Source organism: Mangifera indica, chromosome 1, assembly GCF_011075055.1.
Source record: "Mangifera indica cultivar Alphonso chromosome 1, CATAS_Mindica_2.1, whole genome shotgun sequence".
Classification (NCBI taxonomy): domain Eukaryota; kingdom Viridiplantae; phylum Streptophyta; class Magnoliopsida; order Sapindales; family Anacardiaceae; genus Mangifera; species Mangifera indica.
The window spans coordinates 6620242-6726319 of record NC_058137.1 but is presented as its reverse complement, the minus strand read 5'-3'; the positions used below and the strand labels follow the sequence as shown (position 1 = coordinate 6726319).

The following is a 106078-nucleotide window of genomic DNA, read 5'->3' as shown; positions in this document are numbered from 1 at the left end:
ATTTTTATTTTTAGATTTAAAAATCTCACAATTTTTTTCTTACCCAAAGTTTGAAAAACAACGATTTACCCCCTAAGGTTTTTTTCTCTATCTCCGGCAATGATTTGTTGGCCTCCGATCGTTGGCCATCCTCCTTCCTGCTTTATCTTTCCCTCTCAGCTCTCTCTCTTGCCTTGCTCGTCATTTTCGACTAAGACTTAGACATGTCATCTTCGTTTGAGAGACAAAGACAACGCATCTTCGTCTAAGAGATGAAAACAATGCGCCTTCATCTGAGATGAAGAACGGTCATCCTCGTCTTAGATGAAACTGTTCATTTTCATTTGAGATAAAATGATTCCTTCGTCTTGTCTTGGCCGATGACAATCGGCAAGACAAGAAAGAGATCAGAAGGGAAAGCTAAGGAGGGAGAGAGAACGGCTGGTTGTTGGAGGTCAGCGAATCATCGTTGAAGAAAAAGAAAAAAACCCTAGTGGGTAAATCATCGTTTTTCAAACTTTGGGTGAGGGGAAATATGAGATTTTTAAACTTGGAGATAAAAATGTAATAAAACTTTAATTTTTTAAATGTTTTTAATAAATAACGATTTTACTCTTAACTTTAACTGAGTTTTTTAGCGAAATTTGACTTATAAATAGTTGTTTTGGTTTTTGAAAGTTTGAGGATGTCATTTTGGATTTTTATTGTACCTTGGATGGGAACAAGTCTTTTAGTCTGCAAAATATTAAACATAGAAGGGCTAAAAGACTTGTTCCCACCTAAGGTATAGTAAAAATCTAAAGTGATTGTCTCCAACTTTTGAAAATTCAAACACCCATTGATAAACAAAATTTTGTTAAAAAACTTAATTAAAATTAAGGATAAAACCGTTATTTAACAAAACAAATTAAACTATAAAATTAATTATATTTTCCTCCTTAAATTTAAAAAGTTACAACTTTACCTCTCTAGATAGATTTTGCTTCTTCGAACAAATAACTTCTTCGAATCCCTAATGGATTAACACATTATCTCTCATAATTGTACAACCCATGGGTAGTAGTTAAATTCATCAAGGCGATCAACGAGTTGTAACATCTCCTTACTAATCACCTTTCTATTATTCTACACCCAACTATCAATTCTACACCCAACTATCAATCCAATGTGTATGCAATATAATAAAGTTATTTTAACAATGTCAATGTCATCCTTCCTGCACACCTTAGCCGCAAATGCCTTTATTATATCTTCATAGTTTACCAATGTCTCATTATTGAAGTATCTCTCATATGTTTTGTCTAGCAAAGGCAAGTTGAAAATGCTACATCTTGGTCTTATGGTTGAATTGAAGTTTCATCATAAGGAAAAACTACAAAAGGTATTGGACATCAACCTCATTCAATCTAAACCAAAATTCCTCATTGACATTTGCCTTGACAATCTCCATTAACAAAATGAAGTGTGTTAATACTCTGTTATGTTGGGACTCCTCTAACTCCAAAAAAATTTGCAAAACACTAGTTTTAAAAAGTTTCTTTTGCTCCTCTGTCAAAGTTAATCGAATCTTGGTCATCATGTCACGATAGTTTCAGGTGTTAGTAAAGTTTTAAAATAGCACGATGCAGGAAATTTCTTAGTTATAATGGTTATTTCATGTATTTTGCAATAGAAGCTACATTTTGCCCAAAAATGTAAAAAGTGGGGTAATTTTAATATTTAGACATTATCATACTTTATTACAAAAAAACATACCAAAAACTTAAAAAAAAAAAAAAAACATGTTAAAAAATAGGGAAATTATAAAAAATAGGCAAAAATAAGGGGGTTTAAGCAAAATTACCCAAAAAATTCAGATTAAAGCAAAAATGCCCAATTTTTGTGAAATGTTGAAACTGCCCATATATAAAAATAACAAATTCCCCCTATCCCCACTGTAAGTTTACTATTCAGAAATAGGGGAAAATTTAAAATTTTCCCCTGTCCTACTGTTGGCCTGATTTTTGACCGAAAATGGCACAGAACGTTAGCATATCTTCCGTTATCTTGTTTGAATCAAGTTATTATTCATATTATTGAGATTTGAGTGAGATTTTGCGGTTTGAAACTTTAGGGTTTCGATTTTGAACAATGTTTAAAATGTTTTGATTTTTGGTTGATTTTGTTGAATTGGTTGAGGGGTTTTGTGTTATAGCCTATGTAGATTTGATTTGTATTGAAATTGGAGGCCGAAACGACGAATTTTGATTGAAAATAGTGACTTTAGGCATTTTTGCTTAGTGGGAGGGTATTTTGGCCATTTTTTATAATTTCCCTAAAAAACAATAGGTAGAAAATATCAATTATCTTACCAAATGAGAAAATATCAATAACCCATCTTAGATTGTAAAATATCAAGAAAGTCTCACAATGGGAATTATACATATAAAAAAAATCTGTATTAGAAAATATCAACATACCCTTTGTTGTGCGTGTTCTACAATCCGCATGTTAAAAAATAGGCCAAAAGGCTATTTTTCATCTAAGGTTTAGTGAAAAGACAAACTTTTACCTTTTAATTTTCAAAAACTTAAATACCTATCAATATATCAAAATTCACTATTAAGGTTAAATGTAAAATTGATATTTAACTAAAAATATTTAAAAAATAAAAAATTATCACATTCATCCCAATTTAACAATTTCCTTCCACCTAAGATTTTAAAAGTCATAATGTCCCTTTAGAGTTTTTTCTCCTCTCTTTGGTGACTGCATCTTCTCTATTGTTGTCAATGTTTTCTCTCTTTTCGGTCTCTCTCATCACCATTTCTTGCCTTCCCTACCATCAATGAAGACAATGACAATTCATCATCTTTGTCGACGATAGGGGAACGATGATGAGAGAGATCGGAGGGAGAGAAAAGCCAAGAGAGAGAGCACACCAGCGGTCGAAGAGGAGATGTGGTCATCAAAGAAAGAAGAAAAAATTTTAGGAAGGAAATTGTCACTTTTCAAACTTTGGGTGAGGAGAAATTATAAGATTTTTAAGCCTAGGGGGAAAATGTAATAATTTTTTATTTTTTAAAATATTTTTAACTAAATAACAATTTTACCCTTAATTATAATAGTAAATTTTAATTGATGAGCAAATATTTAAATTTTTGAAAATTAACATGTGAGAATATCTTTTCAATAAACTCTTGGTGGGAAATAGCGTGTTGGCCAAAAAAAAATTAATAACCCCTTTATATTGGACAACATCAATTATCCCTAATATGGCCATCACACATATTTAAAAAATATCAATAAATCTCTCTTCTTTCATGCATGATGGAAAAACCAAACTAAATAACTCATTTTTAAGTCCAATTTCACTAATAATTGATTTAAAACCTATTTAAACATAAAATCTTTGATAAAATTCATATAAATTGCAAAAAGATTCAAACTATTTTATGCAAAAACACAATTGTCAAATCCTAATATTCAAGTCATTGTAATCTTTGCAAAAATAGCTAAATTTCAATATTATAAGTAAAAAAAATAAAATAAGAAACGATTTACTAACCTCATTTGAATTTGAATATGAGAGTTTATAATGAGTAATTTCATTCAAGGCTAATGTGTCTATATAATCCCTAAAGTGTGGTTAATTTTATCTACACCCGCTTAATTAGATATTTTAATTAATTACCCTTAAGTTTATTGACACCATCCTTTGGCCTAAAAATTAACTAGAACTTAATTATTTCCAATGATAAAGTGATAATTGATAAACACCCATTCTCTTGTTGTATAAGGGATGTAACAAATGTTTTATACTCCTTTCTAAAACTGTGTGCTAGAGTGTTAGGGACTGAGAAATATTCCAAAACCCTAGAGCCCAAGAATATAAAAACGATGCCGTATAGAAACGCTTGTCTATATAAATTAGAAACCCTAGTGCCTCCTTTCTTAATCCTAGTCTTGCTCATCTTCCGCCTCAGCAGTTTTCTCTAAGGAACGATGGGTAGAGTCATTCGTGCTCAGCGTAAGGGTGCTGGTTCCGTCTTCAAGTCCCACACCCACCACCGCAAGGGGCCTGCCCAATTCCGCAGCCTCGATTTTGGGGAACGCAATGGCTATCTCAAGGGTGTGATCACTGAAATCATCCACGATCCTGGGCGTGGCGCTCCGCTTGCCCGAGTCACTTTTCGCCACCCATTTCGATACATGAAACAGAAGGAGCTGTTCATTGCGGCTGAGGGTATGTACACTGGGCAGTTTGTATACTGCGGCAAGAAGGCCACTCTTGTGGTTGGAAACGTCTTGCCTGTTAGATCTATCCCTGAAGGTGCTGTTGTTTGTAACGTTGAGCATCACGTCGGTGACCGTGGCGTCTTTGCTAGGTGTTCTGGTGATTACGCTGTCATCATCAGTCATAACCCAGATAACGACACCACCAGGTCTATAATACATTTCTTTCATTAATTGTTTTATTGGTATATATTTTGGGTTGCTATCTGTGATTTTGTTATAAGCTGGTGTTAATATGTTAGGTGATGATATTTGAGAATACCATTAATAACTGCTAATCGCACCCTGTGTTAAAGTTTTAGTGAATATTGCTGACCTCTGTTGGTTACTGATATCCATTTCATTTCGTTATGTGGAAACTTCGTCTGTTGACCTTTCTTGTTTTCCTTTATCATATAGTTCTTGTTAGTGAATTTTGTCATAACAGGGGCTCGAGACTTGGGTGTGATGACATATTTTATAAAGTTATAGAGGGGAAGTAGTTTTTTGGCGTTGTATTGGAAGTAGCCTAATGTTGCAATATCTTTCAGATTGCTATTGACCTTATCAGTTGCGCACTGTTAGGTTTGAATAGGATTCTGGATCTCTAGGATTTTTAGGAAGTCTTTTGGAATTTCTGTAGGAAAAGTAATTATTTGTTTCTTTTTCTTTTTTCATTAAATTGAAAATTGATTTGTACAGGATCAAGCTTCCATCTGGTGCCAAGAAGATTGTTCCAAGTGGGTGCAGAGCAATGATTGGGCAGGTTGCTGGTGGTGGAAGGACTGAGAAGCCCCTTCTCAAAGCTGGAAATGCATACCACAAATTTAGAGTGAAGAGAAACTGTTGGCCTAAGGTGCGTGGTGTGGCAATGAACCCAGTGGAGCATCCTCATGGAGGAGGTAATCACCAGCACATTGGACATGCCAGCACAGTTAGGCGTGATGCACCTCCTGGCCAAAAGGTTGGTCTCATTGCTGCAAGGAGGACTGGTCGTCTCAGAGGACAAGCTGCTGCAACTGCTGCCAAGGCTGATAAGGCCTAGTTTTCTGAGTTTTATTTCTTGCTCTCTATCCATAATCTGTTATCAATGTTTTATCAGAGGTTGTCTAGCACATTTTACAGTAGAAAATTTTGTTCAGATTTGAATGTTATGACGGATTTCTTTAATTATGTTGGTTTGAAATTTAGATTTATGGTAATTTTCTAATCTTATTATTTGTTTTTAATGAATGAATTTGATATGAAATTGCTGGTGTGGACTATGGATGAAGAATGGGATCCATTGTAGGTCTTATCTTTCGCTGATGCACCTCTTTAGAATTGGTAAGATTACATTATTTAGCTAAAGCATCTTTTTAGTTATTACATGCTAAATTTCAGATAGATCACCTAGGACAGCCTTGGTCCCTTTATAATTTTATTGGTTATTGAAGCTTTGAAATTTGAGAAGCGTTTTGCCTTTGGAATCAGTCAGTTTCTTCCAGTTAAGTCCCCTGGTGCGACGATTGATTAACTTTTTTTATATGAACATGGTAGTAAATTTAGTTGTATTAACCACATTGGTTCCAATTATGTAAATTGTAAATAAATAGTCTTTGTGTTGGCATTTTACATCTGAATTTTATTGGAAATATATGTTCTTGAAAAAGCAGTGTCTACGCTTATTATGGCGATTCCATTTATTTAGCTGCATCTTCTTACAACAAAATGGGTCTTCTTCATTTCACTGCTATTAAGAGTATAGATCAAATTTTTAATGGATTGGATGTACTGGCATGTCTTGATCCTTTTACAGTTCATGCAAGTGGTAAGATAATATAGCAAATTATTTCATGGATGGTTTTTTCATTACTGACTCAATATATCCTGGAAAAATATCCAATCGAGTGTGAATTGCCTAAAGAAAATAGCTGAGTCTTTTCTAAGAGTCTCAATTAAGGAAAATTGCCTAAAGAAGATGATTGACTTTTTTCAAAGAGTCACCCACACCCGTCTAGCCTATTTTGGTACGAGGCTTATCTACCCTTAAGTGTTTGATACTGCCTAATTGTGTTGTAGATATCTTTTTTACTTGAGCTTAAGCTTCCTCCTAAGATAAACCAGACGGATGTGGGTGACTTTAAAAGGAAAACTCGACTATCCTTTTTAAATAATTCTCCAAAATAGAGTTCTTTTCATAGTACTCCTTTTTTGAAACATGAACTGTGAATAGTTTCTAACTGTAAACTTCTCACTGTATACAAACATAATTCCATAATCCATCGAAAATATGAAATGACTTCAATGCCCCATTCAGAAAAAAGCGCTCAAGTGTTGAACCTCCTCAAACTCACTCCGACCCGACCCAACTTGTTTGTTCATTCGTTCTCACGATGCCTCTTTCAGAGAAAAATTTCTCTTTCCCTCACCTACTGTCTCTCATTATACTAACCATTTCATTACCCGATAAAACATTCTGCATTCGATTTCCTGATCGGGCCACCAATACCGTTCAGGACCAACCGGACCACCCCTTAAAATCAGCGGTTTTTGCCCTTGGCTGCTTCTGGAGATCTGAAGCCGTTTTCGGATGCTTAAACGGAGTCGTACGTACCACTGCTGGATACGCCGGTGGATCCAAAACCAACCCCGATTTCCGGAGCTTGGGTGATCATGCTGAGTCCGTGCTGGTACTGTTTATTTGATTGATTATTGTTACGTTACTTTCGTTATTTTTCTTGTTACTAAGTTTAAGCCGCTGTTTGGCTATGGATCTGTTTGTTTCTTTTTTTTTTTCGGGAAATATACAATAACTTTGTTAAAATAGTGTGACTCTTTTGATACCAAGCTATTTAGTTGGTTTTTATGATGTAATAGAAGCTACCTTTTGTCTATAAATATTCTGTGACGTTGTTATGTGAAGTGAATGATGTTATTTATATTTCATTATGCAGAGTTTGTTTCAGTCTTTCATCGAAGAGCTCTAGGTTTTAAGATTTTGTTGGAATCGTTTAGTTTTAAGTTTTTATTCTGAAATGATTCTCTCTTGGACGATCTTACTCATTTTTAATCGATGGGTTATAAATTTCATAATATCATTATATTTTGGTTCTTTTTCAAGCAACTTTAGCTTTCATAGCATAAAATTATATTGCTTCAAAATAATGAGCTTAAAGTGAAGGGTCTTGATTCCTATTAGATACATTAACTGAAAACTTTTGTTGTTTGAAATCAACTTTACTGTGGACAGTTGCTTAGCCTGCTAGAGAATAAACTATCACCTAAAGACTAGAATTTAGTTAAAATTATACCTGCTGACAGAATAAGACTAGGAAAATGCTATTGCTCATTAAATTCATCGATGTTTTGTTTTTTACACAACAACTATAATAGTTTTCCTTCCTTCCTAAGATTGGTTCTCGAGATACCGTTTATTTATTAGAGATGAAAAAGTGTGTCATCAGCTTTTAAAATTGTGTTTATTACATGCTGAACTTGTGTGATTATTATCATGGACATTATGGATACTAGTTTAACTTAATATTCTCACAAGTGATTTTCTTTTCATGCTTTTATTGCCAAATTCTAACTCAGTCTTAATAGATACTAAGTAAAAGTAGTTGAATAGCTAATACCATTTTTTAGAACTTAAAACTATAAATCAGGGCAGGTGATAAAATCACATCTTCCTCCGTTTACTTTATATGCAGCTTCAATTTATTACTATGGTTCATTTCATATGTGAATGGAAATTTGTTTGACATGGTTTTTTGAATGCTGTAAAGGTTGAATATGATCCTAGGTTGATCACTTTTAGGCAACTTTTGGATGTTTTTTGGTCAAGTCACGATTGTAGGCAAGTATTTGGGCAAGGTCCTGATGTGGGCAATCAATACAGGTGAAAATGTTTGCAGTGAGCAGCTGTTGCTCTCTCTCTCTCTCTATATATATATATATATATTGTTGTAATTAATAGCTATTTCTTCACTTCATTGCCAAAATCTTAGGTTATCTGTAAACTATTAATTGTGAACAGGTCTATTATTTTCACAAATGGAACAGATGAGTCCAGATTGGCTGCTCTTAGCAAAGAAAAAGAACAAATGAAGTCAAAGAGCAGCATAGTGGTTACTCAAATTCAAAAACTTGGAACTTTTTATCCTGCAGAGCCTGAACACCAGGTCTAGTATATCCTAGTTTCTTATTATTGTTATTATTTTTCAAGAGCTTAAGTAAACTATTCTTAGTATGTTCAAGAGCCTGAACACGAAGTATTGTTGTTATTTTTAAGCATAAGTGAACTATTCTTAGTTCTTTGTCCCATTTTGTTTCCTGGGAAAAAAAATTGGATAAACATGTGGTTGGTTTTGTTATTGTAGAAACCTTCAGCCTCATCTAATGAAAATGATACTATGTTTTAATGGGGAACTTGAAGTAGATAACAACCTTGAATAGGAGCAAGAATAGCCTATTGTGATTCAGCTTGAATTTCCTGTAAAATTCTTGTCATTGTTGAATATGATAAATTGCTCTTTCTGTTTTCATCAGTATGTCAATGATGGGCATGCGATTTCTTTTGCAGCGTCACAACCTAAGATGAAGAAGAATTAAATATCTTGTTTGTTTGAAAGTAAATCACATCTACTATTAGAAGGATATGGGTTCTTTAATTTTGTACAGTTTTACATCATGATACAAATAAGCATTAAAAAAAATATATAGTTTTGATGCTTTACACATTTTGTCTAAAAACTTATGATATCTGTTGACTTTTTGACAAATAATCAAACGGTTGACATGGTTTGCAACAGTAAATTATTGGTCAAAATTCTTGAAAAGACTAAAAATTTGAATGTTGTGATCTTGCAGAAATTTGAGCTCAAACGAAATCCTTTCCTCCTTCAGCTGATGGGAAACTTACCTGAAGAGGAGCTTGAGAAATCTAGTCTGGCTGCAAAGCTTAATGGCTATGCAGCAGAGCTTTGCCCTCCAAAGGTTCAAAAGCTGATTGATGGTAAGATCAAAGATATAACTAGAAAAGGTTGGCCTGTTTTGAGAGATGTGTAGCGGGTCTAACATTAGAATTTGAGATCAACATGCGTTGCAGTTTACCAAATTAGTGAATTTCATTACTTTATAAAAACTATTATATCTTGTCTAATTATAATATTCCTATTCAGATTTTAATTTAAAAAATTTTTATTTTCCCAATATAAATAGTGATATTTATTTAATGAATTTATATAGAAAATTATAATTGTTCATGAAGCTATAAACTGGTTGATAATTAATAGATTTATTTGAATAAAATGAGATGGAAGAACAGTAAAACAGAAATTGAGTCTTTTTGAAACAAACATTCCAAACTGTCTTGGTATGACACAATCCTGTCTTGGCCATTCTTCTCCTTGTTGCCTCTTATTGCTTACCCACATCATTGCAAACCATTACTCTGAAGTTATGGACATTTCTTCTTACGATGAGGCTGAAGAGGTGGACTTCGGAGTTGATGAAGAAGGGAGTGAGAAACAAAGAAGAGAAAAGGCGCAATGAAAAATGTGCAGATCAGCGGCGATCACATTGAATGAGGTGATGGGGAGAGGTGGCTCATGTACCAAAGTGCCGTTTGATATAGACACGTTAATTGCGTCGGGCCAAATAGAGACCCAATCTAAAATATGAAAAAAAATCTAGACATGATAAAACCCGGTTTGACATTGTAGAATGTCAGGCCAAACCCACAAACGTATTAGGCGGGGTCTTAGGCTTTTATATTAGACCCATGAGTTAATTCAGTCCGATTTGATACTGTTTATAAAATAAAAATAAAAATTTTTATTTTTTTTTCCTATTTTTACCAAATGGCATAAGCCATTGGTGGCTAGTAGCCGTTGCTTAATTTTGTTTAAAATATTTTAATTAATTTATTTTTTCTATAAAAACTTATTCAATTTTTTATTTTCACTTTTAATTACAATTACAAATTTCTCAAACTTTCAATCTCAATTATTTTATTATATTTTTAAAATTATAATAAAATTGACCATTATAATTATATCAATTTTATAATAAAAAGTATAAATTATAGTCAATTTTATAATTATATAAATATTGATCATTATCCTGAAATTGTTTAAAGATATAATGTTAAAAAACTAGATGTTTTGGCATGGTGGAAAGACAAGGCAGAAACTTTTTCTATGCTTGCAACCATGGCTCGAGATCTACTAACACCTCCGGTGTCAACTGTAGCATTGGAATCTGCTTTTAGTGCAGGTGGATGCGTGCTGGATGATATACGATCTAATTTACATCCAAATATGGTCGAAGCGATAATGTGCATGAAGGATTAGGTCAAAGTTGATTTCAAATTACATAATTATGTGTCAGAAGATGTCTTTGAAGAATTCAGAGATTTGAATGTAGAAGATGAATAGATAAATGTTATATAGTAAATATATTTTATTTATGTTTTATAATTTATATAGTATATAAATTAATTTATTTGTACTATGTTATCAATTTATAATATTTTTCATCATGTAACCACAGTATTTACGGTATTCCTCTACCACAAGTGAGAAATTATAAATAAAATATTCGGGGTACTATCCTTAGTTTTAATAATTGAAAAATAATTTGTGTTTAAAAATTTTAATTAAATTTTTTTAAAAAATATTGATTAAATAAGCCGCGCTGGCTCGATTAAAGCCCGACCAGACCCAATTAAGACCTATTATTATATGGGTCGGGTCTTAGGCCATTATATTTCAATGGGTTGATTTAGCCCGAAGGACCATTACTGTTTGGGCCTCAAGCCCCGGCCCTGCCCATTAACCTAATGGGCTGAGCCTGAGCCACCCCGGCCTGACCTATTGACATCTCTAGTTTGATAAATAAGGACATTGAATGAATTAGGCATTGAACTGTTGTACGATAAATAAGAAATCAACCACCTGTTGTTGGATTTTTTTTAACACAGGTTAACAAAAATAATGCTTTTTACTTAGGGCTTTATTAATTGTAAAAAAGATAAAATCATCATTTATCTATAATATTAAGTTTATTTTTCTTTTATTAAATTTTAAAAACTAAAAGTTTTTTTCTAATTGAAATTTAAAAAAATGACAGTTTCCTCTTAAAATTTAGTTTCTAGATCTCCGATGTCAAATTTGGTACTATTGTTGGTGGTCTTTCCCTTTGGAAGCTTTCTCTCCCTTCATCACTCTCTTTCTACTCATTTAGACATCTGATCAATATCGAATATCGAATGAGACTTGAAAGACAAAAAGTTTCATTGGGGAAGATGAAACTTCATCTTCCCAAATGAAAATGAAGTTGTCATTTTCGTTTGGAAAGACGAATAGCTTTGTCTTCCTTGATGAACTCTTTGTCTCCTGTTGTCTTTTAGATCTCATTCAGTCTCGATTAGACGTTTAAATGGGTGGAAAAAGACTGTCAGAGGGAGAAGAAGTTTCGGAAGGGAGAGACTGTTGACAATGACGTTAGAGATTTGGAAACTAAATTCTAAGAGAAAACTTTTAATTTTTAAGGTTTGAAGGGGGGTGAAGAGATACAATTTTAAAAAGTTAGAGTTATATTAATTTTAACTGCTCATAGATAAATATTTGAGATTTTTAAAATTAAAAAGATACTTGGGAAAATAGCATACTTTGGGTGGGAAATAGTCCTTTGGCCCTTAATAAAATTATGGTTAAGTGATAATTTATGAATAAGATTAAATGTAATGAATAAAAATAACCTTATAAACTTTACAAGTTGTAATTTAACTGGATCGTATAATATGAGCTTAAGTGTTATTATACATTTACAAGAGTCCAATATTCTTTTATAGATCGACTGAGTCCACTTTTCAAAATCTAATGTAACATTTTTATCCGTTCAAAATTGACATTATATTCAAACAATATTAGAAACTTTACGGACTCAAATAATATGACTCAATTAGATATTTTTGTATCTCTAAGATTATTTAATTCAACATTCCATAACCCATGTGATGAATTTGTTATTGGATTGAATTGATTATGTTTATTATGTAATTTATATTACATGTTTAGGCAAAGCAAGACACATTAGGTTATATAATCTAAATTTTTAAATTTAATTACGGTTTTGTCGATTTATAAGCTTAGTTCAATTTTGTTTATTTTAAGATTTGGTTCAATTGAGCGCAGACAAATCTAAATTATTAAATTTTAAAATTTAGGGTTTAAAGGAAACTAAATTTAGAATTTAAATCATTGTATCTTGCAATCACACTCTTAACATTTCAATTTTAGTTTTTTTTTGGGTCTCATTTCATTTTGGGAAAACAATTTCTGCCTTCTGACAAATTTTCTGGTAAAAGTTTGGTCTACTTTACCGTAATTTGCAGTTTTCTTCATTCTTCACAATTTTGTGTCAAAATTCTAGTGGTGGCATTGCTTGGGCCATCGATATCAATCATGAGTTCATGCTCACCTTTCCCCATTGTGATATCGCTTTTAAGCTTAATTGAGCCTTGAACCGCTACTAGCAGTAATTTTTCTTCTTTGTCACGATATTGCGACACAATTGAGGCAACGATATTGTAGCACAAAAGGTTTTTGAAGATGACAAGTCAAAAAAACTAGGTTTTCCCACCACAAAAACTAGGTCAACTGACCTAGCCCAAGACAAACCGAGCCAATTTGACCCATTAGGCTAAACTAACTTGGATCTACCAACCGTGGACCTAATTGGGGGAAATGTATGAGATCCGCATGTGCAAGGCAAGTATAAGCAATACATGAGGCATGTGACACACGTGGAATTCCATGGTGGCGCGTAATCACACGTTATAACACAATAAAAAGGAGTGATGACATGTAAAGGCGTGTGTGGAATCTCCTGTTGAGATGAAAGGTGTGTGGTGGCTCATGAAGGATAATTGACTACGCGACAAAGCATGAGGTGGCTCATGAAGGCTTGTGGTGGCGCATAAGAGAGTGTGAAAGGCAAGTCTCAATGCGTAGTAACATGTGAAAGGCTTGTGACGGCAAGTGAAGGCACATTAGGAAAAATTATTGTTTATTGTGTTAAATACAAAAATTTTCAAATAAAAATTGTTCGAAATAATTAGACATCGTGGCATGTAAAATCTTGATTAGTGTAATATTATTTTGTATTATTAAAAAAATTTTATAAGTTGTCAAGATGTTTAATCATCAAATCAGTACATATATTGAATCTTACAATTTTTTCTTTTGGGTTTTAATACATTTTTCAATTTTGATGCATATAATTTTTTGTGCAAAAGTGATCATTATTTGTATTAAAAATTATGGTAGCATAAGTTTAATTTTTTAAAATACATTAGTCATGAGAAATGTAATACACTCAAAGTTGGTTGTGTTATTCGATTAACATGTGATTTTTTATTAGGTAGAGAATACATAATAATCTAGAAAGTATGTTTTCCCAAAGAGGTTATTTCTTTCTAATAACATATATTTTCAAAGTCCACATTATGATATTAATAGCCTTATACTTGACCCTAATGACATCTTTTTTCTTTGCCTAAATAAGAGTTAATGATGGTATACGAGAGGGAATTCCCATAAGGTGTAACTTATAAGGTTTAAAACTACTTTGTTTATTTATTGCTTAATAAACTAAATTATTGCAATATTTATCATATTAAGATTGTCAAAAGAAAAATTTTGTGTTGTATCTCATGAAATTTTAGTTTTATTCATAATATTTAGTCTCAAATTAAAAAAAAAAAAAGTATAACTTGTTAGAATGTTTTAACTGCTAAAGTGATACATTTATTAAAATCTATAAAAAAAAATTTATATTTGATGAAAGAGACATTTTTGGATTTTGATATCTATAATTTCTTCCTGAAGGTAATTAATTATTGCTTGTGTTAAAATTGATAATTGAATAAGGTTTATTATAAAATTACATTGGTCGTGAAAATTTCAATTCATCTAAAGTGATTAATTTTTCAATTGACATATATTTTCTTATTGGCATGAAAGAGAATAATAACCTATGAGATTTATCCATCATAAAAAGATAGATCTTCCTACATGATAGCTTATATGCTCTTATTATTTATAATCTTAAGTTTAAATAACTTAAATGCATGTCATACTCATTACCCAAAAGAGAGTTTGTGATGATGCACCATGATAGTTTATAAAAGTTTAAAACTATTTTAATTACTATTGCCTATGAAATTGTGTTGTTGAATATTATGCTTAATATTCTCCACTAGCTTGACCAATAATATTAATGCTACAATAGCAAACTTGATGAGCTCCAACTTCAAGAATTAGATGTAAGACATTGAGTTTGCATTGTGGATTGTAAATATAGATTTGACTTTGCGACTTGATGAATCATCCAAGCATAAAGATGAAAGCTCAATCAAACAAAATTTGTTTAATGTTTAGTGTGAGAAGTCCAATAAGCTAAGTTTGTTTGCCATAGAGAAGCCTATCATGCATTAGCTTAAGAGAAAATTGACTTAGACCATAAGTGCTAAGGATTTATTCATTGATATTAGTAAAAAATATTAAGCATCTGAGAATGCTGAAAATGCTTACTAGTGATTTGATTGGGACAAAGTAAGATAGTTTCAAAAGATTTCAAATGATACATTCTGAGGATAGTGGACATAAAGTCCAAAATTAAAAATCATAAGATTCTTATAAATGATAATTTTGTTGTCTATCACATTGTAAACTCCATACTGACCAACTTTTATAAAATCAAGACCCCTTGTATGCTAAAATTACTATTGGTTGTGACTCATGTATGAATTGTTATAATACTTGTAACAATTTTTTTAATTTTAATTTTATAGAGATATTATGATAATATGAAACCCACAATTTTATTCTTCATTTTTTATAATTGTGAATCATATAGAAACTGTTAATATTATTGTAATATTAATAATTATATTTTGCATATATCTTTTTTCACTATATTAATTGAGAATCACATTTTTATTATTAGTGTCATTCTTATCATAATAAGAAAACCTATATTGTTATTTTAATCATAGATGAATATAACTATAATGATAGGAGATTCTTTTTTAAATTTTGTAATGATCGGTAAGTACAATTATAATGACAAGAATATCATCATTTTTATAATTTTTAATGTTCAATTAATAAATATAACTATAACGATGAAAATATTTATAATTGATATTATGTTTATAAATCAATAAATATTGTTATAATAATGAGAATATTTATCATTGATATTATATTTAATGATTGATAAATGTTACTATAATAATGAGAATATTTGTCATTGTTATTATATTCAATGATGAAAAACATTGTTGTAGTAATAAAAATATTCGTTGATATTACTATTTTTAATGATAAGATTTATATTTCTCGTTATTTATATTAACAACGTGACTTTTTTTCTCGTTATTAATATTTTTAAAGGGGAAAACTATAATGAAGAAAAGTGTATCCTATAAAAATACATTTCCTACTATGAAAATTAAAGTTTTGTTTGTTGTATGGCCTTAAGTAGGGGTTACATGAACAACCAAAAAAACTTTTAAAGTTTTATAAGCAAGCTTAGAACTAAAAAGAGTTTGTAAAGAAGACAACTCAAACAAAACCATAGTAATATATTGATGAGGAACACAAATGTTTGAACTGCTGACCACTAGAATTTCAAGTGCATACCAACCTCAAACAACAAAACTAGTGTTATTTTTATATGTTTTTATGTTTTCTTTCAGTTTTCCCATTTATTAGTGAGTATGAAGACATGAGTGCCTAAATCTAATGTCATGATGACTTTCAAGATAAAGAATAAAACTCCTATACTCCTCCTCAGTTATGATCTGAATTATTTTCACTTTCTTTTCAAACTAATTTTTTGTCAGTTTTGGGAATTTAATGAAAATTGATAAGACATTTGATTTTGTTTTTAATGAAAAAACCCAAGTAAACCTAGAATAGTCATTTAGAAAATGTATGTAAAGCCTATGTCCTTCAATAGATACATAAAGAGATGGTCCCCAAACATTAGTATGAATTAGTTCAAATGGTGATGTTGGAAACAAAATTTTGATGTTTTTTGCCATATTGACAATCTAAGCACACAACACTTTTATTTATGTTTTCACCAAACAATTTTTGAATTGTTTGTATACAAGGGTGGCCAAGTCTATTGTTCCACTTATCTACATCTTTTTTCTTACTCAAGTACATAACAAAATTTAAGGAAGACTAATAAACATTTCTATTATTCTGATCCAAACCTAACATAGTATGCAAATATCTAGTAAAATATATTTTTAAAGAGTGATATGTCAACTGACAAATTCTATCCCTAAGTACCACCTGAAGTAGTATAGTCTTGGTGTCTTTGTTCTTGACAAGACAATAATCAGAGTTAAATTCAACTAAAGCATGATTATTTTTAGGTAACTTAGATATGTTGAGTAAATTCTTTGTAATTTTGGGAACCCATTGGTATGTATTTCAAGTGAATGCATCCATTTGAAAGAGTTGAAGGCAAAGAAACAAAACTTGTGTGAGAATGGTTGACACTAACCATTACCAACTTGTAACCACTTCTTCCCAACATAATCCAACTTATTTTCAAGCTGACTAGAATTGGATGTGACATGGTTAGTGGCTTTTGAGTTCAAATACCAGCCAACATCTCTTATTGTCTCTATATTTGCAGTATAACTCTGAGCTAAAGTAGAAGCTTTCATTGTTAATTACAAACTTATAGTTTTAGCATATTTATTTGGTCTCAAACCAGAACCGAAAGCTATCAAGTATGCAACTTGAGCAGACATATGATCATTATAAGCGCTTTATGTTGACACATTGTAAGAATCTTTCTCTTCATACATTTGTCTCTCTCAAACTTAACACACTACTTTAGGTCTTACAAAATTCTTTCCTCTACCTCTACCTCTACCTTGTGTCATTTGAAAATTTCCTGAGACGGCTCCTATAGGTGTATTTGCTCAGTTTCTGCAGACAACCCTATAGGTGTGTTATTTGTATAATAAGGAATTACATCATTGTACAATCTATCTAGTTTTGAACTCCAATTCTTTTTATTCCTCTCATTATACTTAGTGGTCATATTAATAGAACCTTCTTGTAAATTTTAAGAATAACAAGTATTCCTATAGATCCTCTGCTCATATTTCTACAAAATAAATTTTTCCTTGCTAGAATTATGTGTTTAGTCAAAGAATCAATCTTAGAGGTAATATGTACAATGGCAGGATCAAATTTTTAACCTATGCCATGAATTATACAATTAAGCAACTCTTCCTCTGATGTATTCTGACCACTATCAAAAATCCACAATCTCTTTCATTCTCTTCATACAGTCATACACACTCAAAGATGCTTTCTTTAGATTTTGTAAAGTATTCCAAAGTTTCATCACTCTAACCTTCGATTCAGTAACAAAATAATTCTCCAACACACACCACACTTCATTCGATGTTTCACACTTTGATACAACACTAAACATTGTTTCAAAAACTAAAGCAAGAAGCCAACTCAATAGTTTATCGTACCTCTTCCACGCATGAAATTGCGGATTCGTTTGTTTCACAGTAATACCCAAGACAAATGGAGAAGTACATGCTAGTTCTCTAGTCAGATGATCTTCAAGCTCATGCACTCCTCCAGTGAACAACACTTGAGCTCTGCAATAGTGAAAATTATCCTCATTCAACTTAGCAGTAACAGCTCTTAAGCTTGAAATTAGAAAGCTTGTATTCTAGTCTACCTTCCGATTCTGAGAAGGTTTCGAACTGAAAACTCTCTTTGGTGTACAGCTAAATTTCAGATAAAGAAGAGGAATTAGCCATTGACGCCAGTCAAGAGGCTTTGATACCACGAGAAGCAAAGAAAATGTAATAAAGAGAAAAACAACAAATCCAAAAACTACTCAAAAAAAAAAAAAACAAATCCAGAAACTGATATTTCGTGAAAATGCATCTGAAAACTGCTGTTATTGAGATATTTTCCAGTATTTATACAACTTGAGCCCCAACTTGGCACCAGTCATCTAGAAAAACTATAATACTTGAGTTTGTTACAAGAATCACTCACCTCTACAACATGCGCCGTTGGATCGAAACCAATCGAACAGTATCCCTACTTCGAAAAACAGGGAAGACGAACAGGACCTGAGCAATTTTTCACCAAGTCGAAATGTGTGGAAGGAGAGTTCTAGAACTGTTTAGAATTGTTACCAAAACGACGTCACTTAACTTATCACTACACAGTACACACCATTCGACTGACTCTACTAACTGCTCCTTTCACAAAACTCATTCTACCATTAAGCTTTCTTCCGTCCAGGCACCCTTGTTCCGTTAATTCATTGAACGAAGCCTACGGCACCTGATTAGTAAATACGGGAATTAGGGATGGCAACGGGGAGGGGCGGGGAGGGGATATCATCCCTCCCTGTCTCCGTTATGGGGATAACAAAGAATCTTCATCCTCTCTCCGCAAAGGAAAATTCCCTTCCCGTTCCCTCGGGAAAAAATCCTCTCCTTATCCCCGCCCCGCCCCGTCCCCGCGAGGAAAAATCATCTCCCTATCCCCGCCCCGTTCCCGTGGGGAAAAATTCTCCCCCCCCCCCCCCCCCCCCAATACTCGTAAATATAAATTTTAATTATTTTATGTATTTCAATAAATAAAATAAAACATATTTTTTCAAAATATCATTTGTTACAAGAGCTACAAAATATTCATTGTTATTTTAGTTTAAATACAAAGTTTTTACAAAATCTAACAATATGCAATAATCAATCTCTTTATTAGTAGCTCTTCATGTATGTGAGAGTAATTTTGTAATAACATTAAATTTAACACTTTTTATTCACTTCAATTGATTTTATCAAGTTTATAATTTGTTTTTTTTTTTTTTGTAAAACCTGGTGGATTGACTGACTAAGTTTTGAAGTTGAAATAAAATTAATTTGGTATATATGCATTTTATGATAATGAGATTCTGAGGTTTTTTTAATATATTAGATTAATAGTTCAGAAATTAGTAAAAATTGATAATTGATAATTCAAAAATTAGTAAAATTAAAATTATAGTTTTAATAAATCATAATGTAAAAGTTTCTAGAACTTAATAGGTCAAAAATTATTATTTTAATATATTAGATTTAGAGAGAGGGGGAGGGGGAGGGGGAGGGGGAGTGGGGAGGGGCGGGGACATATGTATCCCCATCCCTAGCCTATCCCCGATTACGGAGATTTTTTTCGTCTTCATTCCTGTCCCTTTCTCTGTTTTTATCGGGGAATCCTCTCCCCGTTTGGGTTGAGGCCCCTAAAGTCAGGCCTAAATTGTCATCCCTAACAAGAATATAACAAAATAATGCATAAATTATATAGAAATAATATTATGAATAATAAAATATATATATATACAAAAAAAATATCTCTAAAATTTACATACGAGAAAAACATGAAATATATATATATAGGTTTAATATAATACATTATTAATAATATGTTTATAAAAATATAATAATATCATAATAATTTTAATACATTTTATGAATTTTTTATTGAAAATCAATATAACAATTCAAATATAAAATATTTAATTAATTATTAAATCTAATATAACATAATATATAATTAAAATTTTTTATATAATAAGTAACGTATCAGTCACTTAAAAAAAATAAACAAATTAATCAGTTTAAATTTCAGACTTCATATTAGAGTGAATCTTTATATAGATCAGAGGGGAGAAAAACATAAAGTTAAGATTGAAAATTAAGAAAAAGATATTATTAAGTTTTTTTAAATGATAATAATATTTTCGTAAATAATTGAAAATAAAAGAAATAATTTTATATTTTAAATTTAGGCAAAAATTTAAAAATATAATATATAATTTGTATTTAATATAAAATATATATTTTAGATATTTTAGATTTATAATTTTTTTAAATATATCTAATAGGTAAATAATACGTGTATTTAATATCAAGGTTACGGCATTCTTTTCAGGAAACAGTATTGCTTTCCTCACTGTCTCTCACTTCTGTTGCAGATTTATTTAAAATTTTAATGTATAGTACAAATACACAAACACTATAAATTTTAAATAAATAAAATTATACATATATATTTTAAATATATAAATAATATATTATTATATAATTAAATAATTTAAAATTTAAAATAAAATAATATCTAATTATATAATAATATATCATATAAATATATATAAAATATTATTTGTTTCAAATTGGTAACACATTGGTTAAATGGAAGACCATCATTCTCTTACAATCCCAAACGTCAGCATATGAAATAATTAACGACAAACATTCCCATAATTATTGATGATAACATTCGGAAAAGCCGACCACCTTGAGCCATCATCTTAATTCATGTCTGATGGCTCATGATCTCCAACAGGGAAAAGAGAATCCGATTCTTCATCTTCTTCTGGTTGATGTTGACCACTTACATGTGACTGTTTATAAGGAACAAAAGGAAGTTAAATTAAATATTATAGGCCAGAGGACTTACTTCCACCTGAAGTTTGTTGCAATTCCAATCAATATATGTAAAGTACTAAAACATTCATTTACAAATGGTTAAGGCTAACATAATCAATTAATAATATTTATTTTCCCTTTAAGATTAAAAAATTAATAATTTTTTTTTTAGATTAAATTTTAAAATTTTATATTTTTCCTTTTAGGGTTTTTTTCTTTTCTTTCTCTCTTTCTTCTGGTGCCATCATTGGTCAGTTCTCTCTCCTTCTCTTTTTTTTCCTTTTCCTATGTTTTCTCCTCATCTTTGTCACCAGATGAGGACGTTAGCACCAGAAAAAGGGGAAAAAGAGGAAAGAGAGAGAGAATTAACCAATGATAGTGCTGAAAAAAGGGAATGGAGAAAAGAAAAAAACCCTAGAGGAAAAATATAATATTTCAAAATTTAATCAAGGGAAAAATTGTTAATTTTCTAAATCGAAGGAGGAAATTGATAATATTTTATTATTAATAATATTAAATGATGATTTCATCCCCCATTGGTGGGTGTTTGGATTTTTAATAGTTAAAAGATAAAAATTTGTGAATGTAATGAATTTTGGGTGGGAATAAGTCCTTTGGCCAATATTCTATGATACAAGTTCACATATTATATTAAATATGTAGGAAATTGAATAAAAAATTAACTAACAGAAAATATTCTTAGAACATAAAACTACTTACTGAAGGAGTGATCATCAAGCTGGCCATTTGTTCTTCAAGATTATACCTTTGCTCTTTCAATATCTCTCTGGTATATTCGGATAACACTTCACTAGCACACGACACCTTTGAAGAAAATCGATGGCTTGGCTGGATTTTTCAGAGTAATCGAAGTGTTTGAGAATCGATTCCCTTTGATAAGCCGTTGATATTCTGTTTTTTTTTAACCTGTTACAATATAACAATGTCTATCAAAGAACGGTTTCTTTAGCAAAATTCCTGTAACATATGTGCATGAGTTAGGACTCCATAATATTTAACAGAACCAATCAAGCAAAATTCTTCCTAAATTTGTCAGTAATTTAAGATTATATATTTACGACAAGGGTAATACTAAATATATAAATAAATTATACAAACTAAAGTGATAACAATTGATTAAGTGATTTTAAAATAAGAAAAATAAACAATCATATCATTCAATCACAAACTATCATATCAGTTTATAAAAATAATTTTGTATAATTTGTTTATACGCATAGTTTTATCCTTACAATACTATGGCAATGTTATATGTTAGAGTTAGATTTGAATCGAATCGAGCTTAAACTCTGCTTGATTTGCAGAGCTCGAGCTTGTTGAGCTTGCTGCAAATAAGCTCGAACTTGGCTCATTCTAATCTCGACTGGAGCTCGATTCGAGTTTGAGTTTTAACTAACTTATTATTAAAACAACAACATTTTAATATATATATTAATCAAAACAACATCGTTTTGTATCAAAATTTTGAATTTACAAGCTTAACGAGCAGCTTGAGCTCAAAGTTGCAGGCTCGAGCTCGAGTTTATTTGGGGCTAGCTTGTTTCGAACTCGTTTGAGTTAAATTCAATTCAAATCCAACCCTACTATATGCATAGACTTTTAAGTACACAATTGAATATATAGTTAATATATTATCATGTGATTTAGTATTGTTTTATCCTTATTTCAAAATATTTTAATCACATAATGATACATTAATTATATATAAAAAAATATGTGCAGATAATCATATCAACATCACTTGGCAGACCCATTTAAACGTAGAAAAATATCCACATTTAATGATTTGTAAAAAGTCTCAACCTTTGATATAGAACGTGAAAAGCCCTTGAGCGTGTACAAATAAAATTCGGTTTTTCACTGAGTTAAAAGATGTTTTTACGTGAATGCAAGCTTCAATCATAATGGACACATGTATCAAAAACCAGTTACCAAAAAATATCGTTGCAAGGTGAAGACTTTAACTGAAAAGCAAAGCCACAAGTTGGTACACTTCTGAGAAATTGATCATGAAATTTAAGAAAAACTAAAAGAGCGCCTTATCGTGAATAAATGAAACTCAACATATTTGCCAAAAGGGTTGAATTTTGAGAAACGATACCTCCCTAGCAGCCTTCTGGGTTTCACGCTCCATACCTTCAAGGTCCAGGCACCTTTTGGTTCTCTTCATGATGAAACCTTTGAATAATTATCAGGTTTCCAATGAGATATTGCAGGAAATAATAAATACGTCTTTTTTCTACTTATGTACGAATTTCAGCGTGATTTTTGGCCATTAAAAGTGAGATTATTAGTCTTTTGTTTCCCAATAATTTTTACATCTACGTTAGATTAGATGTCTTTTCAGTTATAAACCTGGAGGACTTTCGTTTTTTGATAAGGTTGTCTCATCATGGTTCATGGAAAATAGAATTGCGTCCCCACTGTTTCTGCCTGGTGTTGCAGATTTGTTTCATCACAGATCTCGAGTTTTTAACAATATTTTGTTTCTTTTATGAAAAAAAAAAGGAAAAAACCTATTTATTTATCTTTAGTTAAATATTTGCCATTCACTTGTAAGATCCAACATTTATACTTTAAATATTTCTGAAATTACCTAAATTTACTCTTAAGTCATGATAGACAAGTACTAATATTTATATAAAAGAACATGGTCAAATATGATAAATAACAATATAGCAAAAAAATTCTAAGTTAGACAAAAGTTAATACTTTACAATATTCACTTGAAATAATTGATCTTAATGATATTATATTTTTTTAGTATGTTATCCAAATGCTAATATTTAAGAGAGATAAGTTAATAGTAACAGCATAAACTAAAATATAATACATAAAATTTGTCAAACCAGAGGAAAGAAAACTAAATTCAATTAAAGACAAACTTAAAAGATATATTTAGGGTAAAGGATAATGAGTAAAAGGTTGAAGGCATGCACCTTGTGATTAGAGGAAACTAGGGAAGCCAAGGAGTCGGAAGGACTTAAAGACAGTAGAAATGAAAGGGTGAAGAAGAGAAAGAAGCTGTTGAAGCTTTCTCTCTCTCCTCACCACAATTCTTTATTCCTGCAATATTCTTGAGCTAGAAGAGGTAGAAATAAATACAAAGTAGAGTTTATTTAAGCTTCAACACTGGAATGTGCTTGAATTGCATTTATAAAATTTCAAAGAAAAAGAAAGTAGAATTTGAATTATTGAAAATAGTTGAATATGCTTTTGCCCTAAAAGATGGTTTCTGGGTGGACACGTTTCGACCACACCAGAAGTTAGGGATTAACAGGGCCAATGAGATAAAGAAGAATAAGTGGGCAGATGAGAAAATATTGTACAGTGGTAGATAGATTATTAAATAAAGAGAAATAGGCAGTGACCATCTGATATTTAACGATGCCCTCTCGTACTCATCTAGTGGCTCTCATCACTCTTCACGTACTAATTTAACATGTAGTGAGTTACGTTGACACATCAGTTTCTTAGCACAGCAGTGACACATCTCATCATTGCTCTGTTCCCTTACCTTTGCTTCACAAACATTTTCAGTTCAGGCAAAATTTATATATATATTTGTTTCAATAGTTTTAGTTGATAATATCATATACTTTTTTCTTTTGGGTCTTCTGTTATGTTGATTTCAGTGATGGTATACTTTTGGAGTAAGATTAAAAGTTCGTTGGTTATTTATGTTGCATATTGTTTAGAAGAAGAACGAAGGTAAGTTCCGAAACGATTTGATTTAGTGAAGGATTGTGATGCGTGAATTATGGTACTCTATAGATAACATATTTCTAAGGAATGTATTCATTCGATCTTGTAGTACAACACTTTCATTGGATACACCCATCAAATAAAAGGGTTTACAACAGTGTTTAATAGAGTAAAAGGATTGGCCAAAGGACTATTCCCACACCCCCAACAACAACCCCCCACCCCCCAAGTTTTAGTGCATTTTCAAAGTTACACTTGAAAAATTAGAAGTCTCATCCATGGGCTAATTTCTGTTAGAAGAAACAAAGATAAAATCGTTATTTTATTAGTAATATTAAAAAAATATAAAACACATTATGTTTTCCCCCTACAGTTTTAAAAACTAACAACTTCATCTCTGTCTAAAGTTTTCTAATTTTCAAAAGTAACATTCTCACCCCCCTTCCCCAAAAAAAAAACATAAGGTTTATTTTCCAAGGACTCTCCAGCCACTAGAGAAAATGTTTCAAACCACGAATCGTCGGCTACCCTTTATCTCTCCAAACCTTTCAAATGACGCAACGGAAATACATCTTCATTGATTCTAGAAGAATCAACAAAGACAAGTCTTCATCGACTTCGTCGATTTTTCTAGAATCGACAGATCTTCATCTATTCATTTGGAATTGATGAAGATGCGTCTTCGTCACTTCTTCTTGCACCAAAGAGTGAAGATCTAATAGCTGGAGATGGTAAGTTGAAGTGTCGTCGTTGATGGCCGGAGATGGTGGTCAGAGAGTGTCTGCAAAATAATCCCTAGGTTTCGGGGAAGGGGAGAAAAAAAAGCCCAATTATTTGAACTGCTGAGTATAAATAGTCATTCCTAATTGTGGATGTCATGTATGAGTGATAGTGTTTTTAAAACCAAACCAAATTGATGTATTTAATTGATTAAATTGTAAATCGATTTACAGTTTGATTTGATTTATATATAAATATTAATTGATTTAAAATTTAGCCAAACTCAATAAATGTATTAAATTAGAAAAACAGTTTTAAACTAACAAAATTGAGTTCACATGATACTATACTATTTTTATCTTAATAAAACTCATAAGTGTTAAAATTTCTATGATCTCAGTTGAATTGATGATAAAATTTATAATTGATTTTTCTTTTTATCCATATAATGAAATGTCAATCATATAATTAATATATTTAAAACTATTTTTTGTTTTTCTAAGTTTTTTTTTATTGAATTGAAATTTATGTTTTAAAGAAGAAAACATATTTAATTGTTATTGATATTGTGCAAAGTTGTTTCTAATGAATGTCATATGTTTTATATTTAAAATTTGTAGTAAATGTTTTTACTATTTAAAAAATATATAATAAACTGAGAATATGTTAAACTGATTAGTTGAACAAATTGAATCAATCAAATAATGAATTAGTGAGATAATTAATTTAATCACTGATCTGATTTTAAAAAATTTGTTAGAGATAAGAACGTGAGTCATTGGCTTGCCCATTTTTCTTTTTTTTTTTTAATTTCAAGAAATTAGAGAAGCCTAAGATGATATCATTTAGAGGAGTTTGGTTGGGGGCCTCGTTAGTAAATACGGGAATAAAAAAATTATTCAAGAATTATGCAGCTCTAACATAATAAATGGTGAAAAATACATTTATAAAAAATGGTCATAAAATTCATATACAAAAAAGATACAATATGTGTATATACGAGTTTAATACGTCACATTATCAATTATATGTTTATAAAAAATATGGCAATATCAACTATGATTTTAACATTTTTCATAAATCTTCTGATTAATAATTTAAATGTAAAATATTTAATTGACTATTAAATATAATATATAATCAAGATTTAATCATCACTAAAAATTATCAAAAGAGGTTAGAGATTTGGATGACAAAAATTAAGTTTTTTATTTTATATAATTATGATATTATAGTAATCAATTGAAAATGCAAGAGATATTTTAGTATTTTAAAAAATTAATAAAAAAATAAAAAACTAACAAAATTATGCGTTCAATATAGGAAACACATAAAATATGTTTTTAATACGTTTTAAGTTAAAAAATTCAGAATGACATATTTAAAACACAAATTAAATAGGAATGCGAATAATTTACATTTTTACTAATTAGGGTTGAGGATAAAAAAAGATTACTATAGTAATTTATCTTTTATTATTTACATTACTTCATTTGGTTTATAAGTAATAAAAGTTTTCGGTAATATTTTGTAACACCCACGAGTAAGTTCAAGGGTATTTTAGACTTTTTTTCTTACATTTAAATTATGCGGTTAAACTTTTAGTGCAATACACACTCGTATATAGGGGTATACACACTTGTGTATCATCAGCAAAAATTCACATTATAGAAAAGATTGTGATTGCCACAAAATCAACAGTTGCCTTAGTTGTGCAACACGATACACAATTGTGTATAGTCGATATATGTCTATGTATCACATCCAAAAAGCAAAATAAAAACGCAACTAAACCTAATTTCTCTTATATTTCTCACATAGCCACACCATAATAGAGAGAAAGAAAGAGAGAGAGGGAAAAAAGGCACTTTGGATGCCTGAGGAGCCGCTGCTGATTACTCGAATTGTTATTGTCATATGATAGAGTTGCTTGTCGCTGGAAACCAAGTAAATGGTTCTCTTTTGGCTAAGCTTATCATGAATTTTTTCATACGTAGTGAATGCATGATTAAATTAGGGTTGTGTATTTGATCTAACGTTGTGATAACATGTATGGATGGGTTATAACATACAGATGGACCCTTGTATGAAGTTAGTGTGAGAATATGGGTTTAAAGTGCTAGAATCTATACCTTATCATCTTTCTATCATTGATTATGTTTGTTGTTATACTCTGAAGGATAAACATGTATGATACCTTTAAATGCATGTGTAGAGGGTTACTATCTAGGTAGACTACCGGTTGTGTGATTTAATAGTTGAATGAATTTAGTTTGATAAATATTGTCCATTGAATAATATTGAATTAGTTGTATGTATATGGTTTATTGTTTAGATAAGTATGATTTAATGTTTTATCAGAATTAGGGTGACTAAAAACCTGTATGTTATTGATTGTATGCTTAGTAATCAAGTAATTATAATCTGAACTACGTAGAAACCCTAAGATATGATTTCCAAATTGAGACATATGACCGTGTATGGCCTCATACACATCCATGTATCGCTTTAGAAAAATAAAGATAGTTGAAATTTTTGTGCGCTTCTTATAAAGGGAGACATGCATGGTTATATGGTATAGGATGCATGCCTATGTGTGACTTTTCACAAGTGGATGGTATGCATCATAAGACATGTGACCTTGTGAACATGATTCATCATACATGGGAGTGTGGCTAGAACAACACCTTATGTGCACCTGCTTAATACACGGTGTGTGTTGAGTGCCATACGCCCATGTATATTTGCCAGGAAGCATATAGGCATGAGAAGCTAAGCACACGACTGTGTACCCTTAAAAAGAATTAAAAAGACAATTTTACCCCTTAGGATATGAGCATAGAAGGGAAGAACCAAGAAGGAGAAATAAAAAAGCATAGTAACATAAATAAGTTAAGAAAGGCATAGAACAGATGTTTGACTTAGTGGATGATAACACAAACTCAAACCAAATCAAATCTAAATCAACACTTAGAAAACCTAAAGATAATAATACAAATCTAGATAGTTACCAGCTATGTGCATAAGTGATGATAATCATGAAAGCATTAGAGTTGGATACCCATGAGATGCATCATATACTCAACGCCAAGGTACATAGCCTCTCAGTTCAGCTGAGATGTGCATGGTAAGGTTGTGGCTTCTAGTTATTCTTCACGTGATTAGTAGGATGCACCACAAATATACCCAAGGTAGGGCTCATCCCTGGATGGTTAGATAACAATTCTGATCAGTTTATATGATAAGAAAAAAAGTTGTTACTAGATAGTTTCTCATGTGATCATGATCTCCTAGTTAATTGGTCTAATAGATTGCATAGCATATGCGCAAGACACAATAGTTAGTGATATACAAGGTGTCTCAGTTTTCAGTAGGGCATTAGATATGTCAATCCTAGCTTAGGTCTTAATAACCTTTGTAGATGATCCATGTCAGGGCACTAAAGTGTTGAGTTGTGACCACTTTTAGCTTTACAAATGGGTATGTATGTATATATATATGTATGTATATATATATGTATATGTATATGTATGTATATGTATATATATGTGTATGTATGTATATGTGTATGTATATGTATGTATATGTATATATATGTGTATGTATATGTATATGTATGTATGTATAATTACTCATGCATTCCCTTTTGTTTGTTTTGTAGATAGAAGTAAGTAGCAAGACAAATGGTGGATCTATTGGTTCAATAAGCAGTTGCATGAAGGCGAGGGCATGGCAGTCATTCACAATTTTCTATCATGTTTATGTATTTCAAATACTTAGTTTCAATTATCATGTTAAACTTACACATTAAATATTCTTATTGATTTTAGATAGTATGTTTTAAAAATCAATTAGTGAATATATCAATATTTATTTCTTCATCTTCTTGTGTGTTTTATGAATGATAATGCATGAATTACAAGTCTTAAATTAAATGCTCTAATCGTACATGTCTTTTTGGGTCATATTCCCTCCAAGATCATGTATATGAAGAAGGGTGTTATATATTTTATTACCAATAGTAAAATAATAGATAATATAAATAATAATCTTATTACTATTTACACCTTAAGTATTTAAAGATTATTAATATAATCTTTATTTTATTATAATTATATTATAATTTATTAATTTTATAGGACATAAATAACTTTATTTTTAATAATATAACAAGTTACCTAAAAAATATTTTAGAATAATTATATTCAAGTATATTTAAGTAAAATAATACATAAGTATTTTTTTATTATGTCTAATCCAACACAATAATTATTTATACTTATAATTTTTTATCAAATTTTATTGAATATGATAATAATTTATACCCAATAATCTTTTAGATTATTTATTTTTAAAATAATTTTTTAGTTTTAATAATAAAATATTATTCAAACCAAATCTACCCTTAATGCCAATTCATGTGAAACCATCGCTATTATTTCTATTCACCTTTCTTTTGTACCTATATCACATGCTGAGTTTCAATTTTTCTTCCTCTTTTGAATATGAGTGCGACTTTTGTCCATTGCCTTTTCTCGCCAAGTAAAATTGTTCTTATAAAATGAAGTATACAAAATGATACGTCATTATCGGTTCATTAATCCATCGCTTATCTTCATTGAATGAGTTGATTTACTTTCCATTCTCCCAATTAGGATATGACATATCGTGTAGTGTAAACAATTTCATGAAAGCTCTGTTATTATTATTATTTTTTTTATCACTAGGGACTTGTATGATCTCTTTTCCCATTTAATTAACATTTAGCATTTGATTTGTTTGATTATGTCTAGTTGAAGTTTTCCGATATATGTTAGGTCAAAAGACTTATTCTCACCCACAGTTTAGTTTATTATCAAATTCCTATATGTTAAATTTTAAAAATTTAAATATTTATCTGTTAGTTGTTAAAATTAATAAAACTCATTAATTCTAATGATATAATTATTATTTAACCTTTAATATTTAAATAAAATAAAAGTTTATCTTATTTTTTTACCTTAGTTTACTACTTCTTTAGCCCAGTTTGACGCTCTCTGGTTTATAGTCTGACGTTCTCTCTCTGTTTCCAACTGATGAACGAGCATCGATGATCTCTGTTTCCAACTAAGCTTCATATGCTCTTCATGTCGATTTGTCTGATATCGTCAGGGGGATTGTCTCTATCTGAACCTAGACATATTCGTTTTTGACAAAAGCATCGATCTGTCTCTGTCTTCATCAAAAAATTGTCTTTGTCTGAACCCCATATATGTTTGGCGCTAATATCTTTGACACTTGTTTTTCAGCAAGAAACAGAGAAAGAGCATTGAACTGCAAATTAGATAGCATCAAAAGAAGGTCACTGAAAAATGTAAAAAGGAAAAAGAAAACTCTAGGGTGAAAATGTAACTTTTTAAAACTCAATCTGATGGGACATTGCTAGTTGTTAAGACTAAGGTGGGAAAATGAGACAACTTTTTTTTAATAATAAAAGTTGAATGATAATTATGCATTTAAAACAAACGAATTTTATTAACTTGAATAACTGACAAATGAGTACTTGAATTTTCAAACTTAATAAGTGAAAGTTTGATAATGAGCTAAACCTGGGTAGAAATAAGGGGGTATTTGGTTTGAGTAATGTTTTATTACTAAAATAAAAAGATTACCTTAGAAATAGATTATAAAGAAGATTATTAAGTATAAATAATTACTATGTTTAATAAAATTTGGTGGGTATAAATAATTATTATGTTTGGTTAAAAGTAATAAAATAATACTAGTAAATTATTTTACTTAAATGCCCTTGAATATAATTATTTTTATATTATTTGTTATATTAATTAAAAATAATTTTTTAAATCAAAAATTAATAAATAATAATATAATTTTAATAAAATCAAGATTACCTTGGTAATAAAAAATTACATTGGTAATCTTTTAATACCTAAGATAAAAGTAGTAATTAGATTATCACATATCTTACCTACCACGTCAACATTAGTAATAAAAGATTATTATAATATTTTATTACTGACAAATCAAACAAGATAATAAAATATAGATTATCAAGATAATCTTTAAATCCTAGAACCTATATGTTATTGTACTTTGTCTTTGTATTTATTATAGTAATTATAGACAATAGGTATTCATTGCATAATTTTAATTAGGCAATAATTTTATAGTAAGTTAAAATTTTGGTAAGCAATTGTCATAATCCCGTGATAAAAAAAATTAGCAATATTGATATTTAAATGATTTTTTAAATATTTATATATAAAAATTCAATAAAATTATGTATATTTATTTTAAGTATATAAATAAGTAAACACTTATATATAGTATTATTAAAACCGAACTAGACTGACTGGTTCAACCATGAACCGATGCATGATCCGATCCAATTCACTTAAAAAAATCCGATTCACTTAAGCACTTATTTATTTATTTATTTATAAAGAAAGAAAAATCAAAGTGGTAGTACATAACATTAAAAAAAATGTTTGACTAATTAGTTAAAAGTTAAATAGTTATCAATGAAAATAAACAAATATTAATTAGAGAGAGAGAAAAGTTATTATAAATAAATAAACATTAATTGGAGAAAAAAGTTGAATTGAATTGATTTTAATCGATTGAAATAAATCAATTATTTATACAAGTATTTTTAATAGGAGAAAGTTAGATGAATGATATCAAATTATTTTATTTAAATACATATTATTTATATTTAAAACTATAATAAATATCTAACAATATTAAAGAAATATATTATAATTTAAGAATTGATCGAATCATAAATGAGTAAGATAATCAGTTTAATTATTAATCTAATTTTAAAAATATTTCTTTTATATATATATTATTATTATTATTATTATTATTATTATTATGTATTTTGATAATTTTAAATTAAAAATAAAATAATAATTAATTATAAAATAATATATATAAAGATATACTAACTTATGTATTTAAGCCATAAAAACGGTTGAAATTGACCGATTATTTGCCACCAACGTTAAAACTGACCGCCAATATGCTGGCTGTCGGCCATATTCCGACAAGTGTAAATAAACACAATTTAGTTGAAGTAATGAAGTTCAACGTGGAAAGAAGAATCGACAAATCAATGTGGGAAAATGACAATGAGTAGTAGCCTTACAATTCCAGTAGAGTAGGACTGAAAAAGCAAGATTCCAAGCAGATGCCATGTGGGATGGCAGATTGAATCCACTTCCATGGAATCTAGGAGAAGGGAAGAGAAATATTTGTTTGCTTATGGGAACTTTTTTTTTTTTGGTCCTTTTATCATTCCAATTTAGAGCTAATAATCTTTTCTATAGGATCCCTCTAAAAGTGTAGACCGGGTTGGCTCTAGTTCAATCCAATTAGATTAATAAATTAGGTCAAGTCTAAAGCCTATACAGTTAGATTGACTCATTAATATGTGAAGATCTAAGATCTGATCTTATATATATAAGGCTGAGCCAGACCTTAATAATTGGCATCAGAGATGACTTGACTCATGCATGAAAATGAGATTTGTAATAACTCAATATCAAGGCCACCATCATGCACATACCAGAAAAAAGATGCGGTGCAATTCATTTGTTTCAACGTATCTTACACTTAATAAAACTTAAAATCTTCAACTCTTTGATATTTAACCTTTCTAAGTTTTCTTTTAGGTTATCATTAATAAGGGAAAAATATTAACAATTATAAATATGTGTTTGATTTAGATAATCTTTTATATATTGTTAAATATAAATAATTATTATATATGATTGGATAATATAAAATAATATCAAAATATTTTTTTATTTAAATATCTTTAGATATAATTATTAAATTTTTTTATATTATTTATTATATTAACTAAAAATGAAGATTTTTTTGTTTTAAAAAATTAATAAATAAAGACAAAATAATAAAAAATCTAAGTAAAAAATGATAGATTATCAAGACTTACTAATCGATCTTTATCATCAACTAAACATCACCTAAGAGGAAATACCAGAAGAGAAATAGAGAAATTATTCAAAAAAATAATTATAAGACCCTATTTTCAGGTGATGAGATAATAAAATTTGAAGGTATTGAATTTTTATTTTTTTTATAACAATTTTTTAATTTACATTTTATCTTTCCCACAACTTCTCTACTATGTATTATATCTTTTAGAATTTTTTAATCTAAATTATTTATATTGATGTTAAACATCACTTTATTTAATATTCTAAGTGTGTTTTATTCATTTCAATTCTTTTAATTAGAATAATATCTTTTTTTTAAATATAAATTATTATTTTTTATCATTGTCGATAAGTTCCTAACGGGACATAAATAATGAAGAAAATGCTAAACTTTTAACTTAAAAATCTTTACCATTAAAAACAAAACAATAAATTAATTCTGGTTGAGTATGTTTATTTATTCTATACGTGCTTTGTGATTTTTATAAAAATAAATTTACAAAAATGTATAATTTAAAGTTTTTATAAGTTATAAATGCCCAAACTAACACACAAATTGTTTACATTATTGTATAAAATACTTACGTCAATATTTTAACTTTTTGGACTTATTTCATTAATAAAAAATGATGGTCGAATATCTTTAAATGATATTATCTTATTTTGATCATGACATAAATATTATTTTTTATCCTTTTTTCTGTCTTATTGACACTAATGTTAGAATATACGTGAAAATATGAATAAATTGTATTTTTAGTATATTCAACTATTTGAATGATATATAAAAAAATATATAAATCAATAAAATTAATATACAATAATATAAAAAGAGAAAACATATATTTAAAATATATGTTAACCTAAGAAATTATATATTTAAGATATATTCTAATATAGAAAATAATATATTTAAAATATATGAAAATATATTCTAATACCCCCTCAAACTAAAGTAAGCAAATAATTTGCTTAATTGAGTTTACAAACTTGTCTTTCCACTTTTCATATAGGTGAAGTTGTGAGTGGGTTTGATAAACTCATCTTTTCATTTTCTATGTAGGTGAAGGCATGAGCAAATCAAAATAAACTCATCTCATCTTTTCAACTTCCATAAATGTGAAGGCAAAAATGTGAGCGAGCTTAACTAAAATGCAAACAGGATGCTCGACTCTGATACACCTATCATAGGTTATATAATACAAATCAATATAAAATAATATAAAAAAGGAAAATATATATTTCAAATATCTGTTAACCTAGACAATTATATATTTAGGATATATTCTAACATAAAAAATAATATATTTAAAATATATTTAAAATATATTCAAATATATTCTAACACCATACATAAATTGAATGACTAAGAAGTACGATTTTTGGTTGTGTTGTTTTGTTTTTCCCTTTCATAAACTTAAATTTTGTTATAATTTCCATTCTCCCTTTTCATGAAGGGGAATTATTATCATTCTAAATGAACAACAAATGCTTGTGAGTTTCTTGCCGTGTATATATAAGATATTGTTAAACCGATGAGATGGTTGTTGTTTTCCTTACATGTCAAGTCAAATTTGTCTCATAGCTTTCAAAATTAAACCCAAATGCCAAAACAAAATCTCCTTCAATTCTCTTTCCTTGTCCTGTGGTAGATATGCTAAAATGAGAAAAGAAAATCAATTTATATGTCTTGGGCTCTGTTGTTAGACATGAAAATAAGTTGTAACCAAGGTGTGTTAAGGGGCTTTGGACTGTTGCTTGAAAGAAACCAATCAACACATTAGATGCATATACATATTTTGTTGAATTCATTTGCTTTGTTTGCGCCCTCTTTCAGGCCACATGAGTTCCCTAGGAATGAGAGTACTTTGCATTTTGCAGTCACTACCCTGTCATTGTATCAACTATAGTGAGATTCTGAATTTTAAAAATATTTTGGCACAAAGGCCAATACTTGTTGCTAGGGGCATGGCTACAATCATAGTTGAAATTTGGGTTAAAAATGGAGTTTGTCTCATCTATCAATTGGGATACTGCATCCCTACATGTAATATGTTCCCCACTAACTAGAAGAGAAGGCTTAGTTCAAAAATGCTGTTGTAAAGCCTGGAATTTGGGGTTCTCTGAGTAGATATGACAACATTTTTAAACCCTAACTCTTCATGGGTTGCAACCAAATGAGAAAAAAATTGAAAAACACTTTTATTGTTCATGTTCTTCTAGCCTAAAGAAAAATTGTACTAAATGGATAATTTTTCTTCACTGAGTTATTTTATACTCAGAATGTAGGCTGATTCTCCTTTCTATTTCCACTGCATTGTCATCAAGATGAGATTTTGCTGCTTGAGGTCAATAAGATGCTTAGGCAGAAGGATACTTTGCTTGGGCTGCACAGCCTATGTATAAACATGAGGAAGCTCAAAAGGAACACTGGAAAGGTATAAGCACTTGAAATTTCAAGTTATACTAAGTTGAGCAGTTCCAGACATTAAATCACTAATCATGGTATTTTGGCAGGTTAAAGCTCAGTTGCACACTATTTAAAAAGTTTGTTGCAAGAGTTAATCTTTCTAATTGTAATGGGTTGCTTACTGCTATGCCTGCCATGCTGCTGTATTACAGTTTGCCAAGTCATCATAGAGTTCTTTCGTGCGGTGAGGAAGTTCAACAATGTTATTAGTTGATGTCAACAACTTGGTCATCCGAGGCTAAATCGTAGAAGTTCGACTCTTGTATCAAGTTCTACATTTTTAACGCATTTTTGGAAGAGTAGTGGAATAGGCTCTTCTCACAATGATCATGGTTCACGAACTATCGAATGAGGTTCCTACTTTCTAATATTGTAATTGTTTTTAATGCGAATTTTGTCCAAACATATATTTTAACTTTATATGATACTTGTTTTTCTGATTTTAAAGCATTGCCTTAATTCATGGTTGGTGATTAATCTTGATTATTTACAAATAACCATTGATATGTTATGCATATATTAACAAATAGATATAATCACAATACATAAATATAATACAACGATACTATCAGTCTACATAGCCAAAAATATATACTGGATACAAATACAATATATAATATTATTTTCATCCATCAAAGTTGGTCCAAAAACAGATGGTTGGTTATTTGCGTCCTAATACACTCAAAGTCCTCACTATGAAAATTGAATGATCAATCCAAAAAAAAAAAAAAAATCACAATGAACTGTAAATAAATCTATAGTTTGTTATGGTACATCATCCCTTCTCTACAATGGCAAGGTATCATCACAAAAAAACATGCGTTAAATCTCTCAAATAGGTAGATTGTGCTAACATTACAAAGTTAAATATTGTATATCAATTCATAAACAAGGTTTATAAAATTGTCAAGATCTGTTATGTAACTCTTTGTTGAGTTGTAAATGGTGATTGATTAAGATAATAGGTCAACTTCTCTATAAACCTAGTGTTTATTGTTGATGTTAACGAAAATTTACACCCATAAACATGGAGAATAATATCACGTTATTTTATTTGTTATAGTTTCAATTGTAATAATAAAGTTTAGATGATTTTATATTAATGGATATATACAACAATATGATTTGGAAGGCAAGTGGAAATATGATGAGATTGTAGGATTTCATTAGAGGGATCTTTCCTTCTTTTGGTAGGTGCACAAAACTTCCTTGTACCACATACTTATCATATCTCCCATGAATTTGGCATAATTTTTCAAACTCGAACACCTCTAAAAGTATTTGTTAAATTTATCGAGGTGATTGACAAGCTTAAGAATTTATCTTTTTATGATCTTTCGATTATCAACACCCATAAATCCATTGTGTAAACAATACAACAACACAAACTTAATTATGTCAATACTATTCTCCCCCATGCCTTGAACTAAAAGAAGGACATCAAATTGTAATATAGCTCACCAATCCCTTATTTCCCTAATATGTTTCCAATTATGTTGATGAAGTTGGAAAAGTAATATTGCACACTGGCATGATGACTTAATCACAAGCCAATCACTAGGACAAGTGGGATGTTAACACCATCTAATCGAAACCAAAGCTTTTTATTGGAGTTCCCCTTAATAATTTTTAAGAACAGTACTGCATATACAAGTAAGCTATTGAATTGAGACTCTTCCAAGTCTAGAAAAGCCACAAAACACCGATCTCTAAATTTTTTTTTTCTAATTGTCATTAAGTTTTGCATGCACTTTCTCTATTAAATATTGGTAGCCTCTGAGTTGTTCTTTAAAGTGGTGAAAAGCTAAAAACTTCTCAACCATTTAGATAAGTAGTTCGATCGAACTTTATTGTTTCTTTAGTAGCCAGACGCGACATTCTACAATAAAAATTTGAACAATTTGATTAATTCTCATAATCTTTGCACATAATCTAACATGCATGCAAACAATGAAACAAAAAGTTGACCAAAACATAAAAATTTCCATTTGACTCGATATTTCATGCATACTACAAACATCACATATATTTGACTAAAAAAGCTCACTAAACATAATATTCATGCGTACTCCATATGTCAATTACCTCTACTATGAAAAATTTTAATTACCCCTCACTATGTGCATTACATATATCGATAATTTATATATAATAAATTTACCACCACTTTGTGTATTATGCATACTTATTATTCTTGCAAGACAGAATTTTAATTACCCCTCTACCATATGCGTTGTGCATGCCTATTATTAATGCATGGTAAAATTCCAATAAACCTTCACCATGAGTATTGCACATACGTATAACTAACACATGATAAAATTTTATTAAAGCCCCTCCATGTATTGTACGCATAAAAAATTGCATTTAACCCCCCACCTTCATTGGTTCCTAGTATGCATGATGCGCATATCTACCTAACAATTCATATCATCAAGTCATATTTGTGTCATATCAATTTAGATTTTCGGTTAAAAATCTTTAACCCAAACTTGAACTGTATAAGATTTGTATCAAAATCTTTTAACATTAACTCAGCTTATACTATATTTGGGTTAACCTGACACAACCCAAATTTACTAGAAATCATCTATTGATTTTACTCTCTTTAGTATTTTTAGTATTTTAATTTCTTTTCCAAATTGTCACAATCTACTATTAACAAAACATACAACATAACATATTATCTTGTTTATTGCACACCAAAACCCTTTAAAACACACTAATAATCTCAGTAACCAAATGTTATTCTCACTACGCAAAAGCAAAATAAAATTTTAAATAAAATGAAGAATAATTGAAGTACAACTACATAGAAATATAATTATATACAATATGTAAGAATATCAACTGTTACTGATACTATTCTTTTAACATTTCTTTAATCTGTCCTTTACTAATTTTATTACAGTAACATTTCTCTAAACATTTAGGTTAACTTGTGTTGGTTTCATGTTAATCCAAATATAACTCAATTTAGTTTTGAATCGTATCAGATTGATTCAAACTAAATTGCATGTAAATAAATTTAACTCTAACATAATATTTTCGTGTCATGTCAGTGTAATATGTCATATTGAAATTTGTTAACTCCATTGGTTGTGAATCACACATACAATAGAAACCACTCTCAATCACAAAAATCTTGCCCAATTTCTTTGTTATCCATTCAAACCCTCTTCAATCATATCACTGTTCACACATAAATTAATAGCAAAATAATCAATTTAACCTAAATTCCAATAAACCCTAAAATTAAAAACTATTAAACCCATATTTTGGCATCTCCATTATCAATGCAAAACATATAAATATCTACAATGTAATTATGTAATCAATAAAAAATGAATATAAACAATAAAAAATGAATAGTTAAGATATATGGTGAAACATTATGACAATGACATTGCCAAAATTTAGAAATTTTTGAAATGGGTAAAAAATTAGTTTATATACTGGCTAAGTTCGTCAAAACCTTACCTGCTGGCCACAATAGTATAACGTTGGGCTTTATGATTAATTTTGTATTTCCTTAAAAAAAAAAAAAAAAGACTAAAATTAATAGCCCAAACAAGGGCTCATTCGACATTCTTCATTATTATTATTTTATGATGATTAATTCTTATTAATTGACTACCCAATGAATTGTAATTAGATATAACTGGGGATCATACTGGGGTATGTTAACTTGAATACAGTAACTTGTCGTGTTAGTCATGTTGTGTTAATATCGTATCAAGGTTTGCTAAAAGGCGAGCCATACTGGTGACATGGCTAAGCCAAGGTATGCGCAAGACTCCTTGGGATGTGTCTTTAGTAGGCCGACCATCATACTATATATTTATTTATTTTTTAATTATTAATTATTAATAATTATTTATTATTTTTTTGCTTATTTAGTTAAGTTGACCTATGCATCGAACCCAAAGACTATATAATCCACATATCTAATAAGATTCACAAAATTAAGAGTCATGCCTTTTTCCATTGGGTTGGCCATGCTGCGCCACCCCCTGGATATGCCTAGTTGTGGTCGAGGTTTTTGTTAAAGGCTATCAATAAAATTATGTATATCTATTTTAAGTATATAAATATATATATATTTATATGTATTATTATATGATTAAATGATTTTAAATTAATAATAAAATAATACTTAATCGTATGATAATATATATAAATATGTATATATTTATATACTTAAAATAGATACATATAATATTATTAAAAAACATTAATCTCGTACATTTACGCACTTTAGATCCTTTAAACTCCACGAATCAAAAGGTACCGTGAGGCACTGCACCATCTGTCGGCCATTTTTCACAGCTCACTCTCACACGTTACATTGACTAAACTAACCGCGTCCCAAAAAATTTAATCTATAAATCAACCAACTTTAGAGCAACTAATAGAGGTCAATTTGGCCATTCACAGTTGCACACCTTTCTCCTTCAACACATTAAACCGGTTCCTTCATCTTCAGCTTCATCCTCGTCAATGGCATCTGACGATAACGACACTTCCGGATCCAGATCCGGATCCATCAATAATGACGGCGCCAACCCTCAACGCAAAATTGCATTGATCACCGGTATAACCGGCCAAGACGGTTCTTATCTAACCGAATTCCTCCTTAACAAGGGCTACGAAGTCCACGGCTTGATCCGTCGTTCCTCCAACTTCAATACGCAGCGTATCAACCACATCTACATAGACCCTCACAACGCCCACAAGGCCAGGATGAAGCTCCACTACGCCGATCTCACCGATGCCTCCTCTCTTCGGCGTTGGCTAGACACCATTCTCCCTGACGAAGTTTATAACTTGGCCGCTCAGTCACACGTGGCAGTCTCCTTCGAGATCCCTGATTACACCGCTGATGTCGTGGCAACGGGTGCCCTCCGTCTCCTTGAAGCCGTTAGATCTCACATTGCAGCCACTGGGAGGTCCCATATCCGGTATTACCAAGCTGGATCATCCGAAATGTTCGGATCCACTCCACCTCCACAATCCGAAACCACTCCTTTCCATCCAAGATCTCCTTACGCTGCTTCCAAATGCGCTGCGCATTGGTACACTGTTAATTACCGCGAAGCTTATGGGCTTTTTGCATGTAACGGAATTTTGTTTAACCACGAATCACCCAGAAGAGGTGAAAATTTCGTAACCAGAAAGATAACTCGTGCCGTGGGGAGGATCAAGATTGGTTTGCAGAGTAAATTGTTTTTGGGGAATTTACAGGCATCGAGAGATTGGGGATTTGCGGGTGATTATGTGGAGGCAATGTGGATGATGTTACAGCAGGAAAAACCTGATGATTATGTTGTAGCAACGGAGGAGTCACATACGGTGGAGGAGTTTCTCGACGTCGCATTTGGGTATGTGGGTTTGAATTGGAAGGATCATGTGATGATTGATAAGAGGTATTTTAGGCCAGCTGAGGTGGATAATCTGAAAGGGGATTCAAGCAAGGCTAGGAATGTGCTTGGGTGGAAGCCTAAAGTGGGTTTTGAGAAGTTAGTGAAGATGATGGTTGATGAAGATATTGAATTGGCTAAAAGAGAGAAGGTTCTTGTTGATGCTGGATACATGGATGCCCAGCAACAGCCTTGATTTCTTAAAATCATTTTGCTCAAGCGTGTTTTCTACGGTTCAATATAGTTTGATTTTGGAGGAGAATATTTATTTTATTTGGTTCAAAGCCTTCTAATGTTGTTCAAGTCAAGTCTGAGTCTCTAGAACGTCATTCATTCAACTTCAGGAACCCCAATAATTTACGAATGAATATGTATTTTGTCAAATGTTACTATCATTTTATTTTCGTTAAATGATTTTTTTAATGGTGAGAGATAGTCATGTGTAGTCGAAATATGAAGATAAACTACAAAATAAGTGTTTAAAAAGCATGGTTTGTTAATTCAATCACTTGCTCATCCAAGTGATTACTTCTAATCACTTATTTCAATAATGTAAGTCACTAGGCTTAAGGAAGAAGAGGTATAGCTAACCTCTGATTCAGTAGAGAATTCAAAGGGCTTTAAAGATACCTCTAGTGGATCTGGTCCCTCAGAAGCAATTTTCTTGCAGAGCGCACCACAATCATTAATAACCTCAGTCAATCTTCCTTTATGCTCCCCAATTTCCACTTGCAATGAATGAACTGCATTGATTTTCCAGCTTACTAAAGCTTAATACAGACCAGTAAAGAATTTGCGAACTTTTGTCCTAGCTGATACTTCTACAGTTTAATAGTGTAACTTCTAGCACAAATGCTACCCCACAATTTCGCTCCACAATCTTGGGCAAAGGGATTCTGATTAAAATTCCCGTTACTTCTTTTAAATGTAAACCAGCTGATTCCATTTATAGAAATGAGTTGATAAACTGTAAATTTATCAATATTTACTATTCTACAGCCCAATAATTTCACAAAGAATATTCTGACACTGAACAATTTACCTCCAAATAAATGCAGTGACATTGTCTTCGTTGCTGACACTGAATAACTAAATGGTTGAAGAAGCTTGATTGCCAAAGCATCTGCAATTTCTATCTTGTTTTCTATCTCTTCCTGCAATGATCTTTTTTACACAGTCCAAACAGAAAGATCCAATTTTTTAAAACGTAAATATAAATAAATAATTTTCTAGTTCAAGTAGTGGAATGTTAATCATTTACAGCCTTGACTTCAAAGCAGAACAGATACTTTAATCAAGGGCAAATACTAAAACTTTCCAGTTTATAAGTAAATATTTAAACAAGAGAGTGAGAGACAGAGACAGAGAAATACACAAAAGTCCACACGGTAACCAGTTCAGAACCAGTGCATCATCAGATGTAAAATAATGATAAAAATATCTAAACATTTCACAGTAAAAGAAAACACCAGTTAAGCATTTGAATCCACCTAGAAAACGTCATGTCAAACCGCAGGTCCGATCTTGGATCCAACTCAACGAGAATCTAATGCATATTTGACTTTTATCCTTGAGGATCAAATATATAAATATATATATGATGACAATTAGAGGCAACAACACATTTAATATCTTCAAGCCAGGGAATCATTATCCAAAGAGTAATACTATGTGCACAAAGTTTTGAATATAGAATTGAGTATATAAATTATGTGTCATCATATAATTGGGTGGTGTTAAATTAAAGAGAAAAAAATACTCAATCACATGATGACACATCATTTGTTAATTTAATTGTATAATCAAAATTGTGTGCACATAGTTTTATTGTAATCAAAATCCTAGATTTAGAAACACAGACCAAAATTTAGATTCACAGGCATCTACAACATCTGATCCATCCTATGCCTTCACAATATACAAGTCATTACCATGTTAATTAATTGTTCCCAAATTCTTAAGATATATCATTGGCAACACAAACCTGCCTCTTGCTAATTTGTTGCGCCTTTCTCCTCCTGCCAATCACAATACATTGAGAAAAGCTCCAACACTAGGGTTCACAGTACCTTTATTGACCATGGAGGAAAGAAAGAATGGCAAAGATTAGCTCCATGAACCAGATAGTTAACACTTAACGAGCAGCTTACAAAAAATAACTTCGGTACAAGAAAGATACTTATTTTACCACAACTGAAACACAAATTGATGGAGTAACAAATGAAGAAAAATTTAGATAGTGTACAAATTGAGAAGATATAGAAGTATAGAGATTAATATAAAGAAACAGAGGGAAAAATAGGGAGAACAACTGACCAAGCATGGAGGATATCTGATATCTATAAGAACTAGAAGGGTAGAACGACCAAAAGCATTAAGGATTGAAAAAAACCAAAATGAATATTTAATCATTAATCAAGCAAATACCCCCAATAATAATGGAAACTTTTATTTATAAACTACAAATAAATCTATTAGGCAGCAAGTATATATCTCTTGTAAGGAGAAACAGATACAAGGGAGAGGAGGAAGGAACAGAGTTGGCAGCAAGCTGGGAGACACAATTAGCAAACACACAACATTACAAGAGATAGACCACAAGCAAGTGGAGCTGAAACGTGGCAGCACAAGAGAGGTCTGGCAGTTAGGGAATGAAGATATTATGCTGGTTGGTGAAAGGGAAAGCACGCAAGAAAAATATCAGGAAAAAAAGTGGAGACAAGTGATGGAGAGAGCTGGCCTCTCAAATGCCATGCGATTGAATGTTTTTCAGATTACTGTTTCATTGTAAATTTTGCTTGAAATTAACTGATATGATTGTAAGGAATTTCGGTTGTTACTTATACAGATAGGTTTGATTACACAAATTTGTTTGTCCATTTTATAGCTACTGTATTGTGTTGGAATACTGGAAATTGTGTACAGACAGAAAGCTGCGGTGCAATTATTTCAACTGTAGTACCAGAATAGTAGAATTGCAGAGGAGAGGAACCAGGTACCTATCAAAATCCTGACAAAATATGAAATAAATGTAAAACTCAAAACAAAATAAAACTCTAAGACAATTTTGACAAATCAATCCATAATATAAAAAAGGAAAATACTATAACAACGTTTAAACTATCTACTCTTCCAACATCAGCTCTTTCACGATGAGGAGGCCTCAACTCCTAGCGAGTAGGTTGGAAGTGACACTTAGCCGGATGTTTCCAACAAACAAGATACACACATTTGATGTTCCATAAGTATATGATAGCAATAAAATTATGTGTACTAATAATGAGTTCCAAATTGATACCAATGATAGTATATCGCATGTGATTGGGTAATTTTGAATCAAGAATAAAATAATACTCAATTACATAGTAATACATCATTAGTATTAAATTGGTACTCATTTTAAGCGCACATAACATCACTCATATGAAGATACCAATCCAAACATCAAGTCAATCCTGCAACAGTTGTCTCCAGCCAATGTGATGTAGATGAAAACATAATATGCTAATAAAAAATAGGCTTAAAAGGGTCTCAACAACAATTTGGATATCACTAAAACTATTCTAGATTTCATGCAAGCGATTAAAAATGTTTAAATAATCACTAGCCAAGATCAAACTTCACAAACTCAAATACCAAAAAAGAAAACCAGCAACTTAGTGACAAACCATGCCCAGGCTTTGAAATCTCATATGGAAGATGCTCAAAACCCTGGTCTGAAACAAGTAAAGTCAACAGTGATGGCAAGGTGTTGTAACGGTAACTTGAAAATGAAAACAAAAGTAATATGTTAGGGATCTAATGTGAATTTTATTAATAGTAAATTAAAATGGCTTTGGCAACAAGATGTGCTAACTATTTCTAAAGCAAATAGAGGTGTCTTTCCTCTCAATCAGTCAAAAGTTGTCAAACTGCTTTTTCCAATCCAATCTCCTATATTTATTCTACCCTATTTAATTTCTAATTCAAATATTTATCAAATCATTTATTTTATCCTAATCTTAAATATATTATCCGAATTTTAAATATCTCATCCTAATCAAATATTGTATCCTAATCACATATATTATTCTAATAAAATACTTTCTTCATTACTTAATAATTATTATTATCTAATTAAATCTTAACATTTCTAGCCTCTTTGAAACTCATTTTGTCTTCAGTATGGGAAAAATTGAAAAATTTCAGATTTTTTACATTTCTTCCTACCCAGTTTGAAAATACCCTTACTATTTTGCAATCATTCCAATTGTCAATACTGATATAAAAATCAATACTTCCTCCTTCGATATACTTTGACTTCATCCCTAATGCCTGAAACTTAGGCAAATGAACAATTTCTAGTAGCTAGGCTTCATTAGAAACAACTGATTTTTCATTGAACCTAACCGTGTTACTCTCCCTAATGTCAGAAGCTTAGGTGAATGAACAAATCCTGATAACTAGGCTTCACTAGAAACAACCGATTTTCCATCAAACCCAACCATGTTACTCCTAGAATCTCTTGAATCACCTTTTTGGACTTCCACGACATTTTAAATTCATTCGAACCTATCAATTCATGACCGAAGTTGCTGAAATTATCGATTTCACCCTCTGGTCATCAGAATTTAACTTTTTTTTTGGGTCTAAAACCCCCATCTCAACAAAATTAGTTCAACTCTTCACCTAATCGACTTCTCTCCTCTAGCTTCTCATTGCTCACGATCAGAATGACGTCATTGTTGGATCCATCCTTGTCCACCAGTAACACTGCCAACCATTTGAATCTATAGTCATGATCAGACTAAAGTTTTCCTTCACAATGGAGACATATTCCTTTCTCGAACATATCTCGAGCTTCTAATTCCTTCAATCATTGAAACCACAACCAACTCTCATTTCCATCCAACATGATATCAATTCATCCCATTATTATATTACTATGATACCAATTGATAGGAACTTAATGTAAATTTTATTAATATTAAAATAAAATAATGTTGATAATAAGAAGTATCAACTCTTTCTAAGACAAATAGAGGTGTCTTCCTTCTCAATTAACCAAAGGTTGCCCAAAATACTAAATACTAATATTCTCCTCACTTCTTCAATCCAATCACCTCTATTCATTCTACCATATTTTACTTTCATATTTAAATATTTATCCACATCATCTATTTTATCTTAATCTTAAATATATTATCCTAATTTTATACTAATCTTAGATATTTCATCTTAATCAAATATTTTATTCTAATCACATATATTATTTTAATCAAAATTTTTCTTAATTACTTAATCATCATCATAATATAATATTATAATTATTATTATCTAATTAAATCCTAATGATTTCCCCACCTTGCTAGAAAATGTTAGGATTTAATTAGATAATAACAATAAAAAATTAAAAAATATTTGATTAGATTAACATATTTGATTAGGATAAAATTTTTGATTATGATGAGATATTTAAAATTAGGATAAGATTAGGGTAATATATTTAAGATTAGGATAAAATAAATGATTTAGAAAAATATTTGAATTTGAAAGTTAAATAGGATAGGATAAATAGAGATGATTGGATTGAAGGAGGAGCGGCAATATTGTTATTTGGTATTTTGTTCAATTTTTGGTTGATTGGGAGGAAAGACACCTTTATTTGTCTTGGGAGGAGTTAACACCTTTATTTGGCTTGGGAGTAGTTGACACTCTTGAGGCCAATATTGTTTTATTAAATTTTGTGCAACCTTTGCTGAATGGGAGGAAATACACCTTTATTTGCCTTAAAGGAGTTGACATATTTTATTACCAACACTATTTTATTTTAATACTAATAAAATTCAAATTAGGTCTCAAACAATTGGTATCAGAGCAGTATGAGAATAAAATGAATTGATATTATGTTGGATGAGAATAGGAGTTGGTTGTGGTTTCAGCAACTGAAGAAACTAGAAGCTTGAGATATATTATGGTGAAGGCAAACTTGAGTCTGATCACTACTGTAGATTCAAATGGTTGATAGTGTTACTTATGAATGAGGATGGATTCGACAATAACGTCATTTTGATCGTGAGTGATGAGAAATAAAAGAGGAGAAAAGTCAATTAGGTGTAGAAAAGTACAACTATTCTTGTTGAGATGGGAGTTTTTGGCCCAAAAAACAGTAGATTCTAATGATTAGAAGGTGAAATTGATAGATTTCAACAACTTTGGCCACGAATTGATAAGTTCTAATAAATTTACAAAGTCAATAGAGGTCCACAAAGGTGATTTAACAAATTCTGGGGGTAATTTGGTTGATTTCAACAAAAAATCGATTGTTTTCTATGAAGCCCAATGTTAGGAACCCACATTTATTTAATCAAAACACAAAATACATAATAACAAAATATTTCATTACTAAAAACATTACAAGATAAACCGAATAATTCGAGGAATTCGGGACCTCCCATTTTCCGGCCATTCGAGGCGCCGGAGACCTCCCCTTTTCCGGCTATTCGAGGCGCCGGAGACCTCCCTAAATCAGCCAAAGGTGGCTGCCCTCAAACCCAAACCCTAATATTTTCTTCTCTTCCTTTTTAAAACTCAAACATATATATTTATAAAAGAAATGAGCCATTGGATTGGGGACAAGTGTCCCAATCCTAACACCCAACTACTAGAATTTGTTCATTCGCCTAAGCTTTTAACATTAGAGATGAAGGTAGAGTATATTGAAGGAGGAAGTATAGGTTTTTTTTTTTTTTTATAAATCAATAGTGACAATTGGAATAATATCAAAATAGGAAGAGTTTTTTCAAATTGGATAAAAAGAAATGTTTTAAAAAAAAGGAGATTTTCCAAATTTTCCCGCAAGGCTGTTTTCAAAGGGGTAGAAAATATTAGAATTTAATTAAATAATGATAATATTAATATTAATAATATTAAAACGAGATATTTAAGATTAAGATAAATTAAATAATTTGGATAAATATTTGAATATGAAAGTTAGCAAGGTAGAATAAATAGAAGTACTTGGATTGAAGGAAGGGGAATATTGTTATTTGGTATTTATGGCAACATTTGCCTGATTAGGAGGAAAGACACATCTATTTGCAAACATTATTTTATTTTAATATTAATAGAACTCACATTAGGTCCCTAACACAATAATGGTAAGCTTGAACATGTGTGGTATCAAAATGAAGAAAGGGAGGCGTGTGGAACTAAATCAGAGGCCAAGGAATTGATTGGTACTAGTAGTGAGCTTTCATGTACGGTTGCTAAAAAAGAGATAGATAGCAACAACAAAACTTTAGGCAATGTGTGGAGATCTTTCTAGTGGCACTCTTGAAAGGAAAGTGACAAATCAACAGGAGGGAAAGTTGATTATGTGGACCATATTGATGATGCACAATGGTAATTGGTGGTGCCTGGTAGCTACAAGCAAACATATTTTCTGTAGGATTTTATAGGGTTTCAAGTATTGTAAGGAAATTAGGATTTGTGATAAATGATATTAAATTTTTTATGTGTTTTAGTGATGAGTTTTGGTTTTGGTGATCAAGAGTAAAAACCTTTAATTCTTCTACCAACCTCTTTATCCACATAACTTCACAAATTCCATAAGCAACTAACGAAATTCAACTTGAGCACTACTCCTATTTACCACATTATGTTTCTTGCTCCTCCAAGTAACAAGGTTTTCTCCTACAAAGGTGCAATAGCCTGACAATGATCTTCTATCTACAACATTCACCACCCAATTTGCATTAATGTAAGCCTCAAATTTTTTAGTCCTACCAATTTTGGAGTGTTTATAGAACATTGTGTGATTAGCCTGGTTATGGAAGTAACCATAGCTTTTCAATGCCTTCCAAACCTCTTAAAGCAAGCCCTAGGAGATTGTTTAAGACTGTACAAAAATTTTTTTAGTCTGCATACCTTGTCTACTCCTAGGTATTCTTCAAAGTCAGGTGATGAAAACCTATTTTTCCAAATCTCCATTCAAGAAAACCTTTTTTATATCTAGTTGATATAATGTCCAATTGTAATTTACTGCTAGGGAGAGAAGCACTCATATTGAATTTATCTTTGTGACATGAGTGAATGTATCTTGATAGTTTATTCCATAGGTTTGGGCAAATTGTTTAGCCTCAAGCTTGCCTTGTATCTCTCAAGGCTTCCATCTGCCTTACATTTTACAGTAAAGACACAATTGCATCCCACTATGGTTTTATCAATTGGTATGTCAATAATCTCCCAGGTTTCATTTTTTTCAAGAGCATTTATCTTTTCTTTGATTGCTAACTTCCAGTCTGGATCACCTAGCGCTTCTTGAATTCTTGTAAACAAAAGCAGGTTAGAGATCTTGAACAAAAGGTTCTATGTTTATTTGAAAATTTTTTATATAATTGATATATGATCTCACTCCTTTTCAAATGGCAATAAGAAGAATTAGACATATGAAAATTTGGAGAGTCAGAGGTAGGATTAAGTTTAGAATTAACCTGATTATTTGGAAAATCATCCCTCCGATTTTGAGATTGGCTAGTTAATAGAGAAAGAGGAATTAACCACATATGTAAACTTAAATTCTACTCTCTAATTCAACTTTTTTTTTCTGAAAGATTCGCTCTCATGCTGTTTTGTTGATAACAGTGACCACATCTCAAAAGCCTAATTTCAACTCATTAAAAGAAATAAGAGTGATCTTCAAACCACTATAGCCCACCTGAAGTTGAAGAAGAAGATGGTTTTCTCCCCAAAATGTCATTCAAGCTGCCCTCCGTTGGTGGTGATGTACGTATCAGCGTTGTCTACAAATACAAAACATCAACATTAAAAATAACTAATTAATACAAACTTCTCCAAACGGAAAACTATAATAATTTATAGTAACAATAAAAAGAAGGCTCACAATTTTAAGGGCTTTGAGTTCCTCTAAAACGGGGTCGACGCTTTCTGATTTTTGGGAGACGGTGGTGATCTGATAGACTGGTCTCTCCACGATTAGAAAATTTACGCAAATAATAAAATTAGGAATTCAATTTAACAGGAATATACGTGAAAAGCTTACTAATACATTTACAGAGTTACCCGAGAGCGTGAGCTAGAGACTGTTGATTCCGAGGCCCCCATTTGATCTTTTACTTTTTGAACTCAACTTGAATTTGTTGCTAATTTGCGAAATCAAATCACCAATTTCATCAAATACAAGTTTTGATGGAAGAAACTCAGGACAGCGAATCTCTGAGATCGGAGCTATGGCTAACTACTGAAACAGAATTGATGTTTGGTATGTTGACGGGTCCGGTTTACCTTTTATGTTGGAGTTGGAGGCTATATTTAAATGACGTATCTATACCGGTTAATTGTACGATGTCGTTTTCATATCCCCTCATCCCGTTACTCTATGGCCTCTTTTTCAGGCTTAAAAAACATAGATATATTAAATCAGCCAAAAATCTGTTTCACTGTTCTCCGTTACCGTATTGCTACGGCTAATTCATGAGAACCCCAAATGCCGAATCTGCAAAATCAGTTGCCACCAAAAAGACACCGCAGGTCAGAAAAGTTGCCGCTAAAGCTTCTCCAACCTCTTCGGAATTTGTGACACCTAAAATAGTGGAAACAAGGCGCAGTTCTGCTGGCAAAGTAAAGGCTAACGATACGATACCTCCACAATATACTATTAGTTCCTATTCGAAGTATGATCAATCACCGGGTATAATTTTACAATCATTTTCTTAAAATTTCATGGTTACTTGTTTTGCTAAGTAGTTTTAGAGAGCAATGAAAGCTAAAAGTTGCAATAAAATGATGCTAAATATTTCAAACACGTTTAACAAATTAGCTCGTCACTGTAGATGTGCGGCCTTAATTGAATGGACACTTATGGATTAGAAATCTAGTCATGCTACGTATTGTTTTTGTTATGTGGTTATTTTACTTTGCTGTTGAAAGATATGTTACTGATGATTCTATTTTTGGTGAAATTGTTCTAAATTTTGGTTGAATTCAGTATTTTCTCGGCTGATGTAACAAGTAAGTTATTTTCAATCAATTTAACAACTTTGAATTTTTTTTTTTTTAAGTTGAAGAAGTTGAGGCATTAGCTGAAGCTCCCACAATGACCTTTGTTAAAAAAAGGTGCTGTTCCAAGCCCCAGGCCAGAAGCAAAGAAGAAGCAAGCGAAGACTAAACCTCATTCTTCTGAGAAAGCTGTGGAGGCAAGAGTACAAGAATCTCCAAACGAGGAAGTGACTGTTGAAAATGTTGAAGAACCTATAAAGCAGGAAGAGAACATAGTCAAAGTGGAAGAACCTGCCATTGAATATGTCACAGAAGGCACAAAAGTGGAGGAAAGTGCCGCTGAAGATGATCAAGAAACAGTTAAGGAGGTAAAAACATCAGTGGAAGATGATTCTATTAAACATGTTGGGGGTTCTGTGAAGGAAAAAGAACCTCTCGTTGGGGAGGTTGCAAATTCTAATGAGAAGAAAGAACTCTTTCACAACACTGAAGAGCCAGGGGGTTTTGTGAAGCAAAAAGATCCCGTTGTTCTGGAATTTGCAAAATCCAGTGATAATAAAGTAGCCAGCTTTCAGAAGAATCCAGATGGAGGGAAGGATGATCCAAAGGAGGATGATAAGATGCGTACTGTCAACGATGAAGACGAGCCCAGGATTAAGCTTATTGACACAGAAGAAAACATGAAAGCTGAGCATCTAGGAGAAGATGCTGAACCTGAACAGGATGAGTATGGCAGTTATGAGATGCTTGAAGACTATGGTGACCAAGTTGACCATGGAGATCATGAAGAGGAAGAGTTTGCAGGGGATGATGTAGAGGAGCCCACTGAAGAAACTGAGACATTGGAAGATGAACACAGGGAATTGAAAGCAATTGCAAGAGACCGTAGGATTAAGAAGGAGCATGAGATATTTGTTGGTGGTTTGCATTGTGATGCCACAGAGGAGATGTGAGAAAGATTTTTGAGAGGATTGGAGATATAGCTGAAGTTCAGCTACACAAGAATTTTGCAACACATAAGAATAAGGGTTATGCATTTGTGAAGTTTGCAAACAAAGAGCATGCACAACAGACTTTGTTTGAGATGAAAAACCCTGTGGTATTGACCTGTTTATTGTGTCTCATTTATTTACTTGTAAATTCTGTGCTAATTTTTCTCAACAGATTTGAGGAAAGCAATGTGGGACTGCACCAAGCAAGGATAATGATACATTGTTCATGGGAAATATCTGCAATACATGTACAAAGGAAGATGTAAGTATTTATTTTCTTTTGTTTGATAGTTGTCAAGTTTGATAACTCATCCACAATGTCTACATGGGTTGGCAGATTAAGCAAAAGTTGAAAGATTGTGGTGTTGAAAGTGTTGAAACCATTACTCTTGTCCCAGATGCTCAGCATGAGGGGCTGAGTCATGGTTTTGCATTTGTTGAGTTCTCCTGTCATGTTGATGCCATGGCTGCATATAAGAGGCTTCAGAAGCCTGATGTTGTGTTTGGCCACCCTAAGAGAACTGTCAAAGTAGCTTTTGCTGAACTTTTGCGGGAACCTGATCCAGAAATAATGGCTCTGGTGAAGACGGTATATCTTGATGGGGTTCCTCCTCACTGTTAGGACCAAAGTCTACATAAGGAAGAAGGGGAGAAAAAGAGCAGAAGGAAGGCTACTTGGCAGCAAATTGGGGGAAACACCTGGCAACAAAAGAGAAGAAACAGATGTCAAGCAGCATATGAGGCAACAGACTGTAAAGCAAAGAGCAGAGGTGCAGGTGCCAAAGGATGATACAGCACAGGCACAACAGAGCAGGGGACCACCAGAATGCACAAGATTGATGAGTTGGCAAGCTGGGATTGGGGCAACAGGGAGGAGGAGGAAAAGAGTGATATAGGGCTGGAGGAAAGTGGAGAAGAGGCAGAGAGTAATTTGAAAGAAAAAGGAAAAATTGGGAGAGATGCCTGGCTCTCGAACGCGGGAGAACTTGGGTTGAGTCTTGTAGTTGATTTTATTTCCAGTAGTTGTTGTCGTTTTTAGTTTTTTTTCCAGTTATGTAAAAAGAGTGATGGAATGAATCAAGCTTGGATGTATTTCCATTAAAAAAAAGTTGCTCAATACAAAAAATATTTTTTGTTCCAAACTTATTTCATTTCATTGTTACATTGTTTTGCAATTCCTGAACTTTGGTTGCTTGGGGGTTGGTCTTCTTGCTTCTGTGTTTCGACATCAGTTGGACTCTACAGTAGTCTTTCATTGATCACCACTCCAGGTCTGTAATAGAATGAAGACCAAGTTGAGGAGCAAATAAAAGGTTTTGGGAAGATTGCACGGATTGTTCTGGCCCAGAATATGTCCACTGCTAAAAGGAAAGATTACAGTTTTGTTGATTTCTCAACCCATGAAGTTGTCGTTGCTTGCATCAATGGTGTAAACAATAAAGAAGTGGCAGACGGCAACTCAAAGTTGAATATCTCAGTTTAATATTGGATGCTTCTTGGTTTTATATATATGTATTGTCTTTTGATTTATTGAAGAAGGAATATAACTGATTGCATTGTGTTTTCATGTGCTCCTACATAAAACTGAAAGCCAAGCTGTCAAAACCCATGCCAAAACTCAAGTTGTGAAGGGTGGAATGTGAGGTGGATATCAACTTGTTCATGGTGGCAGTGGAGCTTTTTCCAAATATGGTAATCTACTATCTTTGCAGAACTAAGCTCTAGATTTTCGTATGCACATTATTTCCCCTTTGATGTGGCTCCTTTGTGGCTTGTAGGAAGAGATTTTGCTCGAGGTGGATATTATTTCAATTTGGTTAATTTCCAACTGGGCAGGGGTTTCTATCAACGTGGATGCAGACAAACTGGTAGAATAGGTCCCCGTGACTATGACCTTGAAGACTGACACACTGATCTCCATGGGAGACAATCTATGGGACAAGGCAATATCTCTCTCTCTCTCTTTGTGTTTTTGTATGCTCACATGCATGCAAAGAAGCATCTGGATGTGTCACAGAAAAGGGGCTTGTTTTAATTTATCTCATTTACATCTCTTGCACAAAAGCAGGAGGAAGGAGGGGTTATTTGAGAGGTGGTTGTTATACCTCTGGTAGAGCAATGGCCGCAGCTGGCCCATCAAGGCCTAATCCTAGTAGGCGTTGGCTTGATGTCCCTGATAGAGGGCATGGGGATTATTTTTCCTATAGGAGGCTACCATTTTCTTCGGATGAAGATTTTGATAGATGTTATATTAAAAGAGAAGTCGACAACCCTTATTATTATGATGAACCGTGCACATGGTGTGAGGAGGCAGTTTTATGTAGTGGTGATTTTTCTTTTTTTCTTCTGTAACTTCTATTATGTCAGGGAATTTTTTTCCCTTAATTTTGCTCCCATTTCCTGCACTTGCGCTCCTGGTGTTCCTTATTATGTGATTAATTGTTTCCTGCTTATAGGACCGTGATCCTGATTATATAGTGTCCAGTAGACTCCACCTGCGGCAGGACTATAATGATCCTGCAGTTTCACTTCATGGAAGTTGTTATTGTGGTATGTGCTGCTTATGTCCAGCATTGATTATTTTTGGCAGACCCAGTGGTTACTGAATTATAATATTGCTTGTTTTACTTTGTTATGCTTTAGATAATTATGGGGCTGGCAGTGGTCTCTACTCAGATGATTATTATGTTTCTGATGTAAGCTCACTGTCTTTACTATATGTGTGTTGTTATATGATAACATTTTATGATTTTCTGTCATCTTTTCTTGTTTACAGTATTGTGCATATCCATCTTGTTATGGGAATGATTGCACATGTGGAGGTGGGTATTACTACTAGACTCAAGAAACTTGGTAATGCTCGACCCCTTGTAATTTGGAGTTTCTCAAATTTGATGGTGAATGCTCTCATATTATAATATTCAAAGGTTCTTGCATAATTTTGTCTAGGTGAGCTCGGAAATGCTGGATGCTGGGCTTGTTGCTTAAAAATATGGTTGCTGTCTCATTTTTTTGTACCTTTTCTTTTAGCATTCTCATTCTGCTTTTCCTCTTTGTGTTCCAATCCTTGTACTTCTCTTTCCAGTTCTCTTTTTAGTAATTATTGGCAGAACATCTGGAGTTGTATATTTAGGTTACGTCTCTGAAGGATCTGAACTAAAATGCTTATATTACTTCTATAATGTGGAGTTCAGTAGATGTCTTCTCTTTCTGCGCTAGGTGTAAAGTGCTTTTGGATTTTTTATATAGTTGGTTGTTGTGAAGGGCAGTATCAATTTCCTTCTATTTTCATGATCTACATAATGGATCAAGCACAAATAGTGATCGTTAAGCTTGAAGCCTTTGAAAGGAACCAGACTGGGTGACTCTTTCTGGAACTGGACAGTTCAAGCTAAGGTTCTTCTTATTTTGTTACAAGTGCTGAAGTTAGTTTAAATGTTGAATGCTGATCGAGGCTTAACAGAGATCTTAAAAGTTTTTGTAGAGAAATAAAAAGGAGTAGACCTTTTGTAGGATTTATGAAATCTCACTCTGCCTACTGATCCAAAGATTATTATGGATAGAAGGGAATGTCTTTAGTCAAATTTTGTGGTTACTTATGTAGATATATAGTAATTGAAGAGGATGGCATCCTTATTATAATTTTAATTAAATAAGTTTGTGGCTATATATATGAATGTTATGCCACTGTTCACAAATTCTTCTGCCGGAACGGTGTGAGGAATTGTGATATTTTTAGGTGTGCTACCCCTAAAAGTAAGACTTACTCAAACATTTTATTTGATCCTTATTTTGGTGGAGCAGAAGGTCAATTATGTCATTTGGTGCTTTAGTAATAAAATTTAATTCATATTCTCAGAGAGATCTTGATGATATTTTCCATGGGCAACTTGAATCTGTTGTTTGGATTGAAATCAAATATTGATTATGATTTCTTGGTTAGGAGGTCATGTAGAGTTTGGTGATAGCTATTACTAGGGTTATCTGCTTTCTTATTCTAGTTGCCATTAGTTTTTTTATTTTTTAATTTTACATTGATCAAAATTCATGTGACGACATGTAAACATAGCTTGATGGTGATATATATTTCTTCTTGAATTAGATGATTGATTTTACAAGTGTGGTTGCTGGTCATAAAGGTCTTCTTATTGTGTTAATATGAATTGGGGATTGCATTTGGAAAGTGAAGTCTGGTCGTTAACGGAGGATCAATGCTGCTATTCTAATTCATTCAATGTAGTATTCATTCCTGAGGTCAAGGTTTTAGCTATAAGTCGAATATGTTTTGTTATTGGAAGTGATGCACTCTATTTGCTTCTATCATTTTATACAAAAAATGGATGATAAAATAAACCCTTTTTTTTTTTCGCAGTGAAGAAAACATCTTGAAGCATGATGGAGAGTGGAACTTGCACACATAAAGCTACTATCTCTCTGCAGGTTTTTTGTATTAAATATGGTCATTTGAGGGTGGGCATAAGTTTTGTTTGAGTAGAAAAGAACCTAGAGAGCTATCTTTCTTTGTGCCATTGCCTAATGATTATAATTGGTTGGTATTAGAAAGTGTCTTCTCGTTTATTTTTCACATTGGTATTCACATATCATGTATATGATAAGTTGGTATAGCTCTCTCTTCTTTAATTTTCTATCATTTTTATTGGTTTGTTTTTGCTACAGCTTCTCTTCTCTTCTCTAATTTGTTATGCTAAATGTTTTGTTATTCTTAAGGCAGTCAAGCTTGGATTTTTGTTTGATTTTCAGTTGTTCTAACTGGATAACTAAAATATGATTAAGGAGAAAATTAACTTGGTGCAACAAAGATAAGATGGAGAATAAATCAGTGCACATAAATATTACTTTGGTTGAACATTGGCATAATGATAAAGAGCTTGTCATTTTTCATAAACCCTATACCTGGGATATCTCTAGATTTGATCGAGGAAAAATTGTTTCCTTCTAAGTAATTTATATTTTCGTTTAAGGTTTCCTTCGGCCTGATCAAAGTAAGTAAATGGAGAATTGCAAGATGTTGAACTCTCCAATTCAACTGATTGGTAAGTGTAATATGCGGATTTTCATAATTCTGATTTGTGAGACTCAGATTATTTGCTTTTAGATGTGAACTTCTTTCAACAACAAAATCATTAAAACAAGACGACAACCAAGTCAAGTCAAATCTCATGGGCGTCTTATTCAACATTGACGAACCTTTTTAAATTGCCCTTTCACTAGAAACAAATTTTCTGCAAATAAATGTGCAACAACATGACAATGTTGTTGTTTATCTTTATCAATCCATTTAAGAAGCAAAAAGTTAATAGTTCCCCTTTCGCATTGTAATTGATCAAATTCTTTTGAATTTGGTACTTTTATAAATTATAATTGAGCGAAATAGAATTCTACAGTTTTATATATATATATATATATATATATATATATATATATATATAGTGGATATGGAGGGTAGAGGCCAGAGGGGGTTACTTTTTCATTTTTCTTCTTTAAATTTTTTTAACCTAAAGTCTCACTTTGTTAACTACGCCGCTGATTAACATGCATGTTCATCTTTCTCACCCAGTACAAGCTTAACAGCAATTGAAGTGGACATTTTTTATTGGTCCAAAAATTACTTTATTATTTGAACGGATAATAACATCCCCTCACTCTTTGCATGCATGGGTAAGTTCTGGTTTCACCATTTTAAGGAATTATAATCATCTGGGGAATTGGATTTAAAATCTTATTTAACCTTTTGTTGGAAAAACGATGCCATTTTATTACTATATTAAATAAGCCAAACAAGACCATTGGTCCTCACGATAAATATAAACAAGACCATTTTATTGTTGAAAGTTGTCATTGAATTCGATAGAGAAGATGAAAAACATATGGCTGAAGAGCAGACTGATAGAGGAAGAGCAAAAGAATTTTGTCATGATTTTCTCTAATTGGCAATTTCATTTTCTTCTCTATAAATAATAACCTTACCTAGTTTTTCTTGAATCATTGTAGAATCAACATAACTTGATTTCGTTTAGTAATGGGTGCATTATAAGTTAATAGTCCTCCTTAATTCAGACGTTGTGGCCTTGAAAAGTCATTTAATAATACAAATTTAGGATGAACATTACAGGGTACCGCCCACCAAAAATCGAAACTGATCGAATAGATTTTAGATAGAAATATGTTTCGGCCGATTTCCAATTCTTAAATCTCAAAAACACCGGCCCTCTCAAATTTTGATTCCTACTTTTACACCACGATATATTTGAATACCCAAACTCATTTGTCTACATATATATTCACCTGATCAATCGTTTCAAGTGAAGCTAAACATAAAATTTTATAAATTTTTTCTCTATCTTGCACCATTCCTCAGCTTTGTCGCCCTCCATCTCCTCGCGCCGCTATCGCCTCACTCTATTTTGCCTCAAACCTCCATCGCACCAACAGAGCACCATATTTTGCGAGACTACACGTTGCACCACCTACGACGCACGCCTCCTACACTATGCACCCGGCCGCCGCATGCCGCATGCCTCTTGCATGGCACCTCCACTGTCATTGCCTCCTCATTGTTCGCTTCTAATTTTTCTTTCTACACTCTTATATTATTTCAAGGCCTCTTTTTCCCTCTCATTCTTATATTGTTTGTTTCTCTGGTGGTTTCTTTCTCTCTCATTGATAACCTTAAGCATGAAAATTTAACAATTATTCGAAGCACGAGGAAAACACTCTACTCAGTGACCATTTTTTATAGTCAATGAAAGAGTAACAACCAGTGGATAAACATTTACAAATACACAAGATATGGAAATGGTGGAAGAGTAGAGTTTTGACTAAGCAAAAGTACGAAAGAAACATAGTTTTTGGGAGAGAACAGAGGATTCATCTGTTTTATTAGTTTTCTTTTCTCCCTTTTTAGATCGATCTTCTTTTCCGCTTTGGGGGATTTCTAAGAATTTTATTTGTATCTTTTTATCATTTTTTCTTTTCATTGGCAGACAGTTTATTTTAAATTCTCTAGGTTGATCGGTTTTCAGTTATCATGAAGAAGAAGATTCTGTTGGATTTCTTAAATTGTCTTGCTTGTTTGGCTTTGAGTTGTAAGGAAGAAGAAAATTTGTTGGATTTGTTTGGGTTTGAGTTGAATGAACAAGAAGCTTTATTGGTGTAGGATTTTTTCACTTATATATATGTATATTTATTTATATATATTATCATATAATTTTGTGTTATTTTATTTTTAATTCAAAATTATTTAATTACATAATAAAATATATAAATATCTATTTATTTGTTTATTTAAAATATGTATGAATAGTTTTATTGAAATAAATAATAAGAAACTTCAAGGTTTTGATAGGTGAGTTGAGTGATGCGTGGCACCAAGAGAAGATGCAACGGCCTAAGAAAAACATGTTAGTCAAAGGCCCACTCATAGACTAATATTGGTTAGAATTTTCATTTAAAGATAAGGATAAAATCGTTATTTTATCTTTCATATTAAAAAATATCAAGTTTTGAAAAGTAGTATTTCATCCTAACCTCAAACTTTAAAAAAGTGAAATTTCATCCCTACAAACCCTTAGTTTTCTTCTCTCTGGCAATTGTGATAGAGACGATACTATTCTCCTCCCTTATCTCTTTGTCGCAGTTGATGACATCCCACGAAAAATGAAGATCGATCGACAACAAAAATAGAAGACGAAGCCTCAATTCTCCAGCAGCGAAAGCATTGGCATGAAGAAGCCTCAATTCTCTAACACCAATTTCGTTTTCCATCAATTCAGTTTTAGACGAAGATGAGTTGCACAATGAAAGTTTCATATGGAGTCGATTCGATGAAAAATGGAATGGATCTGAGAATTAGTCGAGGCTTCTTTGTCTTCAATTTTTGTCATTCTTCATTTGTTGTAGGACGTTATCAGCTATGGAAGAGAGAGAAAAGAGGAGAATGGTGGCTATCTCCATTGCCGTTGTCGGAGAGAAGAAAACCAAGGTTTATGAGAGTGAAATATTATTTTTTTAAAGTTTAATATTAAAATTAAATATTATTTTTTAAAACCTAAAAGAAGGGAGGAATGAAATTAATTATATATTTTTAAACATGAAACATAAAATAATAATTTTATCTTTATTTTTAACTAAAAATTTTAACAAATATTAACCTATAAGCAAAGTATTTATATTTTCAAACTTTATATATATATATATATATATATATATATATATATATATATATATATATATATATATATATATATATATTTATTTATTTATTTATTTATTTGTTTGTTTATTAAAACTCGCTAAGATTAGTTCTTTGGGCATAGTCAAAATACGGATATGGATACAGACAAGCATGGCCAGCAGAAGCCACAGTGCGCTGCGCATGCCAGACAGCTCAATGGCCCACCTAGCCCACACCAAGATTCTCCAATCCCATGCCCTACTGACCAACCATTTCTCTATTTTCTCACTCTCTCCATCTCTATTACGTCACTATCATCCATCATATTTTTACGCTTTATTTTCTTTCTCAGAGTGACTTAAAAAGCTCAACACTTTTCCTTACAAAACTTGCCGTAATGAAGAGAGACAGGAATTTGACCATTTGTTCGTTACTAATCTTTAGTCCTCTTAATCTTTGCTATGAATGGTAATTCTAAATCACCACTATAGCACGAGCTAGCTAATTGGAATGGGGAGAAAGCATTCTAGGTCTAAGCATGACTTGTAACTTATAAATTATCATTGTAAAGTTTACCTCGATCGATCACTATGAAATATATATATATATATATATATATATATATATATATATACTTATCTTGGTTTTGACCAATAACCATATCTTCACTTTGAAAAATTCTCTCAGATATTAAATTGTAAGTGAAAAAAGGTGTCCATAATACTTGAATCTCTTAGTATAGAAGAAGATGTTTTCGTTCAGTATTCTTTGATCATGATAATGAGACTCTACCTATCTTGAATTTGCAATAACGATTAATTTAGAGTATTTATTTAATGTTTTTAAGTCTGCCCACAAGTTTGTCTCATTTATATTAGTTAAATTACATATGATATAGTATATCAAATATATAATTTTTTTATATTATATATTAATATTTTAACTGTTAATAAATAAAATAAGTCAGCCTTAATAGTAACATGAATTCTTTTGCACTGTGTTGCTTTGTTTGGTGCGCGCAGTTCCTAATATGTCAATTATGAATTCAAAGGAAAACCTTCATTTCGAGGGAGAGAAAGAGAGAAAGACAGTTTTTTTCTTACTCATTCACCACCATAATTTTTCAAAATATAGGATCTTCAAACATTTATAATACAGAGCCAATATAAACCTCTTCATCCCCCGCCCTTCATTAGTCAAATATTACGCATATTCCATCATCAAGGCTTCAGCAGCCACAATCAAAAGAATCCCTTCACTTGTTCCCCTCCCTTCTACCACTCTTGCAATAACAGCAACGCCATGTCCGAGTTTTTTTCTGCTTCGAAGCTTGAATCACCTTCACAGCGGTCTTGATCTTGACTTAGTTGTGATGCAACAAACTTGTCCAATGCCCTCCAATCAGTCACTTTCTTATTAAAGTTGATGTTCCCTTTGTTGTGCTCTTCTTCTTTGTTATTCTCTGACGTTAAGGAAATTGAGCTTGGCCTCTTTAATATCGGCAGAGATGGGCTCTCCAGCTGAGGAAGCTGTAAATATTGATCAGACTGCATGAAACTCAAGTTGTCCCCTTCTAGCTCTTGCTTGCACATGAAATTCTGAGCTAGCAAGCTCGGGGGTTGTCTTGAGATATATTCAATTGGATCAACCACTGAGCTGACCCCACTTGGTTCATCATAGAAGTAGCTTGAGTCCCACCCTTCAACGCTCTTGGTTTGGCCATTGGTTCGTTTCTTGAATGCTCGACAAACAACCCATCCTTCTTCCTGCATCGACTTAAAACTGGGTTAATTTACATATAAGATAAGGCACATGAACTTAATTTCCGTTCCATCCTTCAAGTTTTTCTTTATTCATAACGGAGGTTAAGAAGTCCAAAGTTTTTTCCTTTTTCTTCTGAAAGCTATCTTGATGCTGATAGATACTAACTAAATAGAAAATTGGAATTTTGCTTTTGACGAACTTAATGACAGAAAGACCATGCTCGAAAAGGAAGTAGAAAAAAGCTATGAAAGTGCGATAGAGTTTCTATTAACTTTTTGGACCTTAGAGAACATAGTTCATCATTCTAGCTAGAAAGCATAACCAAGGGAAGGTACTGCAAATAATGGATAGATAAAATATATACAAATAAATTGTAAAAATTTGTTTAGATAATTTTATGAGGTAATTTTTAAAAGAAAAATAAATAATTATATCATCCAATTATAAATTGACATATCAATTTGTAGATGCATATATGTATTTGAGAAAGCAAAACAAGGGCTTGGTTTTCTTGTAAGTTAAAAAGTTGGAAACCCTTTTATGTGAGGTCATAGCTAATAAATAATTAATGAGGAACGTACTTAATTATAATCCACTGGAAAGAAAGAGTTACCATGCAACTTTTATACAAAAACTGATAGTAATGAATTCGAATTCTCCTTCCATTGGACAAGAACGAATTAAAAAGACAGATCCAGATATTAGGTCAGGAAACACTGTTGATAACCACTAAGCATGTGGAAGACGACCATGAGGAAAAATTTTGTCGTTTTAATAATATAACATCTTAACTGAAAGAGAGAGGATAGAGTTAACAATGCTTGCCTGTGGAGGGCCATTCTCATCAGATTCAAGCCGGTATTCATGCATTATCCAATCAGTTTTCTGCCCATTGGGGGCCCTTCCTTTGTAGAATACAAGGGTTTTCCTCAGTCCAATGAGTTTTGATTTATCATAGACAGCCTTATCACGTCCCGTTGCCTTCCAGAATCCAGCCAAGGTAGCTCTGTTAGTCCTTGTCCCCGTAGGGTACTTTTTATCCTTGTGACTGAAGAAGTACCACTCATTCTGCTCTTCATACCCGATCCGGCATCTCTCTGCTCAACATCACACAGATCTTATACATATACGTGTTCAGAAGAGAATAATAGACATTAAGGCTTCATGTACACACACACACACACACACACACACATAACTGCCAGACAAAGCAGCGGCTTATCCTTAAGCAAAATATTTAAAGTTATAACTTTGTATTACGATCATGTAAATCCTGAATCAAGCTCCAACAGCAAGCTAATAACATTTAGGAAGAACAATCAAATGCAAGCATATAAATAAAAATCAGAATTAATGGAGAGTTATGCGTACTAGGGTAGTAAAAAATGCGCTTGTAAAGTACATCAACTATCGTTGGCACTTGTTCTTAATACATAACTTACATGTTAATGGTACCGTTGTGTCTTATCCAATAAACAACCCTACTATGCAACAACTCAACCGATCGCGTTAATGTCAAAGAAAAGGAAAAAGAAGGATACCTTGGAGATCCCATGGTTCTATTCTGTAGAGATCGATATCTCTGATAACATCAAGATCGATCTTCTGGGATGCAACCTTCTTTCTAAGATAATACCCAACAAGCTCCTCATCCGTCGGATGGAAACGGAATCCTGGTGGGACATATGACTCCATTGACTCCATCATAGATATTGAAGCTGCATTAAATTCAACACTAACATTAATACAACCACCATCATCTTTAAATCATAACCTATGTGAAGTTATAAAGCGAGAAGAGAACCCAAAACCGGAGAACCAAAAAGTTTAAAAAAAAAAAATAGGTAAAGCTAAAATGTAATAAATTGTAGGAAGAAATATTGAACTTTCCAAATAAAAGGTGAAAAGTGTTATCAGGTATAGTTATCAGCTCATTTGGTGGTGAGCAACACTCAATATTTCATCTCAGAAAGAAAATAAGGCGCGTGTTGCAAACACAAAACCCAGTAGTTACCTTACAATGATTTAATTCATTTCTAGAGATAAAAGAAAGGAAGAGGTAAAAACGAAAAGGAAAAAGAAAACCAAATGATGAGACTTTGTTTTGGAACTTAATTAGGGTGTGTTTTATGAAGGTCTCTAGAAACGGACAAGTAGAGGTCTGTGCTAATGATGTTGTCTTCTGTTGGTGAATGGTAGAAATGATGCGTCAAGAACGGGGTTTCCATTCAAATGCTATTAATTATTAGATAAAAGTAATCAATAACTTTTTATATTAATCACCATCAAATCCTATTAATTAGTTAATATATGTTATATTTATGTTAACAAAGTTAGCATTGTAAAATGTAGAGGATGATGAAGATGACGTTATCACAATTTAGCACGCTTTCCTTGAAAGAGAAAAGGTTAGGAGCCAAAAAAGAGGAACACCCTTCTAATGGATCAAAGCCTGCCAAACGAGGAAAATTAAAGGACAAAAAGGAAAGGAAAGGAAAGAAAAGCAAAGAAAGCACTCTTAAGCCTCCTGCAGTGCTTGTGTCTCGTTGTTGAAACGGGCTCTGACCCTTTTGTCTGTCTGTCGAGAATTTCCATGGCACATCTGACCTTTTGTTTTCAGAGACACATTGGAAGAATGCTTAACTCATATAGAAATTATTTAGGCTATATATGGGTCTTTTCACTTAAGAGTTAAATCATAAAAGCGACTTCCAAACTAATCATAAATTGGGTAGGGTTATAATGTCAAGAGGTTTGTGTTTTGAAAGAAAGGTCAAGGTTGGGTGTGGTTATTATGTCAAGATGTAAGTACTTGTTTTTCTTGAGGGAGATGGAAGAATGTTCAACAGTCAAAATTACTTAACATGGTTTTTGGAGGCCCAAGCAGGAAAATTTAAGAATGAAAACGTTAATTAAAAGAAGGCGAAAGTTTGCCATTTGTTTTGTAACAATCTTTTACCAAATTTGAGTCTTCATTAGATAGCTTCTTTGACTTAACAAAATCATGTAAAACTAGACAGGATTATGACATGAAGTGAAATATAGGTAAGCGATCTGCTCAAGCGGAGAGAAGAAATTATTCAAAAAAGAAAGCAGAAAAAGGTGACAGCTGCTTAATACTTCATTCTCAACAACAGCAAGCCATAGCCTCATATTGTTGACAGTATGAGAAACTCATATTCATGTATAAACATTGAAAACCCTACCCTTTTGAAAGACGAAGAACCATATGATAATATGAGAAACATATAAATATATATATATATATTTGATGTATGATAGAGTTAGTTTAAAAATGATAATTTTGTGATGCATGTCCAAAGTTGAATTACCTGGAAGCAGTAGGAAGTGGCTAGAGACAGAAGCAATGAAGAAGAAGAAAACAAAGATAACAAAGTAGTAGTGACTAGAGAAGAAAACGCCATTAACAAGTGACTGATGAAGAGAATATAAAAACACAGAGGGAGGACCGCTGGATTGCGCATGGGTTGATGGCTGTCCCCAGTTGCTTACGTCATTCCCTAGCTTCTCTTTTTATCTCTCAATGATTCGCGATATGTTAAATTTCTCTTCACTGTAACCCCCCCAATAAGGCGTAGAGATGGCCCTTTTGCCACAGCACAACCCTAAAGGGCTCGGCCCGTGGGCTGGCCAGGGTACCGCCCAATACGAAACTGTAACACACCCTAAAAAGAAAAAAAAAAAAAAGAAACGGAAAACCTGCAGCAGGTTGCTTTCTACCGCCGGTTAGTGCCGGCTGGGTTACAAAATTTTTAATTTTTTTCCTTTTTTTTAATATAAACCCCCTCTCCTACTTTCTACCATATATATTTATCCTAATTTCTCAATCTCTCTCTATTCTCTTCTTTCAATCTCTTTCAACATTTTCTTCGTTCATTTCAATATTTCAATTTTAATCTTAATTTCTCTCTATATTTTCTTCATTCAATTTTTGTATTAATTTTTTTGTATTTAAATTTTTATTCAAAAAATAAATTCTAAAAAATAATTATTTAAATTTCCTTTCAAATTAATGCAAAAAAGGATTGTAAATTGTAAGTCGATTATTTAAATTACATTTTATTTATATTTTTAAATAATATAAAATCATTTTTATTACTAATTGTCGTATCTAATTAAATAAAATTTTTTATTTTATTGATGATGTTACAATGGATTTATTCTTTTTAATTTCCGTTTTTTTGGCTTACATGACACTTGAATTAGGACAACTATTTTTTATACGCTCTTCCAATAAGAAAAACCAAGTAACTCATGCACATAACCTTTAGACAATATCAATTGTAATTTTTGTTGTACCTATTACTTTCATTATTCCTTTAATATCTATTAACAACATAATTTCATTTTTATTTTTTCAATTTTGTTAATTATTATTTTTCTTTAAAATTGTTTATAATGAAAAAAAAAAAACTTAATATACTATAAATAAAAAATATGTGCAAGCGATTAAAACGGTTTTACTTTTACAAACTTAATTTATCAAGAATGGGTGTCATATAAACACTACAATATAGGTCTTATATTGGTATGTGTATGAAGAATCTCATGAGTGGCTCCTCATAAGAAAACATCTCTTTAAAACATCATAAAATAACATATTTTTATTTGTGCCATAAAAACATATGAAACATATGTAAAATAAGATCGAAACATGAACTACAAGAACTCTAGGCCCACATGTATATTATTGTAGCACCCACAAGTATGTATCAATGGCAAAATGGTTATTTCATGCATATTATGACCATTTGTCATTGTGGTATAAGTTAAGAGTTAAAAAAAATATTTATTTTAAAATTTTAAGCTGATAAATAATTATACATGAAAAATAGATGTTTGTTCATCTAATATCATGTCAATCAGATGGATAACGTGCCACGTAGGAAATTTTAAATGAGATGCACAACCATGCATCCCTATCATGCACAGTTGTCCTTGAAATGGTCATTCTATCATGTTGGAGCGACAAAATTTGACTATTTGGCTAGAATTCTTTGTACAAAACATTCAAATACACCTTAAATCTTTATTCCATCAATACAAACTCTAAATTAACTCAAGAAAATCTCAACACCACCCTCAAATAATCTAGTAGATCCAATAATCATACACAAACATGAATTAATCAAATAACAATGTTATACGTATCCATTTTTTAGTACACACATGATGTGTCATCATGTGATTAAGTATTATTTTATTTTTAATTTAAAATCATTTAATCATTTGATGACACATATCAAATATATATTCATTTGTACACTCGAAGTCAATACACATAGTTTATTGTTAATCAAAACACGGCCATGTAATATCATCTCCTAATTCTCCATTTTTCCACATTTCATCACATATACATCAAGATTCAATTATTAACTTTGTTATCATACTATTTCAGTATAACAAGATATATCTTATAGTATCTCATCGTATGAAATGAAAATTCAACACTCTTACTTGCTTTTCTTCCTTACTTCGAGTTTGGTGTGACAATTCCTCTTTTCTTAATGTTTTCTCACTAGAAATGTTTGCCAGTCACCAGAGATAATAATGCATACAAGAAAATGCAATAGCTTAGGTTTAAAAATGTGATTTTTATATAATTTGAATTAGATAACCTTGAAACAAGCATTTGCTTTGATGAATGGTTATTTGTCACTTAAATTTTATCTAACATGGTGTGATATTTTATTCGTCAATGTAGCACATCATGAATGAGCATTCATCTGCATGCACAATCATTCAACAATGCTCATTCAACAACTAATTTTTAATTTTTTTTAACTTAGTTAAATTTTACAATTTCTCAATAACTCAAATTTAGTAAAAAAATAAAATTAACCGTACTATGCACTTGTGGTTATTACATGGAAGTCAATTTTTTAAATTTGACATGTTTAGGTTGTTAGAAGGAGGTTATATTTATCCTTAGGTTAAGGGAATTGAGTAGCGATTGAAATTGGATGATTAGGATTCATAATTGCAAAATTTTAGGTTGACATCATGATATTAAAATTTGAACCTCATGTCACGACATTGACAAAAGGTAGATGTCGCAACATCAAAGTCAACATATGGTCAATGCCACAACATCTGAAAAAGATTATCACGACATCAACTAGACAAAAAGATAATGTCACGACAATGAAAAATGCATATCATGATATTGTTATGTTATACCCCCAAAAGGTTATCTCAGGGTTGTTTGACCCTGTCTATGTATGAAATAAGTGTCCAAATAATAGAAATATGATAAATGACAGACTTAGTTATCATAAATGATTTTATATGAGATTTTGAATAAGTTTATAAAAGTGTATGGTATGATAACCAATATATTTTAAACATGTTCATGATAGTATATGGTATGATTATTTGTATGTTTTAAACATGTTCATGAAACATTAAAGAAAAGTGTAAGTAACGTAAAAATGTGCATATTTTCACATGTAAAACGTGACCGTTTTGGTATGAAAAATGAACTTGATCCCATATACTAAAACAAAGTTAGAGAACACTCGTGAAAACATGTTTTTACATGAAAGTGAATGATTAATAGTTTTCATTGGGGTGCTACAATCAAGGAGCATCCATGCCCTAGGTTGATGAGTTCATTGATGATGTACACAAATTAATGAATGAAAGAATACAAGGGTGAGATGTCGCAATTGGAATGTACCGACATTTACGCTTCTCACAAATTATCGTCAAAATAACACGAGATTCTGGTAACTTTTCGCTTTCCAATATTCCCACACACATGCCATCGTGACCAGTTCTGACACTGACTTGTTTTCCTAGACCAGGCGACTCCCGGCTCACATGGCTTCACATACGGCTTCTCTTGCAGCTATTCACTCCAATGTACAAAAACGCCCCCTTCGACGACGCGGTGACGTATAGTTCCCAATCTCACTGACAAGGCACGTTAACATCACCACATGGGGTCTGCGCTCTGTCCCATTCAGAGGTTTTAGGTCATTTATAATTCAATTTACCGCCTTCAAAATGATTTACCGACAGGTGTTTTAGGGAAGAAACAGTGAGAAAAGAAAAACGCACGTTGAGGAAAACTAAGAGAGACACGTGGGAGATCAAAATTCGTGAGTGAGAATCGTCCATTACGTAGAAGATAAACAAAGCAAAAGACAAATACATATACCAGGCAGGCCCCCAACTGTCACGATCAGCTTTTGCCCATTAAAAAAGAAAGAAAGTTGGATTGATTACACACGTAATTTGTTTCTTTGAACAAACAATAAGAAGTTTCATCCGTTCGAGTTTAAAGTAGACAGCAAGACAAAACTATGGGGTAAAGCAAATCTTAGAGTGTCCGGAAGTGCGAGAAATGGACTACCAACAAATGACTGCTTTATTTTTACCGTTGTCCTTCCTTTCTCATTTATATTGATGGCCATTTTATCATTGTTTGCAGAATAAATCAATAAAATGACAAATAAATCAAGAAGGATCAATATTAATTTCTCGTAAAAGTTGGGATCATAAATCCTATATTTATAAAAATATATTAAATTTATAAGTACGGGGATCAAAATTTATATTATATAAAATCAATTAATTTATATTAAGATTCAATCTACTACACATATATATCACTCACTTATATTATTTTTAATTATTGTAAGAGTCTTTACTCTTTTCTCTTTTAAGTGTAACTCTCATAAGTTATTAAAATTACTGTTTAAATAAATGTATATAAAATAAAAATAATATAAATAAGTGATATAAAGATGTGATGCATTAGATATTAATTCAAATTGCATTTGTAAATTGCAATTATTACAAGTCACATTTTTACATGCCATTTCCTACAAAGATACCTTGGAGAGAATTGTAGAATAAGCTATGTTTAATATTTCTGAACAAAATTCAAAGTGGTCCACTGACTGGCTCCCTTCTCCTCCTGGAAAGAAATCGCATGTTTAAGCTGTGACCAAATGGTTGAATTTGTTTAACGCTTTCGATCTTATCTTTTTACTGTGCTAGGCTGGACGTAAAAATACGTGCAGCACTCAAAGTATAACCGGTTTACCTAACTGACTTTTGAATATTGATCCACTCACTTTTTTGTAGTTGATTTTTTACCTGAATTCTGGTTTGCAGTATATCTTTATGGCCGTTTTGTTTGTACTATAAAAAGATTATTTTAATAATTTTTTTTAATTATATGTGTTATCTTATTCAGTTTAATAATAAAATATTATAATAAACTTATATTATTAATGATAATATGATAAATAATTCTAAAATTAATATAATATATATAAAATAAGTAATATAAAATATATTTTAAAATAATTATAATTGAAGATATTTAAATAAAATAATATTTTAGTATTATTTTATTATCTTTAATCAAATACAATTATTATTTATGTTTGTCAATTTTTTTTTTAAATTCTATCAAAAATAGTAATTATTTATATGCATAATAATCTCTTTAATAATTTATCTTCAAGATAATCTTTCATTTTTTTATAATAAAACATTATCCAAATAAAACGCGCTCTATAAGCCATTTGTGATTGATTTTAGAAGCATAGCTTGTTCAATCCTATAGCATATAACTAAACAGTTCTCATATATGTAGTTGATTTTAATTGGCCAATTCGTATATCAAATTAGAAATTATCGACAAGATAATCAAATTTTATTTGGTTAATTTAATGAAGATATATAATTTTTTATTTTTAATGATGTATTATAATGTGATTAAATATTATTTTATTTTTAATTTAAAATTATTTAATAATATAATAATACTTTCTTTGGATACTTAAATTGTTTTATTGTTCCAGAGTTAGGTATGTAAATGCAATGATTAATGTTTTTGGAATTTAGGATTCGTTCGGGGCCAGGCTTTGTATGTGACGCGATAGAATTTTGGAGAAAGGATGAAGGTGGAATTTTATGAAAATGAGAAAACAGGGTCTGGGTAATTAAGGAACAGTTGTTTGCTAGAGATGACGACGCGTAGTCCATGTAGGACGGTAGTGGTCGGCCGTAGTCACCGATCATGTGGCTGACCGCATCATTGAACTCATCAAACCTCCAACTCTGGTCCCTACCACCATGAAAAATCTTCACCCTCAAAGCTGGGGCGGTGAGCCGAAGGGAAACTCACAGAAAAATCTTAAATTTATAAATGAACCATAATAACTTTGTATACAAATAAAAGAAGACAAACGGAGTTTGCGTAACCAGCAAAAGGAGATCCTTGGGGGGTCCCTATTAGGATCTTTAACTCTGTTGACATCGACCCTTCTCCAACCCTCCCTTTCTTTCTTTCTCTCTCTCTCTCTCTCTCTGAATAAATCTATAGAATAGAGATTAACAGTTAACCAATTTGTTTAGGTATTTTAATTTATGATTGATGCAGGTTGGTGAAGACCAACCATCCTTTTATATCTACCGAATATCACCTTTTTTTTTTTTTTTTAACTCAACTCTTCAGCTTCACTCCTGTCTCTCTTTACTACTGTGGCAACTACCAAAGCTTCTTCCAAGGGACAAAACCCATGATTGCTCCCTCATATATAGTCATGAGAAATTAAATATTTTCACTTTTCTAGACCCTCATAACATCTTCACTAAGGGTAGTAGCTATATATGCTTGATGAAATTTTAAATTTTAGACCCCATTTGGTGAAATTCTTTTGCACCTTGTCTCTGGATTTGTGGAGTAAAAGTTATTCTAATTAATTACTATGGTAATTTGTCGCTCTATTCACTTGAATTAGTAGCAGTTAAAGCTGGTAGCTCACGTAGAGAAAGTATTGGAATTTTAATTACTCCACTACACTTGGTGTTCACTGAAGGATAAGCTAAGACAACAATGAAAAAAATAGTTAACACATAAATATAAAGAAACCCTCCTTATGGAATTAAACTTGTCCTTTTGAAGACTTACACTAGAAAAACTAGGGTCAGGGTTGATTAGCTTTGTCATATAAGAAGTATAAACCATGTGGTGTTGAACGCAAAGGATGAGAAGATTATTATGATATTGATGGATCCGTATTCGAACAGAAAACCTCCAGGCATGAATGGCTGAAGGAAGATGAATGGGCCATTGATTGAGAAAGAATGGGAAATAAAGTAGATGGCATGATAGTCACTGGTGACCTAAAGATGGTGCAGCTGGGTAATTGCTAATTCCTCCTGGCTAGCTCTCTGCCCCGTGTTCTTGAGAGCCCTTTGGGGGGTCCAATTGCCAATTGATGATAACGCGAATGAATTGATAAGTTAGATGTGTTGCTTGCTTGCCTTGCACAGACATTCCTCCCTTTTTTCTAGATACAAACTTTGCCTCTTGATCATGAGTGTGTTGTTTGCGTTTGTTTGTCAAAAAGGGCGGTTCTTGTGGCCTAACCTTTTTCCTCTTCCAACTTTATGCTTTGTTTTCCTTTTTCATGCATATATTAAGTCAAGTTTCTTTCTCATTCAACTTCAATTTCCCTTTCACTATCTCATAAATGACACAAACCCATTCTGTATTATGTCCATTAATTATTAGTCTGATTTTCTGAAGAGTACTGCAAATCTGCAATAATAAAGCCAAAATGCAACGCGGATATGCAGATACAATTAATCTACTCATAATAATCTCCACCTCTGAAAACTATCAAAATCAAAATATTTCAAGTGTTCAAATATGGTTTTTTTTCCTAGCATTAAGCAAGAACATAATAAGGTCGGTTGAAAATGAATTATTGTATACATCATTGCATAATAAGGGATTCTCCATGAAGTTTTCTGGCCATTATTAAGAATGATAGTGAGGATATTGTTAATATATATATGTTATTTAATGGACTTGTGGATTAACTGATCATCGCTTGATTCTCCTTTCATTATACAGATCTAGTATGCTATTTCATTAATTACATTGCTATACAGAGAATTAAAATGGACTTAACACAAAAGCTAAAAATTAAATGATTGCATTTTCTATGGGGTGTCCACATATCCATGGATAATTATTTCTAAGTAATGCTTCTGCAGATGTGCTCTACACATTTTTGGGGACCCAATATCTAATTGATTCCAATGAAAGAAAAAAAATGAACGTGTGGCTCAATACTTCTATGAGAAGATGCTGGCATTTCTCAGAGTAAAATGAGACTCTTCATCTTTAATTCATCATAGCATTAATCAACAGTAAAGAAGCATCGATGTGAATCATATAAATGTCTTTTTTATTCAATACTTAATAAAATTTTTTAAAGATTAAAGCATTTGCACGTTCATCGATTTTACTTTGAATTTCATGAGTTCTTTGTTGTTACATTATTTCTGATTGGTTACGTAGGGCATGCAGCCAAGGGGAAAAAGCATAGAAGATTATGGCAATATAAACCGCTTAAGCTTTATATTTTAATTACTTCTCGGAAGAGCCTTATCAGTATAATTATTTTGCATCCTCTTTAGAAATGCAATGGCTTTTTGCAGAAGGATTCTGATCTAATCTCTCCATTACATCAGTTTGCAATGAGGTGTTTGATTTGAATAGCAGGATATATAAGTTCAATCATATGGTGAAGAATGAAAGAGAAGCTAGTTGAATTATTTCCTCAATTCGTCAACGTTGTCAGAGTCTCGTAATCAATATTATACCAAATTACCAAAGCGATAAAACAAAACAAAAAATCCGAAGACTAGGCTATTGAGAATTATGTTTATCTGTGAAGCGGCGAACCCATCACTTGACACTGAGAAGAATCAGCCCAAATATGAGCCCATTGGGTTAGTTTATGTGGGTAATTCAACGGGTTTGATTCAATCACATCAAGTTGGAGCAACACCCAATTTAAAATAGTTTAAATGGTAAAAAATTAACTTAAAATTGACGATTTAGTGTTCAAATTTGACTAAAATACAATTTAATTTTGGATTCAATTCAAACTAATTTAAACTTGATGCATTTTGCAAAAATTAGTCAAATCCTTAATTTAAATTTAACTTATTTGATCAGAACTCAAATTTAAACTCGACCAACATGAATTGTTCAACCCTAATTATGTACTGGTTGACTACTTATAATAGTCATTATTAAAACTATTAAGTGATAGTATAAATATATTGAAATAATGTAATTAATAATCTAATAAAAACTTAGAAAAGTGAAAATCCTGCATTACTATAGTTAGATTGTATCTAGTGATATTATCTATAGAAAAGTTGACAATATATGTAATCGAATTAGAATTGTGTTATATTTTCGTATTAGAGGGTTAGAAATACCAAATCTAGATTAATCTTTTTAAAAATTGTATAAAAAATATCAATCTTAACATAATTCATTTGTAAAAAGATTGACATAATACAATTTGTTTAACTTACTTTAGAAATAGATCGTATATCCTAACTCGTTTAACTTATAGTAATTACTAATCAGATAATGGCAATTGTAACTTTTACTTATTAGTTAATGATATGAGTAAGGACTCTATATATGGTATTTATATTGTACTAATATTGTAATTAACTGATGTAATTATAAATTGTTATTATTTTATGAGATTTTTACGATTATAATTAGTTTAGGAATTTTCTTTGTTATTGTTAAGATTTTTTATTATAATATAATTAAAATGGGTAAAGTGGATAACCAGTTAAATGGGTTACAAAAGTTTAACTAAATATGAACTATTTATATTTGTTTCTAAATCAGTTTATCCAAATTTATTTAGATTAATGGGCCGGATCAGAAATTGTCAAACTCTAATGCCACTCTTCTGTTGATTTTGAACACGTCCCACTTGGGTAATTGGATCATCATTTTTTGATGATATATACAGGGCTGAGGGCTCTGCATGCTTCCATGGAGGTAAAGCCATCTGGGCATGGTGATGCTGGCAGTAGCTATTTAATTTTTATTAAATAAAATAAAAAATAATAAAGTAAATGAAATTACTCAGAATTGGATCTTATTAGAAAAGCCCAAGCCCAATCCAATTCAACAAGAAACAAAATCTATGTGGCCCACTACGGGTTTCCTATATGCCATCTGCTCCCATATGAAACTTCCTCCAGAATTTCCCATCTTCTTCTCCAATCCCATTTCTCGTCTAGAAAAAAAACACCTCACATCTTCAAATCCGTCGATATTCTAACAGTTAAATAAAAAAATGTCATCAAAGTTTAGTGGAGATGAAACGGCACCGTTTTTTGGCTTCCTCGGCGCCGCTGCTGCCCTTGTTTTCTCATGTATGATCGTTACCCTGAATCCCGCCGTCATCATTAATTTTATTGTTATTTTGAGAAAATAATGAAATAAAATGAATTTTTTTCAGGTATGGGAGCGGCGTATGGGACGGCAAAGAGCGGAGTTGGCGTGGCATCAATGGGGGTGATGAGGCCAGAGCTGGTAATGAAATCGATAGTGCCAGTTGTTATGGCTGGAGTTTTAGGTATTTATGGTTTAATTATTGCTGTGATTATTAGTACTGGTATTAACCCAAAGGCCAAATCCTATTACCTTTTTGATGGCTACGCTCATTTGTCTTCGGGTCTTGCTTGTGGCCTCGCTGGCCTCTCTGCTGGCATGGCCATCGGTATTGTTGGTGATGCTGGTGTTAGGTATTTGCTTCTACCTTTTTTATCTATGTTTTTATATTTTATTGCAAATCAAAGTTAAACTGAATTCTATTACGCAGTTTCATGCTGCTAACATAAATTGTTGATCTTACGCATGTATTTCATCCTCTAATATGTAGCTAGAAATTAGCAAATTTATTGCTTCTGATTCAGTAGGATAGTTGTTGCGGCTTTTCATTCATTGAATTGTTTAATACATTAAGTGATCAACTTTGAAATAATGTTTAGTTGGCAATTATTTATTGGGATCCTTGGATGAAGTTACTGATATGAAAATTGTTTGAGTGAAGAAAAAAGTTGATTCGAATTACTTGATTAGTTGATTTATGTTCCATTTTGACATGGCTGCTCTATCTTACAATTTCTTTAGAATGATAGTAATTTTATTAAGTTGTTCTTGGATGTGCTACTGGCAATAGTTGGCTTATTTTAACCCGGATTAGTTATTTGCTGCTTCAGTTCCATAACTATTTAGCGACATTATCAGCTTGGTTTTGTCATTCTTTCTAATTTCTTTCCATCAGAAGAATTTGCTCTCCTGAAATTAGATGAATCTTTTGTAGGGCTAATGCACAGCAGCCAAAGCTTTTTGTTGGGATGATTCTCATTCTCATTTTTGCCGAGGCATTGGCATTATATGGCCTCATTGTTGGCATTATCTTGTCATCCCGAGCTGGCCAATCCAGAGCAGAATAGATGTTGCGATTGAATGGGTTATTGCGCTCAATCATTCTGAGGTTGATTATATGCTAGAACTGCATGTGAAGCAAGCAGTCAAGTTGTTTGTATAATTTGGAGCAAGTCTTCCAGTGAAATAAAGCTTGCAAAGATGTTTCTGTTAGAAATATTTATTTTTTTAATATTGAACTACTTATTAATAACAATATATATTGTATGTTGTCGATGTTTTGGGTAACATCGTTAGAGCTCATTTTGTTGTGATCAAATAGTATATTAAAATAATTGGGTATTTTGGTATGGGCTTTATAATATGCAGAGATCGCATCAATAAAATTTTGTTATTGATGATGGCTCATATAAGATGTCAAAAATACAATATAAATAGGTTGAGAACTTCATACTAAATTCTAACTTTTATTTACTAAGTAATATTGAGAGATTTTTCAGATGTGTTTTGTTAAATATACCTTTTTTATTGATTTGACATTAAACCTTGATATAATGAATTTAGATATATCTCATCGTTAATGATTTTAACAAATGGTATTAGAGTTGTTTATGTCATATCCTTAAATAAAGAAAAATTATAGTTTATTGATTAACAAATGGTAAGGACAATTGCATTAAGTTGGAACCCTCTTTTTCCTTTGGTCCTTCCTTGATTTCATCCTCCTCTCCGGTATCTACTTGGAGCTACCGAGTGTATGCTTGTTTCTCTTGCATTTGTGGCCAAATGCATATTTTTGGTTGCACGAAAAACAGAGCCCTTTTGCTCTTTTTCAACCAATTCCTTACTAGATAACGTCCAACCATTTTGGGGTTTAGGTGCGTGCTGTATTTTGGGCAAGTTTGGGGTAGGCAGGAGTCCGTATGAAGTGGTTGTTTGTTTGGCTGTGTGTTTGGCTAGCTGTGTGTTGATCGTTGAAGGGTGGTAATTGGAAGGATAATTAGGTGGAGTTTTATGAGTGTTTGAGGTTCCAATGTCAGGAGTTTGAGGTTCCAATTTTCGGCTGCTCCTTAAGAGTGGCAACGATCATTTCCTGAAGTTCGGCCAGAGCAAATATGCTTCTGCCAGTGGCTTAGGCCTAAACTTTCATGTAAGCATATGAAGAACATCCTCCTCTTGGATAGAGCTCATCAAACATGTCTAAATACTCTTGGAGGGTTTCCTACCTATTTGAGATTTCTCAAATCTAATAAAAGATCATTATGGGCAATGAACTCCAAATCTGGATCTCATGAATTGGATATATTCCTCTCAAGTTATATGTTGGACTTAGAGATGTCAAATGGGATAGATCAAACTAAAAGAGCATAACCTATAACTGTAGTGGGTCATGCTAGCCTTGTCGGCTCTCTTGATCATGTTGCGAGTTACTCTGATACTGTAGTGGCCATTTAAAAAGAACAAAATTTTGTTTTCTTTCTTATACAGACTGCAAGTCTACAGTTAGTGGTCAGACCACTAACTGTTGGGTTTTTAAATTTTTAAAGTTTTTTTTTCCTATATAAACCCACAGTCCCTCACTTTCTAAACCATACACACCCAACCTCATCTGTCAATCTTTCATTTTCTTAATACATTCTTTTCATTCAATCTCTTTTATATTCAATATTTTCTTATTCAATTTTAATATTTCAATTTCTCTCTACATTTTATTCATTCAATTTTTGTATGTTTAGTTTTTTAATAAAAAATAAATTTAAATTAATACAACCTACAATCCTCCAAATCACATTTTGTTTATATTTTTAAATGATGTAAAATTATTTTCTATTAATAATTGTCGTATCCAATTAAAAGAAACATTTTATTTTATCGATATCGCACAATGAACTTGTTTTTTTTACTACGTTTTCATGGATTACTCTACATTTGAGTTGAGACAATTATATTTCATGCGCTCCGTTAGTAAGAAGAATTAAGTAAGTCGCGTGCATGACCTTTAGACAATGTTATTCATAATTTTTAATACATTTGTTATTGCCACCATTCCTTTAATGTCTAATAACAACATAATTTTTTTATTTTTTTTATTTTGTTAATTATTATTTTTATTTAAAATATTTTCATAATGAAAAAGCCTAATTTGCTCTAAAGAGAAAATGTATGTAAAGAATTAAGACGATTTCACTTTTGTAGATTTAATTGATCAAAAATTGGTGCAATGTAAACACTGTAACATAGACTTTACATGGTTTCTATTATAGTATTTACATTGCACTCATACTTGATTAATTAATTATCAAAAGTGAAGTCGTCTCAATTGTTTGAACACCTTTTCGTTTAAAACATATTAAGTATTTTTATTATCAAAATATATTAAACTTTTCATTTATAACATATTAAGTATTTTTGTTATAAAAATATTTTAAAGAAAAATAATAATTAACAAAATTATCAAAACAAAATATAAACTAAATTGTTAATAAATATTAATGGAATAATAGCAGTATTAGGTAGAGATAGCAATAGAGAGAGGTGGGGTTGAATACCCTATTCCCCGTCTCTGTCCCTTCCCTTCTTTATCCTTTACCCGTGAGGCAAAATCCTCTCCCCATCTCCATAACCGTAAAGAAAAATTTCCTCCTTGTATTCACTAAACATAATATAAACATACTAAACAACAAAATTAACTAAAATTAAAACCAACCTATTTTAAATATTACAAATAACATATGTTTATCACTTTAATATACACAATAAAAATATAAATAAATTTGAAAAACATAAATAATTTAAAACTATAAGAATATGTTAGTATTCTAAGTAAAAATATCAATATAAAGGAACAGAAACAGAGACGACGATAAAGATGGGGCGAGGCAAGGAGAGGAGGGGATACATGAATCTCTGTCCCTGATTGTGAGATATTTTTCATCTTCATCCCCTTCTCTATTTTTATCGGAAAATTCCTTCTTTATTAGGGTTAAAAAGGGTCAAAGATTCTGAATTCATATTGAAATTACCATCTCTAGTAGCATATATAAAAAAAATTCGAGAGACACTGTTAGATGATCACCTATGCAAGTTATTCAATTCTTTTTTGTGGTTAAGCGTAAAAAAAATAGTTGTCCTGATTTAAGTGTTAAGTAAGTCAATAAGTAGGGCTGGATTCGAGCCGAGCCAGCTGTAGCTCGGGCTTGGCTCGACTCAGTTCGAGCCCGAAACGAGCTGGGCTCTGCTCGGCTCGATCGAGCTCGAGCTGGCTCGGCTTGGCAGGGCATATTTTTTTAAAAATTTTTTAAAATTTTTTTATACAAAACGACATCATTTTGATCCATATATATACACAAAACGATGTCGTTTTGATATGAAAAACGAGTCGAGCCAAACTAAAAACAAGCCGAGCCAAAAACGAGCTGAACTCGAGCCGAACCGAGTTTAGCTCGAGTCGAACTCGAGCTGCCCCTAAATAAAGCAAGTCGAGCCCGAGCTGGCTGCGAGCCGAGCTCGGCTCGGCTCGAATCTAGCCCTATCAATAAGATGTAAATAAAGAGTTTTTTGTAATTAAATATGACAATTAATATTAGAAAATGATTTTACATTATTCAGAAATATAAATAAAATGTTATTTGAAGGATAAACCTGTAATTTACAATCTTCGGTTGTCTGAATTTAGAAAAACATTTATATTAGTAAATTTAAATAATTATTTTTATTAAAATAAAAACTAATCGGTTCATTGTAGGTCTGACACGACACAACTCTATAGATATAAGATCGTGTCATGGGTCTTCCCATTTATATAGGTCAGCCCAACACGAAGGACTATGATTGTGTAGGCCTTATGCCCAGCCAACCCAACAGCCTGACAGGCCTCATCGAAGCCGTTCCGACCCACCACCGTCTCTAGTTGGACTACTTTAATCTTCATCAGTCCTTGGTGCCACTCTATTGCTTTCCCTTCTAAGTGGGGAGCTACAATTTTCAACTAGCCATCCTTAGGCACTCAAAATAATATTCAACTCTAATCAGCCAACTCTCGAAATCATCCCCACGGTACTTAGAAAACTCCAATTTGGTCGAGCATCCCCACAGCACCTTCTAATCAGATGTTTGTCCTAAAACCTCCTCTTCGATCAATTTACCATTTTCTGCTTAGAGTCGTTGTTGCAGTAGCTCAGCACCTTGGATCATTTGCATCAATTCCTGTTTAAGCTCTTGATTACGAGTTCCTTTCCCCATGGCTAGAGCCGATTCTCTAATACCAATTTGGTGTGATCAGAAAATTCAATTCAAGGATTCAGAGAGATTTTCAGAAGTTTCAAAGAGAGAGAGCAAAATTAAAAAGGAAGAAGAAGAACAGTGTTAACAAACTTTTGAGTTATCAGGAAACAACTAAATTCAATTTAACGTGACAATAATTAGTCATAATATATCATTTTTCTTAAATTTGTATAGTCCAAAAAGCACCAACATAAATAACTAGAACTAACCATTTTGAGAGCGAAGTAAAAACTTAAAAACAATTTCTTCCATAATCAGTTCAGCGTTGCTTCTTATAGTCTACTCACAAATAGTCTTGTATTCAATGTGGAACATGATAATGAGAGAACAATCTTTTGGTCTCTTAAAGAAAACATATTTTTGTTTTCTTTTATTGACTGTCTAATTAATGTCGGTTTCAATAAATGTATGAGACAAACACTTGTTGGGCATAGTGTTCGGTTTCTTCTTTGTCTCCTGTCCACTTTTTTCTTCTCTCGTAACTTATATCTTCAATTTTAATAGAATAATTATATCTTGTAGAATCTTTGGTTGGATAGAATTTTCTTCCCTGATAACACTTTTATAAAATAAATTTGTTGCTGTTTTATGCTTTCTAACATTTTATGTAACTAATTCTTTAGTTATTATTAGTATGTTATTTTTTTTTTATAAATCATATTTTACATATAAAGCTTTAGTTACCCAACAAATATATTTACAATTCAAATTTTATTTATCATTATTAAATTTCAGTTATCACATATCTCTAAAAAGGGAACATAAAAGCTAAAAAGGTGTACAAATCTTACTATTTTTGCAATTATAAACTTAGACGTAAAAAATTTTAGATATATAAATATATACTCATTTATATAAAATTACGTATAACTATTTTAAATATATAAATATGTACTTATTTATATTTTGTATGTAATTAAATAATTTTGAATTAAGAATAAAACAACGTTTAATTATATAGTGACATGTGTGAATGTATACATATTTGTATACCTAAAACGAATACAAAACTGGTCACTTCTATATGCTTGCTCTGGTTGCCAAGTCATCTTCCACGTGGCCGCCGTTGGCTAGCCTTGGCTTCCATATGCTTCAAAATTCTTGTTTCTAAGCTGAGTTGACAATTAACTGCCATATTCAAACACTGATGCCCATATTCGTTTAATTGAATAGAAGCTTGGTTCTATTAGGTTCATGTATGAGAATTAAGGAATGTACGCAGTGCAAGCGGCTAAAGAGACAAAAACGATCCAAAAAATTATCTACACCTCTTCTTTCTTTGCTTTGGGTCCATCGATGGATACGTGGTCAATGAGAATCAATGTACAAGAATTTCACAAAGTGATTGATTAATGAATTACTTATTTTTGATACGATTAATGATGTTAAATGTTCTTTGATGACACGTTCGTAACCGAACTTGAAAATGAAGCAGAGGCGCTGCTGTTATGATAGTGGTTTAGTCGAGTAAACCCTAAATCTTATATGGTTTTTCATTAATTTTTGTCCTAACGAAAAAGCTATCGGGGTAGTGCTCTCCTAATGGCTGGACCCGTTAAGGCAGGGGCACTTAAATGCGGTAAGTGGCCTTCAGTGTTCAAAATCTGCAGCGTGGTGCGGCCGCCGAGATGGTTCCGTAAATATTCAGCCGCTGATAAGGGGACTGAGGAGTCCCGGGCGGTTTGAATGATGCTACATGGCACCGTCACTTGGCCTAGTATGCCCCTTATATCAGCCTCAACTATTGTTCTGCAAACAAACAATGATATATCCGGCCTCATTGTGAATAAAGTCCGGCTGAATTCTCTAATGACTTCTGGCAAGTCTGCACCCACTGCTTCTGGTGCAAACCCATAAACCCATAGCTCATAGTTTGCCTCCATTGCTGCTAACATTTCCTGCACCTGCGCTCGCTCAAATCCCCCACGATAGTTTTCGTCATTCAAAAATCTGAATGCATAAATTTTGATTTCTGATTAAGCTTCTCAAGCCTGACTAGATTATAAACTTTGAATATTGAAATGATTTACCTGGGTGAAGCATTAAGAAGAATGAGCTTGGTGAAGAGCTGAGGTCTCCGAATGGAAGCCAAGATTCCAATCATTGCCGATATGGAGTGACCCACATAAGCACAGCGATCAACCTGAAGAGCGTCGAGAATGTTTAGAAGGTCATCTACGTACCCATCAAGGGTAGCGTACTTTCTAATATCAAAAGAATCCGGGTTCATGCTGCCGGCACAGGCTAGGTCGTAGCAGATGACGCGGTACATACCCGTGAAAAATGGAAGAAGCCTATTCCACACGGATTGGTCACTTCCCATCCCATGTGCAAGTACTATATATCTTTCTCCTCCCGCTGAAACACGAACATTGTGAGCTTGTAAGATGTTGTTGGCCATGAGTTTGGTCGGAAACTTGAAAAAGTGTTGATTGAGATTAGGAGGCTTGCACTGCTATTTATATAATTAGATGCTAAAGCATCTTTTGAAACTGACTTCTGCTTGGGCTGTGTAATGCTACAATGACTGCATGCAAACCACATCATAATGAATATATAAGATGAAGGGTCTTTTTCGACTGTTTTATTCCTCTGAGGATGGTTTGAAGTAAGGCTAGGTAAACCCTTATTCTTTAATTTCCACATTCGAGTTTCTAAACAACCAAGAATACACTGTTATCATAATGTTTCTCTAAGAATCTCCATCGGTACAACTTAGATGGGATTTAGAGTGTCATCACATTGGAATCTGATTCAGTGGCATGGGGTAGCCTTTACTTAAAAAATTATACTCTTCTCCTCTATTTTCCTCTACTTTTTCAAAGATAAAGCAAAACCAAGTACTAGTTTTCTATCACTAATTACTTAGTCAAAAAATAAAATAAAGGCTGTATCTCTACTTTACACTTCAATGCTTTCTTTCCCGTCTATTATTACTTCTCTTCTGGTTCCCAAAAAACTTTCATTGGTCTATTAATTGTTACAACTACCAAACAATATCAATTATGAGACGTAACATCTAATTAAGTTTCGAAACAAAAAGGAAACTAGTTGATGTTTGTAATTAAATTGAAATACATTAATGTCTAGGCAACAGTTTTATATAATATTAATAGAATTTCTTTCAATTTTTCTTGCCACTGTTCTGTCCTTACGGAGACAACGGGAATGTAATGTTTCTTGCTGTGTTAGCTTGTTTTGCTCCTGTTTGCTTTATTGTTATCCTGACTTTTGGCATGACGATTTTAGATTATGGTCGGATAGCTTTTATGGGCATGGAATTTTTTTCCTATTAATAAATTTTTGCTTAGAAAAAAAATTTAAAAAAAAAAGTTAAGTAAGGTAGGAAGGTTCAGGGAGTGCAGGTCCAACAATTAAGTGATGAAGGTGGTATGTAGGTGAGTAAAGTTTAGTTGATTTGATGTATCACTCATCTGGCCTTGTCCATGCACTTTGAATATTATTTCTTCATTTTTTTGTTATTTAGCATATGCCCATTTTTGAGTATGTTTGGTTTGAAGGAGAGTAGTGAGTAGTCTAAGGATAAAGATAAAGATAAATGATGAGAATTTTCATATATTTGTATATTTCTGTATGCTTGCACCACTGGACTCTTTCGACAGACAGAATAGCGGTGGTCTACGATGAGTTTTTTCTGGGCCACAAATTTTCAAAATTTAATTGGAAAAATATCAAATATCGTAAAAGTATCAGAATGAGAGGTGTTATAAGGTAAGATAATACCGAATTGATACTTTACACTTGCCTAACAATAGTTTTTTTATCACACCCATATGTAAAAATATATTAGATTTATAAATATAAAAATTAAAATTCATATTATATAAAATTAATTAACTTATGTTAAGGTCTAATCTATTACTACTTGATATCAAGATCAAGTTTACTTATATTAGGTCTATAAATAAAAAAATTGAAATTCATATTATACAAAACTAATTAACTTATTTTAAGATCTAATTTATCACATTTATATACTACTCATTTATATTGTTTTTATTTGAAATGATACTTTTTAATCTCTAACAAGATGACTCATGGAATTGACTAGTAGAGCATGCATTATGGGGTAAGTACGATCATCTTACAAAATTTTATGTTTAATTTATTTATCTACGTAGTTTTAGAAGATTTTGTTGCTTAAATGCGTCATGTGTTCTATAGAGAATGAAAGATGCCAATAAGAAACTGAAGGATGCCAATGATAAGCTGAGGCAAGGGCGGCGCCTGGATTCAATTTCAAGCTATATTTTTATATAATAAAATTAGAAAACATTACATATCAAATATGTTGCTGAAAAATCAAAATTCAAACATACATGCATACATAAAAGTAAAAGGAAAAAAATTAGATGTGTCCTCAACTTGGCTATAAAGCATTTAATTTCTCTTCGTATGTAAGATGTACTTGGCGTGACTTCATAGAGTTGAACTCATCAAAGATGGACTTCATGTGAACTTCGTAGTAGTGCTTTTCGGTAACCTCATCATTATGATTTTGAGCCTTGCAACATATTGACCACTCTTGTCTGAAATATCAATTTGACTTTGCTGATAAAAAATCTAACCTTTTCAAAGAAATTGACCAAAGCTTAATCTCTTAATTTTTGGTAATTTTGTACTTGTAAAAAGATGCATGTAACATTCAAAATATCTTAAGATTGGCATTGCAAAGAGAGACAGAGAACAAGTGATTCCTATAAAGCCAAAGGACTTATTCCCCCACAAGGTTTGTTAAATTTCCAAACTGATACTCACTATGTATTGAAACATCAAACTCCCGCATGTGGGTTGTTAAAATTAATAATTTTCATTAGTTTTAAGGATAAAATCGTTATTTAACTTTTAATATTAAAAAATATAACAATTGATATCATTTTTTTTCTTATTTTGAAAAACTAACAATTTTATTTATGATTAAATTTAAAAAAATCACATTTTTCCCGTTACATAGGGTTTCATTTTCAAGTCATTCTTCTTTGATAATTGAATCCGGTCATGACCTCTCTTTCTTTGTCGTCAACAGTCTCTTTCCTTGCTCAATCTCTCTTGGATCTGTCGCCAACTATCCTTTGGCATTGTCTTCGTTGTCGACAAAGATACCAAAGAAGAGAGAGTCTGATTGTCAAAGGGAGAGAGCACTAGAAAAATTGGTAGTTTTGTTCTCATCGCTTGCTTTCCACCCATCTTCTAGATTCGACCATAAAAGACGATGAAGGATAGTCACCACTACCACGAAGGAAGACGAAACATCGTTTGGAAGACAAGACAATGAAAGATAATGTTTTGTTGTCCATTGCGTGTTTTCTAGACTTGACGACAAAGGATCATGCTTCGTTGCTTCTTCCTGATCTGGATGACGAAGGATCGTCCTTCGTCAAAGAAAATCTTTGGCTAGATTTGAGAAGATCATTAGCCAAAGATGAAACCTAGAAATGGGGGGAGTGAATTTTTCAAAGTTTAATCATGCGAGAAAATTGTTAGTTTTCTAAACTAAAGAAGGAAATGATATAAATTTTTTAAGTTTTAGGTTTAGAGATAAAACAACGATTATACCTTTGCCTCTAATTAAAAATTTTAATAGCAGTTAACCCATGAATGGGTGTTTGAGTTTTTTATTTACTGTGGATGTGCTTTGAGTTTACGCTAAAACTTGGGTGGGAAACTGTAATTTGGCCTACATTTTTTTTTTTGGTGGAGAAATGGTATTACCGTATAAATAAAGGTTAAAATGGTGATAAAAAAATTTGAACAAATCCTGCGAGGTCTCGTCGGTGTCAATCCAACTGTAAAAAATTCAGATCCTGAACACAATGCCATATCTTCAAGGCATTCACATTTAATAAGAATGGTTCTTACTCCATTTCAAGTGACAAAGAAGAAGGAATCCTTTCCCATTTTGTCATGTACATCGATACTTCTCTCTGTAGATAAATAACTTCGAAATTAATTAACGGTATTATACGTATTAAGTAGTATATACGATTCCAAGTCCGTGATTTGAACTGAGGATTCCCTCTGACCAGCATCTTTTGCTTTAGCTTCCTGCTACTGATTCTGTAAGATTGAAACTGAAAAAAAAAAAAAAATTCTTGCTTCACATTTACGACATCCACTCAAAATTATTACCCGCGTTTTTTAAGTCATTGCCTCTCTTCATAATTCCACTTGTGTCTTTCTTCTTCATTTGTAAGTTAATTTTCATGGAAACCCCCAGTTCCACTACAGAATATTGAAGCATTTTGGTCCAGTTCAGTTTTTGCTGTTAAATCTTTCTGGCACATGGCAGCTTATGCTGCTTCAATGTCTTCATGAATCCCTGAAGATGACATCCTGTTAAAGAACGCTGTTGAGGTACTCTGCATTCTTTAGTAGAAAAAAAGCCCTATGTTGATATTTTCCTCCGTATTACTCTTAACAAACCCATAGATTAGCAAGTAGGAAATCGACTTGTACGGTTGATATAGTTTCTTTTGAATTTTCTGTGTAATTTTTGTGGATTTTACTGCTGCAACTGAAATTTTGGTTATGTTACTGTCTCCTGAGTTCACTGTAACCACAATGTTTATGTTGTATGAATTCTATTAATCAAACAGCTTGCTGTTGGCTTTGCTCGCTGGTGCAGATTTTTTTGTTGCTATTTCTTCATAAAGTGTTTACTTAATTTTGGGATAAATCTTTAATTCACTGGTACAACTCTTTTGCTACTTCAGGCAGGTGCTTCTCTGGAAGCACTTGCTAAAGGCGCAGTGAGATTTTCCCGTTAAGTTTTCAGTAGCAGAATTGGAATATCGGTGGCATTCTCTTCTCTATGACCCTGTTGTTGCAGTAGAAGCTGCTGCTCTTGTGGCAGAGTTTGAACTTTCTTCTGCTAATAATCAAGCCAAGACATTTACTTCTGGTGCTGGGGACAATTCAGGAGGTCCACCAAAGCGAATAGCTGAGGATGTTCGAAGACTGTATCATGCCATGCGGAAAAGAACTTGTATCCAATCTTTGAACTCTCCTAATCTTAGATTTTTGGCTTCACCAAACGTAAGTGATGATATTGGTGATGGTACGGCTTTTCAAGAGCATGTAAGCTTTCACTGTGAGACTCCAGTTGAAAGTTCCATGGTTGGAGATTGTGCCCAGAGCTGTCTTGAATTACAAGAAATGGACATAGATTGCTTGCATCACAGACCACAAGATAATAATTTCATCAAAGACTCTTTAGGGCATTCCAATTATGAGCAGGAAAATGTGCATGAAGACTCTGCACATATTCTGGGAGAGACATTGACTGGCTTTGAAAATTGCCCAGTTGTTGAGGGAATGGGACCCTCAGATGCATTGCTAGAAAATGATGCTCCCTTTCATGTATTGGGATATTCATCTCAACAGAGTAGGACACCTCTGTGGAAAACAATGAAGTTTATTCCAACGCCTGCAATATCAATCAATAAGAGCCATGGAGGTCAAGGTCAGGGTTCAGTAGAGACATATATACTACCAGATGACATGAATGAGAAGATAATAATTTCACCTACCAGCCCAGATTTTGATTTGTTGAATCTTTCAGACTCTCTTTTAAACTTTGGGAACAAGGAGGAGGTTCATTTCATTGATGTGGACAAGAAAAACTTAACCGATAAGTGTTGTCATGTTAACATTGATCCCATAGTATGGAATTCTCCTAATGATATCCATAGAGATGATGTACCAGATATTAAAGAACCTCATACATGCCTTTCAATGTCTGATGAAACAAATCTTTCAGAATTGGAGATTATTGCTGTACAATCAGGCATTAGTCATGGCAATCATTATAATATCATTTGTTCAGAAGTAAATGTACCATCATCTATGTCAATACCCAATCCTCCGTATCATGAACTGCTGGATGGGGAGATAATCTGCACATTGAACAGTGAGGACAAAGAAATTCCTTGCAATGATGATTTCATGCCGAAAGTAGTTGCTTCTATGGCTCCTCAAACAAGTTATAACAGGGCAAGTGAACTGGCTTCCTCCTTTGATGCTGGTAAGGATAGTGAACAAAAACTTCGGAGAATGAAGAAAGACAATAGTTCCATACAATATTTTACTGTTTCCAGCACAAGAGTATCTGACATGTTTCCAGGATCCAAGCACAATGCCCAATTTCGTGGTACAGGAGTCAGATCCAAGTCTGGTGATGTCAACAGTCTTAATCGTATCTTCAGACAGGCTAACAATGCCCATGGAGATTTTACCCAATGCCGATCAGCAGTTGTAGTCCAAACATCTCTTTCCCATGCAAGACTGAAGGAAAAGTCGCTGCATACAAGATCTGCTTCAGATAAGCTGTTACATGCAAAATCTAGTTCAATGAGAAACAATATTCCTGAACCAGAAGCAACCCCCTCAACCTTAGATTCAGAAGCCATGCTGGAGGAGGAGGAATATGAGAGTGATGATCACCTTCTCCACTTTTCTGATATTGAATCAATGGTAAATCTTAAAATTATTGACGAGATTAATCTTTTTTCCTTCATTTTTTTTCAGTTTTTACATTCTCTAACTTTTTTTTTTTTGGCTCCCTTTCAGTCACTGGATTGGGATTTGTGTCCAGAAGATCTTGATACATCTTTTAGTACAGAAGGTTGCTCATCTAGAGTTCAGTTCGATTATCATATATTATTCTGCTTCTGTCTAACCTTTTTCAATATGCAGTAATATTTTGTTATGAACTGCACAGTTTTAACTTTCACACACTTGATTATACTATATCCTGCTGTTTATTTACTCATTTTCTTCAACATAATATATGGCCTTATTGTGATTTTTATTTCCAAATGGTCGTATTCTTCAATGCAGAGAATGACAGTGTAATGTATGTGACACTATGGCTGCAAACATAGTTATTTTGAGTTGATTTTCTTTCCTTCAAATTTCCAGTGTCAAGGTATCAACATGATGATACTGCGAGGGCAATCATTAGATTAAAGCAATGTGCTCAATCTTGTATGTGAAGAGCAATCAAATACCAAGGGGCATTTGCCCTCTTGTGTGGACGCCATTAGAAGCAGTATATTAAGGACACGGAGGTAAAAATTGTTCTAATTTTACATCTTTTCTTGCTAATTGTATATTATGGGATGGTCTGACTTAGGAATGAAACGTTTGTTTTGGATATAGTTATTTCTTGTTCGTTATATTTCTTTGTGGCATAATCATTTGTCAATAAATGATTCTTAAGATTGCTAGTGGAAATTCTTTTTCTTAGGAGGTTATTGACATGATGCTCTAGATTGAACATTTAATTGATTTGATTATGATGTCATTTTGACTATGCATCAGCAGTTCCAGTAGTGACTGTAGAACCACAAGAAGGTAGGAAAACTTCAATACAAATCTAGCAAGGAGCAAGATGCAAGCAATCTAGGTTATATTTACTGAATGATATGCCTATACATTTCATGCTTCTGCTTCTGACTCGAGTAAAGCTTCAGTGTGTTTACTTTCTTTTTTATTTTGCATTTAAATTTGAATTCTGCTTAGTTTGCCAATCTATTAATAATTTTAGTAATGTTGAGGTCTTTGATTCAGATTCTAAATTGAAACAGCTGACTAGTAAAAAATTTAACACCACAAGATTGACAATGTTGGCTTGTTATCTGTTACATACGCTTCTGTATTTTTCTGTTCCTGCATTCATTTAATTGCAATATTATGGAAACTTTTCTCCCCTTATTCGGCCAAGCTCTTTTCTACTCTGTAGGTCATACTTGGCAGGGCAACAGATGGAGTTGATATTGATATTGACTCGGGAAGAGAAGGACGTGCCAATAAAAACGACAGCTTGTAGATCTTTTAATTTGATTATGTGCCAAATTCATTTTTCATTGGTTGCAAAGACTTTAGCGATACAAATATTGATTGGTACTTTGAGAAACTTTGCAGTTTTTAAATATTTGAAGGACATCATGGTACATGGATATGGCTCTATTTTGGAAGAGGCTACTATATTCTCTGATATACATATTTCAACATATTTTGGGGACAAAATGCTGCTGACATTAGTGGTTTCTAAAAAGTTGTTTTAGCTTGGTGAATATTCTATGTTCTTTGCATTTGTTCAACAGTATAACTAGTGTGAATCTATTTCTGCTAGGCACTGATAAAGATGGCAGAAGATGGCTCATTCATTTTGAGAAATCTTGGTAGGAGTTCTATATTTTTGAAGGGCAAAGAAATTACAACTGGCCAGGGTCTCGGTCTAAGTCCAAGTACTTTGATTCAGGTATGTTGATTCCATCTGCATGTGGAGATTGTGTCGTCAAGCGCCCTATGTATTTCTCACAGCTTATATATATGCTTTTATTCCAGTATATGATTACTATATGTGAACATATTTTAATACCTTTACAATGATATATATATATATATATATATATATATATATATATATATATATATATATATATATATATATATATATATATAAATGGTGTATTTGCAGATCAGGGAATTGTCATTCATGTTTGAAAAAATCAAGAAAATGTGTGGCGCTATGTGGCTAACGTCACGAGAAGAAACCCAGAAAAGAATGCCACTTACTAATGGTCTAAAGATGGGGTTCCACGATTTGTGAAAGCCAGGATCAGTGGTTCAATCAATCTCGCGCTAGTGGTCTCTCTAAAATACTAATAGGATTGCTAGAACTAACAGATATGGCAGGGGGCATCTGTGCGTGGTTCAACTAACGTATTGAATTGTATTAAGGCAGTCGATGCTATAATACCAAAGAACGAATGTAAAGGTATATTGTATATAGTCTGACGCTTTAAAACGGCTCCCCTTCAAAATTTATACATAAAAGAATAGCGATTGCATTAGATCTCAATTATGCAATACTCCTTCCCAAAGGTGGTCGAGTCATTACACTACGTTATTAAATTCTCATAAAAATTCAACCTCTGTAAGGCCTAGGTTGACCTCACCTGTTTTATTTATTTGAAGGAAAATGATCAACTTTTTTATAAATCGTTTATACAATTTTAACCTCTATTTTTCATTATATAATTTTAGTCAAAATTTCGTCGTAATACTGTTTTACTTATGTATGCAAGTTTGAGAACCAAAGGCTCTCTTGTATTCATCTGCCTACTCTTTCAAAAATCAAATCAAATTCATAAAAGCTTTGCATCAAACTCATTCAAATCTAAGTAAGTATAGATTTAAATGTTTATACACATATTTTGTTAGAACATTTGAAAGCCCTAAACAATAAAATATCTTTTACATGTTCTTTGTTAATTTGTTATTTCTTAATTCATATTGTTGTTTTGTAATTAATTTAGTTAAAGAATTGATTATTTTACGTAAAAAAATATATATTTGATTAAGTTGCGTCCATGTCTTTTTGGACAAATCTTTGGAAAAACCATAACTTTGAAAATATGAAAAATTATTTCTTATTCTGACCGATCTATGCGTCAATTGATACACAAATCTATTGAAAGAAACAAATTTGTGCGATACAAATCTGTTTCATGTTCGTATCAATGAATTGTTGGCCCACCTCTAATTGGTGAACGATTCGTTATCATTCGGGAGAGTAAGGAGCACCGATATGAAGGTTAGTTAGCTTCAGTCACTAGAGGAACAATAGCAAGGGAAAACTATAAACCCTAAAAGAGAAATGTTTATTTTTTACACTTTAGGTGGAGGGATAATAGATTTTTAAATATAAGAAGAAAAATGTGATAAAACTTTAATCTTCCAAAATTTTTTATTAAATAACGATTTTTACCCTAACTATAACTGAGATTTTTAACAGAAATTAACTTATAGGTAGGCATTTAATTTTTTCAAAATTACTGGATGAGACTTGCGATTACATCAAACCTTGGGTGGGAACAAGTCTTTTGGTCTAGAATTTTTTGGAGAGGGAAGGGCTATATGCCTAACAGGCCCAATTAGACAAAAGGGTATTGAATTTTTGTCCCAAAATGAGCCCACTATACAATTTATACCATTTTTTTATAACTTAAAACATTTTTACCGTATTGAAATATCTAAACTATCATTGTCTTCAACTTTATTAAGATTTATGTTTATGATTTCATGTAAAATATAATTTATTATTGTTTAATATTATGATTTCATGTTGTTACATTGTTTAATATTGTGATTTCATATTGTTATATTATTTAATATTGTTATAATATAGTTGAAGTATTGATAGTTAAAACTGAAAATAAGTTGAGGGAGATTCAGATCTAGATAAAAACACACAAAGAATGGTTGACATTGACGTCAAGGATTGACCTTAACGTCAACCAATTCTTTGTGTATTTTTTTATCCAGACCTTAATATTCGTCAACTCATTTTTAGTTTTAATCATTAATACTCTAACTATATTATAATAGTATTAAACAATATGAAATTATGATATTAAACAATTGTAAATTATATTTTATATGAAATAGTAAACTTAAATCTTTATAAGGGTGAAGATAATAACAGTTTAAATATTTTAATATATAAATAAATAAGATATTTAGATTATAAAAAATGTGCTATAAATATATAAATGGACCCATTTTGGAAAAAAAAAAATTTAATATCTCCTGGCAAAATTGGCCCACTAAATTGTTAGCATGATTATTATATTTACATTTGAAATGGGATTCAAGTTTACATTTTTTGACCGAACTACATTTTATAATAAACGAAATGCAGAATATTCAGGATCAAATAGGTTGAAAAGCTCAGATTTGACGGCTGAAAGGTTTCATTTTTCATTAGTTGACGTCACAAGGCGGATGCTGTCATTTGAGTTTAAAGAAGATGGAATGTGAATGCAGTTTTTGTTTTTTTTCAATCACATAGGTTCGAACAGCATTTTTTGACTAGCTAGAATGAGCTTAATTTTTTTTCCTGTTCTTGTTTGGTTGGCTTTAACGAGGACCAGGTTGCCTGCGCTATTAGTATAAATTGTGAAGTTATAATGTTAAAAGTAGCAACTTTGGCGAAATACAAGATTCAAGTAGAATTTGTTCCTTTCGTCTTTCTTTTGTGATTAAAACTTGCCAATTCAATTGTCATCGCCATGGACAATCTCCCCGAACATCTACTCTCTTCTATCGCACACTACTTGAATACACGAATCGAAACCATCTCTTTCCGGTCTGTTTGTAACTCATTCCGTTCGTCAGCCCCTCCTCCGCTGCCACCACGCTCCCATATCAAAATCCCGTCTCCACCAGGCCTGACAGATGACGGCCACCTTGAACTTACTGAGTCAACTATTTATGCCATTCAACCCCCGGAGAAATCCACCGAAACATGGTTGGTTAAAGTAGAAGAATCAAACTCTGGAAAAATCCGAGTCATGGATCCCTTGTTTAAACTTCGTATCAAAAATATGTTACCCGAGTCTTTCAACTTGCTGGATTATCGAGTCAAGGAAATTGCTAAATCCTGTCGACTCGAGACAGTATCAAGTTCTAAAACTTGTTACGTTCGAAAGGCCGTCGTCTCTTCAGATGATGACAATGCTGGTGAGTTCGTACTAATGGCGTTAATCAATGACGGCCGAGTAGGCGTGTGGCGAAGCAAAGACGAGAGATGGACGAACATAGATATTGGTTATAAAAGTTTTAACTGTAAAGACATTATCTATCATAAAAATAAATTCTACGCCATGGGATTCGACGGCTTTACGGTGGCAGTGGATCCCAAGTCTTTCAAAGTCACTCAAGCAGCGGCGGCTTCTGAAAAATCCCAGTCACATCTTATGATGCACTCTCTGGTAAAATCAAGGAATGATCTTTTTCTCATCAACACCTATTGGCTATACAAATACTTTCAACATGGTCCTTTGTTCGGTCGGATTAGTTTGGATGTTTTCAAGCTTGACAAAGATAACTGCAAATGGATTGAAGAAGATGGATTGAAAGATCAAAATTTGTTTTTAGGAGAAGATGGTTCGTTCATGCTTTCAGCTAAAGAATTTCCATCGCATAAAGGAAATTGCGGTTACTTGATCTATGCGGATTTGTCTGGAATTAATTATGATCCTCGCAAGGAGAATATTGCTTATTTTGACTTGGAGGATCCTTCGCCGGGATCTCAACCGGCGGCTCTCTCAAAATATTCGGAAGCTTTCTGGCCTCTACCTACTTGGCTCGGGCAGAAGCAGAATTGTCGCTGAATGAATGTAAATTTGTTTTTTCTGTTTTTTATCGTTATCTATTTGTTTTAATCAATTCTCGTCAACTGGAGAAAATGTGTTTGAAGTCGAAAATGGTACAAAAAGATGTACAAGTTTGATTTTTCTGGTCAGTGTAGAATACATTTGTCCTGCCGGGGAAAAGGACTTTGTCTGAAAATGTCTGATAATTGATATGTTTTCTTTTCTTATAAATATATACTCTTTGACTTTCCTAAATTTCTAATTAAACAATGATGGTAGGTGGCTGAGAACAAGACTGAATATTTATAAAAATATTCTGATAAGATCAAACTTTTGTCAATTTGATGGATAATCTTCTTTCAAATTGTTGATGGGTGCCCCAAGGCTAAGCCTTAGCACTGTTATTCACCATTAGTTAACATAAATAACATTTTTACTTAAAAATTAAGTATAAATAACAATTTTCCCCAAATTATGTTAATAAAATAATGGTATTATTGAGTGAAATAATCATCTTATTCATATTATTTTATTTTTCAAAAAAATTATATGATTCTAAATTAAGAAAGATTAAAAATAATTTTTTAAATATCTAAAGTATATAAGAAGCTACTTATTTTTTTCTTTCACCTCACTTTTTACTCTTATTATAAATATGAGTGTTTTTATTGTATAATTATATATTAAAGATAAATTCTAATTTTTAAAACTATTAGGGGACTTTGTGAAATTTTTGAAATATTAATTTACCTTCTAATAATTTAAAAAACGATGATTACACCTTGAATGAATGGAATAAAATGTAATATTATTTTTTAAAGGTTAAATCCATGTTTAAAACATTTGGATCTAATAAAAAATTATTTTTTAATTTTAAATTTAATAAATAATAAAATTATTAGTTTACCCTTACATCATTAATTTATTTTTAACAAAATTTGAGTGTGAGTAGAAAGATGCTGTTTAATCAAACTAAGGGTGAAAAAGGGTTTTAGACCTAACTTTGGGTAGAAAAGTAATTCACTCATTGTTGATTCAATGTGTTGGTTGATGTGGCAGACGTATATTTAATATGCTCCATAAGTCAAATTAATACGTCATTCTTCAACAATAAAATTCTTTCGTAATAATGTGAGTCAACAATATATTATTATCAAATCAAAATACATAATATCATATTATTTTTTGAAGCTCAATAATTCAGCAAGTTTGAATTTAACCCATTTCAGCAAAAGGCGACGACCGCGACAGCTCAACCTCCGGGGATGACTAACTCATCAACAACCATTTCAGGGTTTGTCTAAATCATCAACAACCATTTCAGGGTTTGTCAAAGTCCAAACCCTGAAATGGCGTCCTGGTTTACACATTGACATCGACTACTATTGTTTATTATACATGAGTTCAGATGATTTATATTTATTGAGAAGTTTAGTTAGGATTCTCTAATTCATGCATAGAACAAATGTATCATCGTAGACTCGTAGTCCTACTTTGCCGCCTGTATTATTAAAGCCTCGTGGTTTATGTTTCTATGCTCCAATAATATTCAAAAAATTTATAAATATTTTATACGACTGCCCGATCATCCCTTATTTTTTCCTGGGCTTAAATTACGGTCACCACTCTTCCTTTTTAATCAAATCTAAGTTCCTTTCCTTGCAGACTGCAGTATTTCTTCTCCAAATTCTTATATGCAGTATTCATTATCATGTAGAAACCCTAACAAGAACAAGCAACAAGAGAATATTCATTATCTTTTGATTCCATTGTCCATCATTTAGAAAAATGTTTTATTATAAAGATATAATCTTCCAAAAGAGAGTTTTAGTTTAGCTATTGAGGTAAATAGATTTTTGATATATGAGAGTGTATTCAAGAATAAATACTATTTTTCGTAAAATTCAATTTAAAATTTTAAAAAATATTATTAGGGCTTTTACATTTGGAAACCCAAAAATAAAATAAGATTATAGCTTTACGTTGTATTTGGGTGAAGCTGTGTTACTGATAGACCCCAATTAGAAAAGATTTGCCCACTAAGTTTTTAGCTTGCGTTCATATCTGAAATCGGATCCAAAGTCTTTCATGTTTTTCACCCAATTAGAACAGAAGTGAATATTCTGCATTTTATATTGCTGAAATGTCTGGCCTTATGATTCAAAAGAAACTTATAAAATTCTAAAATAGATCGTTTACATATACAAACTATTTTTTTACAAATTCAAGTAACAGCTTTTTGTATATGTCGTAATATTCTTTAATTCTTTAAATTATTCTTATTTTAAAATCACCATGTGATCTTAAAACATATGGGTTTGAGAACGTGTTTAATATTCTATTAAAAAAATTGACGCTTTGCGTATTAAAACTTAAAAGCTTTGAAAAAAAAAAAAATGTAAAAATGACTTTGAGCCGTTTTATGATTCTACACTATATAGTTTTTAAAATTGTATATGGAAATTATTTTGGAAAACATTTGGATTCACTTATGCCTTTGGTATATATATCTTGTTTTCAAAACCAAAAACACTGTATTAAATTGTATATCAAACATGTCCTCAAACTTTTAAGGATGTGGATTATGCATATCTTGTGTTTCGTTTGACTGTAAGATTTATTTTATATAAATTCAATAAAATAAATTAGTCGACTATAATCTCAAGATTTATGCACATATTGTAAAATATTGAATTTTATGCTTAGGGTAGTAGAAATATCTTGATTGTTATACATTGTGAATCCGTGAAGCTGATGAGATTATCTTTTAGCGCGACTTAATTTTCTACCCAGAATTCTCCCTAAATAATAACTTTCAATGTGGTAAGTTACTCTGTAGTTATCCTACATTAGATTTTGGAACAAGGAACTAGTCAATAGATAGTACGTTAATTAACTCTCCATCAAGATCCAATAAATTTCAGAGCTTACACTAATATTGTTCACTTAGATCATAACATTTAAGTGTATTAGACTTATATTTATTAATCACCTAAGTTCATTTGTAAAATAATATTAAGCTATTTAATTACCCAATTTTATTAAACCAAAACCATAATTAATGTTATCTCACATCAAAAAATTTCTAACATTGCCTTTTCTTTGCATACTCCAAATGTGTCATTATGCTCAAATTAAACATAGGTCCATCTTTCTCTTAGTAATTTAGTATACCATCTAAACTATGTCTTACAACTCCTTCGAAGCATCGGGTTAATTAACATATGAGTTTAAAGTTTTTAAAACGCAAACTAAAACAAAATTTTGTTAAGAGCAAGTGGAACTTACCGTGGATATATATAAGTTCGTATAATAGACTAAGAATTATGGAGATTAATCATTGTGAAATCAATAAACTTACACTGTTTACAAAGTTTTTTTCACATAAAAAAGAATATGAAGTAAAATACTAAAGCCAATCGATTAACATAGCTCATCAAAACAAAATTATCTTGACCGTATTAAGGGAATCACTTAAAAGGAAAAAAAAAAAAAGATAATACGTATAAGCTTATGATTAGAGTACCAATTCAACCCTTGAACAACCTCTCTTAGATCTTCTCCCTTGAACACCATTTATGGGTCCTCACACTTATCTTGTAGAAACAAATAGATATTGTTAGAATATATTTCAAATATATGAATTTCTATTTTAGAATATATTATATATATATAATTTCTTCCGTTAATATATATTATAAATATATATTTTCTCATTATACATTATAGTATATTGATTATATTAATTTGTGTTTTTTGTTTAGAGGACCTATATATATATATATATCATTAAGGTAATTTAATATATCAAAAATATAATTTATTTATATTTTATCATATATGTTGTTCATCATGCCTACTCTTATGGTAACACATTTTTACTATCTCTACATCTTCACAGTTGAGAGATGTTAAGGCGCCTTTCTTGATGATTCACACATGCGCTCTTCACTAGTTGTAATATATTACACCTCCTCTTAGGGTAAATAAACTCATTCTCCTTTCCGAAAGATTCTCACCGTTCCATTCTCTTAACACATACATAATAAGATTTATTTTACAAATAAGAAACAAATTCGCTTCTAATAAAAAAAAAAAAAGTTTTGTTTTGAGTATATTTGGTGGCACATTTATCATATCAAGGAAAATTAAATCGGTTATAACTTAGTCAAAACATGTACAGCAATTCATTACAAATTAGAATAATTCATCAGCCAAACTTAAAATTACAAAAGTCGAAGCTGTGTTACCCAAAATATTCATTCATGAAATGTTTGGTTTGTGAAATGTTTTATTGTCAAAATTGAAAGATTATCTTGAAGATTATTGGGTATAAATTATTACTATATTTGATAAAATTTGATAAAAATAGATATGTATAAATAATTATTGTATTTGGTTAGAGATAATAAAAAAAAATTAGTATATTATTTTACTTAAATATTTTTGAGTAATTATTGTAAAATATTTTTATATTATTTATTGTATTAATTGAAAATAAGATTATTTTTATCTTTAAAAAATTAATAAATAAAAATATAATTATAATAAAATTAAAATTACTTTGATAATCTTTTAATATCTAAAATGAAAACGGTAATCAAATTATTTTTTATATTATCTGTCATATCACCATTAGTAATAAAATATATATATTATTTGAGTAATTTTTTTATCTTTTAAATCAAAGGCCTCTAAAGGTAATGGAGGTAACTACTCTGTATTATCCTCTTTAGCTGACTAAAGGGGTAACCGGCTGTAAGCATGGTAAAGATGACTGGTTATTTTCACATTCACAACAAATGGATTGAGAAGAGCGGATTTTCTTGGAAGCCTAACATCCTTAGGAATAAATTAGAAGGAGATGCAACAGCATTCACTAATATATAAACGTAAGAAAGATAATATTATTGAGAATTAGGAAGTACAAACATTACACACGATTTCAACATAATCCACATACATGCTTAGAAAATTAATCACACAGCACGCTACCATTTTGTTAAACACACTCCTTATTGGCTACCATGGTCTGTAATACAAACTAAAATTGAGCAGACAACACTACACATCAAAGACCATAACATCCTCATCAGGAAACTGCGGGCCTTCAGGTAAATGCATAGAGCAAGACTCCAAGAGCATGCAGCAAACCTGCAATGATCAAAATACATCAAGTTTTAGGCATAATCTTAAAAAATAAGAAAAAAAAATATATATATATAAAGTATTTGTCACTAAACATCACATCCCAGGGTATACTAAATCACTATGAAGAGACAGGAAATCATTCAGATTATTCATAACTTTTGCACAAGAAAAAATTACATACTGAAAACGAAATTTAAAGTTAAAAAAGTTGAATCTACTTACGTTTAGGAATCAGATGAATTGGATTCCTTCGTCACCCACTTTGGTGGTGGCCAAAACAAATCAGAACAGTTTGGATGATCCCGGATAGCCATACAAGTATGATTCTTCAAGTTGTAAACACCAGCGTTGTACCCCGGATGATCCATAGAATTTCCAGAAAACGTAACATCACCTAGAACAACACAATTACCTTCAAATCCAGGGACCTCGTCGGCTAAAAGTGTGAAGGAACCGCCATCGCCTACGAAAACAACTCGATCTTCAAACTCTTTCTCCAGCTCTACCCACTGGTTGTTAGCTTCGTCCAGCTTAAAAGCCTCCATGTATATCGGGTAGTGAATCGCACCAGAATTTTTTTCAGGTTTTGGGTAGTTATGTGTCCAATACTTAATAATCATAAACAAGTCTTCACAGAATACCAAGAAGAATTTAACCCCGGCAGCCATGTTCGGTTTTGGACCAGCAAGCCTAGTAACACATAGAGTTTGTGGATCTACTGTAAAAGCTAAACCCATGTGGCTCAAAACAAAGAATTTCTCCTTGTAATAGAAAATATCTTCAAAGGAAGAGATTCCTTCACACGTTATAACAGTCCAACGGTCGTCTCCAAGCCTCCAAACGTGCAAACTTCCAGCTCCTTCAAGGGCCATAGCAGCGAACTTATAATCACCCTTGACAAAAGCCTTTTCATCAACATCCTCGAGAGTCGGAGTAACAATTAGTTTTCGAACAAAGAAACGCTTTACTGATGCAAACTTATCTTTTATTCTTCTGTCTTCACGATCAGAAATAGTGAGATCAAGCTCGTAAGCCTTCGATACTACTCTCAGTTGATAATCCAGCAAATTCAATCGCCGGGGGAAGTCTTTCGTGGGCAATTCCGTGTACTGAAACATACATGAAGTATCCTTCAGCACGACCTTTCCGTTTTCAAACGACTCAATGACTCTAACGAGCCAGGGCTTTGTATATTCAAGGTTTTTGCCACGGGGTTGGAGTGCGTAAACTGTGGACGGTATGATCGAAAAGTAAGGAAGCTTTTGGCCACAATATTTGGAAGGATCATAGTCAACAGGCGCAGGAATCACAAGAGAGGTATATCTGTGTAGCGTTTTGGCTGGTTTTGAAATTGAACGAAGGAATGGTTTACATATTGTGCCAAAAACAAGAGTTTCATGAGTATTAGGTAAACGTTTTGAGATATCTTGTAGAAGAGAAAATGGAATACGAGTCCAATCTCGCGTGGAGGGCTTGTCTTGTGCGATGACGGCCATGGATGTCTCCATTTTGGTAGTGTTCGAGTTTGAGGAGCAGTGATTATCATCAGCTTCCATGTTTACATTTTAGGCCTTGAAATAGATGTAACAGAACAACTCATCGGAATACGCAAACTTGCTTGAATTCGCTTTCTTCCAAGCAACCAGGTAAATAACAGCATGAGTGCAACATCTTGTGGGGAAATCCTTTGGGCCCTTTAATTGTTTATTAAATTACAAATCGCTCTTAGATTCCTAAAATAACAAGTGGCCTAAAACTTGAAAGATGGACCATGGAAGCCAGGGTTAAGATAAATTTCAAAAACTCGACTTTTGTCCTAACATTTGCCAAATTAATGTTTTTATTCGTTTCTCTTCTATATCTTCTCTGTTATCTTTTTGTCTCATGTTGTTTGTTAATTCCTTTAATTTATTTTTGTCAGCATATATTAGCAACAATTAATTTAAAGGAAATTAATTAAAATAGTCTTTTAAGGGGGTTTATGATCTTAGCCAATTCTCTAGTGATTATATGGATATAGCTAATAGATGACATTTTTTGTCATATCTCTTACCTGTTAAAAATGGATGCAAAGTCAACTTTTATTTGCGGCTTGGGTTAGTTAAATGTGTCATAATAATTAGTTTAATGGATATTGTTAATGGATTAAATTTATCATAGTCTTTAGCTTAATGGATGTAGTTAGTGGGTTAAATTTATTTTAATATTTAATTTAATGGTATTGTTAATGGGTGTAGTTAATAGCCACTAAATCATAATGTGACATTTTTTTTCTCATTTGTTTATCTATATATATATGTGTCTTGTTGATAGATTTAATTGTGAATTGAAACTGCATTTTTTTTTTTGTATCTTGTTCTTAGTTCATTTCCTTTGCTTACAAATTGTATAATAAAATTTCTAAGATACTATCTTTGTTCTAAATTCTTTTCATCTGTTCATATTTCATTACTTTATTCCAACACTTGTGGTATTAGAGTCAGGTTCCGATTAGAGTGGGCGTATTGTGTGATTGAGATTATTGCTGAAGCAAGTAAAGAGCCTTGTATTCATCATGTCTAACGATGTGAATACCCTGAATGTTTCTCAAACATTGGTGCCCATCTTCAATGGAGAAAATTATGCTTTTTGGAGCATAAAGATGAAGACGTTTTTCATTACCCAAGAGTTGTGGGATATTGTAGAAAATGAGGATACGAAATGTAATAGACTTGAAAGGGAGGCAGATATGAGAGAATGGCGAAAGAAGAATGCGAAGGCATTGCTCATATTGTAACAAGCTGTGACAGACTCAATTTTCCCTCGTATTGCTAATACGACAAAAGCAAATGAAGCTTGGACCATTTTGCATAAAGAGTTCCATAGAGATAATAAGGTAATTGTTGTGAAACTCCAAACTCTTCGTAGAGAATTTGGGAATCTGTGTATGAAAGATAGTGAGTCGGTTCAAGATTATATTGGTAGAGTTTCTATCATTGTGAATTAAATGAAAACTTATGGGGAACAGATTAAAGATCAAACAATAGTAAAAAAAGTTTTGAGAAGTTTACCTTCTAAATTTAATCATGTTGTTGCTACTATTGAGGAGTCAAAAAATCTTTCTACTTATTCTCTTAATGAGTTGATGGGTTCATTCTTAGTACATGAAGAGAGGATGAACAAGTCTGAAGAGAAGAGTATGGAGCAAGCCTTTCAGACGAAGATAGAGATTTCTGGCAAGGATAAAAAATACAATGATATTGATTTTGCTGATAGAGACAAAGGAAAAGGTAGAGGTGGTTATCGAGGTCATGGTAAAGGTCGAGGAAGATCATATTCAAGTCGCCAAGAAACTAAAAATGGTGACAAAGACAATCAAAAGCCAAGTTATAAGGGTAAGTAGTGTTATTTTTGCAAGAAGATGGGGCACATAAAGGCGAACTATTGGAGAAAAACAACAAACAAATTTTGTTCGAGAAAAAAAGATGAAGGTAACCTGTTTTTGACTTGTATGAATCCAAAGGAGATTAACTATGATCTTTGGTTTCTAGATAGTGGATGTAGTAACCATATGATAGGAATTAAAAGCCTTTTTCAAAACATTGATGAATTGGTGAAGTTGCAAGTTTGCCTCGGAAATGACAAGCAAGTGCAAATTGAAGGCAAAGGAACAGTAGCAGTGAAAACCAAGTCAGGTATTGAAAGGTTGATTCATGATGTTTATTACATTCCTAGCTTAGCATATAATTTACTTAGTGTAGGACAGTTGGTACAGAAAGGATATTTAGTTTTGTTTCACAATGGTGTATGTGAAATCAAGAGCGAAAAATCTGATGCTTCTTTTGTTAAAATTCCCATGGCTAAAAATAAAATGTTCCCTCTTGAAATGTCATGTTTGGATGATTGCGCACTTGTTGCTAGTATTAAAAATGACTCATGGTTGTGGCATTTGAGATATGTGCATTTGCATTTTAATAGGTTGAAGCTATTGAGTTAGAAAAATATGGTTCATGGGTTGCCTTCTATTTCTTTTACTGATGATGTTTGTGAAGGTTGTATTTATGGAAAGCAGCATAGATAATCATTTTCGATTGGGAAAGCGTAGGGAGTAAAAGAATCTTTAGAATTGGTGCATGCAGATATTTATGGGCCAATGAACACCTCATCCTTGAACAAAAGTAGATATTTTTTGTTATTTACTGATAATTTTACTCGAATGAGTTAGGTGTTTTTTCTTGTTCAGAAATCAGAAACGTTGGCGAAGTTTCAGGAATTTAAGCCCTTCGTAGAAAAAGAATCTGGTTATCAATTAAAAATTCTTCAAATCGGTAGGGGAGGAGAATTTTTATCTGATGAGTTTACATCATTCTGCAAGCAAAATGGGATCAAGAGGCAACTAACTGTGAAAAGAACACCCGAGCAAAATGGAGTCATTGAAAGGAAGAATCGAACAATAGTGGAGATGGCAAGGAGTATGTTGAATGAGAAAAAGCTTTTAAATGATTTTTGGGTTGAAACAGTTGCTACATCAGTTTATCTTCTCAATATCTCACCAACAAAACAGTGCATAATACAACTCCTTATGAAGCGTGGTGGAACCGCAAACCCAATGTAAGTGCTTTGAAGATTTTTGGGTGTATTGCTTATATCATGTTAGTTACTAATGATCGAACGAAGATGGATAAGAAAAATGAGAAGTGTATTTTTGTTGGGTATAGTAATGAGACAAAAGGATATAGGTTGTATAATCTTATTATTAAAAAGCTAATTATTTGAAGAGATGTTATTTTTTATTATAATAGTTTGTGGAAGTGGAATGTAGGAAAAATCTAGCATCTTTCAAGTGAAGAAAATGAGTTAAAAAGGTTACAAGACAATGAGAATGAAGTGACATAAGAAGATTCTCCTATATCTAATTCTCCAAGGTTGTTGTCACAAACTTCTCTAACTCCTCAGCCATCAAGAATGACTACTAGAAGCATGTATAAGGTTCTTCCAAGAAAGGTAAAACCTTGGGAAAATGTTTATGACTTTAATACATTTGCTCTTTTAGTGACAAAACCTATGAGTTTTGAAGAAACATGTGGAAAAGATGATTGGGAGATAGCTATGAAGGAGGAAATGGCTTCCATTGAAAAAAATAACACTTGGGAGCTAGTTGATATGCCAAAGGGAAAAGAAGCAATTGGTGTGAAATGGATCTACAAAGTGAAGTATCATACAGATGGAAGTGTGCAAAAATATAAAGCAAGGCTGGTGGCTAAAGAATATGTGCAAAAGTATGGTAAAGATTTCTTTGAAGCCTTCTCTCCTGTTGCTAGATTTGAGACTGTAAGATTGATATTAGCATTGGCAGCTCATATAAAGTGGAATGTATTTCAATTTAATGTGAAATCTACTTTTTTGAATGGTTACTTGGTTGAAGATGTTTATGTTGAGCAGCCACAAGGTTTTATTATTGAAGGAAAAGAAGATAAGGTGTACAAGCTCAAAAAGGCCATTTATGGACTCAAGCAAGCACCACGAGTATGGTATGGTAGACTTGATGCTTATTTGAATGATAATGGTTTTTATCATAGTAGCAACGAACCCACTTTATATGTGAAGAAAAAAGAAGACGATATTCTCATTGTTTGTGTTTATGTGGATGACATTATTTGGATAACATTATTTACTATAGTTCTTCTAAAGTTCTTATTAGGGAATTCAAGAAGAGCATAACTGATGAATTTGAAATGTCAGACTTGAGGTTATTGCATTATTTTCTTGGGTTGCAAATTTGCCAAACTGATTATGGTATTTTTGTTTCACAAGAAAAATATGTTTTAGATTTGTTAAAAAAGTTTAATGTGCAAAATTGTAAGATGTCTTCTACTCTCATGACCACAAATGAAAAGTTGACAATGGATGATGGAACCTTAAGGGCCAATGAGAAGTTTGGTTGGAGGGTTGATGTATTTAACTCATACCTATCTAGATATCATGTTACCAGTCATTTTAGTCTCAAAGTTTATGCATAATCCCTCTTTACATCACCTTGGGGCAGCAAAGTGAATTCTTCGCTACATTTGAGCTACAAGCAATTTTGGAATTTGGTACAAACAAGTTCCTAACTTTAAACTATTTGGTTTCACTGATAGTGATTGGGCATGTTTTGTAGATGATAGAAAGACTACAAATGGCTTTATTTTCA

The 106078-nt window shown here is 32.0% G+C and overlaps 10 protein-coding genes, 3 long non-coding RNA genes and 1 pseudogene across 16 annotated transcripts; 8 read left to right on the top strand and 6 right to left on the bottom strand.

Moving 5' to 3' along the window:
• Positions 1 to 3902: 3902 nt before the first annotated feature.
• Positions 3903 to 5462, top strand: LOC123206697 (60S ribosomal protein L8). Its single transcript, XM_044623935.1, has 2 exons — positions 3903 to 4403; positions 4936 to 5462. The coding sequence occupies exons 1-2, from the start codon at positions 3964 to 3966 to the stop codon at positions 5276 to 5278; spliced, it is 783 nt and encodes a 260-aa protein (XP_044479870.1). The 5' UTR covers positions 3903 to 3963; the 3' UTR covers positions 5279 to 5462.
• Positions 5463 to 6481: 1019 nt separating this feature from the next.
• LOC123211522 (peptide methionine sulfoxide reductase A5-like) lies at positions 6482 to 9376 on the top strand. Its single transcript, XM_044630311.1, has 4 exons — positions 6482 to 6905; positions 8001 to 8113; positions 8252 to 8396; positions 9085 to 9376. The coding sequence occupies exons 1-4, from the start codon at positions 6609 to 6611 to the stop codon at positions 9280 to 9282; spliced, it is 753 nt and encodes a 250-aa protein (XP_044486246.1). The 5' UTR covers positions 6482 to 6608; the 3' UTR covers positions 9283 to 9376.
• Positions 9377 to 17559: 8183 nt separating this feature from the next.
• Positions 17560 to 18598, bottom strand: LOC123192459. Its single transcript, XR_006496878.1, has 3 exons — positions 18339 to 18598; positions 18013 to 18061; positions 17560 to 17929 (listed from the first exon to the last, which is right to left on the bottom strand). It is a non-coding gene; the product is annotated as an uncharacterized LOC123192459 (long non-coding RNA).
• A 1899-nt stretch (positions 18599 to 20497) lies between these two features.
• LOC123193944 lies at positions 20498 to 24083 on the bottom strand. Its single transcript, XR_006497174.1, has 4 exons — positions 23725 to 24083; positions 22887 to 22963; positions 21485 to 21691; positions 20498 to 20739 (listed from the first exon to the last, which is right to left on the bottom strand). It is a non-coding gene; the product is annotated as an uncharacterized LOC123193944 (long non-coding RNA).
• Positions 24084 to 40025: 15942 nt separating this feature from the next.
• Positions 40026 to 41495, top strand: LOC123200169 (GDP-mannose 4,6 dehydratase 1). Its single transcript, XM_044618868.1, has one exon. The coding sequence runs from the start codon at positions 40145 to 40147 to the stop codon at positions 41258 to 41260; it is 1116 nt and encodes a 371-aa protein (XP_044474803.1). The 5' UTR covers positions 40026 to 40144; the 3' UTR covers positions 41261 to 41495.
• A 251-nt stretch (positions 41496 to 41746) lies between these two features.
• On the bottom strand, positions 41747 to 50268 carry LOC123208250. Of its 4 annotated transcripts, none has more exons than XR_006501192.1 (4): positions 49949 to 50046; positions 49763 to 49847; positions 42107 to 44074; positions 41747 to 42000 (listed from the first exon to the last, which is right to left on the bottom strand). XR_006501192.1 is itself a non-coding variant. In XM_044626709.1 (4 exons), exons 1-4 carry the CDS (start codon positions 50167 to 50169, stop codon positions 43090 to 43092), a joined length of 255 nt encoding a protein of 84 aa, XP_044482644.1. In that variant the 5' UTR covers positions 50170 to 50268; the 3' UTR covers positions 42180 to 43089. The 4 variants fall into 4 exon arrangements, 3 of the variants coding, with proteins under 3 accessions (XP_044482644.1, XP_044483433.1, XP_044481958.1); XM_044626709.1 differs by lacking the exon at positions 41747 to 42000 and adding an exon at positions 50128 to 50268 and having other exon boundaries at positions 42180 to 43133; positions 49949 to 50032; XM_044627498.1 differs by lacking the exon at positions 41747 to 42000 and adding an exon at positions 50128 to 50268 and having other exon boundaries at positions 42180 to 42228; positions 49949 to 50032.
• A 345-nt stretch (positions 50269 to 50613) lies between these two features.
• LOC123227672 lies at positions 50614 to 53538 on the top strand (annotated as a pseudogene).
• Positions 53539 to 54029: 491 nt separating this feature from the next.
• On the top strand, positions 54030 to 56731 carry LOC123210295. Its single transcript, XR_006501272.1, has 3 exons — positions 54030 to 54381; positions 54512 to 54605; positions 54832 to 56731. It is a non-coding gene; the product is annotated as an uncharacterized LOC123210295 (long non-coding RNA).
• A 4580-nt stretch (positions 56732 to 61311) lies between these two features.
• On the bottom strand, positions 61312 to 65446 carry LOC123216746 (NAC domain-containing protein 37-like). Its single transcript, XM_044637301.1, has 4 exons — positions 65346 to 65446; positions 63555 to 63731; positions 62839 to 63110; positions 61312 to 62015 (listed from the first exon to the last, which is right to left on the bottom strand). The coding sequence occupies exons 2-4, from the start codon at positions 63718 to 63720 to the stop codon at positions 61524 to 61526; spliced, it is 930 nt and encodes a 309-aa protein (XP_044493236.1). The 5' UTR covers positions 63721 to 63731; positions 65346 to 65446; the 3' UTR covers positions 61312 to 61523.
• Positions 65447 to 75075: 9629 nt separating this feature from the next.
• LOC123211097 (V-type proton ATPase 16 kDa proteolipid subunit-like) lies at positions 75076 to 76561 on the top strand. Its single transcript, XM_044629634.1, has 3 exons — positions 75076 to 75267; positions 75354 to 75639; positions 76221 to 76561. The coding sequence occupies exons 1-3, from the start codon at positions 75189 to 75191 to the stop codon at positions 76351 to 76353; spliced, it is 498 nt and encodes a 165-aa protein (XP_044485569.1). The 5' UTR covers positions 75076 to 75188; the 3' UTR covers positions 76354 to 76561.
• A 5184-nt stretch (positions 76562 to 81745) lies between these two features.
• On the bottom strand, positions 81746 to 83016 carry LOC123195198 (probable strigolactone esterase DAD2). The gene is made up of 2 exons (XM_044608851.1): positions 82600 to 83016; positions 81746 to 82519 (listed from the first exon to the last, which is right to left on the bottom strand). The coding sequence occupies exons 1-2, from the start codon at positions 82968 to 82970 to the stop codon at positions 82090 to 82092; spliced, it is 801 nt and encodes a 266-aa protein (XP_044464786.1). The 5' UTR covers positions 82971 to 83016; the 3' UTR covers positions 81746 to 82089.
• Positions 83017 to 86638: 3622 nt separating this feature from the next.
• LOC123216688 lies at positions 86639 to 91457 on the top strand. Its single transcript, XM_044637202.1, has 6 exons — positions 86639 to 86944; positions 87304 to 89062; positions 89159 to 89213; positions 89510 to 89658; positions 90333 to 90854; positions 91074 to 91457. The coding sequence occupies exons 2-4, from the start codon at positions 87560 to 87562 to the stop codon at positions 89581 to 89583; spliced, it is 1632 nt and encodes a 543-aa protein (XP_044493137.1). The 5' UTR covers positions 86639 to 86944; positions 87304 to 87559; the 3' UTR covers positions 89584 to 89658; positions 90333 to 90854; positions 91074 to 91457.
• Positions 91458 to 93669: 2212 nt separating this feature from the next.
• LOC123227653 (F-box protein SKIP23-like) lies at positions 93670 to 94773 on the top strand. The gene has a single exon (XM_044652753.1). The coding sequence runs from the start codon at positions 93670 to 93672 to the stop codon at positions 94771 to 94773; it is 1104 nt and encodes a 367-aa protein (XP_044508688.1).
• A 4862-nt stretch (positions 94774 to 99635) lies between these two features.
• LOC123193439 (F-box protein SKIP23-like) lies at positions 99636 to 101611 on the bottom strand. The gene is made up of 2 exons (XM_044606440.1): positions 100129 to 101611; positions 99636 to 99909 (listed from the first exon to the last, which is right to left on the bottom strand). Exon 1 carries the CDS (start codon positions 101460 to 101462, stop codon positions 100131 to 100133), a length of 1332 nt encoding a protein of 443 aa, XP_044462375.1. The 5' UTR covers positions 101463 to 101611; the 3' UTR covers positions 99636 to 99909; positions 100129 to 100130.
• Positions 101612 to 106078: the final 4467 nt, after the last annotated feature.

Bases quoted from the DNA above. Each gene is read 5' to 3' on its own strand.
- LOC123206697 (XM_044623935.1), top strand. From the start codon at position 3,964: ATGGGTAGAGTCATTCGTGCTCAGCGTAAGGGTGCTGGTTCCGTCTTC. The intron at 4,404-4,935 runs GTCTATAATACA...TGATTTGTACAG, and splicing joins CCAGATAACGACACCACCAG to GATCAAGCTTCCATCTGGTG.
- LOC123211522 (XM_044630311.1), top strand. From the start codon at position 6,609: ATGCCTCTTTCAGAGAAAAATTTCTCTTTCCCTCACCTACTGTCTCTC. The intron at 6,906-8,000 runs GTACTGTTTATT...AATGCTGTAAAG, and splicing joins ATCATGCTGAGTCCGTGCTG to GTTGAATATGATCCTAGGTT. The intron at 8,114-8,251 runs GTGAAAATGTTT...AATTGTGAACAG, and splicing joins GATGTGGGCAATCAATACAG to GTCTATTATTTTCACAAATG.
- LOC123200169 (XM_044618868.1), top strand. From the start codon at position 40,145: ATGGCATCTGACGATAACGACACTTCCGGATCCAGATCCGGATCCATC.
- LOC123208250 (XM_044626023.1), bottom strand. From the start codon at position 50,169: ATGGGGGCCTCGGAATCAACAGTCTCTAGCTCACGCTCTCGG. The intron at 50,033-50,127 runs GTAACTCTGTAA...CTAATCGTGGAG, and splicing joins TCTCTAGCTCACGCTCTCGG to AGACCAGTCTATCAGATCAC. The intron at 49,848-49,948 runs GTGAGCCTTCTT...TTGTATTTGTAG, and splicing joins AACTCAAAGCCCTTAAAATT to ACAACGCTGATACGTACATC.
- LOC123216746 (XM_044637301.1), bottom strand. From the start codon at position 63,720: ATGATGGAGTCAATGGAGTCATATGTCCCACCAGGATTCCGTTTCCAT. The intron at 63,111-63,554 runs GTATCCTTCTTT...GATGTTGAGCAG, and splicing joins AGAACCATGGGATCTCCAAG to AGAGATGCCGGATCGGGTAT. The intron at 62,016-62,838 runs GCAAGCATTGTT...AAGTCGATGCAG, and splicing joins ATGAGAATGGCCCTCCACAG to GAAGAAGGATGGGTTGTTTG.
- LOC123211097 (XM_044629634.1), top strand. From the start codon at position 75,189: ATGTCATCAAAGTTTAGTGGAGATGAAACGGCACCGTTTTTTGGCTTC. The intron at 75,268-75,353 runs GTATGATCGTTA...AATTTTTTTCAG, and splicing joins TGCTGCCCTTGTTTTCTCAT to GTATGGGAGCGGCGTATGGG. The intron at 75,640-76,220 runs GTATTTGCTTCT...AATCTTTTGTAG, and splicing joins GTTGGTGATGCTGGTGTTAG to GGCTAATGCACAGCAGCCAA.
- LOC123195198 (XM_044608851.1), bottom strand. From the start codon at position 82,970: ATGGCCAACAACATCTTACAAGCTCACAATGTTCGTGTTTCAGCGGGA. The intron at 82,520-82,599 runs GTAAATCATTTC...TTATGCATTCAG, and splicing joins CTTCTTAATGCTTCACCCAG to ATTTTTGAATGACGAAAACT.
- LOC123216688 (XM_044637202.1), top strand. From the start codon at position 87,560: ATGCGGAAAAGAACTTGTATCCAATCTTTGAACTCTCCTAATCTTAGA. The intron at 89,063-89,158 runs GTAAATCTTAAA...GCTCCCTTTCAG, and splicing joins TTTCTGATATTGAATCAATG to TCACTGGATTGGGATTTGTG. The intron at 89,214-89,509 runs GTTGCTCATCTA...TCAAATTTCCAG, and splicing joins TACATCTTTTAGTACAGAAG to TGTCAAGGTATCAACATGAT.
- LOC123227653 (XM_044652753.1), top strand. From the start codon at position 93,670: ATGGACAATCTCCCCGAACATCTACTCTCTTCTATCGCACACTACTTG.
- LOC123193439 (XM_044606440.1), bottom strand. From the start codon at position 101,462: ATGGAAGCTGATGATAATCACTGCTCCTCAAACTCGAACACTACCAAA.